The sequence below is a fragment of the Poecile atricapillus genome, chromosome 16 (genome assembly GCF_030490865.1).
Source record: "Poecile atricapillus isolate bPoeAtr1 chromosome 16, bPoeAtr1.hap1, whole genome shotgun sequence".
Lineage (NCBI taxonomy): Eukaryota > Metazoa > Chordata > Aves > Passeriformes > Paridae > Poecile > Poecile atricapillus.
The window spans coordinates 8,054,078-8,187,544 of record NC_081264.1 but is presented as its reverse complement, the minus strand read 5'-3'; the positions used below and the strand labels follow the sequence as shown (position 1 = coordinate 8,187,544).

Genomic DNA, 133,467 nt, shown 5'->3' with positions numbered 1-133,467 from the left:
GTGTGAGTGCATGTGTGTATGTACACGTATATGTGTCTGAGTGCATGTCTACATATGTGTGTGTGTCCGCACATGTGTCTGTGTGTCCGTGTGTCCACACGTCTGTGTGTGTGTGTCCATGTATCTGCACGTCTGTGTGTGTCCGTGTGTCCGCACATGTGTGTGTGTGTGTGTGTCCGTGTGTCCGCACATGTGTGTGTGTGTGTCCGTGTGTGTGTGTATGTCTGTGTGTGTCTGTGTGTCCGTGTGTCCGCACATGTGTCTGTGTGTGTCCGTGTGTCTGCACATGTGTCTGTGTGTCTGTGTGTGTCCGTGTGTACACACGTCTGTGTGTGTGTGTCCGTGTGTGTGTGTCCGTGTGTCCGTGTGTGTGTGTGTATGTCTGTGTGTGTCCGTGTGTCCGTGTGTGTGTGTATATGTCTGTGTGTGTCTGTGTGTCCGTGTGTATGTCTGTATGTCTGTGTGTCCGTGTGTCCGTGTATGTCTGTATGTCTGTGTGTCCGTGTGTCCGTGTGTGTGTGTGTATGTCTGTATGTCTGTGTGTGTGTGTATGTCTGTATGTCTGTGTGTCCGTGTGTCCGTGCGTGTGTGTATGTCTGTGTATGTCTGTGTGTCCGTGTGTGTGTGTGTATGTCTGTGTGTGTCCGTGTGTCCGTGTGTGTGTGTGTATGTCTGTGTGTGTCCGTGTGTCCGTGTGTGTGTGTATGTCTGTGTGTCTGTGTGTCTGTGTGTGTCCGTGTGTCCGTGTGTCCGTGTATGTCTGTGTGTGTCTGTGTGTGTCCGTGTGTCCGTGTGTGTGTGTATGTCTGTGTGTCCGTGTGTCTGTGTGTGTCTGTGTGTCTGTGTGTGTCCGTGTGTCCGTGTGTCTGTGTGTGTCCGTGTGTCCGTGTGTCCGTGTATGTCTGTGTGTGTCTGTGTGTGTCCGTGTGTCCGTGTGTGTGTGTATGTCTGTGTGTCCGTGTGTCTGTGTGTGTCTGTGTGTCTGTGTGTGTCCGTGTGTCCGTGTGTCTGTGTGTGTCCGTGTGTCCGTGTGTCCGTGTATGTCTGTGTGTGTCTGTGTGTGTCCGTGTGTCCGTGTGTCTGTGTGTATGTCTGTGTGTGTGTGTCTGTATGTCTGTGTGTGTCTGTGTGTGTCCGTGTGTCCGTGTGTGTGTGTATGTCTGTGTGTCCCGCGCCCGCCCGCGCCGCCGCAGCCCTGTGGAGCCGCCCGCGCCTTCCGGCGCCGTGACCCGGCAGTGACGCGGCCATGGCCGCCCGCTGAGGCGCGGAGCGCGGCCGAGCCCGGCGGGGCGGAGCGGAGCGGAGCGGAGTGGAGCGGGCGGCGGCTCCTCGGCGGCCGCGCTGTGTGGTTGGCGCTCGGGTGGAAGCGGGCCCGGCCGTGCGCTGGGGCCGCGGGTGCCGCCGTGCCCCGGATCGGGCGGGCTGAGCCGCGCTCTGTCCCCTCAGGCGCGGGAGCCGCCGCGCCCCAGCTCCGCCGGCCGATCCCCGCGGCTCCGCGCCGCAGCGGCCGAAGATGAAGACCGTGCTGATGGTGGCAGAGAAGCCGTCCCTGGCGCAGTCCATCGCCAAGATCCTCTCGAGAGGTAGGGGAGGCGGGGCGGCGGCGCTCGGAGCGCTCTGCGGGCACGGCCGGGGCACGGGGATGTGTGCGAGCCCCCGGGGCTGCTGTCAGTGCAGCGAGGGTGAGAAACACCCTGGGCAGCGCTTGGTTATCTTGGGGCCGGAGCCTCCTGGGAACGGTGGCTTCGGACAGGTTCATAAAAGAACGGGATGTCCCATCACGTTCTGATTCTTTTTATGGGCTGACGCCTGTTTAATCTAAAAATAAAGGAATTTGGTTTCGATATTTTGTGTAGCTCTTGTGAGCTTTGAGCATACTGTGTGTGGAAAGTGCCAATCAAGTAGCAAGTTGCTGTTCTGAGATTTTTGAAGTAAAAGTTTAATAAATCTGGAAAATAAAATAAATTAATTATAAGTGTGTGTTCTAGAAAACTAGCTGTATTTTTGTAAGGTTTTGTAATGGGAGGGAAAGGCTGGTGGAGATAATGAATAGTTTAATTTGAAGATGAAATGTGCTTTAGGAAAGCCCTGAATTGATACTTAATGAAATAAAAGTTTGGTCAGTCTTTAAAATTTTGTGATCAGGAAGATCATAGCTGTAAGATCTAAGAAAAGGGGGATGTAATTTCACAGAAAATAATTATTTTTCAATTGCTGGGGTTTTTTTACCTCAGTAATATTTATGATCCTATTTTCACAGGGAACATGTCCTCTCGCAAGGGACTCAACGGTGCGTGCTCTGTGCACGAGTACACCGGGTCCTTCATAGGACAGAGTGCTCACTTCAAGATGACATCGGTGTGTGGTCACGTCATGACTTTGGATTTCATAGGTATTTGCCTGCTCATCAGATGTTTTAACTAATACAGCCTGTAGAGCTGCCAGGTCCTTCAGAAAAAGCTAAGAGGTCCCTTGGTATACAGTAAAGCAAGATGTGTTAGGGTAGAAAATTTTCCATGCAAATTTTGAAAGCCAAGTGTTTTGCGAAGTAAAGCTGTTTGTTTTATAAATATTTCTTCAGAGCTTTACTTAATATACTTTTGCTTTTCAGGAAAATATAACAGCTGGGACAAAGTAGATCCAGCAGAACTTTTTAGCAAAGCTCCCACAGAAAAGAAAGAAGCTAATCCCAAGCTGACCATGGTGAAGTTTTTACAGGTATTCTTTCTTATGAGTAGTATTTAGAATTGTCATTTTCTATGTTCCTAAATAAGAATTCCTCCAGGGAGTAGCTTTTTGTCACAGTTAGATCTATTTCATTAACATAGTATAAATGATACTTTATTTTTGCTGGTACTTACACTGTCTGAAATCTTCATTAAACTCACTTCTGCCATCACCTTCTGATTTTTTTGGACTGAGTTCTTGATATCCGGTTTCTCAGAACTGGAGCATTGGCTGCAGGTTTAGCTTTTATCAGCAAGTGCAGAGCACAGCTTATAAATGCCTTCTTTGAAATAAGTTGTGTTGGTTACTGTTCACAATTCTGCTGAAACCAGAAAAAGAAATATACAGGTAGGGAGGCGGGAGGTGTTTTTTTGAGTTGCTGAAGAACTGTGCTAATTTTTCTCACAGGTGGAGGGAAGAGGCTGTGATTGTATTGTCTTGTGGTTGGATTGTGATAAGGAAGGAGAAAACATCTGTTTTGAAGTAAGGTTTCCATTTTTAAGACTCACAATACCATAATATATGTCTGACAAGACTATCAATGCATTGTTTTATGAGTATACAGTAACATTCAAACTAAAGGTGTATTAAGCTTTAAAGGCATAGAGGGCCTTGGTGGAAAAACTCACATGCTTTGAACTTTGTAAGATGTCAGTTGAAGAGTATAAATAAATTTCAGGGGTGTTGCTCATCTCAGATGAACGATCAGGCCTCTTAAATGTTAGAACTTTCCAGTGCTTCAAGAATTGGTCTGTATTCCACAGCTGGAGTAGCTTTTTTTTATGTCCTTACAAAATTAGTCTCTGTTGTCTTTTGTTTATTAAGCAGTTAGATGCTTTAGAGCACAGAAGCTGCTTGTAAGTGTAGGCTTGCTGCAGAAATTTGGCCTCTGCACATAAAAAGCGTAGAACTAAATCTTTGCTAAGATTTTTTTTAGCATCCTATTCCCAAAAGTCTACATGAAGAGTGGGGATTTTTAGTTTAAAGAAAGATGATTCATGAAGTGATTGTTTTAAGTTCTTCACATACTCCTGTATCATTACTGGTGCCTTAGCAATGTATAGAATAAACCCAGATAGACACTGGTACATGCTCACCAGAAGGTGCTGCAGCTGCACTGGTGAATGCCTTTGCTCTTAGCCAAAAATACTGATTTGCTCCCAGCAGTTGCTGTATAGTAAATAAACCCTTCAGTTTTGTTAATGCTTCCTATGCTTTTGACTGGATGGACAAATACTGCTCTGGCTTATCAGTTAATATATTGGCATGACATCTTGCTGAATTAAGCAATGACACAGAAACAAATATTTCATAGAGAGTGGTTTTTTATTTTTAGAGAGAAAGCCTTTATCTTTCAAATCCTCTTTAATTATGCTTCTGATTTTCCTTAGGTTCTTGATGCTGTTCTTCCTGTCATGAACAAACCTCGTGGCACGGAGAGGACGATTTACAGAGCTAAATTCAGTTCCATCACCGACACAGACATCTGCAATGCCATGAATCACTTGGGAGAGCCCAATCGCAACGAAGCTCTGTCCGTGGATGCCCGCCAGGAGCTGGATCTGAGGATTGGCTGTGCCTTCACAAGGTGACAGCACAGACTGCAGAGGGTTTTGTGAAAGGTTCAGGAATGGCTCTGTGCCCTCGTGGTTTAACCCCAGCCAAGCCCCACACAGCCACTCACTGCCTCCCCACCCCTGGGGTCACCAAGAGTACTGGATGAGTAGAAATGGGAAAACTCATGGCTTGAGATAAAGACAGATTAATAGGTAAACAAAAGCTGCACACATAAGCAAAGCAGAATAAGGCATTAATTCTGGTGAATTAATTCCCAGGGGCAGGCAGGTGTTCAGCCATCCCCAGGAAAGCTAGGCTCCATCACCCATTACATTTATTTGGGAAAAGAAATACCATCACCCCAAGTGTTCCCCCCTTCCTCCTTATTCCCCCAGCTTTATATGCTGAGCATGATGTCACATGATCTGGAATATCCCTTTGGTCAGCTGGGATCAGCTGTCCTGGCTGTGTCCCCTCCCAGCTCCTTGTGAGGCAAAATGATTATGTCTTAATTAGCTGTAAGAGATGGTGTTTTCCAGAATGCTCTTTTCCTAATGCCTGAATGATTTTATAGATTACTCATATTTTGTGCATGTATGATAACAAAAACTTCTGCTTTTCATGGGAATGAGGATATTAGTGTATACATTCCTCATTTGTTTTTTTCTCCCCTGCCCTTTTCTTAGGTTCCAGACTAAATATTTTCAGGGGAAATATGGGAATTTAGACAGCTCCCTCATCTCCTTTGGGCCATGTCAGACCCCAACACTTGGATTCTGTGTTGAGAGGCATGACAAAATCCAGTCATTTAAGCCTGAGACTTACTGGGTGTTGCAAGCCAAAGTAAGTTTTAAAGTACTTGATTTTACAAAAGAAATGCATTTTATTTTGTTCATTCATAAATTCGTCGCTGCTGACAAGAATTCACAATGCCTATAGTTTAATCATGTGTTCTCATTCTGTTCACATGTGTGTCACCACTCTCAAGAGCAGATTCCAGGATGTCAGTTTTGTATTAAAGTATTTATTGTCTGCTGCTTATAAGAATTCTTCAGTGCTAATCATCTAAGCCTAAATTCTGCCAAAAAGACTACTTAAAATGGTTCTCTTTTGTTCCCTGGGGTCCTTGGACTGACTGTTGTTAATTTGAATCCAGGAATTAATTAGCCTGCCAACAAACATTGGCATTGCTGAGTATTGGAATTTTAAAGCAAATAAAATGCTCATTGTGTTAATTGGCAATTGAATCCTCAGAGTACTTTGGCAGCTTAGAGCAGTTTTACAGCCTCGCTGCTGTCCAAGCTCTGAGAGCAAACCAACAGGGTTTTATGGCTTGTGATCACAAGGATTTTTTAAGCAAATAAGGGATTCATGGTAAAAGGTTGCCATTTTTGTATTTTAAAAGTAAAAAAAAGTGAAATCTGACATCTGCCAGATGTCATCTATTGTGATGTGTCTTGTGTGTCTTGCTAGGAAATACTTGGTGCTGTTTACAGAGGGGTTTGTGCTCTCTTGTGTTGGTTGCTTCTAATACTAATTTTTGTACATGGGGCTGAAAATATGACCTAGTTACAGTTTAATACAAATGATTGATTCTGCTAAATCAAAATGGTAAACTTTGAATTTCTCCCTATTTCGGTCTTTACTGTTCCCAGCACTAAATAAGGACAGTATTTCAGTTCAGTCTGGAATACTTCTGATCATTCCCCAGTCCCAGCACTCCAAGTGCTCCACCCTTCTCAAAAGCCCCCCAGAAAAAGAGCACAACTGCATGTTTGAGCACTGGTGTCCTGGTGTGGGTTTGTCCTAAATTTGTCCTAACAAATCCTGTATGTCCTAGGATTTGTTTGCTGGACTCTTGTTGGGAATATGCATTCTCACACTTCTAGGAGTAGAGTTGGTAGGAATTAATTTTATTTTTGTCCAATAGGTGAACCCTGAAAAAGAAAGTTCTCTCATTTTGGATTGGGATAGAGTGAGGGTGTTTGATCGTGAGGTTGCTCAAATGTTCCTGAATATAACAAAGATGGCAAAAGAAGCAAAGGTAAGAATATTTACCAAGTGCCAGTAGATCCATAATTCATATAAAGGAAATACAATTTAATATTTTTCTATTAATATTCATTAATAATATTTTACTATTAATATTTAAATATTAATTACATATTTTAATTTAAAAGTAAATGGAGGCTTTTGGTTGTTTTTGTTAAAGAGTGTAGAATATCTGTATTTTGGTTTTTACTTCATTCAGCTTTGTGTAAATGAGAATAAAAGGCAAGAGATTTTTTTATGGTAGATTGTACTGTGCTGGTGTGGTCATCTCAGCAGAAGCCTCTTGTTAGTATTGACTTTGGAAATGCTCATCACTCATGATAGGAGCTCTTCATTACTAAACCTGCTAGGAAATACTGTTCAGATGTCTCCAAGCAGACCTCTTATTTCCCATGAGACATTGAATAAATTGGAATTTAATTATGTGTAGGGCAGTATTCCTCCAGTTAAATATTTAATCATGTGTACGGTACAGTCTTTATAGCCAATTAACTTATAACTCTGCTCTGTTTAACACTTGTTTGACAGTGTGTTTGGATTTAAGTGCTTATAGACATCAAGGTTCAAAGACTACTTTACGCTTTTAAAAATTTGCCTTCTTATAGTTAGGACTGTTGCTTGGAATGAGCACTAAATCCTTGTAGCACTTAAGTAGGTGCTGCTGAGGTAAGTGGGAAGTAAAGACAGCAATAAGCTGCCTTGCTGTGTTCCCAGTTATAGAACTGATCTAGTTCTGGCACAAAAGAACTTTCAGACTTTAATTTTAGAACTTGATAAAATTATCTCCAGTCAGAGTTTCTAAAGTAAAAATATACTGGTGGTTACCATTTTAAGAGAACAAAGCAGATATGATAAGAATAGACAATGTAATGTATGATGCATATTTATAGACATGATTAAAAATAGGCATTTACCAAATGTCAGAACTTTTACTGTAAAAATGCTGTTTTCTAGGTAGAATCTGTGAGTAAAAAAGAGAAGGTGAAGCAGAGACCACTGGCTCTGAACACAGTTGAAATGCTCCGAGTAGCCAGTGCTGCTTTAGGTAGGTATAAAAGGTCAGATTTTCACACTGTTTTAAAGCAAAATATTTTGGCCTCTCAAACAAAACAAATAATACTTCATTTTGGGCAAAGGATGAAGTTTAGAAAGCTGCTTGTCAAAAGTGAAATGTTTGGCAAGATCAAGGTGACAAGAGTCTTATGGAATGGCTAAGCCATAATTTATTTAAATACTTGGGTAAGGTGTACATCCAGATGCAGCAAACCATAATCACAGGGATGTGCGTATGATTTTTGTTTTCTCTTGTCCCCTCTCAGGAATGGGTCCCCAACATGCCATGCAGATAGCAGAGCGTCTTTACACTCAGGGTTATATCAGCTACCCTCGAACAGAAACTACCCATTATCCAGAAAACTTTGACCTGAAAGGATGTTTGAGACAGCAAGCCAATAATCCTTACTGGGCAGAAACTGTGAGTACATGAAGCAAAAGCTGTATAATTCTCTAGTCTGTTTTAGACTAGATCTTGCTTGGTGTATTATGAACTATAGGCCTTCAGAAACTTTAAATACCCCCAGTTTCTTTTTTTTTTTAATGTTGTATTGTTATGGATTTGATCTGAGTAAGCCATTTCTCTCTTCACCCAGGTAAAGTCATTGCTATCAGAAGGCATCAATCGTCCAAGGAAAGGCCATGATGCAGGAGACCATCCTCCCATCACCCCAATGAGGGCTGCAACAGAAGCAGAATTAGGTACAGGCAAATTCAGGAGTGTTGGGGTACTGTGTGAGGAAGTCAGTCCCTTAAGGTGTAAGGTGCCAGTTCCAAAATCACTGAGTTTCAACAGAAAACAAAATTATTTGAATGGCAAGAAGTGAAGAGAAAGCAAACTTGATCCTCACTGAAACTTTTGGTGACAGTGAAGTTCAGAGTTGCTTCAGCAATTGATCCTTGGGACTGTAGTACTGCCAAGAAAAAGAAGACAACTTAATGCCTATGTTTCTAGGAGAAATTTGTCCCAGAATAGTAGCTTCCAAGTGCTGTAATTTAATTATATTTTGTGGCTGAGGTGTTGTTTCTCCCCAGGTGGGGACGGGTGGCGACTGTACGAGTACATAACTCGGCACTTCATTGCCACCGTCAGTGCTGACTGCAAGTACCTACAGACCACCATTTCCTTCAGTATTGGTCCTGAGAGATTCACCTGTGTTGGAAAGGTGGTAACCTCACCAGGTAAGACAGATCAGGAGTAAGTATTTGCTGCATATTAAATTTTTTCCCCATTAATACACTGAATGGATATAAAAGTGAAGCTCTGGGGACGAGTGCAATTGTGAAAATTTTTTTGAGCTCTCAAAACCAGAGACCAGATCTTGTCCTAATTTTTGTACTTCATTTATGATAGAAAAAGTGTTTTCATTTAGTAGTCTCAAAGATTTAATGCCACATTTGCCAGTGTGAAAACCAGTCTTTTTATAAACAGTAAATGCTTTTTCAGGGATAAATTACACAAAGGCAGAAGTTTTTCTTGGGCCCCTGTAAAAAGAATGTAGCAGCACTACTGAGACTTTTATGGTAAGTTGGCAAGTTGTTTGTTTCTTTACCTACAGGGTTCACAGAAATTATGCCGTGGCACAGCATCCCATTAGAAGAGAGCCTTCCCCACTGTGAGAAAGGAGATCTTTTTCCAATTGGTGAAATAAAGTTGCTGGAAAAGCAAACCAGCCCTCCTGATTACCTGACAGAAGCAGAATTGATCACTCTCATGGAAAAGCATGGCATTGGTAGGAACTTGATTAACTTACATTGCTCTGCAGTACATCCACCAAGAGTGCAAAGAGTCTGACTCACTCCTCTGCACTCTCTGTCAGTAATGAACTCTCAGTATTCATTTGGATATATAGGATATATACAGTGATCATCTCTTCCCCTTTAAACCACCATGCTCATAGCTCCCCTCAGCAGATGGTAGATTGTTTCTTCCCCCACGTTCCATTCCCTTTCTTATCCTGATTTTTAGCAGTTTCTGGTTTCTGGCCAAATGTTTCTGGCCAAAGCAGTATCCTTTCATAACACATCCCTGTCACTTCTCTGTCAGAAAGAACTGATGTGTGGAAGGAAGCACTTCCCCATTCTTAGGAATGATTTCTTGTCTTTAGATCTTGCTTTAGCTTTGCTCTCTTCAGTAATCCTTCTGTATCTTACTATACAATTTACCACAATTCTACTTTCCTTTATCAGTCTGACTTGTTTCTTTTAACGTATTTTCATGAATTTACCCCATCAGACCAAACACAGCCTGTTACCCTACTGTGTTTTTCCAGAGTAAGTAATTGAGAATAGGTGTCTTCCCAATAGTAATTCCTTGGAAGAGATGAAAGGATTAAGGTTAAACCATATGTTTCAGACTTATCAGAACTGCAAAGGAACATCAGAGTTACTGGAGAGAGAGAAGTTATGCACTGGAAGTTGGGTGACAATAAGAAGGTATCTGAATTTAAGCAGTCTTAGGAGACCTGTAATTTGACATTAAACCAGGGAAGCCAGAAGCAAGTCATTTGATGAAAACTGTTTTATTCAGGGTGGATGTATTGTTTTCCTTTGTGTGTCAGGAACTGATGCCAGTATTCCAGTCCACATTAACAACATTTGCCAGCGAAACTATGTCACAGTGGAGAGTGGTCGAAGACTAAAGCCTACAAACCTTGGCATTGTTCTGGTTCATGGTTATTATAAAATAGGTCAGTTAAACCTTTCCATCCTCTTACCTTCTTTTCCCTTTACTATATTGAAGGCTGATGTCAATGTGTAAGTAACATTTCTGTCTCAAATAATGCTTATTTTGATGTCAGTTTATATATGAACAGTTTCCTACCTCCATTTTTGACCTTTCGTTGCTGCTGTCTCTGGTTTCCTGTTAGATGCAGAATTGGTTCTCCCTACAATCCGCAGTGCTGTAGAGAAGCAACTCAACTTAATAGCTCTGGGTAAAGCAAATTATCATCAGGTCCTGGAGCACACCCTTGACATTTTCAAAAGGAAATTTCACTATTTTGTGGATTCTATTGCAGGTAAAACTTTCTACATGTGAAGTTCCCTAGAATTACTTGGTTGTTGCATGGAAAATACATATCTATTAGGCTCCTTTCAGAGGTTTAGGCTTTCTGAAAAGTTGTGCTAGGGCTGGAAGTTTCCAGTCAAATTAATTTGCTCTCCAAAGGCAGTTGGACTGAATTGTATCTCTAAAACTCTACTTCAGGTTTATTTCATGACTATGCAGTGGTGAGTTTTTGAAAAATTGAGATTAGTTGAACCATTGTGTTTCTGCATGCTCAGTGCAAAATGCTGTGTATTTATCTTTGTAGACAAGGATTTGTGAGTAAAATATTTTAATTCTCACTTCTTCACGGGTCTATAGATGATTTTGTGCAAAGTTTCCTCTTAACAACTATAATTCTAATGTTAGTGTGATTATTCCTTTTGCAGGTATGGATGAACTGATGGAAGTGTCCTTTTCACCCTTGGCTGCCACAGGCAAACCCCTTTCCCGCTGTGGTAAATGCCATCGTTTCATGAAGTATATTCAGGTCAGTTTGCCTCATACTTGGAATTTGAATTTCACTTGCTGGGGGGCAGTGAGTATAAACTTCTTTACTATTATTGAACTTGGATTTTAATGTGGTCATCACAAGTGCTGTTCTAAAACACAAAGGCTGATAGGGTTTTGCCTTGGGGAACGAAACAGAGAGCAGGTTTACCACAAGTTTTAAACTCTGTTGACCCTGCAGTTGCTCAGGAGATTTGTGCTCTGTTTCCAGGCCAAGCCAAGTCGCCTGCATTGCTCTCACTGTGATGACACCTACAGTCTCCCCCAGAACGGTACCATTAAACTCTACAAGGAGTTGCGTTGTCCCCTGGATGACTTTGAGCTGGTGCTGTGGTCATCTGGATCCAGAGGAAAGAGCTATCCACTGTGTCCATACTGTTACAACCATCCTCCATTCAGGGACATGAAGAAAGGTAGGAGTTCTGCAAACATGCAGGTATTATCCTGACTTTAAATAAATTAGGTACAGTCTATTTAATGGGCTTTTTAGGAGTTTTAAAATCAGTGTTGCTTAGTATAAAGTGCTGTTCAAATTAGACTCTAGATACCTAAAATTCACATTAAACTTAACCAAAATTTATTGGTTAACAAATTTTTGAATTTTTTTTTCATAGAAGAAAAAACCTGCATGCATGACCTTCACAACACTCAGCATGCAGTGAAAGACACCAAGTTACTAATGCCTTGCACATTTGAGTAGGCTTGGATAGGAGTATAAACAAAGACCAGGTTTTGGGAATGTTTTGATAGAGATAAGTGCTGTGTCAAAAGCTGTTGAAGGATATAAGAAGAGGTAGAAGTTGCAGTTAGTTTAGTAACTGTGGGACTGAAACTTACTTAAAGTAGTGCACTGAAGCTTTTCACCATCTTTTTATTACCATCTTTTAATTAAAAATATCTTGGACTAACAGTGAGTAGTTCAAGTATAAAATAACAGTTAGGCAGGAGCCATACATTTAATTGAAAACGTAATGAGTTTTCATCACTAATCTGTCTAAACTGCCTGTACTGTACAGTGGCAGTATATGGCAATTCTGAAAACCATTATAGAAAAAAATTTCAGCGGGGGATTATTCTGAAACTGTGAAGAGGCAAGTTGCCATTTTGGGAGCAGTTCCTTTCTTTAGTGATTTAGAAATTCTGCAGTATGCTCAAATGTCTTCTGGCTTCTGTGTCTCACTTCCTTCAAACTGGGTAGTGTGAGTAGTGAGATAAAGGGTGGTATGGTTTCACTCTTCTCCCCCAGGAATGGGCTGTAATGAGTGCACCCACCCCACGTGCCAGCATTCCCTTAGCATGCTTGGAATTGGGCAGTGTGTGGAGTGTGAGAACGGGGTTCTGGTGCTGGACTCGACGTCGGGTCCCAAGTGGAAGATGGCCTGCAACAAATGCAACGTGATCGTGCACTTCTTCGAGAACGCCCACAAGGTCCGGGTGTCACCCGAGACCTGCGACTTGTGTGAGGCGGCGCTCGTGGATGTGGATTTTAACAAAGCCAAATCTCCCTTACCTGGCGATGAGACCCAGCATTCAGGCTGTGTGTTCTGTGACCCCGTGTTTCAGGATCTGGTGGAGCTGAAACACGCGGCCATGAGGCACCCCATGCACCGTGGGGGACAAGGGAAGAGGCAAGGCCGGGGAAGGGGCAAAGGCCGGAGACCTGGTGGAAGACTCAACCCAAAGAAACCCAAGGACAAAATGGCAGCTCTGGCTGCTTACTTTGTATAATGGCCACACAACAGGAAAATAAACTTCTTATAAAAATGTGTTTTCTTTTGAGTTAATTTTTAAGTATCTTTCACTGCTTTCCTGTTTTTAGAGCAGTTAAACACCTTAAGTTGCTCCTAAAACAAACTATTCTGGATGATCCCTCAGTAACTGAGTAGGCCTTTAAGCTTTTAATTTGGATTCATAGATACAATTAGAGCTCACAAACAGTGGTGAGACTCAAGAAGTCTACTTGGACTGTTAACTAATAGAAAGGAAATGGAATTTGTCTCTTCTGACATTTCTGGGGCCTTTGTCAGCAATGCAAGTTGCAGGAATATAAGAACTGATTAAAATCAGTGTTATGCTGCCGTAGTCTTTGTGGCATGAGACTTGCTTCATCTGACTTTGAATCTTCAAAAATAAGAAATGATTAGTAGCTGTCAGATTTTTAAATTACATCTGCAGTAGCAAGAGCACTGCTTCAAGTCTGTCATTCTGCTGCCTAAGTGAATAATGCCAACAGACATACAAAATGAAAATTATAAATGTGAAGGGGTATATCTGCCTTGAGCAGTGATTCCCAAATTATGGCCTGTGCAGGCAAGTTAGTATCTCATGGTCAATGGGGCCCAGTTAAATATGACCTTCTCCTGCTTCTAGAAGACAGATTGAGTATTCATGCTGGTTTATTCCTCTGTGGTCACACAGCAGATTATATCTGACAAAATACAGTTTGCCCTGTCCATTCCTTGAATTGTCATTTCAATGTTGGTTAATTTTGCTGTCAAGAGGAGGGTGTCCTCATGCCTTCATGTGGAGCTGTATCTACCACTGCAGTGCTGAGTGCCACATTGCAAAATCTTGTTGTACAAATACATAATATTCTGTCCTTTCCTTCCGTGTGCTCATGGCTGAGCATGTCTAGTCATCTGGTCAAGTACAGTTTGTGTCATCTGTAGCCCCAAAACAGTTTCAGCACTAGTGGTGGTCAGATGGGAGGTGCAAAGGCTGCTGCATTTCAACACAGAATGTGAAGAGATTGACCTGACATGGGATGCACTGGCAACAGAGAGGAAACACAAGTCCCTACAAAGGTAATTTACAACTCTGCTGTTTTAGTTGGCACAGTCTGTGCATTTACTGAACCAGAGAACACAGCCCAAATACCACAGCACCAAGCTTGTTCCTCTGATCAAATGTTTGTTTATACAGTTACAGCTCAAACATGAACTATGTTTTAATCGTACTGCTTAGAAGATCCAGCCATAGGTAGAAGGTTTTATTTTCTGTAGTTCTTTTTGGTTCTTTCAGGTAAAAGCCGGCTGGAGCAAATAGCTTCTTTTCATGAAAAACCATGACATTCTTTTAAAAATCCAGTTGATGTGGTGCCTCAGAGTCATAGATCTTGGCATAAACTACAACAGCTTCCAGGGTGTTTGTACTGATTAAATTGTTCAAGTCCTCCCTTACCTGTAGCCTGGTTTGTACACCAGGAACTGCTCTGAACATACCTGTGTGCCCAGCTGGCTGTTGCTTCTGGCTGGGATTTCCATGATGTTTGGAGATGGTCCTGGAAATGTGGGAAACCTGTCATTGGTCATTCTCCATGGCTTCTGAACTGAGTGGGAATGCTTTCCTCTTCCTCCAAGCATGGCTTTTACTTTGCCATTGTTATTTGCAGACAAACTTTTGCTTGTAAAATCTCTTTGCATCCTTCCTATTTGTGTGTATCTCCACATGCAATTTGTCAGGGTGTGTAATTCTTCATAATCTAATGTAGAGTAAGTATTTTAGGATGGAAAAGCCATTAATCTGGGTCAGTACTCACCATGAGTACTGTGTGCAGTTTTGGGCACCACAATGTAAAATATACATTATGCTATTAGAAAGCATCCAAAGGAGAGCCAAGAGGATGGGTAAGGGTCTGGAGAGGAAGCCATAGGAGGGGTGGACGATGCTGTCAGGCACATGGTGAGGTTTTTGGGGTGATCCTGATGGTCCCTTTCAACTGAGATTATTCTAGGATTCCACGAGTGCTGAGCGCGGGGAGGGCTCAGTCAAGAGTCATCCCTGGGAAACGCCTTCCTGCTGCTTTCAGCCCTTCTCTGATGGCAGAGGGCGTGTGGAAGGAGCTCCAGCAGCTGCGCGGGGCCCCGGGAGCCGCCTCCCCGCATTCCAGGAATTGTTCGCGGCCCCGCCCGCCCGGCCCCGCCCCGCCCCGGGCCCGGCCCAGCCCCGCCTCCGCGCGCCCCTTAAAGGGGCCGGCGCCGCTCCCTCAGCCCCAGCCCCGCCCCTGCCGCCCCTCCCGGCCGGGCAGCGCCGCCATGGCGCTGGAATTGGAGCCGTCCGCGGCTCCCCTGAGCTCCTTCCTGAGGGACTTCCCGGCGCCGCTGGGCCCGGGGGAGCCGCTGCCGTGGAGCTCCGCGGGGAGCGGCGCCCTGAGCAGGGCCGAGGTGCCGGGCGCGCTGGCCGAGCGAGCGAGGAGCCTCCTGGGCAGCAGGTGAGGGGGCGGCGGGGCGGGCGGGGGTCCGGCCGGGCTGCCCCGGGGGCGCCGCTGGCGGCCGCTGTGAGGGAGCGGGGCCGGCCCGGCAGCGGGGCCGCAGCAGGTGCAGGTGCGGGAGGCGCTTCCTCCTGACGCGGGGCCCGCTGGGGGCGGGGGAGAGCCCTCAGCGTCTCCAGGGAATTTTAGGTTTGGAGACCTATTTGTTATTATTCCCCTTTCTAAATTACTTTTGGTGACCGTTAATAGCATGCTTCTATTCAGGCCATAGGCCTTCGGCCCCGTGCCTTCGTAGTATTGTTTGTGTGTGCTTTTCAAAAATACTCTTCTCCCACTCTCGGTACGGATTCAGTTACAAGCCCGCAATTAGAGCGATTCCTGTGGTGGAGTGCCAACAGCGTGAATTCAGGTCCCTCAGGGCACCTGTGTGGGTCAGCTTGGAAGTCTGGGCGGGAGGGAGTCCGTGAGGTGCCTCGCTGGGCTGCCAGAGGTGTTCAGCTCCCCAGCACTCCTAAGTGGGACGTGCTTGTGTGGGTTTCTCAAGCTGATGTTTTCTTAAAACTTCAGGAGCATAGTCACACCACTGCTGGAACACACAGCTACACCTCAGTGATGCTTCTGCTGTCCCGTGACTGCATCCTCATAACCTTCATCCTGACCAGTTTAGACTTCCTCTTTAATACTGATAAGAATTTGAATGTTACTTACTTCTTTTGGCCAGTTAGTGCTTCATCAAGAACAAGTTATCTCCCACCAATTTCTTGTCTCCTGATACTTCACTCTCTTACTGTACTTCAGCAGTAGGGCCTGTGCACTCCAGCTGTTATGAAGTTTCCACCACAATCTGCTTTGCTAACCTGCTTTTAAGAGTCAGGAACAGGGGATTGTGGATGGTCTAAAAGAACGTGAGTAGTGATCAGACTGTGCTGTGGTACTGAGGCATGGAGAAGACTGGTTCTGGTATGGTATATGCTGAATGTTACTTGGTTATTAGAGGAATTTGATAGATAGTAAATATGATTTGAATTACTTGTCTTTTTAACTATCATCTGATGAGTTTATGAACACCAAATAGATTTTTTGTTGTCGTCATTGAAAGTGTATAGGTGATTTTTAGATATTTAAATTGTCTGAGAAGTTTGCCTTAAAAATCAAGTTACTCCTACACATTACAGAGATGATTATGAACGTAAATCGCTCACTTAAACGGTGTGCCTAAATCTGAAGATGAGAAATCCATACCAAAGAAATAAAATTTCTTAGTCTGTAGTTTAAAAAGGCCCAGATAATCATTGCATTATTTAGTTGTGCTTTGAATAAATTGCTCTTGAACAAAACACAGCTGTTGCATTCCACAGTGAGACTGCAAATTCATCACATGCATTGAATCTTTGAACTCTGTGGAGTAAGAGTGGTTCTGGGTGAGTGCTTTAAAGAACAGGGTAATGCCAGTCTTGAACAAATATTTATCACATGGCACCCACTGTGCCACACAGGCCAGGCTGATGCTCTCTACCATTGATTTAGAGAGGAAGGTATAAGGCTGTAGAATTATGGGATGTGTTACTCCAACTGCAGTGCCTTAAAAATCAGTATTTCTGAGCTGTGCATCTGCTGACATTCTGTTGTTGTCTGTTGGGCACTGTAACAAGCGGAAACAGAAGAGGAATGATGGTTTTGCAATGCTTTCACCTCACCTGTCACGCCTGGTGTTTACACAGAATGTAGCCTGCCAGTGTCAGAAGCTTCATTTTTCACATACCTGCCCTGCAGCCAGTTTTGGCTCCACAGCCTCTCTTGTGGAGCTGCCCAAGTCCTGAGCTGGCAATAAAAAAAAAAAAAAAAAGGAAGGGAAGGAGAGCTAAGGTAAAGCAGAATTGAAGTACAGCAATCTAATTATTAATTCTTCTTTTCACAAAATGTTTTTGAAAAACAAAATAGATAAGAAAAAGTGTTTTTATGAATTCTCATGGCTGGCTGCAGCAGCTCTGTGTTTGGGTGAAGCCATGAGTTTGAGTGTAATGTAGTGTACCTGAGGTGTCAAATTTAGGGATCCCTGCGGAATTTTAGCTCAGTTTTCGACTCCTATGACAAAGAGAAACCTCATCTTGCAGTTGCAAAAAGGCTGCATTTTCCTGCTGGGTAGGCGAAGTTCTTGCATGTGGAGAAAAAGACTGATACAGCCCAAGGCCAAGACAGGAATCTTGTGTTTTGAAATTGCAGGCCTTCCTCGTATAATCCCTGTAATTAGGAACTAAAACTGAAGTCTCTGATTGTGTGAGAAATTACCAACATTACTTTTTTCCCCCCTCATGTTTGCTACTGTGGATCAATTCAAAGTGCAGCTTTGAAGGCTAAATAAACTTTTCTGTTGATGTGAATCCTCAATAAAATAGATGAGGGAATAGTAAGGAAATAGGAGAAAGAAGGATGTTAAAGATTTTAAAGAATGGAAGAGTAAGGGCAAGGACTGACATCAGAAGACATTTAAATGTTTGTATAAAAGTTGAAGATGCAGAAGTGATGCCAGATTAATGTGCAGGAGGTCACTGTAGTTGAGATCCAGCCATCTGCATGCTGTCATGGCAGCATCCCAAACACATGGATGGCGACTCGGTGAAAAACACACACCCTCAAATATCACTGTGTTATTCTACGTAGGTTTAACACTATGAAGGTGTTATTGGATGTACCTTGCTGGCTTCTGGCGTTGTTGCTTGATCTCTATTTCCTGAGTGAGAGATTTCTCTAACACTCCAGCATCACAGAATGTATTTTACATGGTGATTAGTACTGATGAAGGATTTCTTTGTAGATCAAAGTATTATTGGGAGTCAAGTTTGACACTCAGTTCTGCTGTTCTGCTTTTCATTTCTGTTTTGTCAGGTACTTAATTCTCACATGCACAGATGTTTGGGTCATGCCCAGAAGGGCCGAAGCCAATCAAGGTCCATAGGCAATAAAGGCCCAGCAATATCCTTGGCTCATGAGACAACATATGGTGATGTTTAGCTTGTTCTTCCAGTTGCTTGGAGGCACAAACCTTTGTGCCTTTGCAATGAGGAATGTTGTTCCTCCACTACTGATCAGGATTTCTGCTGAGAAGAGAATGGGTCAAGAAGTAACTTTGGTTAGGTCCAACAAGGAGTTTCTGAATGCTGTTGCTTGCTCCTCCAAGGCTGCACACATCTTTTTATATGAAAGCAGCTGGATGCATCAGGCTAATCCCTCAATGTCCTAATCTAAAATGAATTATTTTAATTTCTACAAATGCAGCTACCATAGTGAAACAACAGCAAACCATTTTGCTCTCTGGCAGGCCTTGCCTCTAAATCACTAATCTGGTGAAGCTTTGCAGGTATTTCTACCTTGAATAGTTCATTTAAATTGATGAAACTGCCTGCTGCTAACTGCAGCTAAATACATAAATAACATTTTGAAGAATCAAAGCAGCATAAGTAATCTTGTTTTGCAGAATTTTAATTAACACTTTTGGGTAATAACTGTGTTCTGGTAATCTATGAAAATAGGTGAATGTGAATGAAGTGGCCATTAGTTACTTCCCAAGCTTTAGAAATTACCCTGAAATATTCCAGACTTTCACTGCAGCAGAATATGAGATGAAAACAGACCCCCAAATATAGAAATTTCATCTTCCCCTTGATAGGAGCTGAAACTTGTATGGCCATCCTGTGACATATCCAAAGAACAATGTGAAATTCCTGCAGCCTTCCTGTTGGAGGAGATTTCCTACAATAACAGTTGAGAGACTTGGGTTTCCTGTTCTGCCCCCTCCCAAGCGATGTGCTTTTGCCTCAGCATCCTGTTTTGTGTCTTTGTGCTTTACACTGTAGTGCTTACACCAAGGTGTGGCCCTGATGTCTTTATTTCCAGTATTCCTTCTTTTAGAGTAGTTAATTCAGCAATTCTGATATTTTGATGTTTTAATGTGATTTAACTATGAGGAGGGGGGACAGAATCTTATTTTGCTTCTGATTTCCCAATCTTTTTAAAACGCTCTTCAGTCTCTTCCTCTGTGAAAACTACTTTCTACTTTGACCTCTACTTTTAATAAATTCCCTAAAACTTACTTCCTTATTCCTAATTTGAACAATTTGATGTAATACACTGGTACTTCTTGGTTTGGAACATGTTTGCATATTTTACTCTCATAGCCTGTGTGAATCACCCTTTCTGTTGTTGTTTCAGGATAAATACTCAATTTTAAAACAGTGTGTTTAGGGCGTAATTGAAAAGTGGCTTTTGTGGAATTAAGCCTCTCCTGTTCTGCTGTGGGGTTTTTCTTCCTGCTGAGAATGAAATGGAAGTAGCAGGTGACTCTTCATTGCACATTTTGTGTAAAAACTGTTCAGTAATGACTGAAGGGCCTGAACAGATGGATTCTGGATTCTAAAGCTGCTGCTTCTGGTAGCTTCATAAGAAAAGCTGGGGAAAAAACTGCTTCATGTAACCATAAGAGATGGAATTCTCTGTGTGGCACTGTTTATGTATTTGTTTTGATTCCCTCTTGCTCATCTCCTTTAATGACCTGATGTCATTAGCACATGAAACAACTTCCTGTGCATTGTAGAATGTCAGATGTTCTCTCCTTAGTGGATATATACTGCTACTTTTCTGGCCACCATCACCCTGGGAACTTTAGGTACTGCTCTAATAAATGCTAATGCTTAAAGCTGCTTGAGTGGAAACATTCTGTAGTTGATTATAAGAATTAAAAGAGAAAGGGAAATAAAAGTAGCCGTTTGGGGGGAAAATACTGAATACAAGCAGCTTTTGTTTATGAGGAAACTTGTGACCTGCTATTATTTTGGCAGTGTGAGAGGATCTTTCATTTGCTGGAGAACTGCTGGCATTTGCAGATCTGCACTAAACCCACTGCTGATAGAGCTGTAACATGCTAGAAACACACCCTGAGCTGGCAGTGGCAGAGCTGTGCTCTGTGTGATCTTTAGCTGTTACAGAGCCCATGGAGCAAATAGGGGCACATCTTCCCTTGGACATAAGGCAGCTGCAGCTGCCTTGTGCTAGAGCTTGTGCTTTCAGATATAGCACTTCTTTCTCCCCAACATATGTGTGTATGCACACTCTGAAAAGAAAAGAGGATTATACACTGGTGCTCTGGCCTGCAGTACCACCGCTGCCTTCTTGCCATGACTTTGGTAATAATGTCTAGAAACAAAATTATGTCACTTTTTTTAAAATCTGAAAGATAAGTGATCAATATTTGGCCAGGACCATTGTAATCTCTTGTGCTTTATTTTATATAAACAGATTTTCTGACAGTACTGTGGGAGAATGTGTGCATTTGGGGTGGGGGGAATATGAATTATTTTGCTTGCAAAATAGGTAAATAAAAATGCAAAAGTCTTTTGTAAACATGGGGTATTTGCTGTGTCCTAGAGAGGCTGTGTGCCACCCTCCAAGGTGCCACAGAACTCATTCCTCTGCTCCCAGTGCGAAGGAGCAGCTTTTTGGGGTCTGCCATCTGCTGTATTACTCTGTGTCCTCAAAGCCACTGTAAGCTGGGCAGGGAGCACTGCAGGAATCTGTCACCTGTTTTCAAGCTTTTGTAAAAGTTTAGTTGTAGCTGAGGCTCTGGCCAAGGTGTGGTGGCCTGACCTTTGATGCTCTGGCTGCTTCTCCCATACCAAAAAACCTGTTTGCTTAAGACTTCTGAATATACCCTTCTAATAAAATAAGGGAGGAGGAAAAGAGGTGGGAACATCTTTGAGCTGGTGACTTGTTTGCAACACTTGCCACAAGTGTACTGGGCATTCAATGACCCAAATAAAAATGAGTAAGAGGTTATCTTATTGTGTTTCTGCTTACAAAAGAGCATGTATATATTTGGGGTTTTTACTTTCTGAAGACTGGTACTAAAAGGATCAGTAACAGTCTTATGATTGTCCTTAGGCACATGATTACACTGTGGCTGGACACCACTGTGGTAGTGTGAGTTGGTCTTTTGAAATGAAATAAAATAGATAACTAAATTGTATTACAAAAGAGAAACAAGGTGAACAAGAGAAGTAAGTTCTGTTCTGTAACTTCAGCCAAATCTAAAGTATGCAAAATATCATAATTGCATTTTACTTCTGTGTGTAACTTCATTTTGGCCTAGAGGTATGTGTATCAGCAGGAGCTTTGCATAGCTCCTTTCACCAGTACTGTGTGTGCCCAGTAGTCCAGAATCTTTCAAGGAGGAGGGTGGCAAATATATGTGTCATCTTTATTAGTATAGGTATTGCTTTATCTTGCCTCTTCTATCTGTACTCAGGTTCTTGAAACAAGTCTTGTATTTTACTGTGAGTTGCTGGAGGATATGAGCTCCACGTTCCAGCCACTGTTGATCTGACTTCAGCTGCTGGTGAAGCTATGATGCCTCGTCTGCACTGTTATGACATGCTTTAATTCTCTTGAAATATTTTTAATTGTGGTCAAAACATACCCTTTATGTTAGCAAAGAAATAGCCTGCAGCAAAGAAATTCATGGTCTGTTTACTACTAGCCTGTATGTGCTGAGGCTGAGTGTTTAGTGTTGTATGTCAGAGAAATGGGGCTAACATGTTTCTTCTAAGATTCCCCTAAAGTAGCATCCTGTGCATGGGACACACCCCACCAGCTTTCCTCTTCTTCCCAATACAGTTGGTTTTCCACTTAGGAAACAACTACAGTGTTTCTTCTGATTCATGGAGATTAAATTATGCTTGGTTCAGCTCATCACCAGGGTGTCTTGGGCTTCTTTGAAAGGAAGATTTTAACAATAAGTGACATTCTTCTTTGCTTACAGGAAATGTTTGAAGTCTGCAATGATAATTGGAGTAGGTTACTTTTACACTGGTTGCCATAGGTACTGTGGCTGTTTCCAGATACTCTCCAGCCAAGTGAGACCTTGTAGTTCACAACTGAAGCAGCAGTCCTTGCTGTTTTTTAATGACACATTCTGTTAACTCTTAAAATCTCTGATTTACAAAGTGAACTTAGAACTGGTGAACTCCGAACCTGAATGAAAGATGCCATTCCTTGGAGCTCCATTTACTTGAGCTCAAGTGAAAATCAGTCTTGCCAATGTGGTAATGTGATAATAAAGCGTTAATAAAGTAATCACAAATGCGTTCTGTTCAGAACTGAAATTGAACTAAATAGGTTTGGTAATTTTTTAGTCTTTATCTTTTTTAGTGTGTCAGAATCAATTGTTTGATCCTGCTGTCTGCATAACAAAATCCCAATAAGTAACCACTTTCTTATAGGTTTGAAGAACTATGGAAGGGGAGGAAATAATTAGGAAGCAAAGATGAAGCATATCAGTACTGAGGAATCACTGAATTTCCTTCTTAGGAATTGGGTGGCAGCTGGAAAAAGTTGAAGGATGTGACATAATTAATAATTTTTTTTCTTTTTTACAGGCATCCTGGAAGCAGAGGTTTATACAGGACTTGTGCATTATAGCATTTAGTAGATTTCCTTTTGTTTAAGCTGCTTTTTATGGACCCAATTCAGCAATCCTGAACTCTGGAAAGCAGAAATGTACAAGGTTTTAAATCAAAGTATTAAGCTATCTTCTGATGCTGAGCTGTGAACCCAGGCAAGATTTGATTTTTTCCTCCAGCATAGCAGAGAAATTCTGAAGATATCTGAAGCTGTGGCTCTCGCTGTGCAGTTAAATGCATTGCTATTTTCTTTTTGTTTCTTGTCTCTATTCTTGGAGCTTAAATGTGCTTTGACTAAAGCTTCTGACTTTCAGCGGCATCAACAGCACATCTGACATTGTTTGTGGGGCTTATATTTTTGTAGTCCTTTCTTTTTCTCTTATGCAAACAATAACAGGAAGAAAGATTTTTGGAGGGCAGGGGGTACCATATCTGTTTTGGGTGTATTTCTTGCCTGACCTTTTAAAGGGCTGTCTGTCAGTGTCAGAGTTGTTATAAGCAGCCATTGTTACTTTAACTGAGCTAGGAAAGGAGCTGACTACCCTAAACATATTAGCCTTAAAAAAGAAATAAAAAGTCACATTCTGTTTTCCCTTGATGTGACATGACTGCAGCTAGCACTGAAAGGACTGCTAACACATTGCCATCTATTTGAAGTACCGAAATAACTCATTAAATTGGGCTGTCACTGCCACAGAATGCGTGGCATAAAGCAGGCCTGTGTTGGAGCCTGCTGACTGACACAATGCTTTCTGTTTGCTGCCACGGGAGGTACTCATACACGGCTGCGAGGATGTGACAAGGCCCCTCTTTCAGGAGCACAATGGCAAAATGCATTTCAGCTTGTTGTCACTGGGATCTAAAACCCTGCGGTCTTCCCCTCCCTGCCCTTCTGCACGCACAAGCCACTCATTGCTGAGCAACATCACAGACCAGTTGCTTCCACCATTTCATACTCCCCAGCAAACCAGTTTTATGCAGAACTTTCTATATGTTTCCTGGCAAAACAAAGTCTTGTCCTTGACTTGCTGTAGGTGCCTTAATGTGATATTTGCTTTGGTTGTGTAATTCGATACCGTGTGGGAGTCAAACACTCCATGAACAATGGATAAAGTGGCTTTTTATGGATGTTGTTGCTTATTCTTCATTGTGCTCATAGAAAATGGCTGAAACGTGTTTTATACTGTAGTTATTTGTGCTTGCCATGAGACTATAGTGAATATAGGAATTATTTTATAGTAGCCGCCTTTTGGATTTGGATGGGACTTATTTGTTTACAGATTCAAAACCATTATAGCAAGTGTGTTCTTATGAAGCGTGTGGCTTGAATAAAGCATTGAATGAACAGGAGATGTTGAGAAGATCATGTAGCATTATTGTCTTCTAGATGCCCACCTAAAAGCTTTGTCTAAATCACAAGTCTTGGAGTCTCTTCTCATCCTAGTCACAACTCTTTGCATCTTTTACCTGGGTGGTTTCTTTGGAAAACTTCCAGTCAGAATAAACTGAATGATAAGGGCTGGAGGTTAGCACTAAGCATGACTTTTCTTGTGAAGGGAAGGAGAGTTCCAAGTAACTTTATTAGAGATTTGCATCTACCACAATGCTGAGATCTTGCTACTGTCTGTGGTGAGATTGTTGACTGCAACAAGAAATGCTGTGTAGTGAGTAGAAACAAAATGTGTGTGTTTAGAGGCTGGAATTGAAGGTAGCAGTTTCCATCTGAGAGCTCAAGAGAGAGGTACCATCTGTGACTGGAGTGTGAGGCAACAGTTTGAAAATATGATTCATGCACTTCTTCCTCTTTACATTCTTGAGAAAGCAGTTGTCTAACTGAGGATCTTACTAAAGATTTGTGTGAATAAATATTGAACATATGGTTTGCTCTACTAGTTTACTAATGAAGTTTGTATTATCGTGTAATGATTTCTAAGTCTGAGGTTACCAGCCATACACTGCGAGGTTGTAGCTCAGTTTAAACTAATGCAGTCTATTTTGCTTTCTCTTCCTTTTCTTACCAGCAGAGATGTTTCACCACTTCTTGCAGCATCATTGATCCATGCTGCAGTTGATGAAGTTCTCCAAACAGACTTGACTGAATTTAAGCTGCAAAATGTGGAAACAGAGGGAGAAGGAGATGAGGAAAGATTCACCTGTAAGTATACTTCTTCCAACTGTGGTTTTCCCAGAGGCTGTCTTTCAGAAGACTTCAGTGTTTTGAAATGTTTCCCAGATTTATTTGGTTAGGCTGCCTGGCAAGCAGCAGTGAATGGAACTTGATTTGCTTTTGCTGTGTATCTGTGGGATGAAAGGAAGCTGTGCTAGTTTTGTGGGCAAAATGCAAACACAGTGTTTGGAGCCCTGATTGATCCTGTGGATTTGCTTTCTGGAAGGGAAGAGTGTGCCCTTTTCCCTTTGGTAGAGTGACCTTAGCTAATTACTCCTGTGTTTTGACATTGACATCACAGTTGTTGTACAGTCAGACCAACACCTTAAACTCACCCATATAAACCATCTTGCTTTTGTCTTGGCAACCAGATTCTGACTTTTCCACTTCTTGAACATCCTGAAACTCTAGATCTTTCTCTCAGCAAGTTGCTCAGTAGTCTCTATTGAAGATTTCTTTTCTTCCCACTCTCACCTATAAAGGTGGGATGCTGAGGGAACTGAGGGAAAAGGAGCCTTGCATATATCTTCCATCTGATGCCTGCATTTTCCCCTGAGTGAACTGGAGAGAGAACAGACCTTGGTGTCTGAGTACTGGGTTTGTGCCTTGTGTAACAGATGGTCCTACTGCATTTACGTGCTGAAGTGTTTAACATTAGACTTCACCAAACCTTCAGTCCCAGTGCCAGGAATTTAAATGGAGCAGGATGCAGGCAGAGTAGAAGATAAAAATGGAAAAGAGATGTCTTAGGCAAACCAGTCTGTTCTGTAAGAGAAAACACTCACCCTCCCATTTCCCTAGGATGACTTGAAAGACACTTCAGTGTGCCCCAAACAGAGTAGTGCAATGACCAGGATATGACATTTCCCAGAAACTTCTTTCAGTATTCATGTCCAAGTCTGAAACGGCAGGAGGGGGAACTCAGTTAATTAAGTCATGCCGCACCCTGATTATGTTATCCCTCACCTTAATGCCTGTGGCCTTCACTCACTGCAGCTAACCTGACCTGAGACAGGACTGCCTTGAGGGGGAGCTGGCAAATATATGAATTCAGTGTGACCAGGTCACCGTAGCCTCTACAGGAAAGTCAAAGGCAGCATATTGTTACTCACCTAGGATAATTATGTAAGTTTGCACAAAGCAGTTGGAAACTGTTATCAGAGCATCCTGCAGTCTGTGCTGTGGACTCTTTGTTGAATCCCATGTAATTATCTTTGAGGTGAACTATAGCAGTAATGTAAGACATGAATCCTATACACTTGTGAGCCTAGGATTGTAATCTGTAGTTCTGTGTTTTATGTAAATCTTGGGCCACAAACCAAAATTAATCCTATCTGAATAATAAAGAAATAATGTCTAGAAACAAGGAGTAATGAAGAACTTGATAGGACACAGACATTTTCTTGGTCACAAGCATCTGATGTCTCTGGTTACTATATATTGGGGACATTTGTAGAATATTCAGGCTGCTGTTTTACTCTAAAGGCCATAAAGATAGGACTGGAGTCTGCTTTTAAGATAGTACAGACACAGCTGGAAAATCCTTGGATGAGTTTCATGTTGAACTAGTTCACATTCTTTCTCACTATTCTTTGTTGACATATGCCTTGGAGCCCTTCCTGTTCTGATGGTTGGTTGAAACCATCTTTAATTTCCATTTTATATATTCCTGTCTATTTTGGTTGCTCATTCTTGTCACCATTACCATTTAGATCAAATCTCTACTGACCATTCATTCCCCTATTGAACAGGATGGAAATCTGCTCTTTGTTCAGGTACTTGCATTGCCTGATCTCAGCAAGGAACAGCTACTCTAAAGATGTTCATTTTTCTGCACCCTTGGACTGTGCTTGTTTTCCCTTATCTTGTAATTGCTATTACATCATTTTAACTGTACAACTAGAAGGAAAGCTGTTCCTCATGCTACAGCACAGTATGGACTCTCTTCCTGCACTGCAGTAATGAATCTGCCAAAAAAAGCATTCTTGGAATGAAAGAGAAGTGATTATGTAAAAGCAACAGTGGGGGTGTGTGTGCACGTGTGAGTACGACACACTGCTTGTGGTACACTGCAGAAGCATTTTTGCTGTTAAGGTACTGAACTCTGTCAGAATTTACAAGCTTAATATTTAAACAGCAGTATGTATCTTTGGGTCAGTTTTAGTGTAGACACTTACAGATATGTAAAGTGACAGCTGTAGGCAAGGCTGTCTGAGATGCTGTCCTATGTTGTTATTTTTTGTATGGGATGATTTAATATTTAAAGGTTTTTACAGCTTGTCCATTAACACCTACATATTAAGCAAATTAAAAGTAATTTTGGTTAGTATGTAGTGGCTCCTAATCAAAAGTGTGTGTTTAAATTTAAGCTTTCAATTCTCCAGGCCCAAAGATGCATTTGAAATTGGCCAGCCACTGTTGCTGGGGAAAAAAAAAACAACTTTAGAACCAGGAGTTGTAGAAAGGAATTCTGAGGAAGCTTTAACGCTAGCAATGTGAGCAGGAGTCAGGATAAAATAGATATAGGAAAGATAGTACATGCACTGCAATTCTTTAGAATATACACTAGTGACCAGCAAATTATTTTTGCTCTATAAATTTTCTTTTTCAGTGTGTTTTGAAGTTAGTTGATTTAGCATTGAGGCAGGTTTCCTACTCAAATAACAAAATTTTATATTGTTACCTGTTTGGAGGGATACTGTGTTGCAAATCTAGACACAATGCCAAGCACCAAGCCATTCAGTCTGATGAACAAGTTTGGGTTAATTGATCTTTGGGATCTATCCAGAAAAGGATTTGAGTGTCTAGCTGGAGCTTTTCACGCTATGCCCAATAGTTGTTTACAGTTCTGCTCTGTAATGACAAAGCTGGAGAGTAGTGGAAGTGTTCTGTCCCTGCAGCTCCTACAACCCACGAGTATTAAAAAAGATAAAGATAACAGCTTAAAATTCCAATCTGCTCAGCTCAACTATGAGTCGAGCTATTGACCTCAGCAAACATTTTCAGACTTCCTTGCTGTTTCAGTGGAAGTGGTTCAGTAGGACATAACCTGACCCAAAGCCAGGCCAGTGCTTTTTCATCCCTTGTGTCCAAGGCAACAGCAATCTCATCTTGAAGGTTTTTCTGCCCATTTGATGATTCCCTTTTATTTTTCAGTACGTATGAACTCCTACCACCATATCTTACTAATTTTACTTACATAATAATATTTGTGTCTTATTTTTGGGGGTCTTTGTTAGGATTCTTGTAATGTAATCACCTGCTTGATAAACCTCTATTTTGAAGAAGAACTAGCAAGTAAAGAAGTTCCTATTATCCTTAAAGTTACAGTGTTTTCCATTGTAACTTTCTCTCCACATTATTCTCAGGACCTCATTTTAATTCTTGCAGAGCCTGTAAAGGCAGGGTGCTGGCAGCATGTACGTAGCTGTAGGGAAAGAAACTTGAAGGAAAGACAGGCCAAAAGATGGGGTCATAGTGGGACACAGCACTTACTGTTTTGTCTCTGTGCTGTCAGTGCTGGATGGGGAGTCGCTGCAGCGCTGTTTTTTTAACAAGCTGCGGGACGTGTGCTCCGAGTGGGAGAAGCAGTTGCCACCGCTGAGGCCCCTGACGCGCTTCCTGCTGGTGTCCATCCACGCCATCCGCAACACGCGGCGCAAGATGGAGGATCGCCACGTCCTGCTCCCAGAGTTCAACCAGCTCTTCGGTCTCTCGGTAAGGCTGGACACAACAGGGGAAGCTGGCTGGGCAGCTTTGCAATATTGCTGTAAGCGCAGGGCCCTGGTGATGGATGGTCTGATCGTTTATTGTATGTGCACTGGAGCAAGGACTAAGTGACCTGGATTGCTGGGGGCCAACTACTGCCCTGATAAAGAAGTGATGCAGGGAGGATCTTGTGACTTTGGGATTTATGTCATAAGTTAGGAGATGGGAAGTTGGAAAGCTCACCTGGTGATATATTGCTGGAGTTAAAATGTTCTTGTGACTGACACAACTTATATATGGATTGAGAGCAGCCCTGAGGAGCAGGACTTGGGGGTGCTTATTGATGAGAAACTCAATATGACCCAGTGCTATGTGTCTGCAACCCAGAAAGCCAAACGTGTCCTGGGCTGAATCAAAAGCAGTGAGGGCAGCAGGCTGAGGAAGGGAAACCTGCTGCTCTACTCTGTTCTGATGAGATTTCACCCACAGAGCTGTGTCCAGCGCTGCTCTACTCTGTTCTGATGAGATTTCACCCACAGAGCTGTGTCCAGCTCTGGAACCCACAACATAAAAATGTGATGGACCTGCTGGAGTGAGTCCAGAGGCCACAAAGATAGTGAGAGGGCTGCAGCACCTCTGCTGTGAAGACAGACTGAGAGCTGGGGTTGTTCAGCCTGGAGAAGGGAAGGCTCTGGGGACACCTTTTAGCAACTTCCAGTGCTTAAAGGGGCTACAAGAGAGAGGCTTGGAGTAACCTGGTCAGTGGAAGGTGTCCATCCCTTGGCAGAGGGGCTGGAATTAGATGGGCTTGTAAGGTCCCTTCCAACCCAAACCATTCTATGATATGGAGAACAGCATTTGTACAAGTGCCAGTTCATGAAACTGCTGGAGGGCTATATAACCAGCAGTCTGCTGCTTCAATGCCAGGTTATTTTGAAGGACATTAAGTGACTAACAGCAAACAAAGAAAAGTAATTGGCCTGCCAAGTATCCACTTTATCCATTTTGTACATGTGTAAATGGACTTTAATTGCCATTTGTATGGAAGAAAGCCCAGAATAAAAAAAATCTTTGCTTGTTGGTACCAGTCTGTGAGCTATTTCGGTTTTGAACATGAATGTCTTCCTCTCCCTCACTACCTGAAAAAGGATGACGTTGATCGTGCTTACTTTGCGGTGTTTGATGGCCATGGTGGAGTGGATGCTGCCAATTACTCAGCAACCCACCTACATGTAAACGTTGGGTTACATGAAGAGATTGTTAAGAATCCAGCTGAGGCCTTGAAATGCTCTTTCCAGAAGACAGATGAAATGTTTCTTTTCAAAGCCAAAAGAGAGGTGAGTGGGTAGAGATTAATTCCATTGTATTTAAATAACACTGAGAACTGTTGGACAATGTGGTATTATTCATAAAACTTCAACAGTACAGTTTATTTGAATCACTGGCTTCTTTATGAAATTATGCTACATATGAAGGTTTTGTTTGATCAAATTATTTTGAGGAAAACCAGTGGTTGGGAGTTCAAGATGAGTAATTGAAAAGAAATGCTAAAGTGATTTAAATTATTCTGATATATCATCAGTTATTTGAGAGAATACTGGTGCCTCCTTGTCTAAACCAGGCAGCCTCTAGATGATCTGTTGTCCTACCTCTGACCTGGAAGAGAGATTTCTTTCTTCCTGATAATATGGTTGTTATCTTTCCTCTTTCTTGTCCCACCATTAGTGTCACTGGTGATTATAAGTGAAAAATGTGTTCTATGATTTAAATCAGACTCCTCAGTTCATTAAACCTATTGATTAAACCTTGTATGAAGTTGCTATGATGTACATTCTTTCTTCAAATCCACATTACACTGTTTGAAAACTCTTATTATACCAGTACTGTGGGAGTACTAGTTGTCAATGTCTTCATTTCTGTCAATGAGGTATGAAAGAGGGACAAGCATTTCATAAGATCTGACTCTCACTAATCATTACAGGGAATCTAGGACAGTTAGATGTTTTTCCTTTGTTGACATTCTCATTTAAATACCCAAGGGTAAGGAGATCTGTGTGAAGCAAGATACCTGTAGATGCTAGTGGTAGAGAATGTGAAAGGGATTGGAGGGATGTGTTTGGTTGTGAAATGTTCATTCTACTGAAATTCAGATCCTCCTGCTTTTCTGCATGTCTTTGTTTTAAACAACAGAGCTTTTAGTCTTCTAGATCAGTTTTGGAATTAATAGCAAGAGAAGGAAGAATATAAGAGACAGTATTAATCATTTGCATATTAGAAAATATGTTTATAAATAGTTTATTTCAAGTCTTTCTTCTATCTTGTACCTTTTTCCAAGTACATGATTTAGGATTAGCAGGTCTAATCTGCTGCATTTAGTGTGATTAAACCTAAGTTTTCAATATTGCCATATATCCTAGTAGGGCTCATTGAATATTCACCTCACACCTGTTTTCCTTCTGTAGAAGCTGCGGAGTGGCACAACAGGTGTGTCTGCATTGATTGTAGGGAACAAACTACACATAGCATGGCTGGGGGACTCTCAGGTGATGCTGGTGCAGCAAGGGAAAGCTGTGACATTAATGGAACCTCACAAACCAGAAAGAGAAGTAAGTCTGACTTGTTTTTTTCCTCTTAAGAGTGTGATGTCAGATTCTCTCTTGAAACCTTTTGGAGTCAAGCCTTTTAAAGTGTTTGGTGCTTTACATAACTACATATGTATGTTAAGATGCATAGAATTAATAATTTCTTGTTTTACATCCACTCCTGTGTCTTGGCAAGGTGATCCCTACACCTTACCTGCTTGGAAGTACTAATGAATGGTACTGATAGTCCTGACTTCATTTCCTGCTCAGACTATTCAAAATTTGCAGTAATTTAAGACTTTCACAGGATTTTTGTGTGTGAATTTAAATCTGCCTTTTACAAAATATCTTAGTAATTTGAGATTAATAGCAATTTAAAATGTTACCATAATGCAAATCTTCCATTATATGCAGTACTGTCATTGAAAAGCTGATGCTAATCTACTGGCCTAACTGGCTTAAAGTACATTGCATTTCCTATCTATTTTAAATAGCCAGATATTTTATTCCATGAAATTGGATGGGGACTTTGCAAGTTTAGCTGGCATTGCATGACCCTTTGCCTTCATTGCATAAATATTTGTAATAACTGAGTCATTAAAGGAGTATCAATGCAAAGACCATTGTTACTTATCTTAGTTATCATGTATTTCATTCTGAACATTCACCCAATTGCTGTATGGAATGGGAAGAAGTGGCAGGAAAATTTACTCATCCATATGGGAAAGCATATGATGATACAAAAACTTGAGAATTCTGCCTTTTTGTGGACAAGCCATAGCAGGGATGGAAAGTAGTGGCTTGTTTCCAGTAATCCTGTGTGTGTGTTTCCATGCTAGATTCTGATATGTGTGTTTGCTATATTCATTGTAGAAATACAGAAGCCGGAACAGCAAACAAAATGTATTCCACTTTTTTTCAGGATGAGAGAGCAAGGATTGAGACTCTGGGTGGCTGTGTAACCTACATGGACTGCTGGAGGGTTAATGGTACCTTGGCTGTTTCCAGAGCAATTGGTGAGATAAACCATCAGAATCAGTAAACTTTGGATTAAAATTGATTGAAACACACCACCTGAGACTGTTTACTGTAAATGGTGTCTTGTTCAGCATCAAACAAATAGTAAATTACTTGCTGCCTTTCCCATAAGGCAGGGACTTACATGGCTTGCAGCTACATAGGTTTTTGTTTTACCATGAGCATCAAATATTGTTTTAATTTACATTCTAGCCATGATAGTCCTGGTTTTTTTTCTACAACTAAGATTTTGCTTTTTGTAAATGCCTAAACTACTATAATGTTTTACAGTAGTTCAACAAATATGCAGCATTTAATTTGTAAAAGTGGAGGAAGAAAATGTTTGTCTAGCTTTTTTATGTACTCAAATATCTGAATTGTGAGGGAATTTTGTCCACTTTAGTATGAATGTATCTTTCTCCTGGCTGTGAATCTTTCTGCTTAAGTCAAATCACTGCATTCTCCTTCAATATCCAGCAATTTTTAGGGCATTTTAATTGTGGTATTTTCACAATCTTATTAAACAAGCTTACTTTGCTAATTGCCAATTTGGGCAAAAAGAGGAAAAAACCCTGGGCAATACAATAGATAAATGTATGAGTGGAAGCAGATTAGTATGGAATTTTTATAATGCTGTTTGGATCAGTAGCAACCCATGTTTGGTAGGTATGTCCATACAAAACTGATACACTAAATACAATGACCAGATTCTTAGGGCATTGTGATGTATATCTGGATAGCTGAGAAAAATCACATTTTCATGGTATTCTGAAGGCTGTGCAGGAGGCACATCTGTGAAATTAAGGCCTGACTATCTCCTTGCACAAATGTATTTCTGAGAGAAAACACTTGGGAATAAATTCCTTATTTTCCCTGCAAAATTAGGGAAGCATAAATTAAAGTAACTCCTTAGAAACCCACTGGATTTAGGTAGGTTCCAAGCATCCTGAAAGAAACAAAAGGCTTCCATGCTTATTCCATGGTTTTTGTCTACTCTTGTCCTGCATCAGGTACTTCTGGAACACGATCTGGCCACCCTTGAGGATGGTAAAAGCAATTGGTGGGTGAAGAAGTACCTGTTTACATCTGAAGTAAAAAAGCCTTTGCTTTGCTTGTTTGTCTCAGGTGACATCTGCCAGAAGCCCTATGTCTCTGGTGATGCAGATGGAGATTCCTTCGAGCTGACTGGTTCAGAAGATTACCTGCTCCTTGCCTGCGATGGATTCTTTGATGCCATCAAGCCCCACGAAGTTGTAGACTTGGTCCTGGATCATTTGATGCAGACTAAAGGAGTGGGGCTCAAAGCAGCAGAGAGACTGGTGGCTGCTGCCAAGGAAAATGGATCCAGTGACAACATCACTGTTCTGGTGGTGTTCTTGAGGGATCCTCAGGACATCCTGGCAGATTGTCTCAGAGACTCTAAGAGCCCTAGGGCTGATGGTGATGCTCAGAGCTCACCCTTTAACTTCCTCAGCTGCGAGGCAGTGACAGAATCTGTTTAGTCCAGAATGTTCAAGCAAGTTCATGTAAGGAACTGCTTTCCACTGAAGAAGTCTCTAATACAGAGGGCAAAATGTATCAGGAAAAAAGACAAATGGACAAACGTGGAACAGAAAGGCAAGATCCTTTTTACTGAGTCCCCATTTGTATTTTCCTTCTCCCTTTTTTCCCCCCTCCCCTCAAAAAACGCTGAGCAGATGTGAAGATTTGTACAGCTATTTCATCTCTGGGAACAGACACTAAAGTGTGTCCCAGGGCTGTTGGTCATATCCCTCTGTCCTGGAAGTGGTAAGAAACTATAATATAGGTATAAGCTAATGGGTGAAAATACGCATTTCATGAATTCTGAGTGAAAATTTAAATTAGTGCTTAAAAAGAGCACTGTATGTTGTACTTAACTGTGATGTTACTTTGGAAGGTGGAGGGGAGAAGCTGTCCCCACCAAGAAAAGCTTCTTTCTGTGTGTGTTCTGTAGGAACAGGCTTGGGGTGCAGGGACTGGTGACACCAGTGTGCTGTGTAAGGTGCTTTTGGTTTGTACCAAAGATACTACAAGAATGATGTGGCCTCTTTATTCAAATAGAAACAGTTAACATTTGTGTATATGGAGAGGAGAAAATAAAACTGGATCTCCAGAAAAGCAGAAAAACTAGCTAGAAATATCCCAGGGAAAATTATAGAAATCAGCTGCTTTCTGGGATGCTCTGGCTTATAAACTGGAATCTGATATTTAACTGCACTGGATTATGTCTCCCTAACAAACATGCTCATTGGCTATTTGGCAACCTGAAAAGACCCCCTCTTGTGATATTTGAGAGAGATGTTTACAGTTTGTGTGCTCAAGCAGGTAAATGTGCTCTTCCTGCCACTATTTTGTGTACTACAGCAGATGAGAAATTTATTTTTATTGTGTTTATTTGTTAATTTTCTGAACTTCACATTTGGAGGAATGTTTTGCAGTGTTACTTTATTTTGTTGTGGTTTTTATTTAAACTGGAATTTTAAAGTGGCTCTGTCTTTATTATCTGGTGTAAAAAAACTGACTACCCTCAAGTGCCTTAAATATTTCACCCAAGGATTGCTGGCTGCTTATCATAGTCTGGTGAGCCAGTTCCTAATTTTTAAAATGTGACTTTTTGTTTTCATTGATGTACTTAAATGTTTCAGTTTGTGAATTATTTTAGTGGTAACTAGGTTTCAAGAAAACATCTTTCATTGTTGCCAAATCTTGTGGTTTATAGTAAAAGCTTTGCTGTGACTTTCTCCCTGCCCTGTGCAGAAAACTCTAGAGATTTAATCATAAAGTAACAATCTGAGTAATTATTTCATTTAAAAAGTAACTTTTGGCCTTCACAAGAAAATTTAGTAACACAAACTAGAAACAGTTTAGTCACAATTCTTTATTAATTGAAGGTTAATTTGGCACACTTCATGAACCTCTTGGGTCTGAATAACTTTCTAAGGAACTGCGAAGCTCAGAGGATGAAAGAATTGTAATGAATATGTAAGGGTGTTACACAACTGCTCTATTCATGACGTGCTAGAGCCTGTGGTTGTGTTTTGTCTTGCCTGGCTAGCAGGACTCAACAAGATCTGAAGGCTCAATGGTAAATTTGTTATTAATTTCAGTGTCTAAACAAAAAGTGCTTTGCATCTGGCAGCAAGATTGTATGCCACATTTAGAAGCACATGTCATTGCAATATGTCAGTCCTGTTGATTAAAATATGGTGAGCATTAATGTTGCTTGGGGAGGAAGTTTAGGTAGAAGAGCTGGAATGGCTCAGAGGAAGAACAGAGCCGCACTATGTCCACAGTCTCTGGATCCTTTGTGGGATGATGCAGTGACCCAAGGCTTTTGCTGGAATTCCTGTGAGTGATCCTGCAGTTTTTAACGTAGGAACTCCTCAGTGACCTCTCTCACCGCAGCTCAGACAGCAACTGCCTTGTTTTGCCACAGCAGCTTTTCTGTCTTAAAATATATGGGGAAGGATTTCCCTTATGGCAGCCTGGTGGGGTGGGCATCGGTGTTTGTAGTGAACCTTCTTCAGTTAAGGAAGCCCTTAGACTTGTTCAGTAATCCCCTTGGATTTATTAACTCCTCTCTCTTTGACTTCTAGCCAGATACTCAATTCCATGCTAAATCCTGATGACCACTGGTGTCTCTTGGTGTCTTGAAAATAGTTCTATTATTAATATAGTAAGAATCATGCAGAATTGTTTGATTTCATTGTTATCTGAGGGTTATCAGGAGAAGGGAAAATTATTGTGTTTATGAAGGAAGATATGAAATGTTGGTAAATTCATGATATGGTTTAGTTTCTGAAATTTTCTAAATTTCCTTAAAGGTGAAGGGGACTGAACAAGCCAAACTCTTTGTAATGGTTCTTTTTTTTTCAACCCTTTCTGGGCAGATTTGCATTACAGAGGAAAGAAAGTCTTAATTCTTTTGATGATTGCTTGCATCTATGTGAGAATATCCTTTTTTGTTTCAGATTTGATAATTTCTGTTTTATGAGAGCTAAGTGGAATGGGCCTTTAGAAAGCTGTCTGTGGCAATCATAAAATCTAATTCTCAAGCAATGCTCTAGGGAAGAAATTCTGCATTCTTAAAAGCAGTTCCCTTACATTTGCATTCATTCTGACTGACATAGTGCTTCATTTCTTTGAGATGTAAATGGATAGGAACAGTCTTTGAGAACTCAGATTACAATGTGGATTAAAAATATTTCTCTCATTTTCAGACTTCTCACTACCTTTGAAAAGTCTGGTCAGGTCAACAGTAATTGTAATGGGTCAAAAAAGGCAGTTTGTATCCCATCGCTAGAATAAGTAATTCCTAATGTGTCATCTGCAGGAAAATCCCAAATATGGTTTGGGGGGAGCTGTAGAAATTAACTGAAGGATTCAAGACAAATGTTCAATAATTTTCATGCCTTACTAGACTCCAAATGAATGTCTGCTGCTGCATTTTAGCACTCAGCAGAAGAAAAATCCTTTTTAAAGGAGCCTGAATTTTTAAAAGAGAGCACACTTAAATTCTTTTGTTCTTTGACTGGAAACTAGCTTCAGTTGTTCTGCTTAGTGGGTATCCAACACCTTTTTTGCTTATTCATGCTTCTACCTTTCCTTCCTTTCCCCATCCTCTCGTTCCAAGCCACACACCTATGACAGTGAATATTCTGGGTATGACAGAGACAAGATTAAAATTTTACAAATAACATTTGTTGGGGGGGTTCATTTTGGCTTTTTTTCCTAAGAATACAGATGATAGAAACATGGAAAAAAAATTTAGAACAGAGGGAGATTAAGTAAAATCCACCCTCTGAGTGATGGAGGAGTGAAAGAGAGAGACAGGAATGCATTTAAGTATTATTAATGCCTATTTTAAAAAGGAAGTGGGCTGGAAAATAGAGCTACAAATGTCAGTTCTTTAGAGTGAAATACCAGTGCTTGAAAGAGTTAGAAACACACCCATTAAAAAGGCAGAGCTCAGCTGTGGTAACTCTGTCTTCAAACAGCCAAAGAAGAAATAGCCCTGAAAGTGTCCAAGGTGATTTACTGTGACCCCTCAATGCTACCTTGGGAGCTAATGCTCCTAAATGGGTTTTTCCAAACATCCTCCCATGTAAAGTAGTGCTGAGAGGGAGCATCCAGCCTCTGCAGTTCCTGGTCACTGTGCAAGTGCTGCCGTGAGTAACTGTGGAGCGCGTTAATGAGTGGAGGGGATGGTTGAGCCCTGCAGGATAATTGGGCACCAAGTGGTTACAGCAGTGCTGGCAGCAGAGTAGTGTTAATCACAGTGATGACTTTAATAGCATTTAATAGACACTTAATTCAAAGTCAGATGCAATACTGCTCTTTTACAAAGCATTTCCAGTGTCATTAACCTTCTGTCATGAGGAGCCACTAAAATTTCCACTTTTTTGTTAGATGTTGGGAAAAGTGCTTCTCTTGCTTTCTTCATCCTGGAGATAATTTGGCTGATTGCACTGAAAAACCTGTGTTCAATTGATAGCTTAAATCACTTCTTTGGGGTTGAAGCTTCCCTCCCAGACAAAAAAAAAAAAAACAACCAAAAAACCCCACCTAAAATTAACTTAAATACTTGAAAAACTAACCTAAAAAAGGTATTTCCAAAACAAGTGGCTAAGAACTTTTGTAAATGTTATTTGTGAATGGCATTGCAGAAGAGATGAACAGCAAATACCCTCAATCTATAAAGGGCATAGACAAAAAAGTCAAAGTTAATATTCCAGCTCTACTCTCAGCACAAGTTTGCCTCTGTTGGTTAAATTATTTGTATTCCTGTGGATGCAGGTACTGAATGTGCAGTACCAGCCATTGTCTCTTTTTAGTCTTATAGTATTGAAGTATCAAGGAAATGCTTTAGGGAGAAGGTGGGGGGATGTTAGCCACAACAGAGCAGATTGCAGATGATTCATGTATAATTTAACTCTGGTTAAGCCTGAATTAAATTTTCCTGCTTAGTTCTATTACTGTCCCTTTTGCAATTGGGTCTGTGCCTTCAGACAGATTCCTACTAGAAAAAATGGTCCATTCCCCCTTTTTGAGGAGTAAACCCTTCTGATGAACAAAACTCCACCCAGGAAGGATTGGAGAAGGAGAAAAATGAACTTTCAAATGAATGCAGAACTTCCCAATCTGCATGAAGTTATGTACTCTCCCTAAACACAAATTTATAGCAGGTCTGGTTGCATTTGAGTAGTGCTGAAGACCAGGGAGATTTCTGCCAAGCTCATCATAACCTTTCAAACAGCACCAAAACCAAGAGGCTGGTCCTCTCTGCGTTACTAAATGGAGCCAATCAACCAGCCAGCCCTATGGAATATTTGTTTTGCAGCATTGACAGCCCTTAAGAGCTAAGCCAGACATGCTTTCTGCATATATTTTGGTTGGGCTTAATATATTTATTGGATTTTATTTAATTTAAAGCTATTTTTACTTTCGTAAGTCATGTCAGCTGAGAAGTAAACAAATGGAGAATTGAAGGAGAGACTGTTCCTCTGAACATGTATCATAGACACTTGTTAAAATAATGCCTTAAAATGAGCTGGTAGGTTCTTCTGACAGATAACCTTATCTCTGCATGGAACAGAAACCAAAATCTTCCAGAGAATCACTTAAACCTTTATTTTGGTGTGACCCATCAGACCTGAACACTCACAAGCGTATCAGTGTCCCTGGTTTAATGTGTGTTCCAAGCTGTGCATGCTGCTGCTGGTGCACACAAAAATAAACAAGGGACAGCTGTGCTGGCCACATTGAAAATTGAGCAAGATGTGGCTTTTGTTAAGCAGAGGAGGACAAAATCAATAGGAAAAGAAATGTTTTGAAGCTTCTTGGAATGCAAACAATGGAATAAAAACAGCCTAGAAGAGTTGGCAGTGTGCTGTCGGCTGAAAACCACTGTTTCAAGCAAATTAATTTGGCTGTTTTGTAATGTCTGTTTTATTTTGATAACAAACTCCTCTCAGTTAGAGTTTTATGTCTTATTATGTGCTCTTTAGTGGAAGAGACAAGATACATTCAGCTCCTTAGAAAGTTAAATATATCTGGGCTTTATGACTAGCTAGATCCTGATTATTGAATTTTCTTTCAACTATTAAACCTGATTACTGATTTCCAGGAGATATTAATATATCAAATACTGAAGCTATTACTGATTAAATGGTTCTGGATTTCCATGCACAGGAATGTCATTGGTCCTTCCTGATCCAGTGGATCACTCCTTGAAGTTATTTATCCCTTTTGAGGCCATACATTAGGCAGGTAAGAGGTTTGTTGCTTTGGCAAATAGAGCTGAAATGTGTGACCATCATTCCTGCCAGGAACTATTTATCCTTTTACCTAAGCAATTATGGTTCTTTTTGGTTGTCAAAGGATAAAGATATAATAGGTAGGAAACCAGGGTGATCCTATGGGGACCTTCTCAGGGCAATAAAAATACTTCCTTTTTTTTGTGGTGCCCTTTATAACTCTGTGAAAAGGCATTCAGCTGAATATTGCATGATTAATGCTGCTTTCTTTGTCTGTTTTTCGCACTTTTTTTTTTCTTCAGTGTATTTAATAATAGCAAGATATTTGTTTTATTTGGGGTCAAAACTTTATACTGACAAAAAAAAGGCCAGTATGAAGTTTTTAACTCAAAGTTCCTTTAACTTAATGACTTTAATTACTTTTAACTTCTTCTTCTGAAAGTCAGTTTTGCTCTGTGTCCTCTCTATTTTCTTCTCAATTTTCTTTATCTTTTATGTCCTTTTACATTGTCACCCTCTCCCTCCCCAGAATGCTGCTTTTCAGGCTATGAAATCTGTTGGCTGTTAAGTTAGTTTAGTTACAACTTTGTAATTTTCACTTCATCTGTGTCCCTAGTGAATTTGGTCCAATCTTTGGAAGCCTGCAACACCAAGAGTGTAAAAAGAACCATGTCAGCTAGGAAGATAAGAGACCACAATAACTGTTGCTTTGGCATGGACCAATATTGGATATGTAAGAAGAAAATCCTGTTATTTGTATTGTACTCCATAGGAACACTTAAGCTTATTTCAGGTAACAATAGCTCTCACCCTGATTACCGGACTCCAGAAACGTTCTTGTCTCTGTCCCTCCTTATTCCTGCAGATTGTTTGTGTTTTCAAACATTTGCACTGTTGAGAGTGGGGGGAAAACTTTCTGCCTTCCTTCCCCTCCCCAGCTCTCTCTCCTGCCCCAACTGGCTGAGCAGTCAGGATAGGAGCAGCAGCACAGCCTGAGGCTCAGCAACCTCTCAGTCAGTGCCATTCTTCAGGGTCTGCCCTGTACTGTAACGCCAGCCTGTGCTTGAGGAGTGGTGAGACCTACTCCTGCTGACTTAAAAATATATCTTCTTATCAGTATTAAAATAGTACAAGAGCAGAGCTGTTTTTTTAGGCACATTTCTTGCCACTGTGTTGGCTGATGAACCTTGAATGAAAGTAAGAGGGCCAGTGACTTTGAAATAGGAGCTCTTAGCCAAGTTTTGTAGAATCATAGTCCTTATTTATTTTGTATGCTGTCTGCACTTGTGACCCTGAGCAGAAAAGCTGCAGTACAGCAGGTTTTATAAGCTGTGGCTTAACCAGTTATCTAGTCTCTTAAAACTCTTATTTAAGCTGACTGGTTTTATGCACAGGTCAAAAACCTGTTGTCATTGATCATTAAATGCTATGCATATTGTACATTCATTTACATGGATTGTTCTAATAGTGCTTGTGTGTATTATGCTACGTTACCATATTTTTTCTATATGTATGTATTGCATGAGGTTTAATTGCTGGGAATTTTTTGTACTGTCACTTTTGTATTCACACAGTGCCTCATGTATCTATTTGCATATTGCAAGAAGATGTTTCAAAACAGTGATTGGAAACAGGTGGGGATAAGAACTTGCCACTGTAGGATCCAATGGTTCTGAAGTATTAATAAAGTATAGTGATTCAAAACACTGTTTATTTATTTTCTTAAAGATCTATTTCATTCTAATATTTCAAATACCTCATGTTGCAACTTTTTTCATATAGGTCCTGTTGCACATCTTTGAGTGGTTACCCTGTCTCACCACCTTACCTTCTTCCATAGGGCTTTTCTGGGAAAAGAGATCAGTGGAAGCACTAGAAGGAAGCAATCCTTGGGATTACACAGTGTGATTAATTGAAAAGATGAATGTTACTGAAACCATTTCAGGACTGTGTACTTCTAATTCATTGATTTGATCTGTTCCTTCTTTTTCCCAGCTGACCACAGTGACAATGCAGGTTAAGTGGGGTGTACTGCCTGTGTCTTGCAGTAACAGGATAATGATCTGAAAGACCCTGTTGCAGCCAGACATGGTGACAATTTATTTACTTGCATACTTGTTAAAGAAGTGGTCTTTGACCTTTGAAGTGGAAGGCTGGGGAATGAATTCTTGGAGTATGTTAGGGCTAATTTATTACAAAACACAGAGAAAATTCTAAGAGGGATAGTAACCTGAAATACAAGTAAAGCTTGGAAGCTAATCTAACCTATGATTGTTTCTGAAGTGCAGGTGTTCATATCCTCAGAAGAGGAAGACATAAGGATTGCAGGACAGAGATGGGACACTTGACAAAAGGCAAGGTTTAACAAGGAGATCTGAGAGATGCAATCTTTCAGGAAGTTTGTCTAAATGCTTTTGTATTTATCCTAGAGAAGAGAATAAAAGTCTACAAGAACCCAGAATGCTGTATCACAGAGAAACAGATAAAGGATTTCTTGAAATACAAAAATAAGTATAACCATAATGAGTCATCAGGTGTATTTTGGTCAAGATGTTGTGGGCATGCTTGAACCTACTTCAGATCAAGCCTCAAGTCTCTTAAAAATATCATCCATTTCATGGTTCTAAATGTCTTTTTTGGTTTTTTTTATTTTTTTAACAGTAAGAATTGCAGGGGTGAATCTTCACTTTTAATAATCTCTAAAAAAGCAGCAAATTCCCAGAAAAGTGTAGGCTGGGGATTTGCTTGACTAGGTTTAGCAACAGTTTTCCAGCCTGTGATTCACTGGGCTCACCAGGGAGCACAAGCAGCAGCTGACTGCCACTGTTCTTCTGTGGTTTTGTAAAGCAGCTGTGGGAATCCATCAGCCAGGTAACTCCACAGGTCAAAGGCTGATCTTTGCCAATAACACAGAGCTGAACAAAGTCACTCCAGTGTCTCATGGGAGTCCCTGGTGCTTCCCAACAGAGGGCGCTGCATTCCTCTAGGTCTGAGCCCATTCCAGCTGCAGTTGAGAACAGGACTGGACATCACTGTTGTTTCTTCTTGCTGCTGCCCAGTATTGGCTTTGCTGTCTCCTTTTGAATAATAGGAGATGAAATGCAGGCATTGCTGATTCTTGGCTGTGCTGTCATACTCGTGACTGTTTTCCTTCTCATCCAACAGATCCCCACCTCCCATGTGTTCAACATGGGGCTCAGAGCCAACCTTCTGCTCCAGAATTCCAGTCATTGCAGGCTCTGTTGCTGAAAGGTTTGAATAAGAAACAATAAGCCTATGGAAGGGAATGTAAAGGAATAGCCCTTTGGCCAGTTTGGTCAGCTGTTCTGGCTATGCTGCCTCCCAGCTTCTTGTGCACCTCCTCACTGGCAGAGCCTGGGAGACTCAGATGTCCTTGATTTAGAGTAAGCACTGCTTAGCAACAACTACAGCATCAGTGTGTTATCAACATTACTCTCACACTGAATCTAAACTACAGCACTGTCCCAGCTACTAGGAAAAAAAATTAACTCTATCCCAGCCAAAACCAGGGCTCTGCCAACAGCCTGGAAATGCCTGTCCTTTCCACCTGGGAAACGGAGTGAGCAGAAGTGCCTCTTCAGAGACTGGGAGGACTTTAAGAAATAGGGGTTCTCCTAGTAATGCAGACTTCACATCTCTGCCATTTGGTGAGGGATAGATAAAACATTTTCTTCATCTAGATGACGTTTGCTATCAAAGTAGCACTAATGTAGATTGCAGGTTTTCATCTTACTGTCTGTAATTTTTTTTTTTAAATCTATAATAACCTTGAATATGCCACGCAGAAAGCTGTAAATTACATGTAGAAACAGTAATGGGTATTTACCTGTTTCACCAAATTGATGCTGCAGTTTTTCTCATGTAACTGTGCAGGTCTTTTATGGTCAATATCTCTTACAGTAAAAAAAACCAAACAAAACAAATAACCTTGGTGGGTTTTTTTCAAAGTGTTAAGCTGTTCTTGCATGCTTCTGGTTTGGATCTCTAACAAAATCTGTTATTGGTTGCACTACAGCAAATTTTTAATATCTTCTTAGATGCTTTTTGATGCTTGTGTTTTGTTTTGGGTGTTGTTTGGTTTGTTTTATTTTTTTTACTGGAGTCAAAATGTTTTGAAGTTTGGGTTTGCCACATTCTCATGTTGTTATGTTGAGCTGTTTGGAAAGGATCTTAAGTTCTCATTAGAATGAGAAAATATTTAAATGTTTAAATGCTGCAGCTGTTACCTAGCCTTCAAATAGAAGTAGCTCTTGGAAAGAACTATTTTGAACAAGCCTTGACAAAGATAAACCTGCTCATTTTATACAAGAGTTCACAGTATGCTTGAGGCACATAGTAAGACAAAACCAAGACCTTTTTACATAGCCTAGAAGAAGAAAATTCCAGCTATGCTGTGATGAGCCAGGCTAGCTCCAGAACTGCAGTCTGCCCTTTGATGTTCTGTTTTCCCTGAAAGGCTTGAACCAACCACAGAAAAGACTTCCCACATCATGTTTTGGGCTGTAGAGTAAGCGCTTCCAGGAAAAAGTCTGGGACTTCCTTGTCCCCAGCCTGATTTTCTGTGTAGCCCTTCAGCTGCTGAGCCCTTGCACGTGCCAGGACAGCGCTCCGGTGCCGAGGACAGGCGGGAGGGGCTCGGCGTGGAGGAGGCGAATGGCTCAGCAGGTGCCCCGTGTCCCCTCGGGGCTCTGTGCCACCCCTAGAGGGCTCCCGCCTTCCTTCAGCCGGAGCGAGCCAGAGGGCCTGGAGAGTGCGGGAATTGGGCAGTGGCCACAACCTGCACTAAAGAGCCCTGTGGTGTCCTTCCATTAATGTTTGCATCTTGCGGGTGGGCACTGGAAAGCCGAGTGGGAAACGTTTCTTTGCATGATAACGCCTTACTTCCTCTCCTGTGTCTTAAGAAGTTGCTGGTTTTTCTGGCATTAATTGTAGGGTCTGCTTTTTACTGGTTAAGATTCAAGCAGTTGGTTCAGGCTGGGGGCCAGCTGCCCAATACTAGATCTCTGATAACAGCAATAATTTGGGGAGAGTGCAAAAAGCTTTTTAAATGGGAGACAAGAAAGAAATTGTTCTTATAAGGAGTGGGCTAAACACGTGCAGGGTAGAATGATACTCCTTTTGCATCTCTTAGTCAGATTTAAAAATTTTTGAAGCCTTCTTCCTCTTTATATAGGATATAAAAAGTGTTTCCCTGTGTGTTTTTCTACAAGAGATGTCTGTTTTTTAATTTTTCAGTTGACAGCCCAGCTCCTTTATGAAACTACTTTCTCGTGTCAATGCAGAGAGAGGAAAAAATATGATGAGAAGACACTTCAGGCTTTCTGCATAATTAATTATAATCATTTGAAATATTGAGCAGAGTCTATGCTTGGAGAAGTTCTAAGTTATAATTAAGCCAAGCTGCTACTGATGGATCTAATTGTTGGGTTACAGAGAAACACAGGTAACATGAGTTGGGCCACTGACAACAGATATTTTACCCAATTGTTTTCCGTTGATGCAGCTAATTCCACACAAGTGTTCCAGCAGCTGGAATGGCCAGAAATGGGGTGAGTGTGGATGAACATCAAGAATTTTCCCTGATAGGCCTAACTGTCCCAAGGTCATTGGTCTTTATGGGTACCGTGTCCTCCTCAGTGCTGGCTGTCAGAAGGCTCCCTGGGGCACAGCTGCTTTAGCCCTGCTCCTGTTGAACCCCTACCATGAGGTCCTACATTGGAGATGGGAGAATGGATCAGCTGCTGAGATGACTCTGCCAATTCTCTCTTTCTACCCCATATTTTCTGAAGAATGGAAATGTTGCCGTTGAGATGCCATTGATTCAAATTCAGCAGTGCAGGCAGGCCTTGGTGAGTCTGCTTTTAAAACCAAACAGTAATCCTCTCCCTCTCTCTGTCCCCCCTCCAGAGGACTTCCATCTCTTCAGAGTGATAGAAATATCAAATCATACATGGACAGACCTTCCTCTTCCTGCAGATCTAGTGCTGGTAGCCTGTACAATTTTTAGTGTCCTGAGGGATCAGGACACTAAAGTGAGTATCAAATTGCAGACATTCAGTATTAAGGTTAAAGTCTAAATACAAGGTGTTTGAAAGTTACCAGCTAAACCACTGAGACACAGTTCCTGCTGCACAGTGCAGTGATACCAGAAAATTGTAAGCAAAGTGTTTCAAGTGCTGGATTTTGTACTGACACTAAAACCTTTGGAAAATAGTTTAATCTTCCTCCCCTTCACCAATTATGATCTTCCTCATGGAAAAGTTTGTAAGGCTGGATTTTGCCTGAATTGTAGCATTTCAATTTGTCTTGGTTTTGTTTGCTTTCTAAGGTAAAGAGATTATAGATCTGTGTTCCCAGTATTAAGCCTTTGTAATTGGCGTTATGTACTTTATTTCCTTGGCAATGCTAGCAAGAGACTGGGAAGGGCTGTTTTCTACAGGGCAATTTAGACATGAAGGGGATCTGAGCAATTTAGTGGTTTTTACTTCTAGATATTTTAAGGAAGAGCTAATGAATAAGCCCTAATACAAATACTAATGAGAACTGTTTGTTTCTTTCCCCTACTAATAATCACTGTTTGTAATGGAAGACATGTTGCAGAGGCTGCCCTGCCATTAGAAAATTGTCTTCTAATATTTTCTTGTTAATGACCTTTTAAGTCAGTGAGCTATTCCCACTAGCAGTTGGCCAGGCCAGGATGTGCATTAGCAGGCTAATGGCAGGCGTCCTGCCTTGTTGAGGACCGTGTCTCATGGCAATCCTCTGGAGCTGGCTGCATCACTTGGAGCACTTAATACTGGCTTTAGCTCTGCTAAAGCACTTATGCTCCCATCACCTCCTTTGGGAGACTGCTCCATTGACTAATACATCTCATTGTCAGGAAGTCTTTCCTGTTCTTCAGTCTTACTGATCCCAGCTCTAAAATATATAACTGTGACTTCTTTTACTATTCTTCAATGAAAAGTTAAAAAGGAAAGAAGTCATCACACTTTTATAGAAAAAAAACAAAAAAACTGAAACCAACCTGGGTTTCAATCTTCACTCTAAAATGTGTAAAACTTGGGGTTTTAGTTAAATGCTGCCTGCATACATTTTTGGCTGATGGCAGCAGGATCTCAAAGCTGGCTAGCATTAAATCCACTCATAAATAAAACTACTGTGCCTTTGGGTCTGTCAGGGACTGATGTGTGTGCCTGTGTCATGTTCAAAAGCTGGCAGCTAATGAAAGCCACACAGAACTGCTCAGGGAAGTTTGTGAGGTTACACAATGCACTAGTTGAGATGTCACAGGAAAGCCAAGGGCTGGGGGTGTGGAGGGAGGACCACCGGGGCTGCATTTTGCAGAAAAATGGTGTCAGCACAAGAGCAGCCTGCAAAGCTCCTGGGCTGGGCAGTGGGAGCTGCCTGCAGCCCTCACCAGCCCGGGAGAGAGGCTGGTGTGCAGGAAGTAGCTGAAGAGAGGTTTTCACAAGGACCTGTTGTTTGGTTGCTCAGATTATATCAGTGTTCTGGCTATTGAGAGGGATTTGGCCTTTGGATTTTGCTTTCAGCTTTATTTATTTTTGCCTGTTCTCAATTCTGTTTGTGAATACCAATATTCTGAGTCACTCAGAACGATTTCTGCCTTCATTAAAGATTCCTTCCAGCTCCCCTTCGACTGCCTGTAGGCTGATGCCTGCCCCTGCCTCCCCTTTTCCACTTTGCTGCACGTTTAGCTCTCAGTATTCTATCACATCTCAACTCCTGCAGCTCTGGCACCTGAGTACCTTCAACTAAACTGTACCTGAGATTCTTTGCACAATTTCTACTCTTCGTCTCTTTTGCACTGTCCCTGCACTGTCCTGCATGTTCCCCAGCATTGGAGATATGGTATGAGGCCACAGTTTACCCCAGTGCTACAGCAGCTCTGCTTGGAGCTGATCGAGTGAAATGCTTCAACCTGGAAACTGGGCATCCAGATCCTTTGGACTTCTGTTACACAGCTCCTCCTTCTGTGTCACCCTGAATTAATCAATTTATCTAATTTGCCTTTGTTTTTTTGATATATAACGGTGTTGAAACAGTCCATGGTATCTACACCAAACAGGACCATGTTTCTCTAAAACCAAAATTAAAAGATGCACTATACAAAAGATGTAATTGTATAGTGCTTTAAGGGGTGTTCTTACATGAATTGCTGAGCTCTGTCCCATTCTAAAGCTCATGTGTAAGAAATTCTACAAATCAATAAAGAAAATAACCTGGGAAGGAGGATGGGTCACTGTGTCAATACTGTAGATGCTTTAGTGCTCGTTAATGACTGTTCCTAATGGTATTCAAACAATCTACATTTGCTTTAGCTTTTTTCAAGGTCCAGATGAGCTGCTCAGAGCTCTCTTAATGATGCAAATTATTTAATGCTCATTTGTATGCAGTATGTTCCTGCTTTGAAAGTACTTCACAGAACTGGAGCCAAATTCAGCCTTGCAGCTCCACTGAAGTCAGAGCTTGTCTGTGCATCTGTTGGTTGCTTATCTTTCTGGTTTTGCTTGAAGAGTTAATTTCTTGTTATGCTGATAATATTTTTTTTAAAGGTAATATCTGCAGAGGATTTTTCATCACCCTTCTCTCCTCCCAAAAAAGCAGACATAAGTACAGAAGCAGTTCTGCTGATTCTCACATCTCCTTCCTAACCCCTGAAAAAAGGAGGACAGGCTAAGTAGAATACAATTTTGGTGTTCTTTTCTTTCCTTTACTTTGCACCTCCTAAGCACAGTTTCAGTGATATCTGGCACTTCTCCTGAAAAGCATCCTGCAAAGAATCTCTGCCATCTGATGTATGCAAGATATTCTCTGTGGCCCATTTCTGGTTTATGACATGAAGTGGAGGCCAAACCTTGTACAATTCTGCAGGTTAGTTGTGCTCAGTATAACAATGCCAGGATGTATTTTCTTGTGGTTGAGAGCAATAGGCACAGGAGTCTACCTGAAATTTTTAATTAAAGTAGCTGTTGAAAGGTGGAATACACACTCTTAGTTCAAGCACATACTCATTTTTAGTTAGACTTGATAACTGCAGTATTGTTGTAATGTAGTTTTTCAGCCATCCCAACTATGTTTTTAACATACACATTGAAGAAAATAATCATCTGCAAAAATATTGTTCACTCCCTCTGGGTAATGAGTAGGGCATGATTTTCAGCTTGCAGCACAGACCCACAGCCATCTACTGTCTGCATGGAGAAAGTGGGAGTAATGGAAAAGCATCCTTTCTAGATGTGCATGTTACTAGAATGGGCAGAGATGTTTCTTGTCAGGTGTTAGAGATTTGCTGGCAGCATAGGGATAAGTGCTGAGACTTGGGAATAATGGATTCATTTCCAAGCTCCACAGCAGATCAATCTAAATGTCCCATTTCCCTGTTTTACATAATGGAGTGTATGACTGCTTCCCTCTCCCTTTCCTGCAGTACTTCCCTCCAGCTCCTGCCTGGGTTAATTTGGATGTTCTCTATTGCTCAGTGGTTCCCTGCTCCCTTCAGCTCCTCCCTCCCCATTGCTTGCCCATCCCTTTTGGCCTGCATCTCTTCCCTCTCTCCTGCTGGGATGGATGTAATCCCCAAAGGAATGTGGCCCACAGGCTTCTGCAGGACTTGGGCGTGTGACTCTGGAGAGCCACTGATGCTGACTGCAAAGCAGGAAAAAGCAATCTCCCATCACCTGGCAGCACAGGGAGGGAAGAGCTGGATATTTGTGGGCTGTTCAGTGTGCCTGGATGTCCAGACATCTTATCAGATGAAAAACAGAGGCCAGACTTTTCGGCTTCATGTGCCATTTCCCTATTCATTGTGTCTGGGTGATGTATTCTCTGCCTGTGGTTTGAATAAATATCTTTCATAGCTACTTTCTGCTTCATTCCCCCTTGGGATAGCTCTTTCCAACTCAGCTGCATCAGTGTGCTGAAGATGTGAAGTCCAAGTGTGTGGAGCACAAGAGGAAAGAGGAGAGAGAACTTCATGCAGAGCACCTAAGAAGCTTTAGCTTCAATCGTATCTCTGTGAAAGCTGCTGCACATAACAGAAGCCTCACCTGCAGTGCAAGTTGCACACAACTCTCTTAGTCATGATTCTTCTTCCCTTTCTTCTTTGTTTTTATATGCCCACAGAGCATTCAGAAGTACTTGCAAGAAGAATCCCAAGATAGTGGTAGGACCCAAACTTGCGACAGTTTTTTTATACGGCTTTGCATTTGGGATGATGCTGTGTTTTAGAGAGTATCCTGGAAAAGTAACAGGGATGTAATGGGGGGAAAAAAACCCCACACAATTTTGTATGGGGAAGCTGAGTTTTGCTTTATGTAGTAAGCACCCACCTCAACCCTGCTAGAGCAGAATAACCCCCTTCTCTAGCAGAAACTCGAGTTGTTGTTAATTAACGTCTTGCTGAAAACTAAGTCTTTGCCATCTGTTCCACCACCTCACTACGAATGCTGCTCTCATGTTGATTATGTAAGTAAAAATGAAAATATATTTTGGTAGAGTGCTGCATGGCACTGTGCTGATTCTTCTCCAGTTTCTATTTACCGTTCCCTGCCCCCATCCCACAAGGAAAGGAAAAGGCGACAATTGTTTGACTCCTCTCCTCGGCAGCTTTGTCCTGGAGCTGTCCTGGCTGCCAAGCCCTGCATGTTGTGGGAGCAGCCACCTCACCCCTGCTGCGTTTGAGCTGTGAGCCCTTTGCAAACCCTGTTTATTATTAGGTTCATGAAAAAGCCATGGCAGAAAGATGCCCCTTAAGCTGAAGCTGCTCTAAATTCTTGTGAGGGGTTAACTTGAAATGCAGAAGAAGAAAAGTGAAAAGGAAGGCCCGGTTACTTCATAAGTGATAGCCTGACCTCTGGGAGCAGCCCGCTGCTCCTGTTACAAGTGTGGCCTCTGTCTGTCCAAGGGTGGAGGAGAGAAAGAGGAGGGGTAGCTTTCCTGTAAGTGGGTTAGAGCAATTACTGAGGTCTCTTACAGCAAATGAAGTTGTCAGTGTGAGTCACATTCCCTTTTTTCTCTTACTGCCAAGTTTTAGGCACTAACCAGACAGAGGGAGGAAAAAAAAAAAAAGGAAAAGCAACAATGGGGAAAAGTTGAACTGGAACAACCCTTCATTCGGGGTATTGTTTGATGTTTTAGCTCTGATTGTACATAGAGATAAAGGATCTATAAATATCCTGTCTGCTGAAATTCCTTATCGCAACATCGCCTGTCAGCTGAACAAATAGGTTAGGTTCTCAAATAATACATAATTACATATGTAAATACAAAATTACTGATTAAATCCCTGCAATAATGCCACATGCAATGGAGCCTCATCACTGGAGAGGACATTAACCTCTTGTGGTGCGCTAGGGCTGCCTCGGCCTCAGGACAGCAAGTGGCACATGCAGCTGTTACTGCTGAAACAGCAGGAGCTCGGAGACTGGGCTGGAATAAGCAAGGAGATATTTATCTGCATGACTAGACTAGATGAAAGCATCTTCTGACACTTTTTGAAAGTATCTGAGCATTTAGTTCTGTTTAGCAAATGTCTGGAAGCTTTTCTACTCTGCTTTAGAGCTTTTAATGAAGCATTGTGATTCCCATTGTGGTCAATTGTTTGACACTTTTATTATTACTGGTATGCAGAGCGTTTTTTAATGTTTGACAGCTGGAGAAAGAAGTATTTTGTGCATTGAAACTTTTAGCACAAAGCTGCTGTTTTCCATTCTGCCTTTGTCTTTTATTCTTGCTGATGCAAATCAACGAAAGACAGAACTGATTAAATTACATTTGTTTACTTCTTCCTTGATGATAATAAGACACAGCCTGCCTTTTATAAAAAGCAGAAATAGAGGATGTGACTGTTTCTACAGTATTTCTAGAAAGGCCTTTTTTCCCTCTTACAATATAAAGGCATTTATTTGTTTCTAATGTCTTGATTTACCAGATAATGTGCAGCTTCCTAATGTGTGTGGAACAAGAATAGAGCGATGAAGGACAGATAGCAATGGATTCCATTTGGAAAGCTTCTATCTTGTTATTTTTATTAATCCAACAGTATAAATTAGCAGAACACATCACAAAACAAACACAGCAAGACACTTCTGTCCTTCACAGTAGGGCTGCTGATCACTGCACAAAGCAGTGCCCTCCATTGCAGGCTTTGGGTTTATACAGCCACAGTCCTGCTACTGGGTGCTGCCTTCAGGGCAATGGTACCACTGGAGAGAAAAGAGGCATAAATAGGATCCCCAGGATTGTTTTGGTGAGTAATGTGCATGTCTTGGGGATTGTGTAATACTTTATTTTTTTATCACTTGTCCTGAGAAAGGAGGACTGGGTTTGTCTGTTTTGCTTGTGCAGTTTGCAAGGGAAAATATCCTGGATCAGGCAGGAGGGTATTTCTAGTGGAAAGGACCTCCTGATCCAGGCTGCTTGTGAGAGGGTAGGACAACGTCACTTAGGAGCACAGAGAATTACAGCAGGGAGACTTTGGGAAGTGTAAATGGCAGAAACAGGAGAGGCAGAGGATGAGCAGAAAGGAGGTGGTTAAGGAAGTCATTACAAAACTGCCCTCATGGTTGCTTTTTCCTGCATTTTTCAAGAACAGAGAAAAGTGCAGCAAAGGATGAAAAAGGCAAGAGAAGTGTCTGAAGGCTTCTCAGCAGTGCAGCCAAACCTCCTGATTTTACAGCTGAAACTAGTCTTAGGGAGTGATATCACCTGGCAGCTGAGCCAAATCTAAAGGACTGCTGGTATCAAAATGATGCTTCTGCTTCCAGTCCTGCTGCTTTCTTTGTACAGGTCTGGTGCTTGTCTGACGCATTAATGAGCTCATGCAGCTCAGTAAACTGCAAGAAAATGAATTCAGTAAAAAATATACCAGCCCAGGAAAGGAGAAGAATTGGACACTGTGAGAATGGAGACTGCAACGAGTGGGAGAAGTATGAACATCAGAATTTTGCTGCACATTTGGAGGGTGCCTTGCTCCTAGTTGATGCTTAACCTCCCACTTCACCTCCTAGGTGGGGCTTCCCTCAAAAAGGGCACAGGATGAAGATGCCTGAGCAGGGAGGCTGACAGAAGTGAAGGAAGGTCACCCAGCAGCACCAGCCCTTGGGCAGAGAGAGGACTGAATGGGACTGCAGCAGCCCAGCAGGAAGTTGGCGTGGGGAAGAGTGTAGAGCAAGAGGAACCAAGAAGGAAAGGGGACACACGCAGAGTAACAGAAGGTTACTGCCACAAGCACTGGGAAAATGCTTGAGTATAGGGCACTGGTCCCATCTTCCTAATCTAGCTCTTAAAGGGTTTATTCTCATGTATCCATGTAGCTGCCCCTGAAGGTGCTTATGTCCCTTATTTAGCCATACATTTCTCTAAATTGGGTTTTGATAAGAGGACAGCTGCTGCATTTTTATTATCTGTGATAAGCAGCAGTAAAATCTGTTTAGAGTTCATGATGGAAATGTATCCATATATTGGCATTTTTCCAGCTGCACTTCACAAAGGTAAATGGGACATGAGAGTGGTGCACTGCCCTCTTTTAATCCTCATTTTCTCTAGACGGGGGCACTTTGCTGCTGTGGGAAAGGCCAGCACAGCTACTGTGCTAATAAACATTCATTCCTCAATGCAGCATCTGCACTTCCCAGACTCATAAATCCAAGCAACTTGTAGTTGAATAGCAATTAAATATCCATGTGCATTTCCATACCACGGTCTGGTGCACAAGGCATAGGCTAAGTGGCTGCACATCTGCTGTCTGCTCCCCCACACGTGCTGCCTGGCACAGTGTGATCACTTAACCTTATCCTGCCGCCATTAATGGGACATGGAAAACTGGATGCAGAGCATCATCCTACAGATATTTTGTCATATCTTTCTAAAAGAATTATGTTCTTTCTTGTGGTTGTTTTGTTTGTTTTTTTTGTTTTTTTTTTTGAGCAGCCTTTATTGTCTTTCTCTCAGGATTTCCAGGCCAGGGAGTCAGGTGGGCTGTTAATGTCAGTTGGAAATGAGACATCATATTGAAAACTTAGTTGAGATTCAGGATACTGATATATCCTCACAACAGTTTTGTGTCACTTGTACAAAACCCAGAGACTTGGTAATGCAGTAAGATAAATGTAGTGCCTGATTACAGTGGATGTATTGCACTTATAAAAGGCATCTCTTATCATGAGGCTCTGTATATCTGCAATAATAACCACCATATGACAGGTAAGACAAAGATAATGTGAGCCAGCTCATTTTCCCATTGTTAAAACTTAAAAAATCCAAAGAGCTACAAATGTCTTAATTATTAATTCAATTTTGCTACATCTAGTGCTGGTAGCTGGAGGGGACATCTTCCTGAGGTTCAGTCTTTCCTTGTGTCTGTGTCTAACTGGTAACAGTCTGTGTGGCAGAGTTTTAAATGCTATAGCCGTTTAAAGAAGTAAGAATTGTACACAGTCACTGCCCATCTTGCATTTCCATGCAGCAGGATTTTACCACATGAAACTGAAGTTCAGATGTTCCCATCTTGAACAAACAGATAAGCCTTGTAATTTGCTTTGAACTTGACAGTGAACTTAACAGTGGCAAAGCTGTATGAGGCACCATCCTGTCTTGTGTCTGACTGTACAGTGTTGTTGTACAGTTACCTATCAAAATGCTTATTCCCCATGGAACTGGCAGAAACCTTGAATTCCCTCCCCAATCCCCACCCCGTGTGTCTGCCAGCTGCAGACCAAGTCCCAGCCAGATCACAAGAACATCCTGAATCAGTCACAATAATTTGCATTTCCTTGCCAAAGATTTTATCTGCTGGGGGTGTCAATTGTGCCATTGAGGTTCCTGGTGTTGTAAAATCTACACCCCTCTGCTCCCCAGCTCTTTCTTTCCCAGCTAGGTTAATTTTTCCAGAAGAATTAATTGAGGCAACAAAGCTGTCAAGTGAGAAAGGCCACACAGCGAGACAGCACCACTCTGAACATCTGCACAATTTGTGTATTTGATTAGGTACCTCAGCACTGGCAGATTATTGTTGTTAAAAGCAAATCTTACTTTTGCCATTTTCATGCAAGACTCTCTGCTGCAATTCTGCAGATGTTTGTTCTCTGTGTCCCCACATTGTTTAAAAAAATGACGAATGATGATAGTAAAAATTACACATGCTCATTCAAACATCTTGCTGTTTACATATAAGAAGAATCATGTGCTGGGGTGCAATGACCTAATGAGAGATGCAACATGGCCTTCAGCAGGAGCTGGATGGGGCCCTCAAAATCTGCTGCTTTCACACAAATTGTCCTCCAACATATGTAATGAAAACCTTCGTTTGTTTATAATGACAGATGCCACAGGGGTTGTATATTTGGATATTATTTTTTCTCCAGGAGTGTTTATTAACAAATGCTTGCAAGTTTTATGATGTGGTGAAAACTATATCTTTCATGATAAACAGGAAGTGCTCAGAGGTATTGCATTACCCCCTAATGCAACACAGATTCCAACAGCTTGGCTCTTTTTCTCAAAATATGGTGACACTGCTTCCTTTAGGAAATCTCTATTCTCTTCACAGCTTTTATCTGCTACAGATATGCAAAATTGCAAAAGAAATACTTGTTTTTAAAAATGATGATTCATCAGTTTTGGACTGTAGAAACTGATGACTGTAATTAATACAAAATCTTTTAAAAATAAGCAGAAAAGGCCCTTTGGGCTGCCAGATCAGTGGATTGAACAAAGTGCGAGGAAAGGAGACTGATACCTGCCCGCTCTCCAGCAGAATTGGTGTAGACAGCAAAGATGCAGATTTCCCTGCAGCCATAAACCTGGGACTGCCTCTTCTGCAGTTCCATGTCAGCAAGGTCAGGACCTGCCCAGCAGAGAAGAGAGAATCCTGTTTACTTGTCATGTGCCCAGGAAAGCTCAGTGTGACAGTTTGTATGTGGAACCTTCATCCAGAATTGCTGTGCTACAGCCTCCAGCTTGCTCCTAAAGGCTGCCATGCACTTGTCATGGGATGTCCAGCCATTAATGCTGGCTGAATGTCCAACTCTGGTGAAAATCTCAGAATGCCATTAATGTACTGTCCCCTATCTCTTGTTTCTGTTCAGCCACTGCCCATGGTTTAGATTACATCTAATAACAGCAGACAAGTAGGACGTGTACTTGTGCCATCAGAGTCATCAGCCACACGCATTTGTGATGAACGTCACCCCAGCAGACGCCAACGTCAGGGAAAGCAAGTCCTGGTAAGCTCTTTTTAGAAGGCCTGGCATCATTCCCCAAACTGGTTCTCCATGAATACACTTGTGTGTCTGCCAGGGGCTTTACTTGCACACAGCCAGATGCAGTGGGGTCTGGATATCACCCCTCCAACTAGGGCCCTTCTATTCTCACAGCCCCACTACCAGTTCATTTTACTTTTAATTTATGTTCCTCCCCCTCCATATTCTCTTTTATTCATCATTGCATCATCCTTTTTCCTCTGTCCCCACATCAGCATTACATTACAAAAGTTCCCTACATTTTTAGCTATGAGCGAAAAGCATTAAAAATGCAATATTTGGACAACATAAAATCCTAATAATCCTGTTTCTATATGCTTTGACTTCTGCCTCTGCTGGAGGCATCACTTGTCCTGCCTACAGCTGAACCAAGAATAAGTGTGGGGGAAACACACTGCATGTTCTAGTATTTGTAAATTATTAGACTTCTGAGGTTATGTAATGATTTTATCTTCTTTTTTTTTATACTTTCTTAGTAATCAATGACACCAGAAATGCAGAGATCAAGAGACTGATATTAGGTGCTACCTAATTTGTATTGTAAGAACTTTATAGCCTTCCAGTGTATAAAAGCCTCAGCACAAGAAAACAGGGGTCTTGTAGGAGGACCTCAGTGAAGATTCACAAGTCACTGTAATATGCTGTGTAAATACTGAATATACATATGTTTTGTTTTGTCAGTCCTGTAAAATAACTTATCTGGTGATTCAATTCTCTTATCATCCCCAGCTTGTTTACTGAATTTTAGGTCTTGGGCAAGATGAAGCAAGCTCATGAGGAGTAGCTGGTTTTCAAAAGATACAAGCTCCAGATAACCGAGGACAAGTAAGGCACACAACAATATTGAAATCACTCAGAGTTTTATTGCAGCTGACTGAGACAGAGTGTGCTTTGAGGCTGGGAAATTTCCATTACTGAGCTGCAGGACAGTGCCTGGATACTGCTACTACTGCAGTTGAAAAATAAAAGCAACTTAATTTTATATAGACAGCAACAAAATGTCAGTATATTAATTAAAATATCTAGATTTATATTATAAGCTTTTAAGGTTGCTGTAAATTTGATCCCTTTAAAAATATTTGGAGTATGAGTGTAAACTTCTTGTTCAAAACTAAGGAACATAAAAATGACTGGAAATTACAACTGTGTCTTCAAACTATATTTGTGAGCAGCAAATCTAACCAGAACATGATAGATAATACAAGACATCTCCTACAACACTGACAGGTTCTGACAGTGACAGAACGATACCCAGTGCAGAATCAAGGCTGTTACTGACAGAATCATTCTGCAATTAATAATCTTTTGTGCTCCCCTTGGCATGCACAGAACAACCGCAACAATCTGTTTACTCATCTTAACTCCGTGGTGTCTAAGCCACAGTAAGCTCCATGCAAAGTCCATCAGAATGTTGAATGCAGAAAAAAAGAAATACTGAGGGGAAAAGTAAATTTGTTCTAGCACCAAGTTCTCAGCACTTTGGATGAGAGACTGTTTTTAACCTCTCAGCAGTACAAGATTACTGCGAGAGCCTCCTTTTCGTTGAGGTCGCTTTACGCTGCCACAGCAGTGGTCGACATTCACATGAAGATCAGTCTCAAGGGATTTCTGCTGTGTATCACCTGTTCAGTCAAGCCCAGGGAGGTACTGACTAGAGGTTATTACCAGCTGATGCTCTATCTGAATCTTAGGATAGTTCCCTGTGGATCAGAGCTCATATCTAAGCAATTTCAGGAACCATCACCATGGTTCCTGAGTGCCTTAGAAGTTAAAATATATCTTTATAAAACATTTCAACATGTCTTATTTCTTTCTCTCATCACCCCCGCACAAAGACTTGAGGTCTTTTTAAATAATTCTGGTAAAATGGTATATACTTAATGCCCGTGTTTTGTTGGGATGATGGGGAGGTTCAGGTTCATGCTGACATACTCGTACAGCTGCTACCAAGAAAGCCATGGCTGCAATGGCCCACGCAAATCACACAACGGTATAACTATGATGATTTTGGGAGATGTGGCTTCAGTTTTAAATTAGCACAAAGATCTGAGATGCTTCCCACCCCCACTACAGAGGGGCACTGTAGGCCAGCTCCATGGTCTTTGTCCTCAGCCTGACCCAGCACTGCTGATCCCAGGGCTCTGGGGTCTTGTGGTACAATGTTCCCTTTTCAAGAGACCTATTTACAGAACAAGAGTTAACAGTTAAAGCAGAAACGAGTAACAGTGCAGGGAATTTTGAGATCCTGGTTGTGGGATGAACTAATTCATATGACTCCTGAACCTGACTGAAGATGGAGACAGTCCAAACCATGGCATATTTACACTGATTAAGCTTATGGCTTAGCTTTTTCTTAATATTCCTGTTTCTGCTTACACAAACTCTTCTTAGCAGTGTTTTGATTTTTGTTTGAAATAAAAAGGTTTTTTTCTTCCTGCTTATCGTTATCTGCTATCATTTTTTAGTAAGTACCACCTCTTCTCCCCCAACACAGCCCTTTATTTGATCATGGAACTCATTATTTTCTTAAAACACATTTATGTGCTTTCCAGAATTGAGGCTTTAATGTCACCTTGTTAAGGCACAAGACCCAACATTAAGTGCAGGTAATGGCAGCGTATTTAAATAGGCTGAAAACCGATTGATACCACTCCCATCTGCTCTGCTCTGCTATCTCAGCAACTGCAGAGCTTCTCTGAAATACTGCACCAAGTTCTGCCACGGGAGGAGTTGTTGGGAGAGCATGCCATAGCCTCTGACCACTTATTTGGGCTTAATTGGATTAGACATTTATTTGAACACAGCACTCAAAGGAGCTGACAGTCCTTCCACAATTTCCTGGCCTGCCTGGTCGGTTTCCTTTTTGATTAGACACATCCCAGTGAAGGTAGAAAATAATCTAGATACACACCAGTTTTTAATTAAATTTGGTATGACAGGCTGTATTTAGGCTACATTCTCCATAATAATTTGTTTTGCATTTGCTGATGACAGATTTTTTTTATGTATGTAATCAGAACTGCAAGCAAATTTTAATTTTTAGAGTTAAAAGAACCTTTAAAATAATATTTTACTTGGTTTCAGAAAACTTAAACACTCACATTTAGTGCTGTCTAAAATTTCTGAGAAAAATATCACTGTGAAGCACAGAACACATCATGAAACAAAAAGCACTACACACACATAAAAATTAATACATCAGAAGCATTATCCCAGTCAAATACACAAAAACACAAGCTGTAGAGTTGAATGCCTGTTAAATACAGAGAGGAGTTTATTAGATTTTGGTGCTCATCCCTGCCAGCTTTCCCTCCATCAGCCTGGGCTGGGTGGCACCCGGAGCCAGCCCCGCAGGGCCGAGCGTGCCCCAAGGGAGAGGCCCTGGGGCCGCCTGGGTGTGCGGCCAGACAGCGCCGGCCCTCCCCAGCCCCGGGCAAAGCTGGCCCGGAGCCCCGCGGGGCTGCACAGTTGGATCCAGCTCCGGGAAACTGCCATGGCTCTCGGCTGATGGCAAAGGAAGCTGGGTCGGAGCAGGAAGGGCCAGAAGAAGGTGGGACGCCAGAAATGACCTCGGGGAGTTGAGAGAAGCGAGACAGGGACATGGGTGGGGACAGCTTCAAGGCAGCGACAGATGGGAAGCAGCAGAGATGTTGGTAGTGAAAATGTCAGTAATAACCAGGGGTTAGTATTTGTTGTCAGGGTCACTAGAGAGCTGCAGAAAAAAGGCAGAAGGGGAGTTAAGAACCTTGAGCGTAAACTCCTGCAAACCAGGAAAAACTACTTTAGCAAAACTCTGCCTTACAGAAAGACAGAAAAGGTACGACACTGTTGCAAGCAGTGACCAAACCATAAGAAACCTTCAACTGAGATCTCACAGCCCCTACAAAGTTTATTTACATTTATACGGGAAGCAGCGAACAGGAAAACGTAATTACACGTAAACACAACATGCTAAAAAGGGGTTGCAAAACTGTGCGCTAAAGACGGGGAGTGTCACAAATGAGCTGGTCCTTATGGCAGCCGCCGAGCTCTGGCGCCCGCAGCGCGGTGGGAGCCGGCGGGGCGCTGAGGCCGGACCGGGCGCGGCTCCATTTCCCGCCCGTCACCTGACGCCTCTAATGGCGCCGCGCGCCCACGTGACCCGCCGTGCTCCCCACGTGACCCGCGGCCGCCGCGCCCCCTCCCCAGCGGCTGCGGTTACCGCAGTCCCCGGCCCCGCCCCTGGCCCCGCCCCCTGGCGCGCGCGGCCCCGCCCCGCGCCGCTCCCTGCGCGCGCGCCCCCGCCCCCCCCACTCCGCTCCCCCCTCCACCTCCCGGGCCGGGCGGTGCGCGCGCGCGCGGCCGGCGGCGCCTCCTCAGAGCGGCCGCGGAGGGTTCGGCGCTGACGAGGTCGACGGGCCGGGATCGGCGGAGCGGGCGGTGTCTCTTCCTCCCTCCTCCTTCTCCTCCTCCTCTCTCCTCCCTCCCGCATCCTCCTCCTTGCCCCCCTCCTCGCCCGCCTCCGCCCCCCCGCACGCAGGCACCGCGGTTCCCGGCACGGACAACATGGCGGCGGTGTCGGGGGCAGGGGCTGCGGGCGGCTCCGCCAGCGCCGGCGGCCCGGAGATGGTGCGAGGACAAGTGTTCGACGTGGGGCCGCGCTACACTAACCTCTCCTACATCGGCGAGGGGGCCTACGGCATGGTGTGGTGAGTGCGGCCGCCGGGGCAGCGCCCTTGCCCCGGACAACTCCCTCCTCCCTTCCCTCCCTCCCTCCCGCCGCCCTGCCCGGCCGCGGGCCCGGCCCGCCCTTGCCCTCGGGGAGGGGGAGCAGCTCTGCCTCGCTCTCCTCGGCTCTGCCTCTCCGTCCGTGTTCCCGAGGTTGTCCCTCTGGCATCACCCTTCTTTCCTCTTCCTCCCTGCACCCCCCCATCCCACCGTCGGTGGGTGCAGCTGAGCGTCTCGTTTCGTTTCGCTCCTGCGTTTATTTTCTTTAATATCTTCTGCCTCTGGAGTTGGTCGCTCTCGTTATTTCCTCCGTCTCCGTAGTGCGATTGCAGACATTCAGGAAGGAGGGGAAGGTGGTAAATCCTGCTGGCAGCCCCGCGTCCCTCCCGGTGCCCTGCGAGGGCTCACCTGGCTGCAGCAGCCCGAGGTCGAGGGGGATAAAAAAGGTGAATCTGAGCACAGGAGTTGCTGCCGCTGCCTGACTTTGCTCAGGATGTGCTGTCTGTGCTGCAGAGCCGGCCGGATTAGTGCCTGCGTTAACGTGTGCAGGTGAAAGTTCTCTTCAGCTGTCCTGGCTCTAAATTATATTGCATTATAAAGACTTAGACTGAGTCTCACTAAAAAGCGATCGTGTATGTTTGCTGTGGGTAGCATCGGTCTTAAAGACTGAGGTGAACGAACTACAAAACTAACAGGATTAAGAGTGTGAGATGGATTTTTTTAGCAGTCTCAATGAGCTGGGGGGATGCCGTGTGATCTGTGTATCTAATGACTGGGTTATTAACCTGGCATGCTCAGTGATCTTACTTAGGATTTCATATTTTGTTTTTCACTAGTAAAACCCCTTCCATTAGTTAAAAAAAAACAACCTGTAGTCCTGAAATAACTTAAGGAATGCAGATGAAAAACTCTTTTTTGTTGCTGTTTTATCAACTTTCTTGCAACACTGCCTCTGTTTCTTTAGTATGGTTTTTGATCAGAGGTACTAAAAGCGACTTGCAGGCTGTGACTGCATGAAAGCTTTATCAGCAATAATTTCTCTCTCTGATGAGGAATCTTCTGTAAAGCAGTGCATTTCTCAGCGAAGACACCTCACAGCCTTCAGCAGCGTGTTACAGATTTTTATAGCTGTAGGTTTTTGCACATAGTCACTGAACTGTGCTGGCCTGTCAGGATGAAGTAATTGTTTGTTTCAGGGAGGGAGCTTTCATAGAGGCCTGAGTCTAGCTGGGAGATGAACCTCACTCTTAAGAGTTTTGTGTTGTAGCCTTCACTTTTTTTTTTTTGGTGTGGGAAGAACTTTTAAAATGTAAATCAGAAATTCTGATTACAGTGTAAAAATATCCTCGTTATTGTTTCAGTGTTAGAAATCGCATCAATATATGCAGTCCAAAACTTGTTGATGTAGCTTCTGGTACAGGCTGTATTTTATTATGGTTATTTTATCATCTGAGCCAGGGCAAGGAAATGGGTGCGGATAATCTCAGTAGTGGCCGCACTGGTTTGCACGCACAGTGAGGTTTTCGAAGGTCCTGGGGAATAGCACTGCCAGTGTGTATGCTGGGAACAGTTCACCCCAATGGGGTTTTAAAAACTGTGTTTCACAAACAAAGTGAAAAGCTATAATGTTTCACCACAGATCAGGGACTGCAAAGAAGCAGCACGCTGGCAGTTGATGCCCTTTTTTGGCATCCCTGTGCCAGTGAGCAGATGTAGGGGAAACGGGGCCACTTCTGCCCCTCCAAATTGTGTGTGGCAAACTTATACACTGAAGCTGTTTCTCCTCCAAATCCAAAAGGTTATTTGAAAACTTCATCTGATACTTTATGTGTGCTGTGAATGCTGTATAAAATGACTATCAAAATTTCCAAATCTCCGGTTCAGTTGAAATATGCACTTGGCTCCTGTGTTTTCTATTGTAAAATTATTAACATAAAATACCATGTTACATATTTTGTGCTCTTGATTATTGCTCTTGTGCCTTGCGTATGAAATGACAGGGAGCAAAGTCTCAGTTTATAGCATGTACTTGGTCAGGAAAGTGTTGGATGCACTTGTAGCTAATGCCATAGCAGCTGTGCCGTACTGTAGTGACTGCGATGAAATGCGGTTACCTATCAATCCCAGCCATGCGGGCTGTGCAGTTCAGTGCTCTGTGTTTCGTGTTTTGCTCTGGTTGCTAATGCAGTGAGGATCCGCAGAAGCTTCTCCCTCGGGGGGCGGGGTAGAGGGCAAGCCGTGAGTGTGCAGATGGAGATGTTTCCTGCAACTGCAAAATCCATTTAAATTTGTACACTTTTTATTAAAGGAAAGCAAAGCAGGCCCTGTTGGTTTTGTTTTAGACCCACAGCTAATGTGGACCTCTTTGGAGATGATGGTTATTTACAAGTGCACTCTGCCATAAGGCTTATTACATGGCAAACGAGTGTCTTTTGATTCTTAAAATCCTTCAGTCACTTTCTCATTTTTATCCTAATTCTCATGTTTCTAGATCACTGGATTAGGGATTTGAAAACAATAAAAAGCTTTCAATTATATGAGTAAAAGGGCAAATGAAATATTCTTAGGATAGTGCTGTTACGGTCAGTCTTCCATTTTGATTTTGCAGCAGAGAGAATAATGTTTGAGGAATATTGATCACAACATAAAATACCAGTACAGGAAATAGAGGAAGATGTTGGCTGCAGAGACTGTACGTGAATGTTCTCTCATCTGGGTTTGAAAACCCTTAAAGGCATTTAACTATTTTTCCTAGTGCAGTCATTTTTTTACATAATCAGGTTTTGAGTAAAAATAAACTCAGCAGAGCAGTATATTTACTGCTGTGTTGTGGTTGCACTTTCTCAGCTTTGTAAGCAGAAAAGGCACGGTATCAGGCCAAACCCCATCCTAATGTCCTCCAGTTCAACTCTGCCAGAACCGTTCAGCCTGTGATACAGGCTTGTGCCTTACTCTTGTTGCAGAGGGTGAAGTGGTAGGAGGTGGATCCCTGTCAGAGCCCCTTTCTAACCCATTTTTGTTTTGGTCATTCTGCATATTAAACTAGGGGCTGAGCACAGAGGAAAGTTTGAGCCAAAATCCTCAGCACTTCCTAGGACTGCAGGACATTGTTTGAGCAATTACTTAGTCATACAGTCATGTTTGTTACTCTGGCTTAATTTATCCAAATATATGTAAATGTTGTGTTGTCTTCTTCTCCTCTACTTTCACTTAAGAATTGTTAGTTGTTTTGAGGGTTGGTGTAAAGTTCTTTAAGTGACTTTCCCTTTCATTCAGTGATAAGGAGTTCTCAACATCAGAGTCAGATGGAACCCACTTTGAGACCAGGCCTGATAGTTTCAGAATTACCTTTTGGACACAACAAATTTGGAAAGGTTGTTGGAGTTGTTTCTTTATCCTCTTATATGTGGCTTTTATTATTAGTAGTAGTATTTTTTTAAAGCAGCCTATTAACAGGCCATACTTCAAACACACTGGAACAGCAATAAAAACAGGATAGAATTGAACTTTAAATTTCCAGGGTGACTTGTTCTTCATCCAGTTCGTCAGTGGTAATTTGGCAAGGATGATAGTTTGACAGCAAAAAACAAATAATCATTTTGGAAATAAACGATGAATTGAATGTGATAGGGATGTTCTCATTTTTATCCTAGTTTTTGGAAGCTTTTTTTGTCATCAAGCTTATATGAATGTGAAGAAATATCAGTGCTGCAAATAACTTCTTATAAATAAGCAGTTGAATGCAGATGAGTGCAGTTGGAAGAAAATAATCTGCAAGCTCAAATCTTGGATTTCTTGCTCTGAATTTGCCATGTTACAAAGAGAGCTTTGTGTTACTGTTGTGTTGTGGAAGAGTGATACTGGAAGTTTAGGTAGTCAATAGATAAATGTTAAAGTAATACTGAAAAGAATACTTAAAACATTTGGCAGAAGATTCTTTAAAGTTACACTTCTCTCTATTGTCTCATGGAACAGCCCTACTTTGAGAGCATCAATAATTTAAAATGAAGAGAAGCATATTAATAAAGAAACTAAAACCAGCATGAAATCAGGAATAGAATGATCTGCAAGGCATAGATATTTTATATAAATATGAAAACTTGAATGGGATTGATGGTTGCATAATAGTTTCTTTAGAGTTACATAAAAAGGTGGCTTTTGCATCCTCTGTGAGGGTCAGCCTGGTGGCTTGGGGTGGGCTGCTCAGTGGCAGTGACCAGAAGGAGCCTGTCAGGTTTGTTCTGTTACCTCTTGCCTTGATCCAGAGAGACAGAGAGCCCTTTAATGATGGAGCCAGTGCAGGGACCGTGCCCCTGTTTGTGTGTGCGTTTAGGGAGCTCAGGTTGGGTATGGTGTCCATACCTGGTAATTAACATGTTCTGTCTGATAAGGAGAACAGCGACCTGATACAATTTAGCCAACCCACCCCAGCGCAAGGATCAGAGGAGGGAATTCCGGAGTGTAATTGGCGGCTAGTTATCAGCTTCTTCCCTCTGGGGAGAAGGCAGATGTAAGCACTTCCCTTCAGTCACTCAAGCTTCTAGCACTTGCCTAACCTGGCGTGGGAACCCAAAGGAGAAATTAGAGCTGCTTTTCCTGCTCTCCCCGGTGATGGACAGGTGCCCCCTCACAGGCTGTGCAGCAGAGATGGGCAGCAGCCACTCGCTCTGTGCCAGAGCTGTCTTCGGTTTATGGACAATCTGAGGTAGCAACTTCTGCTGTCAGCCCAGAGCAGTGGGGTACTGGCTTAGCTGAAGAGTGCACCTCATGGACACTTGCATTTTATAAATAAATACACATTTTTGTAGCACAGCATGCTCCATCTCGTGGAAACAGACAGAGAAACTTACGGGTTTTCTTTGAAGCATGCTTTATTAAGGAAGTAAGGCTTATATGTTCACAGCATGCATATTTTGCTGCATCAGTCCATCTCCCATACCACTACAAACAATCCTAGTACCTGTTGCCTGCCTTCCATCAAATCTGACAGATGGTAAAAGTCTTAAAGATGGAAAGTTATTCTGCAGGTTTTGCAGAAATAGGTATTTTGCTTGAGTGAAGAGATCCTGTATGCTGCTCCACTGGGGAAGAGACTGTATCAGGTCACATGTGAGAAATCAGACTCTCCGAGGAGACATGACATGCCCCAGTTTCACAGATGGATTTATTGGTACTCTTGAGACTAGAAATGTGTATTTGTAGGACACCAGGCTCTGTTAGTTCAGTGGCTTCTTGTTCAGGGGTGGGGATCTACAGCCCACAGAAGAGTTGGTGCTTTACCAGCTGAGTAGGTGGAGAGCTCAGCTTGTGTTGAAAACTAGTACTTCGCCAACATAGTAGTGTTTTTAATGCTTTTTCTGTTGATGCTTTGTCAGTTTTCAGCTGTGATCTAGAAATGAAAATAACTGATTGATTTGGTATTTAATGAAAATATTTTATGACATCTTGCTATGGAATATATCGCAGCATAATGCAGTTGAAAGACACTTTCTGAGGTCTTGTAGTTCAACCTCCTACTCAAAGTAGGGCTGATGTCAAAATTAGATCAAGTTGCTCAACCTGTCCACTCAATATTTCAAAAATCTCCAGGGATTGAGATTCTACGACATATTTGGACAACTTCTGGCTTTAGTGTTAAACCAATTGTCCAGTGATACTTTTCCTGTAAAAACATGAGAGTTTGCCTTGCTGCAACTTAGGACCATCCCCTCTTGTCCTTTGTACTCTTTGTCTCTGAGAAGAATCTGGATCATTTTTCTCAGTGATTCCCCTTCATGCAACTTAAAAGAGAAGTTGGATGTTTTCTACCACCACCATCTCATTTTACTCTCCTAGCCTATACAAACCCAGTTTCTTCAATTTTTTCTCTTTCATGTCACATCCTTGAGCTCCCTATGCATCCTAATGGCTTTCTGCTGGATTTGGTCCAGTACTAGGAGGGAGGAAAACTGGATGCAGAATTCCAGATGTGCCCTCACAGCAGGAGTCAATTCCCTTGACCTGCTGGCTGTGTGCATAACACAGCCCAGTCCTTGGTCAGCCATCATTGCTGGGAGCTGGCACTGCTCATGGATGAAGTTGGATGTTGTTCTGATAATTTGGAGAAGTCTTTCACTTAAAGTGAAGTATTTTAGGAACTTCTAAAATAGTATCTGGAAAAAAATCCCAAACCCAGAAACATTTTATTAAGTGATTTCAATTGTATTCAGTTTTGATCTCCAGATCGCTCAAATGAAGTGTATGGAGCTATAAATGTATTCAAAAATATAACTTCTATGTTACTGTGTTGTAAGGTAAATAAAAATAATAATGTCAATATGGGAAATTCAGTGGTATAGTTAATTTCAGGTGATTTATCTGTGTGAAATCTATGTTCTGTTAATTGGCAGGAAAGTTACTAAAGACGCTGGCTTGCTTGTGAATGAATCTCCTTTTCAGAAGAGAGCTTGTTTTCCTTTGCTTTAGTACAACCTTTGGGTGTATGAAGAAGCTAATCTCAAACTCATCTTTTTGCAAGGTACACAAAAAAACACATACAGTTCACTGTCAGCTTTGAGCAGGTAGATTAGTAAGATCCAGCTCATACTAAATGTCACTGATTCAGATGGGGTTATTTGATGAGCTATTGGTAGGTCCTTTGGCAGGGTTTCCTGTGCTCCATCAGGGTGCAGGAGTTGGTTTCTGTTTCACAAGCATTCCTGTCTCCACCCGTTTCCGCTGAGAGCCAGCGCAGGGACAGCCTCAGCTCCCCCTGAGCCCCTTCTGCACCCTCCTGCTGTCCCGGCTGCCTCCACACTGCCCGTGCTCGTGCTGTGCCACTCCAGCCCAGTGACCTCTTAGTGGTGGATTAAATACTGATTGTGTATGTATGTCTTGTAAAAAGGCTTTAGCAGAAATATTTTTCTGTTAGATTTGGGAAGAATCTTCACGACTGTCCAGTTTTAGCAGAGTTGTGCACATGCTTTTACTGCCCATCTGTTTGCAGTACCCAAAATCACAACTGCCTAAGTTCCTCTAAGAGAAAGTATCTTCTCTTAGAAGTTCTTCTTTTGTATTTTAAGAGAATTTTCATAAAATACTGAAATACTCAGTGGTGATTAAGATGCAAATGAGACTTTTTGTTATATGATGGAAAGTAATTTGTCTGTGTTGTGGGTATGTTGTAGGTATGAGCAACTTGCAATTAGGCTTAGAGTTTATAATGTGCAATTACTTCATTTTGCAGTTTCTCTTAAAATTAGCAGCTGCCACTGCAGTACCTTACTTCTTGCTTGTTCGGAAGGAAGGCAGATTGCTTCAAATATTGCTGATGTGCCCTGAGTAAGATTTCAGGTCATTTGAGCCCTCCAAATCAATACTCCCCAAAATGCTTCAGTACGGAATTTGACCAACTTTATTGGGATTTGGATGTTGCAAAATATCCCAAATGACATTCAGGTTGACTTTTATATTGGAAGGGGTTTTTTGAGTGTTCCATAATTGTGAAGTAGCTTCCTTTTAGCTACTGTAGCCAACGTGTTTTAATGCTGATACCTCCTCTGAACAAAACACCAAGCTGTGAATATGCTGAGGGTTTACTGTTGGCATGTCTTGTTAGAAATATGGAAAAAACACAGAAAATGCCTTGTAATCTGATATGAAGGGAAGTAACTTATGATAGTGGTGAGATGCACACTCAGTGCTGGTGGCTGGGTTGTTTTATTGTGTTTTGGTTTGCAAGTGAAATACTGAACTAACCATGGCAGAGTGGACAGTAGCAACGACCTTGTTTTCGTCAGTGCTTTGGGATAGTTTTCATTTTGCACTGATGTTTCTACATCAGATTTAGGAAAATCTCTGCTTTTGAATGTACATGGATGATTTTGTTCTAATTTCTGTTGGAATGAAATACTGTGAACTATCTCTTCTGAAGATTTATATGGTGTGGAATCAATTAAACAAGCTATTTATATGGTGTGGAATCAATTAAATAAGCTGATTTTAGTAGGAGTATCTGGGATATAAGTCAAATTAGAACCTTAGCAGACAAAAGACTAAACCACACTGGAGGATTTGTTAATCCCATCACCACTCACAGCTCTCCTGTAGTGCTCTCCCTTCTCTCTAGGAAAGGGGAAATGTTTCCTGCACACATTTATGATCCCTATTTTGCTGCTTGGGATGTGGGGGTTGTATTCCAGGCTCTGGAGTAACAGTGATGATGTTACTGACCTGTCCTTTGCTGTCCTGGTGTCTTTTAGTTGCCCCTTGGGGAGCCTTAAGATCAGGGGAAAAGGTGGGCACCTCATCAGCTGTGTGGAGGCCGGGATCTCCTGGGAGGCCCAGACACCTGAGCTGAGCTTTGCAGGGCTGAGCCTTGCAGGCTGGGCTGTGCTGACGCTGCAGGGGCAGCTTTTCCCTCCACACCTCTGCTCTGTCATTCCTTCCTCCTCTCTTATGCTGGGGCCTGCACAGCTGGAGCATTTGCTGTGTTTGAAAGCTGGTTTAGCTGAAGAGTGACTTCATAAAAAATGACATTGAAAGGTGAGAAGTTGAAATGATGGACACAAAGCCCTGTGAGTGCTGGTGCTGACACAGGAAGGGAATAGGACTATGCAGGTGAAGGCTTCTTTACTGCTCCTGCTTCAGCTTGGAGTTGCTTTAATTCTTTGAACTGACACGAAAAAGGGCACTGCTCCAGCCAAAAAAGTGAGAAAGGACAGGGATGGGAGGCATAAAAGGGAGAGTGAACCACAACTACTCCTTTGAATTCACCTTAGGTTGTCTCATGTGGTCGAGCTCTTACAATTTTAGCCCAAAATTAATTCCCACAGGAATTTATATACAGAGGAGAAAGAAAGTGATATTGTTATATTTTATCCAAAGCAATGGGTGCCTTTGGAGTGAATTTATTTCACAGATGCCAAAGGGCCTTTAAATGTAGTGAAGTTTGTTAAATTGTGCATCAATGCTATCAAAGGAAATACTGGCAGTGGAGAACCAATGAACCTCTAAAACAGGGAATGGAAATGGGAAGGGAAGAAACAGATAAAATGATATCTAAGAGTTTTCTGTTTTCTAAAGACTAACTTGAAGTGGCATAAAACAGAGTAGGCATACATGGTGGTTTGAAGTCAGTGTTCTGCAGCTAAAGGTATGGAAAGTAAAATACATATTAGAAGAGATGGAGAGAATTGATTTTTTTTTCAAACAACTAAGATTAATCAAAGCACCATAAAATTAAATAACATCTTTAGCCAAAAAGTGCAGAAACTTGGATGAAATAGCCAGTATTTTTCTGATGCCAGTAATAAGGTGTAGTTCTAGAACTGCTGCTCTTCTTTAGTAGGTGTTAACAAAACACAAATCATCTGGTCTGCCACACCCAGGATTATGAATTGTCTGAGCTTCTGGCAAAAGTAATTAATTTAAAAGACTCCATTTTGCATGACTAGCTATTCGTTTTCAAAATACTAGGAGTGATCTAAGGAATTATACTATTCAGTAATAATTATGTGCATAGTAAGTGGCTTAAAATTGAATTTTTTGCAAGGATCCATCAAATACAGCTTTTCAAATTCTGAAAAATAAAATTGTGCCTTTGTAACCTGTTAGAGCCTAGAATGGCTTGAGATGGAAGGGAGCTTAAGGATCCAGAACCAGCCCGTTTCAGGGACACCTTCCACACAACCAGGTTGCTCCAAGCCTTCTCCAGCCTGGTCTGGAACATCTCCAGGGATGGGGCAGCCACAGCTGCTCTGGGAAGCCTGTGCCAATGTCTCACCAGTATTAATTAGAATTATTTGAGCAGATGCAATGAAATGAAATGAACACAAATCTCCTTTGGAGGTTATGAAAGTACCTTAAGAATTTGTGGTGTGAAGGGCAATAACCTGTAGTAGATCAGATCTGAGTAAAATCACTTCAGAGTAATTATTCACCTTTGTCATGGGAGGAAGGAGTTGGCGTAATTGTAGCAGGAAGCTTTACTATCAGGATTGATTTGGATTGTTAAGAGGAAGATGACTGAAGCAGTAGGTGGTGGAGGTGAAGGCAGTGCTGTTCCAGTTTGACCCAGTAAGCCTCAGAGGTTAACTAAAAGCACAGTGGAGTCTGCAGGGGTCACATGGGCACCTTGCTATGGACTTCTGGTAAAATAAAGGGCACTGATTTAGAAATTATATTTATTTTCTCCCTTGTTGGTTTTTTATTTGTTAAAGAATCTAATAGTGAGGTAGCTTCTCCATTTTCATGGATCGCTGACTTTCATACATGGTAGGAGTTAGTCTATAAAACTAAATCATTAATGAGGAAAAGTAGAAGTGTATTAAGATGCCCCTGTTTCTATAATCTGTTTCCTGAATTCTCAGCTGACAAACCTGTGAAGTGCTTTGTTATTGAGAACCTCTTCTAGAGAAAGCAGAAAAATCAAAATGAAACTGAGTGTAACAGGGGTTGTCTTTTCATAAACTGAGGCTTCTTGCAACATGGCAAATGTATCCCAATATGAGTAGGCACTTGTTCCTTCTAAAACCAGGTGCAGATTTTGTAAAATAGTGCTAATAAAAAAGTCTAATGAATAATATACTTGTCTTCAAAATATTATGAATAAATGGAGGAAAGTAAAAATATTTCTAGTAAACGTAGGTGTTTACAGTTGGCTACAAAAAATACATTCAGCAGTGTAAAAATGATGCATTACTCAGTGTCCTCGAATAGTCTTTGACTATTTTCATCCTTTTTCCAGTCTTTTCTCTTTATTAAAAAAGTCATACACTATAGCTGCTCTCTGTAGTTTAATCACATAGAAGAAGAAACTAATTACTCTGAAGAATCTGGAAGGGTTAACATCTGATTATTAAAAAGAAAGCCCCAAACAAAAATTCCCAAAGCCCTCTGCAGATCTGCATTTCTGCAACCATCTTCCCCCACCCCCAAAAGTTGTAGTGAACAGTCTGTTAGGGTGGTTGTTACTGTGTCATAATATTGCATTATTTTATTTACAGGAGTCTTAAAAATAAGTTTAAGCTATTTGCATTGTAACTTGATAAATGTCAGCGTGTTGTGGAAATATCCATGATTGAGCTAAATGTAGACTGAATGAAAAGATTAAAGATCTCCATAGATCAGCTTGCTTGCTGGGAATTATTTTTGCCTTTCCTATTCTGAGTGTAAGCAGAATTATCCAATATCTCAGAAAGATTCTTATCTCTGGATATACCCTTGGAATCCTGTTTCCACAGCAACACAAAGCTACTGATAAAAAAAAAAAATCCCTTTTAAACTTCAAATCAGTCTTTTATTTAGAGTTGTAATTAAGATGTTTGCCGGTAGCGTTGTGTATTTTGTGTGTGTGTGCTGAGAGCAGTCTGTAAAACAGCCACGAGGCGAATAATCCTGCAAGTGTTGGAAGAACATCCCATGGAGGGGGAAGCCTGCAGGCAGCGTGGCAGAGGAGCAGGCAGTTGTTTTTCAGTGTGAAGGACCAGCCCTCTGTGGGATGCAGGGACTGCCAGGAGCTGGCTCCTTTCCTGCCGGCAGCTGCAGCGTGCTCTCACTTGTTCCAGTTCTGCCCCAAATGAAGCATGCGAGGAGTGGGAATGGCTGGAGGAACATGCAGCAGGCATTGTGGGCAGAAGGGGCTGAGCTCTGGCGCTCGGCCACGCGTGCCCGGTGAAAGGTTCCCTCGCCTTGCGGAGTTCATGGCACAGGGGCTCAGAGCTGCCTTCCTGGGCACTGCTCTTGGAAGCAGCCCCGCCCTGGGCTTCTGTTTAAAAAGAAAGTTGGTACCAGAGTAGAAGGATAAAAACTGGCTTTAAAAGTTATAAAACTTTGTAACTTGGTGCAGTTTCTTGGATTTAAAATGCTCATTGTTTATTTTGTACAGCTGTGCCGGATGTTTTACTTGGTCAAATCTTTGTTATGTATTTACAAGTCTATAAGGTAGCTATTACAAGATACTTAAAATGGGAAACGATAAACTTTACTGCTCGGGCTTGTATTGATTTTCACACGATGTTGCAGAAGTATCTAAATAACAGTGCTGTTGCAGGTTGTCACAGGTTAATAACCACAGCTTGAAATAGGAATAATGTTGTAGCTACAACAGTTGGGCAGTTGCAAAATCTATATTTAAATTTATCACATTACAGATAAATAGCACTCACTGCTGAATGGTTGCTTCAGCTTGCAAGGCTGCACATGATTGGGGTGGAAATAAATCCTTCCTTCTGAATATTTGAAGTGCTGGTGACTAGATTCATCATAATGGGACAGTTCTGTGGGTGACGATCAGTACATGTACGTAATGATTAGAAACTAAAAGCTATAAACTGGCACTCTAAGAGTTGTTAATATGGGAACTATTATTCTCACTTCACAGATTTTTATCTTCTGTGGAAAAAAGTCAAGATAATAGAAAGTTCCTGGCTTCAGAAGATGTCCCAGATAACTGCTTTATTGCAAATGTAGCCAGTTGTTGTGAGGTTTACTAGAAGCTGACAGCCCAGACAAATAGGTTACACTGTGCACACTGTGACAGCACTGCCAGAATGCAAATAATCTAAATTTAGGATGCGCTGCGAGGCAGATGGGATGTGCTGTGGAGCTGATCCCGGTCGGACTGCAGGGGGAGCACGGGTGATCAGGAGCCATAAAATGAGATCAGTAATTGCGGCTGCGGCTGGAACCCGCAGGAATGAGCCGGTGCATGGGCTGCAGCGGGAATGCACCAGGGCCTGCATTTGCACCTTCAGAGTGGTTTTGTTTGCAAATACTGCAGTGCAACTATGAGCAGCATATTTCTTCAGCAGAGCTCTGGGGAGGAATGTGTAAATCTGCTGCTGGTGGCAGGCAATGAATGGCTGGATGGAGGGAAAGCTTGGGAAATGGTTGGGTCTGCCTTACAAAGGACCCGCTTTTGGGAGTTTATGGTGTTTCCTGCATAGTCAATCAGTTATTCCAATGGGGCTTCATTGGCCAAATAGGGGTCTGGTTCAGTTCCACTAAAGCTCAGTCTAGTGTGCAGCTTTTACACTTTTCTATAGAACGTGTCAAATCGAGAAGGCATTTTTAAAGGGTCACAGAGTTTGCTTAAAGCAATATGTGCTTTAAGGGCTGTGGCTGAGAATGTGAAATGATGTTAACTAGATAATACAGATTCTCAATGTACCTGTATTATGCATGACATTTAAAATATTATGCACCAGCAAGTGTACCTGACTGCTTGCATGATTAGCTTCTTGCTCATAGAAGTTGAGATAATCCCTCGGATGTTTAATCAAGTTACAGAAAGGCTCATCTTTCAAAAAGTGTGACATCAGAAATAAATTTGGTGTCCCTTTTAATGTTTCAACTAGACAATACTTCAGTTTTGCTCCCCTCAGCTGAGGCAGTAGAAGCTTAGCTGTGTTAGTGTGGGGAAATCTGATACAAACAAAGATGACTGTATGGGGAAGGTACCCTGGAGAGGAAGCTGATTGCATCATTATTCCAAATAGGCTGCTTTTTTCCTCAGTGAATCATGTGTGTTATAGCTGAACCATCAGAAAGCAAAATTAGCCATCCTTTTCTAAATAACAGCATAAAGCTTTTGCTAAGAAAGTGTTTGAAGGACTGTAGGTGAAACAGCTACAAGAGAGGAAATCTTGGTATATTTAATTGATGAATTCCTGTTCATTTCTGTACAAGGAAAGATAACGTATTTTCTATCAATAACCAACCTTTGCTTGAGAAGCAATAACTGATTTATCAAATATCGTAAGACACTGGGAGCTTTTTATTTAAGCACCATTAGTGGTAAATATTGCATTTTGCTTTTTTGTACTCTACATAGCTGCTGCTGTCCATTCCTTTGAAAGGACGTAAGATTCTGCATTGTGGCAGAAAAAATGCTCAGGTCAGTACAAAGGAGGAGGCAGGAGGTTTGTTTATAATGATGAAGTAGCCATAGGATTCTTTCATTTCTTTCCCAAATCCAGGTTATTCGTGCTTCAGAGTTATTTCTGGCTTTGTTTTCTGCTTGTGACCAACCTCAGTGGTCTATTGTAAACACCACAGGTGATGAGCTAAGAAACTGGAGCCCAAGTGCTCTTGGAGGCAATGCCAGGTTCCGCTTACTGCACTCGGTTATTATCTATTTTAGGACTGAGGAACTGCTAATGTGTTATCTATACATATGCAGTAGCAACAGTTGTAATGAATACTTGCTCAGCATGTGGCATTTCAAAGCTCCCCGTGGAGCATTTGAGTTCTGTGTTTCTAGAGGCAAATAAATGGTGCTGTCTGTGGGTACAGGCAAGGGTTGGGGATACAGGCAGGTCAAAGGGATTGTCTGAGAAAACCGTGCAAAAATGATGTTGTTATGTCTCCATGTGCTGTATGGAGATCTTCCTGATGACCCTAATTGACTGAATTATATGTCCATTTTAATAATGAAAGAGAAATTTTAAAAAGTTGTGCATTCAGTGGTGACAGTACCATCTAAAAAGCACCTTGTTGCACTATATCTCTGCTTAGTTATAGAAGAGCCTTGATATGGTCAGACATTTGAATTCCTCTGAGGTCTCATTTTCTAATTGGATTTTTGTATTTATACTGCTTTATCTGGTCACCAAGTACCTGGACATGTCAGCAGAGTAAGGCAAATTAAAAGAGTATCAAAGAAAGTTCTGGGACTCAATTATAGAAAATTGGTGGGATGTATAGCCTCCTTGGCTAGTTGGTTATATTTTTTATATGAAATAGTTGAGGCTAATAGAAATGTATGGAATGTAGGCTTGATTATTTTTTAATTTCCTAATAATGCAGTAGTGAGCTTGAATAGGGATAAGAATTATATAAACACATATAAATTCTAATCAATTAAATTACCATTTACTTCTAATACAGTAGAAGTTATGATAATGAGATGCTTTGTCATTCCTATGAACAAGACCATAGAAGACATACTAAAACTTGTTAGGATTCATAGTCCAGATTTTGGAAAATTAGGTATGTTTTACTGAGACTTTTAATTAGATTCAGGCTGTGATATTCTTGATGAATGTGTAGTAGGCATGTTGATCAGAAATACTATTTATTGAACCTGTTTATTGGTGTGGCTGGGAATGGAGTTCTGAGCTCCTGGAAAGAGTCGTGTAAATGCAGGAGGCAGTGAGCTCCTTACCGTGGGTCACAGTCACTGTGATCCTCACTGTGCTGCTGCCTGCTTCCACTCCATGTGTGTACCTGGATACAGCTTTCTTTCCTCAAACTCTTGTTATCACTGGAATTGATCTTGGAAAGATGTCACAAATTCTTCCATCCCTTTTGTTCCTCCGTGTCTGCTCTGGAGGTGCTGACTGTGTAGATTGATGGAAGTGTGAAAGATTGTGATGACTGATATTACTTGTGGAAGCTGGACACAGGATGTGGAATTCTGCTGCTTAAAACATGATTTCTGAAGGTTTTTCTGCACCCCAAAGTGAATGGGTTAACTCAAGATGAACTTTCTTAAACTTCTGATGATTGCAGCGTATAGAAAAAACCTCAGACTTGGTTGTTGCACAGGCTCATAAAGAGGAGAAATACTTTTTCCTTGTGCAGTACCACTGACTCCAAGTCAGTGAAATCTCATGGTTGTAGAGACCCAAATAGGCCAGTGAAAGAACAACAGTGTTCTGTCAGTTCACCAAACTAAAAGACTTGTCACTGTCACCTCTCCCCATTTGATAAAAGTAAATGTAAACAAAATGCACCACCCCTATATTCAACTGAATTAACATTCTTTCTTTCTTAATTGAATGAATTTAATGCTCCTTGTAATCAATGTTATTGATTCTCTTCTAGTTCTGCTTATGATAACGTCAACAAAGTCCGAGTTGCTATAAAGAAAATCAGTCCTTTTGAGCATCAGACGTACTGCCAGAGAACTCTGAGAGAGATCAAGATCCTACTGCGCTTCAGGCATGAGAATATTATTGGAATAAATGACATTATCAGAGCTCCAACTATTGAACAGATGAAAGATGTGTATCCTTTCAAAGTGTTATTTGGCATCATTAGTAGCGGTTGCCTCTTCTCTTTTGATTGTTTCTTCCCCTTCATCCTCTTCCTTCCTAAATATTAATAAAAGTTGGCTTCTATTATTGTAAATCAAAAGGGAAGTTAATAGTATTTGATCCGTTTATAGATTTGGTATAGATGAGCACTAGTTTTATTCTTTCTTTTCCAGGGGAAGAGAAAGGTGTTAATTTCTATCTTCCAAAGCAAAGATAACAACATTGGAGAGAAGATTTAGTTTAGTCACATAATTCTAAAACTATATTTGTTCTTAGTAGAGCTTCTGTTAGAACTGGTTGCTTTGAGGAGAAAGTAAAATGGCCAGACTCTATGATAACTGTCTCAAATTTTCTTGAATTAAGGGGAAGAAAATTTTACTTAACTCATTCCTGTCAAAGCAAAAAAAAAAAAATCCCTCCTTTTAATTTCCATTGCAATCTTACTAAAAGAAAATCATCTGAGTATATTGGGATTTAATTTTGGTAAGAGAAAGACTGTTGTATTCAATATAGCATAATAAATATATATAGTAGAGAAGAACAGCTGAATTTTTTAAGTTGGGAGATGGTAGAGGAAATAGATCAGAAATTATGAGATCTTCTACATTTCTGCTTTTATGCAACTGCAAACAAGTATCTTGGGAGCTTATTACTCATTAACCAAAAAACTACCCTTTGTTTCTTGGCAAGCAGGATAAGAATCAGATGAAATTAGGATTCCAATAAAAGTCAAGCTCTATTGTAAAGAAATAGAAGTTTATGATGATTAATTTGAGAGGTGGTGTTATTCTATAAAGGGCTGCATCATGTAACAGGATTGATTGGATTCCAGCTTCTAAAGCGAGAATCAACTACATGGTTTCATAATTGTCATCAAACAGAAAAATAAGAGAGAAAAAATGTTCTAGAAGTTTCCTTGGGTACTGTATATTGATATCTGACGTAAGTTTTTTTGCTGCCTTACATCTAATGCCTCACAGATATATTGTGCAAGATCTTATGGAGACAGATCTTTACAAGCTCTTAAAGACTCAACACCTCAGCAACGACCACATTTGTTATTTCCTTTACCAGATTCTGAGAGGGTTAAAATATATCCATTCAGCCAATGTGCTTCACCGTGACCTCAAACCTTCAAATTTGCTGCTTAACACCACATGTGATCTCAAGGTGAGTTGAAATTTCTTTCAGATTTGCCTGCCATGGTCTTCATAAATGAACTGCTATAACCGTGAGTGTGGGGGTTTTACTGGGTATTAATGTGCTTTTTGTCCTGGAAAGATTGCCAAAACATTATTTGGTTTGATAAAATAATTATCAAGATTTGAGTGACTAAGAATCTGTTAGGCTGCTGTAATGAGTGCATCACTGTTTCCATCTGGAGGCTGACTTGGAAACAGCCTCTTTGAAAGCTGGGTGAAAATACTGATCTGAAGCAGCATCATGTTTACCTTAAAAGTAAACTCGGAACTGTGTATGTTTCAAGATTTGGTTTCTTTGTTTACACTGTTAATGTTTTGTTGTTGGAAAAGGATTTTGTATTAGTGGGCAGCTAAAGTGGCACGTGAGATTCAGTGCTGATTAAATGCACGGCAATTACTTAGGGAGAGAATGTTCCTAATTTGCATTTCCAGTGATGGGCTCTGTACTCGTTAATACTACAGAAGGATGAGCTTAGAGCTGTTATGATTCTTGGAAAATGTCAGCTCAATGCCTAGTGGCATTTAGTAAAGCAAACCGAGTGTGAAGGATTAGAACAGAAATAGAGAATAAAACAGAAAACATGCCATTCTGTACCTTTCAGTTGGTGTTGAGTCTTCAGTGTGATCATAGTTATCACACTTCTCCTTGTGATATGAGGAGAGCAGGATTTCAAAGTACCGCTCTCCATATCACAAAGAGCTGTTCAGCCTGAGTCTCCTCTGCTGGAAGATACTGCAGGAGGAACAGAGGAATTCAATAGAATTTGATAACATTGATAACACTGTCAGTGGCACAGGGACAGTGAATAGGGAGCAGTTGTGTTAACTGTCCTTACTTATGGAAAAGGCTGGGGGGGAGGAAAGGAGCAGGTGAAGTTTACTTGAAGCATTGTTAAGCTGTGGAATTTGGTATTACAGAGAACTGAAGATACTGCAGTTTTTAAAAAACCACCAAGCAAGTTAGCAGAAATAAACTCTTATTGAGTGCTCCCTGTGGTTTAGAATCCCACAGTGGCAGATCCACAGAAGATAAGAGGCATTGGAATATGTTCCCTTTTACACTGTACATCATGTATTTGCTGCTGGCCACTGATGGAGTGGAGTTGCAGAGGTTACAATGCTTGATCTGAAGTGGTACAACTGTGTTTGTTGAATACTATGTTGCTCCTAATTACCCTTTGTTTTTTGTGTAGCTCTAACTTTCTCAATAAACAAACCACAAAACAAAAATACCCTCTTCAAAGTGTGAACCGATTGTGGGCTGTACAGGTTTGTCACAATTCAAAGAGTGTCACACAATTCCTTCTGTTTGTATGCTGGTCCATTCTAAAGACTGACTACATGATCAACTCTGTCTACATTATGAAAACTCACAATTATTAAAATGACCAAGAATTGTTACCTACTGCAACAGGTGTGAAAAGAGGGTGATGAGGGAGGGATTTTTTTTAAGGACAGCTGCAAGTTAGTTTGTTTCAGGATTTTACCAATTACTCTGGAGATGCAACTGTTTGAACCACCATCTTATCACTAACAATTAAACTTAATATCTCTGTTATATTTTATACAAATACACAGAGGCACAGGCTACTCAACAATACAACTGCAGATATTTCAGTATATTAGTAGTACTGTTGGTGTCATTTCATTTGCTTAGTAAATGGTCGCATGTACATGATCCTCCTAAATCTTCCCATCTGCTTGATAGCTTCATCCAATTTTAAGCCATCTCTGTTTAAAAAAACCCTGATACTGATTGTAAGAACATTGTTCTCACGAAGTGGAAGCTGAATACATAAACAGCATGCTGGAATTATTTATTTATTTGTTTGTTTATTTAATATTTAAAAATTTATTTAGCTGGGAAGTAATTTTATCTGTCTCAGAGGCATCAGTTCTGTTTCTCCAAGGCATGAAGCACTGACTGACATACCTGGGTCTTTCATTATGCAGATTTTTATTCTTTGCTATGACTTAGTCAAAATGACAAGAAAATGTGTCCATTATTATATTGCTCTCCAATTATTTCTTTTATTTTTGTTATTGTCTTTATTCACATGGAGAAGCCTAAAACCAGCTCCTGGTGCTTTGCCTGCTCCCCATCATTTGTATGGGTGCAGTGGCCCCGCAGCCCCTGCAGCAGGGCAGCTGCTCTCACTCAGTGTGGGCTGAGAAGTGTCTGCCCTCCCCAGCTACAGCCAGGGCTGTGCCCATCCTCACCCGGGGCTGCAGGCAGAGCCCTGGATCTCCAGCGTCCCTTTCACTCTGTGCTATCACTCCTGTCAGCTCTGCAGCCAAAACCTTTTCCTTGCAGCTTCAAAAGTCCTTCTCACTAATGGTGTTTCTGCTTTTCTGCTTAACCTGTTTCTGCTCCAGTCAGCAGGGGCTTTTTGTCATTTTAATGAGCTCTCTTTGTCATTATTCTTCCTTTCTGTCCCATGAGCATTTTTCTACTTGAGTTGAGAGATTCAGAGACATCTTCTGTAATTCATTTCTTGCTTTTCACTGTGGACCAGAGTGTCTTTCTTCTTTTGTTTTAATAGTAACAAACCATAGTGCTTTGTTTTGTGAAATACTGAAATTCTGCACAAGTCTCCTTGCCTGTAATCTTATCTAGCTTTTTCCGAGGTTAGGAGGAAGAGATTTCCAATTTCGCCTGCTGCATAATTATTTTCTGAAGTCTCTAAGCTGTTCTCTACAGTTTGTTGCTTTCTGTCTTTAGAGGAGGCTCTTCTGATTTGTACTCAGTCTTCATGTAAGCTGCTAATTGCGCACAAGGCAGCTGCTCTGTTCTTGTAGCCTGGGAGAACCTTGCCATGCTTAAAAAAGGTGCTTTTGGGGTTGTTTTCTAAGGATTCAGGGAGCTGGGTTTATTTTTTTAATATGTAGCTTTAAGTGATGGCAGGCAGCTTGGCTTATGACATTCATCATTGCATTTTCTTCAGACCCTCTGTAATAGTCAGCTGCTGAATCTTGTCTTTCAGATGTAGCTTTTAGTCAGCTGAAGTATTTCTTCCTTAACTGATCTATCAGTTATTTCTCTGACAGCCTATCCCTACAGGAAAATGAAGAAATATCTGCCAGGGCAAAGTGAGGTTTCTGTGGTTTTGGTAGGATTTTCCATTACTGACTTTATTGACTACAGCCTATTTTCACTTCATGTTTTCAATATAATCACTGTACACAATTAACTAAGAATAAATATTATAAAACAAATGTAGCAGAGGAACCTCCCACTGTGCCACTTCTACATTTGATGCTTGGTTTTCCTGAGAGTATGTATTCTTTCATGGAAATACACTTTGTGAGGCAATCATAACCTGGTATATTTGGGGGGGGCAGCAGAAGCTTGTGAATGTGTCTAATGTGCCAGCATTAAGCAACCTTGCCATTGACCTTTGGGATGGTAAGAAAGGAACAGCTGCTCTCTCTACAACAGTCTTTCTTCACGTTTTCAATTTTTTAAATTTCTCTCTAGACACTAAATAGCTCTGAAAACAATGGAGCCTCCTTACCAGAGCATAACTAAAACAACCTCTTTTTCTTTTTGCTGAACTCTCTAGTCTAAATCCGTGTTTGGTTTTGTTTTCATAGTTAGATAAAACCGTTTTCCTGATAAGGGGTTGAGAAATACTTTCTTGCTTGTGTTTTCATTTGGTTTTTTTGTTTGTTTTTTTTTTTTAGGCTTATGCTTCTTTCAACAGCCCGTAATCTCTCCAATCCACCATTATCTCATGATTGGATAGGTTGTTTCTCATGCAAAGATGCAGTTATGATGATAGCTTTTATAAAATAGGGTTTTGAACTTGGTTACAAATGTGTTGGTTGCTAATTATGTTTTCTAGAAATGTTCACTGCTTTTCTTTTTGTTTTCTGGTGAGTTTCTGAGAGGTTGGAGAAATGTATCTCTGCCTGTTTGGCAAAGGTGCTATAAGGAAGCCCATAGTGGAACATAAATTTTGAACTGGCCCCTGAATGGCAGTTGACTATTCTTTGTAATTGATCCAAAACATTTTTCTTCACTTTTGTGCAATAATTTGTTTCTAAAGACATAGGTTGCCATCACTGCTTTTGTGGGTGTTACGTCATTGATTGGGGAATGGTGAATTAGTAATGCTATCATATTGGGAATGTGTGTCTAATGTGCCACTTTTTTCTATTTACTTCTCTAAAACCAGATTTGTGACTTTGGATTGGCTCGCGTTGCAGATCCCGATCATGATCACACAGGATTCCTGACAGAGTACGTGGCCACACGTTGGTACAGGGCTCCTGAAATCATGCTGAATTCTAAGGTAGGGGCCACAGTGAGCTTCTGGGGTGCTGCTGTTGCTGCTTATTCCCTTCTAACTAATCTTCCCCCTTCTGTGTTTTTAGGATCAGAGTGCACGTGCACAGCCTTGGGGAGGAGTGGGCATGGGTTTCCAGTAGAGCTATTGGCTTGCAATAATTGTGATTCCAGAATCAGTTACTGGGTACTAGAACTGAGTAATCACGTGCTTGATTTCCCACACCTCCAGTTCCTTGCCAGTCATGAGACTGCTTCCATCACCTGCTGTGCCACTGAGCAGGACAGGAGTGGTAGGAAGGAGCATTCCACTGCTGCCTCCATCAAGGCTACAAATGTTGCCATGACATTATCTTGACATGTTAATTTAGGTTTAGAATGTATAATGAGGGTGAATCTGATTCTGAATGAAGGCATGTGATCCTTCTTATGTGTCAGTCTTAATTGCATTTCCATAGTCTTCATGAAATCATTCCTTTAGTTTTTATATATTTGGAATTACTGTTGTGTTCTGTGGCTGTTTTAAGGTGCATCCAATCCCTGTGTGGATGGTGAGTGTTCTTCAGAACCCCTGTGTTCACTCCCACAGCCAGACACTTGTTAGCAAAAACCTGGGTGACACCTGGAGCTGTATTTTATATTCTGGGATGGTTGTTGTTCCTGTAGGATTTACAGCTTTTCCAGTTGGTGGGTTTGTTTTGTTGTGGCATTAGCATGTCCAAGGCACTTTAAGAAAATAGACATCTGACCAATTGAGGTTTTTTTCCCCAGCTGCTTGTATTTTAAACTTGCATCTTGTAATTTAAACTCTCAGTGAGGCCACAGCATTGGGCTATCCACATTTACTTATCAAAGGCTTTCACAAAGAAAATGTGTTTGTAAGAGGTGGTCACCTTAAAAGTTCCTGGCTTAATGTGTGATTCCTTTTATAATTCTGGTGCCTTGAACACAAGTGGTGAAGGGATGACGTCCTGAGGAGCTGGTGGCTGTGGGAACAGAGCCTTCCGAAGGGAGGGGCAGTGGCAGCAGGGGACACTGTGGGGCTCTGTCACTGCTGGGTGTCACTGCTGTGCCTTTTCCTGTGGGTGGCACAGGTTATCCATACCCATGGATATCCCACTGTTCCATTCCCACTGTATCTCAGTGACTGGTGTGGCCTCCTCCCAACACCTTCACCTCTTCCTGCCTGTCGTGTTGTACAGAGCAGCCAACCAACAGCCACTGATTCAGCCAATTTCCCCCTTTGCCAACGGGCCTGTCCTGGAATGCTGCTTAGATCCCCTCAGGAAGGACGGCTGCTTTCACACGTGCTCAGCACTCTGTTCAGGGGCTGTGCAATTCAGAATACCTGGTTTCCAAAATGTTTTAGTTTAAATTTGTTATAAAATTAGGGAATCTCAACAATTTGCAATTGGTAACAGATTTAGCTAAACCTAAAGAATCCTTTTGGAAAACTGTATCTTGGAGACTTCAGTTTTTGCTACCCCTTCAAGGTAGTGTTTTGATATATGGCTCTTAATTATTTCATTTGTACAGAAAAAACAAACAGCATGAGCAAGCATGACTCATCTAAAAAAGAAAAAGATGATTTGTGTGCACTTTCAGTTTGCTCAAGTAACATGTTGCTGCTATTATGCAAAAATTTGACAAAAATATATTTCTGCTTCACTTGCAGGGTTACACCAAGTCTATTGACATCTGGTCAGTGGGCTGCATTCTGGCAGAGATGCTCTCCAACAGACCCATCTTCCCGGGAAAACACTACCTTGACCAACTTAACCATATCCTTGGTAAGCTTTATGGAGCATTTCCACATCCATCTGTCCCTCTCCATCATTTCTGCCAGCTGGGATGGTCTTTCTCCAGTGAGTCACTGTGGAAGGTGTGGATCTGCAGGTGTGGCCACTGTGCCCTTCTGTAGCCTTAAAACATTTGATCTGAAATCTCCTTCCCAGAAGTTTTAATCCTGAGTTCTAGCAGATATGATACAGCTGTATTAATGTGCTTTTCATAGAATGCACTGTTGTTTGTATTCATATTTTTTAGGTATACTTGGATCCCCTTCCCAAGAAGATTTGAATTGTATAATAAATTTAAAGGCCAGAAACTACTTGCTTTCTCTACCACACAAAAATAAGGTACCATGGAACAGGCTGTTTCCAAACGCTGACCCCAAAGGTATTTTATACTCTGTTAAATTGTATCAAAGTAATGGCAGGATAGGAGCTTTTATAACCTAAGAATTTATCTTTATATTGGAAATAGAACATGCAGATGCCTTAAAATAGCACTGTAAATCTAATATAAAATCATAAACCAGCTTAAAGCCCTCACACTAATTTATCTTTTTAATGCAATTTTTAGTAACTTTAAGATTACTTGTTGTGGAGTTTGGTCTTTAACTTACATGTGAAATCCAAACTCTTGTCACTGTCCACAGTACATTTTTCAAGTGCTGAACATCAGTCCTGGATTTTGGCACTGATATCAGCAGTGTCTAAGATCAGATAGGAGGCAGCTGCTTGCTGCTGCCCTGGGTAGAGTTTGTGCAGACTGCATCAGTTGTAGGTCAAACAGGGTCTCTCTCATCAGTGAGTGGGATCCTTAGGTACCATGAGAGCTTAAAACTTAATGGGTTAAAAAATTCAACTAGGACATGTGGAGCAAAAGTTATAAAAGCAAGGAATACAATAATTGTTAACTTTTCTTAATAAAGCTTTTGTAAAGGGTAAATATGATTTTGTTTTGCTAGATAGCTATTAATTTACCTTTTCTACTCCATACAGTTTAAGGGTGGTTGTGTTCACAGTACAGCGCTCTTTTACCTGCTCTAGCACAATTCATAAGTTAATTCCTTTTTAACTGACATGATAATTTACTCTTAGTGGATATGATCAGGTACTGAATTACCATGTTAAAGCTGATTTCTGCAGATGGAACTGTATGGAGCTGATTATCGCTGTCATTGAGGAAAACAGCAGTGATTTATTCTGCTTTTATAACAGTGCTCATCAGTGTGAGAATCCTCCCCGTGGGCTTTGACAGCTCACTGGCAGCAGTGCTGGTACCTCAGCAGAGGGGAATGTGCCGTTTGGTGCGGCACCTTGGCAGTGACACCCCGAGAGCAGCTGTGCCAGGGCAGCTTTGGGGAGCTGGCTGTCACTCAGGGCAGGAACAGCGCTGTGCCCGCCGCGCTGTGGCTGGGGGTGAGCTCGGGAGCTGCCGGCGCTGAGGGAGCAAAACACTGAGTGATGGTTTCAGTGCAGCTCTGAGGCTTTTGGAGCTGCCTTCAAATGCACTTGGGTCTCTTGTGCAGTGCTGGGTGCTGCACAGACCCAGAGGAGCTCACTGCAGTGGTGGGGTGATGGTGATGGTGCATCCTCCCTCCCCAGGCTGCGATGTGACCTGAGGTCACAGGTGTGCTCCTCATCCTGCTGCAAAGCTGCAACTGCTGCACTACATCAAGAAGCCTCTGTTAAACATCTGGTTCATAAATGATGGGGTGAGGAGAAGAAATGTGATGAGATTTAGGATACTGCAGATATCTTAGGGCTTCTTGCTCCTATAATCAGTTTTTTTCTCTTCTTGGAAAAGGGAAATGTGTTACAGGCAAAGTAGCTGACCAGCTGCAGTAGCACTGATTTGTAATGTCTGTCCAGAATTTCACCAGACCTCAGTCTCTGTCTTACTGGATCTTCAGGTTCTTTATGGATTCTTTACGAGTTCTCTTCAACAGATTTTCCCTGAATCTCATGAATATAAATGTATTTGCATCTTTACTGGAGGGTATCTTCTGTGCTGCTGGTTGTGCCAGAATATTTCACTGTGGTGATCGAGAACTCCTAATGACTTCTGGATGATACTTTCATCTGTAAACAGCCAAGTTTTCTTTTCAGAATAAGAACGTATTCATAATTAGTTATTTCAGAAAAGCTCCATCTTAGTTTGGATTTTGGCAGAAAAATCCAAAGCATTTTTCTGAGAGAAGAAAAAGTCTCCTCTGTTTAATTTCTGTTGTAGTCCGAACCAGATTGTACCGTAGGATTCTGTGTGTTTCTTGCCTTGCCATCCGTTCTGGGGCTGAAGGGCAGGCACAGCCTCTGTGCCAGGTCCCAGCTGCAGCAGGGGAGCTCCAGGGCTGCACTGCCGTTAGCACAGACCTTGGGTAGTTGGTATTGTCTGGGTAAGGTCAGGCTTTGTAACACTTTCATGGAGTGTGTATTAAATTTTTGCTCACTTTTTTTCCTCTTAGCACTTGATTTGTTGGATAAAATGTTGACCTTTAATCCTCATAAGCGGATTGAAGTGGAGCAAGCTTTAGCCCATCCATATCTGGAGCAGTATTATGATCCAAGTGATGAGGTAAAGATGTTGTTAAAATGTAAACATTGATAAAATGATACAGCTGATTATTTTCTACTTTAGTTTAAGGGTAGTGTTTCTAGTGCACTAATGGAGTTGAAGAACAAATTGCATCAATTTACCAAAATGTGTATTTCTCGCTTTAGTGCAACACTTAGGAGATGCCACACAATAAATAGATACTAAAGTGCCCTCCCTCTCCAGAAAATGGAGATTCTCAGCTCATGTGAGGCCTGGTCTCATAATGTCTGAGGTAAAGGAAGAGAATGACTGTGTTTGCCATCAGATTAAAAACCCGGAATCAGAACTGGCTGTAGTTCAGGTAAAATTCTGAGGAGATTCCTGTCTCCTTTTTGTAAAGAAATAGGGGAGGAGGAAATAAGCTAGTTTTCCTTAAGGGCCAGATATGTTTATTCCAAGAAATAAAAATGTTTAAGATAATTTTTTTTCCTTCACATAGATTTGAGCCTCAAATAAATATTTCAACTTGTGGTTTGGATTTGACTAGCCACTTACTGTGGTTGATGTAAAATTTGGTTAACTAATACATAAAGCTGACATAGGACTAATAGGGGGAGTTCTGCCTTGAAGACTGTTCAGTGTTGGATATTTTTGTGAAAGACATTTTCAGATTTTTTTCCCCATCCATGAAAGGACTGCATGAAATTCAACAGCACAGTGACATTAAGTAATCATATTTCTTTGTGTCATTAAGCCTGTAGCTGAAGCACCCTTCAAGTTTGATATGGAGTTGGATGACTTGCCGAAGGAAAAGCTGAAAGAATTGATTTTTGAGGAAACTGCAAGATTCCAGCCAGGATACCGATCTTAAATCGTGCATAGGTAAAGTCACAGCAGTAGGGGACACTCGGGCAGGGGGCACATTTGGGACTCAGGTGCTGCTGGTGAAATGTAGGGCTTGCCTTTCCCAGTGCCTTTCCTGTCCAAGGACTTGACCTCGGTCCTGTCCTGTTTCTGAGGAGTTTTTGTTTGCCCACAGCATTGAAGTGTCCACATGGAACCCAGGCAACTGTCCAAGGTGCTTACCTTGTTTGTAGTTTGCATTTAGGGAATAAGAATTGCATTTTAATAGTGCTGCTTAGAATAAATGGTAATACTTTGAAATGCAAATTTTATTGAAAAAAACATTTTAAGGGGCAATGTTCTTCATATATTATAGATAGATAATTTTATCATATGGCTTCAAACACATTTAAAAAAACCTCCTCCTAAATGTAATGTTAAAAGGAGAAATCTCTTAATCTATTTCAAAGGAAAAAACCCTTTTTTTTACCTGAAACTTTAGTATGAACTATATTTAGTTTTAAGTAGCTCCCAAATAGTATAAGTAAATAAGAATAGGTATTTAACTAGTCATAAATTAATTATAACTAATCTTCCTAGCATTTTGATGGTCTGAAAGTTTAATTTAAAATGAAATATACTGATATTCACTGACTCTGACTTCTTTTTTTTAAATCTATTAACTTAATTGGTCTTCTTGTACCACAAGGCTTACAAGTCTCAGGAGTTTCATACCAAATTGGTCAAACACTGATTTGATTGGAGTACCTGTGAAACTTCTGTGATACTAATAGGGGAAAGTATCAAAGGTTTATAAGTGGAAAGGAAAAACAAGCCAAAGGCAACAGGCTGCCCTGGGCTGCCTGGTTTGTGCTTTCTGCTCTCGTCCCTCAGAGCAGCATTCTGCAGTCACTGCTTTGTGTGGGCAGTTCCAGCAGGAAGGTGAAGTTTTGATCCAGGGCACTTCTTTGCTGCCAGAAATCAATGGCTCTGCTGGCAGTATGCAAGAGTTTTGTGGCTTTGCTATAAACAATAATTTTTCTGCACTAAAAAATGTGATTTCAGTTTCTGCATTGCATATACCCCCAGGTTTTCATTTAATGATGAATTAATAGGAAAGAAAAAGGAAAAAAAGTGGGGGAAACTTAAAAATACAGTTTTTACTTTAATAGGATAACTGCTGTTGCCACTGGCTTGAGTATTTAGGTGTATAGAACCTCACAAATTAACAAATTTCAATTCTTTTCAAATACTGCATTTTGTTTATTTAAACTTGCTAGGTGATATTGGAACTGTTGTAGTAATTAAAAGGTAGGGAAATCTGAGGTTCACACACTGGTTCTGTAAGTTTGCACTGTTATTAGATCAGACCTGGGACACAGTAACTGGCTGGTGTTAATGTCCTACCCATGTTTTCTGTGTGAGAGCACAGCTGTGCCTGTACACATGGTGGAAGAAAGTTATATAAATTTTTAGGAGCAAGATGAAGCCTGATCCTAATAGGCTGTAATCTCAAGGAAGGGCAGCAAGTGGTTACTGCTGTGGTAAACCATAGTTCGTGATCTCTTGCTTGCCTCTTTGCCCAGGCCATACTTACCTAGGTTGTGTTAGGGATTAAGGGATAAAAAAGATTAGGGATAAAGATATCAGTGATCCATTGCTAGCAGAAATTTCTGGTTTGATAAAAATGCTACTATGCAGAGTTGATTTGGCCAGCACAATATTGAAATTGAAATATTGTACTTAGCTTGACAAGGATGTGCTGGCAATTTGGCCAAGTCATTTGTGGTTATGATTGCCAGCAATGCCACAGCACAGCAGTTGAAACATAGCAGCTTGACATCCTAGTGAGGGCCAGTCCCCAGGAGCTGCCTTCAAATGCACAGTAACACATCCTGTTGTGCATTCCTGTTCCCCTGCACACTCCCCCCTGTGCTTTACCAGCCAGCTTTTCTCACTGGGCTGTTTCTCAAGATTCAAAGTGTCCCCTGCACTGTGGGTTTTGGAATTGAGAAGCAATATGAAAATAACAGATTTTTGGGTTCAGACAAACAATGTACTTAATTGACTAGTTATGTTTAATCTTCCTAATACTTTATATTTTAATTTCTATTAAAATTTAATTTTAATTTAAGAATTACTAGTTTAAAATGTCTCCAGATTGTTTTTTAACCTCTGTAGATCCTGCTGGCTGTGGCTCATGATAAACACGGTGTGCACAGAAATAGGAAAGGGCTTGTTTTAAAAGGTGGTGTTAAACTTCCTTCACTGAAATATATCTCTGCTCTCTTTTGTAGGACAAGGACTTAAAGGACTGGGCGTGCTCAAACGTTGCTGTTCCTCTTCCCAGTTCTTTATTGTTGGTCATGTCTTGTGGCCTCTCTCAGCTTATCCACTAACTCCTTTGAGCCATTCAGGAGGGCGGTTCCTGGTAGTTTTGGCTTTTCATGCTTTCGATGAATCTTTTAAGCCTGAAGAATTGTAATTGACACTCCTATGCGTAATGCCCATTGTTGACCTGTTGCAGTACTGTACTGTACGTGCACCTACTGCTGCCCGTGTTTTAACTGCTTGCTTTCTGGTTTGAAAGATGCAGTGGTTCCTTTCACTCCTGGATCAATATCCAAGAAGAGATTCATTAACCTGTAAGACGTTTACACCATGAACTATGTTTTTTCTGACTTTACTGAAGTCGCTGGCATTTTTTTTTTTAGAAAAGCTACTATTCAGGGCACTTTAAGTCAGTGACATCCCAGATTTTTTTTGCACGTCCTTTTTAAATAGAAATGGTTGGTTAGCATCCAGCAGAGTGTACCATTATGCTATGGATTGCAGCATAAGTTGTGTTCATGTTAATCTTGCTTATGCACTTGTTTGGGTGTCCTGTGCTGTACATACAGGTATTCTATCCAGTGTAAGAGCCACATAGGAGCCCAACTTAACTGAACTCATCTAAGAAACATTTTTCCATGTATTGACAAAATTTGTACTTTTTTTCTCCCTGCTTTTTCTAAGAGAGATCATTTAAAGTTTACCCACGTTGGAGGCATAGTACTCCCAAAGTTCCTATCATGCAGTAGTGTCTGTACGGCCTGTGCAAAGGCAAGGTGGCAGCTGCAGCTGCTGTTTGCTCCCTGAGTGCTGGAAGGGTTAACACAGACCACGATGGCACCATGACCCCATGGCCAGTGCTTTTCCTGGGCAAGGCAGCCGTACCTGGTGGCAAGCAAGAAACCAAAATATGATGTTAATTAACTCAGTCTGCATCCTGCATACAAATGAAATGCTTCAAATGAGGATTGATAGTTTTGACATTTGAATCTAATCACTGACATTCAGATTCTTGCAGAGAGGAACACTGCATCTTCAAATGAGAAAGTTTGATTTCACTTTTGCTCCTACAGCATGTCAGCATCTCAAGTTCATTTCTTGCAACCTACACTATGGTGATTTGTAATCAAGCCTCCATGAGCTCGTGACATGAAGTACTGTTCTGTTGTCAAGTACTATCAAACTTTTCTGATAATGCTGAGTTAGGACAACCAAACAAAGCTAGCACTAAATAACGTTTAAAATTGTATACCTTTTAATGATCTTTTCAAGTATTTGTTACTGAAATTGTATAATGTGGAGTTTACTAGGTGTTATGTTCCAGTGCAGTGCCTCCTTTTCTTTCCCCACTGCTCTCTGTGGTGAGAAATTTGCCTTGTTTAAAATAATTACTGTGCCCTCGCATGACTGTTAAAGCTTTCTGTGCAAAGATGATTGTCTAAGTGCCACATGCCTATGATTGAGAAAAAAAATAATCTATTGTTACCTCTGAGTTGTGTTCAACTGAAATGCTATTCAACAAATAACTTAGGAAAAATAGTTCTATTTTTAGCTTTTCATATCTCTGCTGTCTTTTTCTCATTTTATTTTGGCAGCAGTGAAGAATGGATTGTATAAAGACTGCTTGCTAATATGAACAAAATGCACTTGTAATTCCTGGAAATAAATTTAAATCTTATATCTTCACATTAACATTAAGAATTAGTTTTTGGTTTCCTCTTGGGTAATGTCTATGAATGGAAATCAGGTTCAATTGCTACTGTAGTACATAAGGATGCTGGCTGGTTAATAACTCCAGGCTTCCTCATACCACTTAGTCTGCTCTTCAGAGAAATCTAGAAAGCCATTAACTTAGACTCCAGTAGATAAGGGTGCTTACAAGATTCCATTTCAAAATTTTCTTTTTCCTATAGTTTAAGTGTTAGTCTGCCAAAACTAATTTTTAATAAGCAAGGGTTCATCTTTAAAGGGCATTTTCTATTAGGAAGTTCCTGTGGTACATAAATCTCTGTTGTGGGGAACAAATTTGGAGCATTGTCAGGACACTGCACAAGTGATCATGGAATTGTGGTATGGAACCTATGCTAAAAACATTTCTATAGAAGAAATATGCACTTGACTGTTGATACCAGTGTAGAAATTTCTCTTGACCTTTCTACACATCTTTACCAAAATGCTTTTCTCACTCAGTTTTGAAAAGTTGAAATATTTCTAGAATCTCTGCTACTTGCATGATCATCATTACATCAGGAATCATTTTTGGCACGATTGGAAAGATGACTGTTACTGAAATTAGTTTGTAACACCTCAGTTTTAATTTATTAAGGAAGAACTTTGGCAGCTTACTTCACCCTTCTCTTTCCCAATTATTTTCTTTTAATCATTTTGTTAATTTGGGATGTTTGGGGAGGTGTAGACATACCCTTGCATCCTGTCTCTGTGAGTGAGAAGCCGAGGGTTTGCTTTACCTAATGTCTGGTGCTTTTGGGCTTTCTTCCTTAGCTACTTTTGCTGAATCCAATTGGCATCCATTGGGATCCATAACCACATTAATCAATCTTTTACTGAATTCAGTAAACATTGTTGGGTTGAATTTGTTGATGCGTCAAATGCTGAAGCATGATTTATTTTTTTTTTTTATGTTTTTTTGGATCAGGTTTTGAAAATAGTTTAAAGAAGGTGCCTCTAACAACACTGTGTTAGGTCAGTTATTTCATCATTTTACATTGGGTTCTTTATGCAGTTTTTATATTTTAGAGCAGAGAACAGCAACTCTTAAAGTAGCATGCATATTTCATGGTAAAGATGCTTTGGGAATAAGGAATGTAAACAGTTCACTGTCAAAAACATTCCAACCTTACTGAAGAAAAATATGCAAACACAAAATTCTCATGGATGCTTTGGCAAACAAGCGTTTGACTCTGCTGTCCTGCCTGTGGCCAGACTCTTCCTCACCCCTGTGACACCAGAGCTGGGCCACCTGCACCGGGAGCTTCCGGGAGTGGCAGTGGGGACAGAACTCGGCAGTGGCCAAACAAAACCTGAGGAGCTGAGCAGGGCTTTCCTTGCAGAATGAGAGAAAGAAAAACCTGTTGTTGCTGCCCACTGTAATATGCTACTATATATTTATACCATGTCGAAGTTGTTTGCTGAGCAACTGTACTATAGATTTAAACTTTATTAATATATATTTGCTTATGTTAGTGTAGTTTATATAGTCCTTGGTTATTGATAAATTTATTGTGTTGTTACAGCACAGTGATATGGTATAAATATAGGTCTATACATACACACCATATACTTATGAATTTGGTCCCTTGCATAGTACTTTTATATTTGTACAGCAATGTCTTCAAGCAATCCCAGATTTTAGGGGAAATATTTTTGTAAATGCAGTGGTTTAAACAAAAAAGTCCAAACAATCCTTTTACTAAGTTTTAAATACATTTGTGGTTCAAAATGGTTAGTTAACAATTGAAATCAAGACACTAAATTAGTGAAAAGTGCACATTAGTAAAGTGAAGCTTACAGTGGTTTTTGTAGCATGTGCTGTGATCAAACCAAGTAACACATCGGCGGAAATGTAAAAGTTGGACTACATGTGTAAATCTAGAACAAATTTCTAAAGGTTGCAGCTGGTTTACTTACTATTGTTGCCTTTTCTTGTGTTGTATCAGTGTAGAGCACTCTTAAAATACTCAAACTGCTTTGTCTTTGCTTTGTACTGTTGGTGCCTTCTTAGTCATGTACCCCACAAGTCCTGCATAGCTAATTTAGTTAATGGTAAGTTTAAAATAAAAAAGCAAAGGAAGATTTTATAAAAAATAAATAAATCATTTTCTGTATGTTCTTATTCATTGTAACAATTAAACATTTATATTGTGACAGATTTGTGATTTGGTTAATCTGTATAGATCAATTGTAAGTAGCAAAGGTTTATATTTCGTCTTATTCTTTTGATGTTGTAAACGTTTGTGATTTTCTTTTTTAAATCAGGTAACTTAATGTTCTGTTTTGTTTTTGACATCTGAATCTTGTAAAAACAAATGCAAAGAAAATCATTAAATTGTGTCCCTGAATTACCAAACCAGCATAGTTCCGTGCATGTCTAGAACAACTGGGACTTTGCTTTGCCCTGAGCTGGTCCATTGGCTGATCCAAAACTGCCCCTCCTTGGAAGTGCACAGGGAGCAGCCTGCAGGCAAGAGCTGTAACTGCTCCAGGTGTGTGTGCCCCTGTGTAACTGTACCAGCTTGGAATTAAATTAGGGAAGCCATAAAAAAAACCCAAAACCACAGATGAGCTTTCTTTATAGACAGGCAGAAATGCTTTATCTTCGGTGTGAGAAAATGATGAAATCTTAACCTGCTGAGTGATGCAAATCAATTTCAGTGTATCTGATGGTTCATGGGCTTTTTTGACACTCTTTAATGGATATTCATATTGCGCGGTTCCCATGAAATCTTGAATATTACTTGCATGATCCTTAGAAACCAAATGTTTTCATTTCAATATAAAAAGGTTCTTCTCCAACCAGGGGTTGGAACTGTGGGATTTCTGGGAGCAGTGCAAGTTCATATCACTGTCATGGGCTTTTAATTCTTCTTCAAAGAACTGAACTCTTAAAAGGTGTAGCTGGATAATGGCAGCTAAAAACTTCTCTATTTAATATGAAAAGGCAAAAAATGTGACCTGAAACTAAAGAAAGCTTAACCATAATGGAGAGGTCTGTAAAGCTCTGTGAACTGGCTTGTAAAAATTCATCTCGCATTCCCCTCCTTGGCTTTCACTGCAGGGTACAGATTTATTCCCCCCCCAAGAATAATACAGAATTTCATTTTCACCATGTTTCTGTGTGTTCTTACATTTTGTTGGCTGTGGCTGTTCCTCTGGCAGAAGGTGTGTTCATCGTAGCATGCGCTTCAGGGAGGGACCTCAAGGTACAACTGTACAGCTGCTTGGCTCCAGGAAGGTTTTGACAAGCAACTGATTGACTCAAGGTTGCTGTTATCCTTGTTTCAGTGGGATTAGTTTGAAATATTCCCCAGATTTCCTGCTTCACCAGAACTGGCTTAAGTTCTCCATCTGTAAGCTTCAGGTGTAGTGGGCACTCCTGAGCTGTTATGCACTCGGGTCAGGGTGGAGGTTCCAGTGAGCGCCCCCAGGTGCTGAGCAGATGCTGCACTCACATGCTCAGGAAGGCTGGCACAGAGCTGCTTTTGAGTACAAACCATGTTTTTTGGAAGAGATTAATGTAGGTCTGATGGTATCAAGCTGTGTAGAACTCTGACCCAGGACTTTGCAGACCAAAGATAATTTTGTGTTGCGCATGTTTCATCTTCAGTTATCCTTTCTACTAAATACCATATATGTAACATTGAAAAGCTTAAAAAAACCCAGAAAACACATTGCAGGTATGTAGGAAACTCACAAATGTTGTCACATTGACATACGCTGTGTCTGTTGGTGGTTACCTTGCTCTGATGTGTCCTCTCATCACACGAGTCCAGGTGGCTTCAGAAGGAGTTCTAGAGCCTCAAGTCTGCTTCCAGAGGCAACCTCGGTGTGTCTGCTGAACACCACCCTGGTGTCAGAGGTGTTCACATCCCCATCAGAAAGGCTCAGGAGCTGTTTCTGTGAAGCCTCATCTTGGGACTTGGATGTGAGAACTGTTCTGTAACCCCTCTGTCTTTTCCCTGTAATTTGTAAATTACACTGGCGACTTTCCTTCACGTGTTTTCAAAAACTCTGCCTTTTTTTTCAGTATGTCTTGCTATTGGCAATTTACTTCTCTCTGTTTAAACTGAAGTCTAAACAAGTTCCAGTTGTTACAAAAAAAATCTTTATGGGATTTGTCAGCTTTCTGATGGTAAACAGCAGATTATTGATCCTGTTAAACTGATGTACCTTGTGAATACTGAAACCTTCCTGCAACTTCTCTAAAGCTGCCTCTCGTTTTCATGCACATACACAGAGCCCATTTTTCCTGAAGTTGCTTCTCTTTCCAGCTGGTTAATTAGCATGGTAGAGAAATGTGAGATCCTTCTAGCTTAGTACAGAGGCAGCTTATGTTTGTACCTGAAGGCTGAAGAGAGGAGACTTGAAGTCTTCCTTTGCCAATTTCCCCAAACAAGCAAGAAATACCTTACCAGGGTCTTGTGTTTGCAGTGTTTTCTCTGACAGAAAGACAGTAATAAAAATACTTGATTTCTCTTGCCAGTCTTTGAGTTTGTGTGCACTCAGCTGTTGGCTGCTGCCTGCAGCACTGCTCTGTCTCCTTGCCTTGCTGCTTGCACTGGCCTGACCTTTGATCTGAGTTCCTCTTCCAGTGACTGCTCTTCCTCAGGGGTTTACACTTTCCATGTTGGGATCTTTCTCTAAAGTCCCTTGTCTGCTCTGGCTTGATGACTTCATTCCTTTGCTTCTTACTTTTCCTTACCTTGCATGTTTGTAGATTCCTGCAGTCTCACAGCTCTGCTTTTATTTGCTTCTTTCATTTTTTGCCTGTAGAGCTGAGCCAAGGACACAGCTGTGCTTCACAGAGCTGGGCCTGGGTACAGGCAGCTGACCCCGGAGCTCTGGGATAAAACCGACATAGCGCAGAGCAGCTCCAGCCCTGGCATGGCACCAGCAGTACAGGGATCCCTTATTCCACCTTGTGAGTTTAATTCTGACCTTGAACACACAGCTTAGAAATAATGGAAGGTGTTAATCTCCCTATCTGTGATGTGTGATCTATGTCTGAAAATTCAGGCTTTTTAGCAAAAAAACTCCAACAAACCCAAAGCTGTAAGAGATTCTGTAGAATTTTTTAAAATTTGCTATTACTAAGAGACTTGAGATGCACCTTTTAGGGGGGTTGTTTGTTTATTTGTTTTTGTTAGTTTGTTGTTTGTGATATTTTGTAACATCCAAGACTAAATGGCTTGCTGTGAACATCTTTTTCTGCCTTAAAACTGCAAATGCAAAAATGCTGAATATTTAGAATTTTGGCTTGTGACTCACTGAACCGATGATACCACAAGAGAACTGGAACGTTTTTTAGTCAAGCCTTTCTCCTAAGTCACCTTTAATTTTGATACTAGTACTAAAAAGGAAATTTGGACTAAAAAAATCCTTTTTTTTGTTCCTGGAACTGTTAAAACTCACAGAAATTCTAATTTATAGTTGAGGCACCACAGACTGAAGAGTTCAAACTTTAGACTTTTTTAATGCATTCTGTGTTTTTAAAAAACTTTTTGTTAGTTTTTGTACACATACATACTTTTGCAGGCTTTCTGAGTAGGTTTGCACAGGTGTGGAGGGGACACAAGCTTGCAGGCCAGTTTTCCCACTCAGAAATATTTCAGTGGGTGTTGTGCTGTCACTGTAGCTCTGTGTTTTGATTCTGTTTGCCTTTGTGCAGTATAAGCGCAGCACTCCAGACAAAAGTGGGGATTGAAAACAAAACCATTTCTTAATCATTCTGTTGTAGCTAAACTTAATATAAACTTGGATTTGAGGATATGCTTGGTATTTTGGAAGAACTGTGTTAAGCTGTTTTTACAGCTGACTTGGTGACATTTCTGTAAGTAAAATATGCTGTTGTTCCAGCATGGCAAAGGTCTGCATAATTCATGTGCTCAACTTAATCACTGGTTTTCTTCTTGTGACAATAAATGGCATTGTACCAAAAGCAATATATCCTGTGTGTAGTTAGTAGTGGAAATAATTATTACTGTGCAGCTTGTATTTTCATTGTCTTTGCAGCCACTAGCATGGATTGTGTGCACTGACAGTCGCTCCAGGCTATTAAAGACGTCTGGGGGGAAAACCAAGTCCTGAATAACACTTGTTTGCTTTCTGGAAGCTGCTGCTGTACTTTGAAGCAGAAAAGGGTTGCAGCTGGTGCTGTATTAAGCTTATTTTCTTCTGAGTCTTGTCATCAGAATACATCTAAGTCTAGAGTGTTTCTCCACATTTGCTCCTCCACATTGTTCCTCTTGAGAAAGGCCCAGGCTCAACACCAGCATCATTAGAGCCAAGGATGATAAGAGGGCGGAAGGGCTTTTTTCTCTGCTTGGTTTTGGGATTCTGCTAAACTGTACTCAGCTTTAGAGCACGGCACTGTAAAAGGACTTGTGGAATGCTGCAACTGGCTTTGCTCACCAACTACTTAAGACCATGTAAGACCTCACAGGCAATATGCAATGCCTGGGAACTCTCTAGTCATAAGTTATGTTCCCTCCTGCCCCCCAGTAGCAATTCTGCACTACTGGCTCTGCAAGTAAACCAGCCCTGGTAAGTCCCTTCAAAGGGAAGCTTTGGGTTTCATTTCTGGGTGTTCAAAAGGGCAAGTTATTAAGACAGTTTTCTCCCTATCACTTGCATTTGACTGCTAGTGTAGTACTCATTATACTAAATTGTCACTGTACAAAAAATTTCATGCTGTAGAAATAAGAGGGCTGAAGAGCTTGTTCTTCTCAACATATATTTCTCCTCGCTTTCTAAGTCTGTAGAGAAATAACCTACTTTCAGTTATAGCTAAATAGCCTTTCTGCATTCTCTGTGCACATTTTTCTCTGCTGCCTCCTACTCTTCTTAGATGTGACTTATTTTACTGCTAATGGTGTTATAAAAACTGTAGTACTACAGGTGTCACATGGTAACTTGTAAATAAAATTACTGTAAACGCACAATCAAGTTATTTGTGGTGCTGCTCTGTACTCGTGGGACACGGCCTTAGCTGTCAATCCTCACTGCACTTTCCTGGAGGATCACTTGGAAATTTTAAAGGCTACGCCTGTACCTTGTATGAGGAACCTTTTGCTGACCAGCCTCCACAGCATCCTGGTCCTTTTAACAAGTTCCAGGCAACTCTAGCATTGACAGCAATTAATTATTCCTAGGCAGGAACGTGGCTGCATTATTTGCCAGCTGACAGCAAATCAACCCTTCTGTCAGACTGATCGTCAGTGGAGCAATAATAGTTTCATGTAAATACCTCTGACAATTTGTATAGCAAGTACAGAACACAGGATTATTTACAGTGGGAAGCTGATGAGGAAGCTGTTGCTGGGGCGTTGTGTCCTTGGAGCCTGTTGCTGTGTTTCCTGTCCAAGTGAGAGAGGGGCGGAAAAGAGTGGAAGAGGTCTGAGCTGTGTTTTACACACAAAGAACACAAAGTGCTGTGTTTTAGTTCAGAATCCAGATGTGCTGCTCTGCTGCGCTCTCTGCGGGTCTCGAGGCCAGCAGTGGAGCAGCAGAGCCTGCGTGGCTGCGCTGGAGTAGATAAAATTTAAGGGCTTTCATGTATTTTCTTTGGAGGGGGGGGGGTAAATATTAAATACTTGTAGGCAATAATTCAAATGGCTGAATTTTCTGCAGTGCTGAAGAGAGAAGCAGCTTGTAATTCCCAACTACCTGAGGCTTCAGTCAGCTGTCTTTCATGTATGCAGGGAAAAACTCATTTTTGAGATTACAGTATTTCTGCTTCCCAACTGCTTTTGAAATTCTTCACTGTTTGCTTCCCTTTAAATGTCCTTCCCGGCAACTGTTCCATACGGTCTTCTGAGCCTGACTCTTTCAAAGGTATTTAAGTGAATTGAGAGACAAATACCACATGGAAATATTTATCTGGAAACAATTTCACTTAACATGGATCAAACAGCTTCTCAAAGCAGGAACTTGTAGCCTTTTACCAGAAGGGGTAATAGAATTTATTTACAACAAGCATATTAAACCAAACACTTAGCTCAAAGAATAAATACAAATATAATCCTTTTCAGAATAAAATGCCATGTCTGTAATAGCTATTGAATTAAACCTCTGGGGGAAAAAGGAGACTAGGAAACAAAAATATCTCCTTATCAATGTGCTTGAATGAATGAAATTTGTATGTGTAACAGGGATTGTCTGAAGGTGGTGATTATAATCCAGGTGGGTTTGGTGTGTAGGGAGGTGGGCACCAACAATGAAGCCCGTGGCATTTCTTGTATAAATATTTCTATCTGCAAATTTCCAGACTCCTCATCAAACAAAGGTAGCAATTAATTAAGCAGGAGAGTCTATTTCAGCTCTTAAGGTGCTCATTTCAGGATATTCGGGAATTATCTTGGCATTCACTTGCACTGAGAATGGATTCATGATGACATGTTTGTGTTCTATTAGTGAAATTTTTCATGTGTATATTTTGGTATTACTTGAGTGTATGAATCATTTGACTATCTGGTAATTTTCACTGTGAAAAGAAGTGTGATTGCCTTTCCATGATCTGTCTTGTTTGTGCTTGCTAACTCTGCTAGATTTTGGAGCAGGGGGTGTGAAGCCTTCCGTGCCCTGGAATAAAATAATCTTCAGGTAAATTAGTAAAAATTATGAACTCTTTGTATGGCCTGTTTAGGAATAATAAATACATCTGTACACCTTTGCACCTACTCAGGCAGTGAAGAGCTAACTAATTTCTGAAAAGCTTGAGGGAAACAGAGAATGTAAACCCAGCTCATGCTCTGTTCCTGTGAGCACAGTTCCTCCTGCTGGAGACTACACCAAGGGCTGTCAGCTTCCAGGGCTTGGTGATCAGCAACTGCTACAATACTCCTTGGTGGGTTTTCCAATGCCATGTTGGTTTTCTTAAACCACCCCAAATCTGGATTCCCCCAGTGGCCAGTCTCCCTCAGGAGGTAATGGGCTCAGCCAGAGATGTCGTGTATGGTATCTTCTTGCAATGATTTTGTTTCCATTTGTTGTCTTGTGCAGTCATTTATTTTCTTGTTGTTTTACTGTTCTCTTTAGTTCTCTTACACTTTAAATGCTGTGCTGGGGTCAGATGAATGCCTGGCCTTCCTGGATAACAGGCAGTCCATCTCAAGAACTTTTCTGTAATCCAGTGCCATTAGATGTAGCTGTTAAAAGTAGCCGAGCTCCTGAAGGCAACCATAGAAAAATTCTGTTGGAAGGAACCTCTGAAGGTGACCTGGCCCAACACCCACTGGCAGTGCAGATGTGATCACCTGGACACCTCTGGACTGCACAGGGCTGAAGAGGCCCTGCTCAAGGGAGTGGAGAAGTAGATCTTTAGGTCATACTTGCTAATACCCTTATACTGCTGAACTTTGCAGTTTGTAAGAAATACAGTGATCAAGACAGAGCTTTAGGCATGGAATTTATCCTTTAATCACTTTCACCCCTACTTCAGTCACCTTGGGTGTAGTGTATAAAGGGGCCCCTCACATCCTTTTTTCTGTTTTGACTGGAAGACATTGGCAGCGAAGGATGATCCCCGTTTGCACAGAGCCTTCAGCTGCCACAGAGATGCGAGGGCTGAGCCTCTCCTTGCTGCACAGGCTGCCCTTCCTGGCACCACCTCAGTTTGTGCTGTTCCTGCTCCCAGGCTGAGCTTTCATTCTTGTCCCACCTTGCACACTTCAGGTACTGGATTTTAAATATTTTCTACAAATCAAACCCCATTTTGTCTAATGTTTGCTATTCACTATCTGTGGGTCAAATTTTTCAGCAACGGTGATCTAGTCTCCAGAAAGCAAAAATAACAGAGATAAAACTGGCCTTAGAAATGATGTAATGACACTTTTTATTCAGCCTCGTAGTAGAAACCTTGCCTTCGTTAAAAAGCAGATAAAAGCTTTCGAAGGAAATGAGAAAGTGCAACTGTGGCTCAGGGCTGTGTGCTGCAAAGCTCTCCTGCCAAGCCCGGTGCTGCTGAACTGTCGGGATGGTCTGGGCTGTGCTCGTGCCATCTGCTGGGGCAAAGCTGCCATGAACTGCGTTATACAAACAAAAACCTTGCTGACAGCAGTCAACTGCGATCATTAAAAAGCATAATTTATAATAATATCCAACCTATCTAGAAAAATATGTAAATCATCTAGATTTAGAGCTCCAGTGTTTATCAAGGGCTAACCTAGTGACAGGGTACAACACAAACATATCTCTGAAACTGTAAATGAAGCATTTCTATTTTTATGTGGTAGGTTTGGGACTTCTTTTGTTTTGGGTTTGGTTATTTGTTTAGTTGTGTTATTTTAAAGCAGTCTCAGTTTCACAGTGGGTGTATAGTATGACTGGTCAAGGAAGTAGAAATGAGGATTTAAAGACAATTTCGTTGCGTGGGACTGATTTGATCATTCTTCCTTTTTTCCCATTTCTGGTGTAGGTCCATACAAATGCAACCACTTACCAAAAAAAGCACACCACCATGCTAGGGAATGAGGCACAGAAGCAAGGTGAGGCATTGGGAACTTAATATGAATATTAATGATTATGATTATGCTAATGCTAGTTATGATTGTCAAACTTTGTACAATCTGTTCTTCTCGTCTCTGTTCCCATCCACCCATTCCATACATCCTGGCAGAAGTATCAAAAGAGTAATTCAAGATACAGGATTGAGAGAACAGTATTATAGTTTGTAACATGAAAAATTAACTTCACCAGCCTGTGGCTGTGTTTTATACCCCCAGCTAAGAGGACACATTTCTCTCTCGTAACAATATCCAAGGGGTTGCAGAGTCTTGTTTGTAGCAGCAGCAAAGTGTTTTACAGGAAGTTTCTGGATACTGATGCTCAGGGGATTTTGCCGGTTCCAAGAGCTTTTCTCTCAGTTTCTATGCCCTGCTTTGCACCCTGCTCAGTTAATGTCTGCTCTGCTCTATAATTCTTTAGCTCACACAAGAGTAAGTATCAGTTTGCTGATCAAATGTGAGTTATGTTGACTTGGCCTTGTGTGCTCCTGCCGGAGCAGCTGGTTTGGTTGTGTCCTGTGTCCCCTGAGCCATCCAAAGGTCTCAAGTGACTTTTTTTAAGAACCTAAAAGTTTGAGATACCCCAGAAAGGCACTAGAATGTGAATATTTCTGGCAGAACAGGGGCTTCTCAAGGATACCAGGGAATACAAAAACAAAATCAGGATGCAAAATGGATTTCAGAAAAGCACAGGAGAAAGACGCCTGTGACAGTTCCTTTGCACAGTACACCAGCATTGGCACTGCTTTTCTGGAATATAATGCAGAGAAGGATGTTGCAGACTGTAACCCCCAGCTTGATCCACCTGAGCACTGGCCTCTCCAGAACATAGATACCAGCTGAGATGGCGTTGCAATATTTGCATTTCATCCCTCTGTTACCAGACAACAGTTCCGCATGTTCAGCACACTGCGAAACACAAAGCAGCAGCATTACCTCTGCCTTCATTCTAAGTAATTGTTATTACATTCTATGACACCAGCCCGGTAACTTTTATGTGTAGTGCTGGATGCTGCTGTTGCGAGCAGATGTAAGTCTTTTATAGCTTCCTCCCACCCTTGTTCCAGTCATTTCAACACTGATCATGCTCTGGTTGCAGGAGCCTGGCCATCCTGTTCTTCTCCTGTGCTGCCTCCCTGCAAGCTGCAGCAGTGCCAGTGCCAGGCTCAGCAAACATTCTGCCAGCCATGTCAGTGCCAGAGCAGAAAGAGCATTCAGCAGCTGTATGGCACAGCACAGAGCACAGTAGGTGTGTACTGTGTGCAAAGTGCCTCCTGACCAAGTGACACACATAATGCAAAGATTTTTTTCTTGGTACAAAATCTAGCAAGGAATCCTTCATATGAAACTGCAGTGCAGCTCTGAGTGGATTTGCTGCATGGAATGGGTATGATGTACAGCAGAGAGAGTGAGACTTTGACACTATTAACTCACTGTAGCAGTCTTGCAAACCTGTATTTTCAGATTTCTGAGCATGTCTGCTGGGGATACAAAATGGAGTTTTAGATATGAAATGTTTTCCAGCTTGGCAGCTACATTACAAGGTAAAGCTGCTTTGTCCCTCATGCCTGGATATCATGGATGCTTTGTATGACACAGCAAGAGAGACTGTTCTTGCCATGCATATTTTGCTGGGGCTTGTGACTCCTTGGAAACGGCACTTTCTTTGTTTCCATACTGTATAGATCACGGGATATGTCTTTCATATTAACACTGCCAAAATATAGGTGCAGCCAGTCTTATCCTGCCTTGAATCCAGTAACCAGCTCTCTACCAGTTTCTGCAATAGTAATTTGTATTCTCTTGATCTCTGCAATCTTGCAATTGTAGCAATCTTTAGAGATTAATGCCCTTTCTACTGTGCCTGTTAGAAGCTCTATCCTGTAACACACAAGCTGATGCACAACAGAACAGAACATCCAGCACGCCCTGGCAGCTCACTGCCTTCCTGCTGCCAACACTGAAGGTGCTAAAAGTGAACTGTTTACTTTTCTGCAGCCTGAAGAAAATACCTAGTTGTGCTATACACCAAAACATGAACTTACATAAGTAGGACATGAAGCAGGCAGTAGCTGAGCCATGTGCTCAGTGAGCTGGGGTGTTGGCAGCCTTCTGTAATTCCTGCTGTGTGTTTTATCCTTTCCTATTGAGTTCATGGTTTGAGTGGTTGAGCAGTAAAATTGAGGCACTTACTGAACACAATTTGGGGATGGCAGGAAAAGGTTAATTGAAAGGTATCTGCTTTTTTCTTCCATTCAAATTCTAGGATTTTGTTTAATGACAACCACTTGAAAAAATATTTGTTTTAGGAAAAAAGAATGCTGCCAAAATAAACAACACTGCTGTGTGTTTATGTTTTGGTAGAAACTCGAGGCCATTCATGAAGGTAAATGGTGAAATACTTTACTGGCCACAGCAAATTAATAATGAACAGCAACATTAGTGCAGGTTGGTGTCAAAAAGTGCTGGTATTTGCTTGTTCTCTGTCTGCCTGGCTGAGGCTTCTCTGACAGTAAGCAGGAGGATGTAACCAAATACTGTGATTGGCAGTGCTACACAGGGAAACCAGCAATGCTTGCTTGGGCTAATCTTGTCTCCCCATTTCTCTATTACCATAAACATTTGAGCCATTTGTCCTAAAAGTTATAAAGGAAGTTCACACACTTATTTATCAGTATTTATGTAAGAATGATGGCAAGAAGGGCCAGCCTGTTACAAAGAATTAGTGCAGGTTCAGCCACAAGATGGAGCCAGTACAGTACCAGGCACACCTTCCCAGTGGGACAAAGTGTTGGGCTGTTTTGTCTCTAAATCCTTCAGCAGTTTTAATAGGATTGTTCACTTCTCAGTTACTGAGATAGCCTTGGAGAAAATAAAAATCAGAAATGTCTAGTATTTAGGGTACAGAAATCAGATATAGCTTGTTCCAACCTACAAATGAAATGTACAGGTAATCTGATCACAAAACATAAAAATCAGCGATGCTTTTTCTTGAGTCTAAAAAAACCCAGTCTTTAGATTCAGTTGCATTCTCCAGGGGTTTATGAAATTAAATGACCGAAGGGGAAAAAAGAAGGAAAGATTAAGAGGAGGTAAAAATTACAGGGTGGCAAAAAAGGCCTTTGAGTTAACCTTACGGAATCAGGTGTAGTAATACAAGTCATAAATCAGCAGAGGCAGCTCTAGCAGTTGCCACAGTGAATTGAAAAACCCCAGTGTGAAGAGCAGGAAGACAGGGAGTGCTTTGTATGTTCTTCTTCCAGCAATCTTTGTAGACACTTTTTAGATAAGTTACTAAAAAGAATACGTGGCAAGTGTCAAGTTACAGTGTACAACCCTGTACTCTGATAGTCACAGAACATCTATGTTTTTCTTGTTAATACTGTTCTTCTCTTCAGTCTCCGTCTCATTCAGTTTCAAAGTTACACTAGACTCACATTAATTACAATAAAAGCTTTTATTTTTGTCCTTCTCAGAAAATTTCCATGGCCGACATTACTCTTTACTTTGTATATTTATCTCAACATTGCAAAAAAAGAACCAGCTCTTTAATATCTGTCTTCATATAATTCCAGAGAATAATTTGATGCCCTGTTGCACTTTGCCCTATAAACAATAGGCTGGCTACCACAGGAAGTCAATCCTAATCAAAATCTGTTTTAATTTTTCCTACAGTATTGCTTTGCTATGGAAATCTGTAATTCACCTCTGAAACAAAATGAAATTCACTTTCTGTGGAAAACTCCAGGTGACCTGCTGGTCATTCCTGGTAACAGATGTCTTATGTATGTGGCCAAGCTTTTAATTTGTGTATGTCTAGCCTGAGTCACAAAACAACACTAACAAGTTGAAAATGTTTTTACTATCAAATAGCTGACTTTCCGTTTGCTTGCTCCTTATAAGATATTCCTGGTTTTGAAGTGGGAACAGCAATTCTGAAATGCCTGTGAGGATCCCAATGAAGAATCAGTTAAACTGGCAATTAATTGCACAGATAGACATGATCATCTGACATCTGTCTGTACAGGAAAAGGACAGTCCCATGCTTGAATCCACTGCTGGAATCCACAGCTCAAGAAACATTTGATACCTTGGAAAAGGATCTGAGAATAGGTACAGAAACAACTTAGAAATTGAAAAATGTGCTTTATCAAACGCTGTTACTTAAAAGGATGATCTCATGTCTACATGTCTACCTACAATCCTACTGTTCCTTCTATCTTACAGAGGCAGAGGAAACAGCAGCTGAAAGGTAAAATTAAACACATTCAAGGGAGAAATAAGATATACATATCTGTCAATGAGAGTAATTAATGACTGGAACAAGGAATTTGTAGAGACAGGATGTTCTAAAGCATGTTTCCCTAAGGGATGTTCTGGTTTAAATGACAAGTAATATCACCAGTCACATGGCTTCTGTCCCACGGTGAGTTGTACCACATGATTACAATAATCCTCTGGCTCTATTTATCTGTGAAATGACAGAATATGCTTGTGCTGGGTGCCCTAATCTGGGCAGGATAGAAAATGAAGATGGAAATATAAGTCTGGGTTTTAAGATGAGAAACACATCTCTTAGAAGAAAGGAAAAAAAAGGAAACTGAACAATCCCAACATAGAAAAAGCTTTAATCCCTGCCTGTAGCCAACTGTTTTGCATATATAGGCAAGCATATGCAGAATGTGTTTCTACAAAACATGTACCAACAGAAATTTAATCTCTGCTTTTTTATGGCTCACAAAACACAGGTTTAACTTCCCAGATAAGCAACAGCTGGCCAACAGTCAGCCAAGGAGTAGATAGCTGGATGAAATAGATGACAATCCTACATTAGGGTGGAGTTTCTAACATGTATGTTACACATTGAAAAGCTTACGTAGTTCTCTTTATTCTGCTACCTTTTCCTTTTCCCTCAGAAAAACACATCTTCTCCTTTCTCTTCTGCTAATTACAGACAATCCCTGCTAGAATCTGATTTTGTGATTTAAATGCTATGGCACTCATCAAGCGCAATTAATTTCTATGTGTTGTTGTGCTGGTTTACTGTGTTGCCACTCCTCTTTGCATGCTAAATATTCCACTGTACTGTGTAATTTGCTTACCGGGAGTGAGCAGCTGGAAAACTGATGGTGCTGTTTCCAGTCTCCCAGTAAAGTGCAGTCTGCTCCTTGACTACAGTCGCAATGTTTCATGCTGGAGACAAAGCCTCCCACCCTCTCTGCACGCAAAATCACACAGCCACTATCAGGGAGGGGTTAGAACAGTTCTGTCTTTTCAGTCTCTGGAGATGATCTAGACATCACCCCTTGCAAAGGAGCTTGAGAGAGCTTAAAAGAACTACTGCTTCCTTTTCAGAGATCAGGGGGAAGTTACAGAACTAACAGAGAAGATCTGTGAATCCTGCCATTCTAGAGGTTGTAATTTATTGTGCCAGATATAAACACAAATGGAACAGTTACAAATTCTCCCATTAGAAAAACAGTGTTGCAAGTTTTAGAGATACACATAGGTATATATATATACACCACAATTTTCATTTCTGCTCTTGAGTCTCTTGACGGACTTTCACAAAGCCAACAACCAAAGCCATAAAGAAAAGGAGACACAAGCAGGTTTCTCCACTTACACAGCCTGGATACAGTCCCTGCAGTTGTCTCTGCTTTTGAGGACAGACAAAACTTCATCTCTCACAGCTTGGTTAGTAGAAAAACCAAATTTCAACAATAAATACAGCTGTCACTTATTATTATTAATAAAAATCACCATTTTCATTACTGTGCTTATAGCATGATGATTCTTTTGTGAGCCTTATGTTTTTGTTTAAAGACCAAAAGAAGTATAAAGCAAAACTCTTACTGTTCTCATGTAGAGAAAAGTCTAGATTTTCTACTGAAAGTTGATATTAAAATACTAAAAAAAGAAATTCAGGGGGAAAAGATAGTAAGATTTAACCTAGCTACTAAAGCATGCTGATGCTTGAAGGGCATGTGTGCTGGCTAATTCCCTAGTGAACCTCTCTGCTCTAGGTAGGACACTTGAATACCTGTCAGTCTGAATATTAGAAAAGTTTAATTAACATCTGGGTTTGCTATTTCAAAAGTCACACAAGAGATAAAGTAGATCTTCCACAGTGATGGTTGGCATAAGCAGAACAATTCAGATTTTGCAGATGACAAATTGCCCTCCAGTGGTGTGTATTTCAGCCCTCTGGTAGAGAGAACATATATCCTCCTAAATTAGGTATCTGGAGCTCTGGGTGATTCTGACTTTTTTCCACATCACATCCATTTATATGTATATGAGCAGATGTCTACATCACATAAAAATCATGATACAGATTTGTTTGATTCATAGCCCCCAAACAAATTCCTCTGCCTATTCTCCACTTGAGGAAAGCTTGAGACATCAGTGTTGCAGCATAGCTGATCACATCGCTTGATATTCTGTGATCCACTGAAGATGCAGCCTCACTGCATCTTTTCAGGGTTTGCAGGTTTTATGTTGGCATAAGTGGTACAATTTAATAGTTGTATTGATTTCAGAAAGCATCCCAAATGAAAGGATACTGATTGTTCACCTGAAATACCTCCCGACAGTAACTAAAATACACTGTGACAAATACCAGTATAACTTATGACCTAGCAACAAGCTGGTTTACAATTAATGCATAATGTTGCATTTTCATATTATATAATCAGAAGTTTGATATGAATTTTGTCAGTTATTTCTACATCAACACTCTTTAGACCAGTTGCTACCATGTCCCGAGAAAAAAGATGCATTTTTCTTTTCCTTGGAGAACTTTGGAGAACGCAGTGTTGCAAACCTGAGTAAACTGAGAACACAAGATCAGATTTTTTGGGTTTTTTTTACTAAGCTTGCATTTATGGCACGCATATAGGAAATTAGTTAAATTAATTTTTTTAGGAAATTTAGCACTTCTTTCAGTGCTTTTCTTGCAGCTAACACAAAGAATCTAGAGTTTGAAATTCTAAGACCAATTGATTTTTTAAACTTTGGTTAAAGTCTCGAGACTTTTGAGACCTAACATATACTGAAGAAGCAAAGGAAGTAATGATCCAGACATTGAGATGCAATGCAAACATTTTTCTTCCATGCATTTAAAGTTATTTCACTGTCTCAGCCACTGACTACATGCAGTGCCCTCAAGTACATCATGCTATATTGGAGGTTCATTTGTACAAGCAACCTTAACCTGCTACCACTGACTACATCCTTGACATGTCTTTATCTTAAAAAAAAAAAAAAAGAAAGAGAAAAGGATGAAAGGATGGTATCTAACAGTGCAGCTTGTGTATTTGTTACTAGGGACACAAACAGCCAAGAGAAAGAAACCCTCAGTGTCCTTGTCATTTGGATCTTTCAGTAGAGAAGCAGAGCTTGTGTTAAAACAATGGAAACACTGTTCAGCTTTCAGGATCCTTTGCTGTCCTTGCTGAATGACAGACACTTCTTTCTCCCCCTTGTCCATCTTGTCATCTCTGAAAAGGAGAGTAATTTCTACATTCCACACTGGATTGTTGGTTGTTTTTCTATTCGTCATGTAAGCTTTAATCCCTGGTTCTGTGTAACCTGGTCAGTTCCTAACACCTAAACCAAGAGCACAGCAGGTGTCCTGAGGTAAATAGAAGAGAGAATCCTGATGTTGTGTTCCTACCCATAGAAAAGCAGATACAGCAGCACTAACACTGTCAGGTTTGTGTTACTTTGAGTTTGTACTGAATCAGAGCATCATCTGGACTTCAGAGAGCGTGACGAGTACGGCAGCAGTTGCTGCACTCCAGCATGGGGAGCCGTGCAGCCCTGAAGGCCTGTGCAAGTGTGACATCATTGCCTTGGAGGGCTGGGGGATCTGGGTTGTGTGGGATCTTTGCCACCAATTCCAGTGAACCAGGGAGATGCCAGGCCATGTAAGTCATGACTGACACCTCTGGTATCAGTCAGTCGAGAGGTGTCAGTCACGGCTTTGCGGGACTGACACCTCCCTGTGTGGGCTGGGAGGACAGTTCAGAGATCAACATTGTTTGTACTGTGACTTTCTGCTCATTGCTAAATATGCACTGTATCAGATTACATTAAATTCCTCTATCAAACTATGCTACATCCCTGCTTCTTTTTCTGTTCCAATTATTATCTTGTTCGTCTTTAGCATTTGCCTCATCTAACTCATCTTCTGGGAACAGAATTAGGAAACTGGATTTGGTGCATTCTGAAGTGTAGCTAAGTAAATCCAAAGGATTATCATCTTTCTCCTGTTTTTACAAGATGACAGCTACCAGCACCAGAGCTGGAGAGATGATGGGAAAATTGCAATAAAAGCCCTACTGGAAATACTCTCACAGATTTTTGTTTTCTGCTGTTTCAACAAAGCATATTTCTTCTTTACTGTGCAAATGTGGCTTTTTTGTACTATTCAAGACTGGCTGTTAATTTGTCATTAAGGAAGAAGAATATGACAAAACCCCCACATAAACATATGAATTATATTAAAAAATGGATAGGCAGAATAAAATCAACTAGCACGTGGTTTATTGATCATAGCCACTAGCTGAATTGTAATGGATTCCCTCTCTCTAGTATTCCACAAAGTACCAAAGCTCCTTGGGTAAAGAAAACAAACCACATGGTGAAGATTAGGATAAAAAGAAAACTGTGTCAGGACTGGCAAGGAGAGGAAGCGACTAACATGTTATTGATGGTGTGTGTGCATAGCATGACAGCAGAGCCCTGCCCGCGGGCACAGTGTAAATGACAACTTCGTCACAGGCTCCAGCAGTTCGTGTCCCTACACTCTTTGTCCGTGGAAATAAGGGTACAGCCAAAATAAACCAGGGGGTGGCTTTTATTGACTTTTTAAAGAAAAACACGATCATTGCCAACACGCCTCAAATACTTGGGAAACTACTTGTATGTGAATTGTATTTTGGCTCCCTAGTGTTGAAACTTGTTCTTTTACACCATAATTTTTTTTCTCTATAAACCATGGGCTTTTCCCAAACTCTCTCTTTGGAATCAAGTGCTCAAACCGATTCTCCTTGTCTTTCAGCCTCTATCTGGCCTTTTTTTCCTTAATGTTTTTTCTACAGCACTTCAGTTTTACCAGACCGGTGCCACCTCCCAGGGTTTTACTAATTACTGCAGAAAAGCGGAGGACAAATACTTTCTGGTGTGAAAACGCGCTCTGAGCAATCCGACATAGACGATTGCAGCGCTTTCACATAGAAACCGCACCCGGCGAGGAAACCGTAAACCGGGCCGGCTGCTTCGCCAGGGGCTTCATTACCTCGCGTTCGTTCCGTTCCTGCTCCCGTCCCGCCGTTTCTCCCCTCAGGGCCGGGCCCGCCTCAGCCCTCAGCGAGCGCGCGCCGCCCGTTTCCCGCCGCCCGCCGGCGCGCGCCCGACCCCGCCGGGGCGGGGGTGAAGGGGAGGGGGGCGCTCGCGGCACGCGCCCAGCGGCACGCGCGTTCCCCCGCAGCCCCCCCCCCGCCCCGCCGCGCGCGCAACGGCCGGCGGGGGCGGGGCCAAACGGGGGCGGAACCGACGCCCCAACACACCCCCTCGCTCGCGCTCTGGCCCCGCCCCCCGGCCCGAGCCCGTTCCCTCCTCCACAAAGCCGGGGGCGAAGCAGGGGAGGGGCGCGCGCCACTTCTGCCCGCCCCCCCGAGGGGGGCGGGGCCGGGCGCGGGGGGCGCGCGCGCGCGCGCGCGAGGGCGCGCGGCGATTGGCTGGCGGCGGCGGGGGGAGCGCGTTTAACGGCCACTGCGCCCCCGGGCCGGGGCAAAGCAAAACAAAGGCGGCGGCGGCGGGAGCGGGAGCCCGGGCGGAGCGCACGGCACGGGCACGGCACGATGCCTCGGCCGCCCCTCGGCCCTCAGCGCTGCACACGCGCGCCCGGCCCCTGTCTATGACCCTCCGGCGGCCGCCGCCGAGACGATACCTTCGAGGCGAGGGAAGCCGTCGTGTCCGTCCCTCCCCTGATCTCCCCTCTTTGTTTTTCGGTGAAGGCCCGGCGCGGAGCTCTCGCTGCCCGCCGTGCGAGGACCGGGGCTCCCGCCTCCCCTCCTACCCGTGCCCCCTAAGGGAGAGGGGCCCGGGGACTGCTCGGAGCCCGGGCTGGGAGCGGAGTCGGCGCGGCGCAGCGGTGAGTACCGAGCGGGTGAGAAACGGCCCCTGTTCCCTGTGCTGGGATTTATTTTTTTGGAGCGGGGTGGATGGCGAACGGGCGGAAGGCGGCTGCGAGAGGAGCCCCGTGCTGCGCCCCGGCCGGGGGGGCCGCTGTCTCCCGCGTGCGCGGGGCCGCCGAAGCAACTTTGCTGGCGGGAGGAGGCTCGGGCGCTATTTATAGTGCCTGGAAATGACGGCAGCGCTGTCTGCCCGCAGCCTCCTCGGTGCGGGGCGGGTAAGGGCGGTTTACATAATTGAGGGGGGGCGAAGCTGAGCTCGGCGCGGCGGGGACCGGTGGGTTCCCCCCGCGCTCTCCCCCGCTCCGCGCGGGGCCGGCAGCCGTGGGTTTGTGCACGGAGCGGCGCCCGGAGCAGCGCGGGGCCGCGTTCGGGTGGCCGCGCGGCCGTGCCAGCGGCCAGAGCGGGGAATGAGCCGTTGTCCTGCTGGAATCGCTGCGGGGGGGACAGAAAAGGCGACGGCGTCACCCGCCACGGCAGCTTCGTGCTCCGGCGTGAGAGAGGAAACGGCTTTAAAGGCGCACGGCCAGCAGCTCCCTCCTGGCGGGGGAGCGGGGTGTCAGCCGGTTACTTTCTCCGCACTTCTTTTCTCTTGTTGTTTCCTGGTATGTAAAGGTGAAAATGAGGCTCCTGTGGCTCAGTCTAACTTGGAGGTTTTCCCCTGCTGGAGTAAGCTCACCGCAGGTTGTTGAGAGTGCGCGCACAGGATGTGTCCGGCTTTGTGCACCGCTCAAAGACTCTTTAAGCGTGTTTCGTATCGCTCCTTCGTTAGAGCCCCGCCGGAAGGGCGGAGAGGCCGATTCCTGACGCGCCTGCTCCCGTGCCACGCGCGGCGGGCAGCCGCTGTTTCCCCGGCCGGCGGCGCGGGGCCCGTGCGGGGCCGCCCCCCCGCCACGCTTCTCGGGGTGTTTGTTTACACATCCGGGACCCGCGCGGGGCGGGGGCGCCCCGCCCCATTGGCCGCCCCGCGCCCCGCCCCGGTGACGTCACGGCGGCGGGGCGGGGCCTCGCTTCGGCCGGCCCGCGGGACTCGGGGGCTCGGGGCGGCCGTGCCGGGACGGCCCCGCCGGGAGGGCGGAGATCGCCGTGCCCGGCTCCTGCGGCCGGGACAGCCCCTGGGCCCTGCACTGGTAGGTGCGAACACGAGTAGAGCTTCGAGAGACACACCTGTCCTTGCGCTGGACCAGAGCACGGACTGTGCCACGGCCAGAGAACGAGAGAGAAAAAATAGTTGGTTCGGGTTTTTGCTCTGCTCCGTGCGGAATAATGAGCAGCAGCCAGAGGAACTGCTTCTAGCTATGAGAGGGAAGTGAGACTTATTCACCATTGTTAGAGCGAGCTAGGAAATGGTTTATGTTGTGCCTTTAACGGCACAAGTCTGTCGTTCCTATGGTGTATATCAAACAGTCGTCTTTTTGAAGAGAGCAATATCAAATACAATTTGTTAAATGGGCCTTGGAATTATTTTAATTTCTGTAGTTGAAGAACCTGGTACATTGAATCTGCAAGAGTCCAGATTGCTTTTGGAAGTGTGAATTAAAAACACTTCTAGGAATGCCTTGAAGAAAAATATTTTCCTTTTACATTCCGGATCACAGAACTGCAAAGGTTAGAAAAGTTCTCCAAGATCGTTGGGTTCAACCATTAACCCAGGACTGCTAAGGCCACTACTAACCCACATCCTCAACTGCCACATGTACACCTACTGAACTTCTGCAAGGGTTGAACTCTCTCAATTACTGGTGGAAAGGGTTTAATTTAAACCAAAGTCAAAACATCTTAGCATGTGGTGCCTTTCATTCTGAAACCCTGCTTTGTTCTGGTTTTGTCTATTTCTGTTAACTTGAATAAGATTTAACTCAATCCAATCCATTAAGTTCAAACAGGGAATTTAAGGGAAACCTCATGTTCTTAGGTCACTTTTATATCTTACTTCTAATAAATGTGGCTTCATATCTAGCTGTTCTACAAGAGCAAACTGTTTTCTGCAAATAATATGGTAGTTCTTCGCTGTGCAGTTGAAATTAAATTATTTTGGGACACTAAGTATATAATACTTGTTTAAATGAGTATTAATATTTAAGTCCTGCTTTTCATGCCAAATGAGTTAATATTTCAAACATATAAATGCATCCCTTATCAAATGTTTTTCTAGTCATTCTCATGTGTAGATCCATGCTTTGGATGACAGCTTGTTCCCATTGTTGGTTTATTTTTTTAGATTCCTTGTGGTGTGCTCTGTGTCTTGTTTGTGGATTATGTCTGCCTTTGCAATTCTTTGTGTAAGAAATTGTCTTTTAGCAAGTGCTTTAGTAGTTAGAGTTTTTTCCTGCTTAGGATTAAAAAAAAAAATCCAAACTGAAACCCCTTTAAGTTCTGCTGTGGTTGTCTCATGTGCTAGGCCTGCTGTTCAGATTGCTTTCTCAAGGCTTCTTTTGAAGCCCAGTAACTGGTTCCTATAAACAGAGTTTGTGGCTTTCACTATCTGCTCTAGCTGTATTACCAATGTCCTTCTGCTAGAAGGATGGTTAGTGCTGCCTTGCACACAGTTTACAACTATGATAAATCATCTGTGTGCTCTTAGCTGGATCAGCATACTGTAAATTCCTTATATTGTCTCTCATTTCTGTTTGTGCTATTGACCTACTCAGGCAGTCACCTGCCAGCCGATGACATAAGTTGACTGTGCAGTGTTTGGAGTGCTCATTAGCACAGTGCATACATGGCCTGGGAACTGCTGGCCTTGGACAGACCAGGAGATGTTATTGGTGTTTAGCATCTTTTGTTTTCAGCAAACAAAAAAGGTTTGCTTTCCAGCACAGCAGGAGGCTCTGGCATGCTCTGACATGTAATGTTTCTGAAATGCACTCTGAGGATTAAGTTTGCAGTTGGGTGTTCTTTGTGCAGAATTTAGCTTTGGTATCAGATTGTGGGTTTGGTAGTTTCCATTAAGGCTATTCTGGTACAGTGAGGAAGTACCTAATTAGCTTTGATCAGGACACCAGTCAAGGTCTTTGCCTAAAGGCATAGTTCTGCAGAGCTTGAAAGAGTAGATATGGATCCCTGAAGTCTTACTTGGTATTTGACTTAAAGCCAGATATAATCCTGCAACATTTTTGCTGAAAGCTGAAATGCAAATATATAAAATACATTTACTGTTGGACAGAACAAGTGTTTTCCAAAATCACTCTCCTTGTTGCTTGCTATGTTGGAACTGACCACTAGAACAATTAAATAAACAATTAACTTCCTCTCATTCCCTACCTTTTTAGTGTTATTTTCTGCATGGATGTCTTAGAGTCCACCTGGTATAATGTGTAAAGTGCTCGTGTTTTGTGTAGAACTGTTTGAATCTTGTTCCTCATTAGAAGTGTGATGGAGTAGAAGCCATTAGTAGAACAGAACCGCTTTTTGCTGTGTTGAATGGAACTTGAACTGCGCAGCTCCTTAGAAAAAGGGGCCTGTAGTGCAGCCAGGCATTTGCTCCAAATAACACTTTGCTTTATAGCTGGACTTGTTGAATAACAGTTAACTCTGGTCTTGTAAGCTGCTAATTGTTCTGCTCTTTTCACCTACAGGTTGTGACTGTTTCTCTTCTGTCATTTGTGTGGAAAGTGCCACACACACTCCAGAACAACAACGGCTTTTGCTTGCATATTCCAGTGTTTCTTTTGTCAGCGAGTTCAGCAAAGTTGTAATTCTTCAAGTGCCAGCCCTGAGCTGAGTGAGGAGCCACCAGCAGAGATGGTAAAAATGACAAAATCAAAAACGTTCCAGGCTTACCTGCCAAACTGTCATCGAACCTACAGCTGTATCCACTGCAGAGCCCATCTCGCCAATCACGATGAATTGATCTCCAAGGCAAGTGGTTTCTTTAGAGACCTCATAAATTATTTCTTAACCAAAATGGTTGTCACTGTGACACCACTGCTGGTAGATAAGGGATGCAAATTGATGCATACTTCAAGGTATCTTCCCTGGGTTCACTCTTGGGTCATGCATGTGTGTACTAAGAACTGGATATATTCTGGAAACTTCTGAATGTGACATAAAGGTTGATCTAATACATTTCCCATGTTAACAACCTGTGTCTGCTGTCAGGTGGGTTCTATTTGTGAGCTGTTGTATCTGAAAAATCTGCTAAGGAAAACTGTCAGAAGAAAGCATGTATCTCTGGTTAGGGAAATTAGTCTGGTTACAGTTATTTCAGATAGAGACTTCTTTGACTGTTGGATTGAAGGTCACAAAACTGTCTGTATCCAGAGTGTCCCACTTGTGTTATGGAATCTGTAAACATGCTTTTGCTGTCTAAGGAAAATGATTAGCCAGAGATGTTCAAAATACTTGGGTTGTCTGAGCTTAGAGAGTAGGTAGAACCTTGGAACAGGCTAGGCCTGCCCTTATTTCCTGTTGCTAGAAGAAACCAAGACTTGTGATGTATGAAATATGTAGGGAAGTTTGGGATAAATACTTGACAGACTGGTTCATTCTTTGCTCCAGACAAGTTCCTGGTTAAGTTACTCTTTATGCTGTCGTGGAGAAAACACTTCAATTGCTTTTCAAACTTTTTATTACAGAATGTTCCCTATATAACTGATTTGTCAAATAAAATTAGTTATAAAGGGTTTGACACTAAAAGTTCTCTCTGTTGCTCCTGTTTGTGTTCAGCAGCACTCAGGTAATGCTGCTCTTCAGTGGTGAAGAGATGGGAAGGCTTGAAAATGCTGCTACTTCTGAATTCAGGTTTTCTTTGGGTGAGGAGAAAGTATTCCTGTTTGCTTATCCAAGGGCTATCCAGCAATAATGGGTTTTCCCCATACAGCTTTTTCTTTTTACTTGAATTTAATATTTTTTTCCGTGTTGATTTCAGAATTTAAGAGGCCTTTTTGGCATCACTGGATTCTAAATTACAAGTACCCAGAGTTTCATTATTCACTTTGTGTTCTGGGCCAGAAAATACTAGGAGGGGTTAATCTTTCCTGAACTTCAGGTTGAAGATACCTACAGGAAGAAACTTTTGCTGTTTCTCTTAGGATGTATTAATTCATTGAGAAAATACAGTCCAAGCACATAATAGGAAGCTTTTTTTTTTTTTTTGTGGACTTAGATTTTTGCATGCCAGGTAAGCTGCCACAGTTGCTACATGAGCCAGTTTTCTCCATGGGCTTGGGAGCTTTGGCCAACAGAATACTTGAAATAGGTTAAGTAAATCACGTGTTCATTTTACAGTTTCATAAATAATTTCAAACATTAAGAATCAAATTTCTAATTTGAAGAAAACATAGAGGACTCAAAAAATCTGTAGTAAATACAAATAATTGCTTCTAAATTGTTTCTAATGGTGTTGGGAAGGGTCTTAGAGGTGGATTCTGCTTGATTTTTGGGTTCCTTAATTTTTGATGTAGACACTTTACAAAAATATTTGTTCTTGCAGGTTGACCATATGCTTATTTGACAGCTGATTCATATTTTGTCAATTCAGGATTTTTAACCGTATTTTATTGTCTAAATCTGTATGGTAAAAGAGAAATGCATTTAAATGTGCGGTATATTTTTGAATGTTTTTAAAATAAAAAGAACATTTGTCATCTATTGTACTTGTATTTGGGACATAGCTTTGGAAAACCCATCTTCCTTAGGCTGAAGCTTTACATAATCCAACATCAGAGAAGTTCTTCTGATGGAAACAACTGCAAAGCAATAAACAGACTTGGATCATTAAAAATAAGTACAGCTGGCCCTGGGGAGGGTGAAGGGTGCAAATAAAATCAGATTACTTTTTTTTTCTGAACTTCAATTAAAGTGCCTTTGTTGAAGCACATTATATGCAATGAACTTAGGTTAGAGATGGTTCTTTGACATACCTAGAATCCTAGTTACTGTAACTATTCAGATGCAGGGAAAAAACCCCAAACAAACACAAACCAATGTGAAGTGTAGCAAGTTGATTTTATACCATCTAAAGTTAACAAAGAACAGTGTGGTTCCTGGGCTGGCTTGGATTTATTGACAGAGTAGAGACTTAGACTGTTCAACCTGACTTCCCCCCATTGCCTTACCTTGAAGGCCTAGTTCAAATCTAAAGCTCTGTGTTACATTCTCTAAATAGAATTTTTGGCTGCAGATTCTCACTTTCTTCCAAATGCTTCCTGTACCATCTCATGCCAGAACCCAGTGCCACAGGACCTTTGCAGCAGATAAAGGCAAACAGTATTTACTTAATGCCTGGCTGAAGTGGCTTCCTTTGGGGGCTGTCCCTCACCCCATCTTTTCTGGGGACATGGTCGTTGTTTCTTCCTCACGTGTAGTCAGGGAAAATGAACCAAAATGCGTGGTGCACTTCTAATTTAAAGCAACTCCAGCTGACTTTCTAATGTGCTTTGAGGTATAAGGATTTATTATACCTGACACTGTAGTGGTTTTTGACTTGAAGATGAAAAGATAAGCTATGCTGTGAACTGGGTGGTGTTTCTCTTAAATGTTGGTCTGTCATGGAAAAGCAAAAAGTGCTGCAGATTTCTGTCAATCAATCCATTTGATTCTCATCCTCAGAATACCTGACTTCAATACAGATTTGCAATTCTTCTGCTTTTGAGAGCTGTTGATGTCAATTGTCTGACAAGGATGGCAGCATACACGAATCACCTTTTCATTTTACTTCTGTTCTTTTTGAGCAGCAGGATCTCTTTCTTGCCCTGGAATGAATCACAAAGCTCTCTTTTTCTTGTGCCCTTGCTGGTGATAAAATGGCAACCAAGAGTCTTGGCAATGGCTTAGAAATAAGAACACAGATTAATGAGAAAGGACAAAAATGTGTTACCTGCTCAAGTGAATTCACTTGTGGTTATAGCTTTCTCTGCAGCTGTGAAAGGACTCTGTGTTGCCTGGTGTTGAAATCAACATGTTAGTGGTAGAACATACATTTCTAGAGGTTTTAACTCTAGATATAGGAGGTAATAACCTTGTGGTTTCTGCCTGGGGAAGGGGAAGGTTTGGAGAGAGGACTGGTTGAGATTAGGAGCCCCAGACTTGGGAGGTCATTGGCAGTAGAGATAATGAGAAATGTTACTCTGTACAGATGGACACATGCACACATGTAAGAACAGTTGCAATAATAATTTATAACTTCTGAGTTATCTTGGGGTAGCCATTGATTTGAAGGAAACATAGTAAGAGAACTAATGAACTGTAGGTTCAAATAAACTGTGGATTGAAGTAAGTGTGAGGTGGTGTCAGGTGCATCTGAGACATGACTGATTTGTGCTGCTAACAAGTATGTGAGTGCTGGAGACTTCAGACTCTGTCAGGATGTTAAAGGATTTCTTGAAATGCTATGAGAAGGAATAAACCAATCATCACTACACTAGAGTATCTTTACAAGATGGGGAAGAACCTATGCTTTTTAAAATTTCTTCAAAGAGGCAAATATTTTTCAAATCATATCCTACCATCCCCTACATACCAGGGAGAAAAGTAAACTATGAGCAAATAACCACAGGTCTTAATCAAGAGTAAGGCAAGGAGGTAATGCCATAGGAAGCCCTTGGTGGATTTAAAATTGATAGTATAGGAGACACTTCCTTGGATTTAAGATGTCCAAACAACACATAAAAAGTGACCAAACAGTATTTGTTAATAATATTTTTTAAAATCCAAACATAATTAAATTTTGAGAGAACTCGTGCAAGACTCCTTGAAGTACAGCGGATGTTGCCACTTGTGTGGCCTAAAAAAATGTTATATATTTGCTACTCTTGGAGCAATTCTGGAATAAGTTTTGTGGAAGGCCCAACTGAAAGAGCTTTCTTTTGTTTTGTAATATTAGGAAATGTGCAGTGATTATTAAGAGCACTTAATTTTATAGGAGACAAATGTTACTTGAAGGGCATAAGTTCCAAAGCACTTGAGAATGGCTTGTACCTACCAGTTTCCAATAATTGTTTAGAAATTCAGGTATGATCCAACAAATTACAAAAAAATAGGAATACTTAATAGAATCTTGGAACCTATTGGGTATACTGCAAAAGATAATGTTTTGTTACTCAAGGCTGACCTGCTTGAAAGACTGTTGAAGCATCTTAGAGTGTGTCTTAATTCTGGGAATGGAGAGAATTTGGATTACTTTGCATAGATGTCTGTATAAATACTGTCACTTTCTTCTGTCTCATTCATTGGCAAGCATATCTGACCAGAGGGGAAAAAAGTCATATGAAGTCACAGACAAGACTAGATGTGTCAATATTTTCAAGAATGAGTTCTGCATAAAGGTATATACATATATCTATATCTATAAAAAACTGTCATTGACTGCACTGGGAAATCCTTGCACCTTGTGGGTGAAATAATGATCTTGGTGGTTAAATTTAATTCTCCAAGGCATTCAGTATGATTTCTCTTCTATTATTGATGAGAAGGAAGAGTCTTAAGCCTAAACAGATGCTAAAACATTTTTAGGCTTGCTTAGCAATCTGTGGTTTTGTCTTCCATTGTTTAACTGATGGGATCAAGAGGAATTTTTTTAAAGGGTTTATTGTCTTTAAGTAAATATGCTGTGCTTAGCTTGGTTCAATTTGTAATCTTCCTTTGCTTATGATATAATGAGTATTTAGAAAAATAGATGGGCCTGTTTTATGTATGCTTGAAGGCTGTTTTTGTTCCCTCACTAATTTCATAAATATTCTGGTGATAATTTTTTTCTCCAAGAGTCTTCTAGTTTTTTGAGTTCATCTTTTTCTTCTGGGGGAAGAATCTAGTTTTTGAAAGAGAAGCAATCTTTGGAGAACATCCAAGAATAGATTTGAAGGCTTAAAGAAGTTGGAAAGTGCAAGGGAAGTGTTCCACTCTGTGTATTTTGACATAATTATTTCTGAAATCCATTCAAGAAGCTGCATAGGTCAAGATAACTTGTCCTGCCTGACAAAGTCTTCACTTTGGGGAAATGCCATTTGCCAGCTTTGCAGGCATGCAGCATGTAGTTTTTGGGATAGAATTTTTTAAGGTTATTCTCTACATATTGGACTTTTATAACTTGCTTTATCAAATTTAGTAAATAATTGAATGAAAATGAACTTTAAAAAGGAAATATTTATCATGGAGTCTTCTAGAACTTTCCTAGGAAGCAGCTGAGCAGCAGCATCTCTGGTGGTCTGTATTATCAAAGAGTTGGATGTAAGGAAAATACCAGCTGGAAATGTGTGATGCTTTCCCCTGATAATTTTTTTTTTGTCTGTACCTTATGTTGAATTCAGTTTTCTGAATTTATGTTGCAAGTCTTGAAGTGAGAGAATATCTCATGCATCTTGCTGAGGACATAATTTCACACATCTGAGCAATTGTGTTTCTGGTTTACTTTAAGAATGCTGCCCCTAACAAATACAATTTTCTGTATTTCCCTAATTTGTTTATTTGTTCAGAGAACTGATTCAGCTTGATCTATCTTAGCTTGTAAAGGGAACTCCAGCAAATTAAAGGAAACTCAAGAGAATTAAACCAAATTAAGACCTATGGACTTCTTTTGTTTTCCTTCTTTAATATTTTATTTCTGTGTTTCAAGTAGCTTGAAGACAAGACACTGGTAATGCCTCTGAGCCCAGAATAACACCTGTCTTGTCCCCAGTACATGCTAAGACATCAGTTTCCCTGGGTATTTGCTGTAGAATGCGATCTCTGGCCATGCAATCTAATCCCATCTCTGGGGAATAATTGATGGCATAAGCTTTTCAGTAGGATCCCTTCCCCCACCTACGCCTTCAGCTATGTCTTAGGGCAGTGAATACATGTTCTGCTTGACTGATACTTTCTTTCCTCCTGGGTAAAGCAGCTAATCCTGGTGTTAGAGGTAAGGATGGGTTTAATTTACAAGCATAGATCGTACCTAATTCTGCATGTATACGAGTGTGCAAGTGAAACACATATAAAGCTTCTTTACTACATCATGTATTGGTGACAGAGGTCTGTCAGATGCCTTGAAAAGATCCTAGTTCCAAGCTATTCTTGGAGGTGACTTTACTGTAGTTTATAAGCACAGTTAGACATTATTTCTGGTACTATTAGACATCCTGCATACTTTCAGCTGTGCTGAAACAAGAAAATATGATAGGTTTTAGACAGCCTTCTGTATAAATGGGCAGCTGGTCAAAGATAAGGATTTTCTAAGGAATAAGTTAACTCATCAATTGCCCAACTTCTAAGTAAAAATCCTGGTTGCTGTGAGTGTTGTACTGATGAGAGTTGGTCACACTTGCCACTCTCTTCTAATTCCTCTCTACTGGGTAAGGCATATTTAAGACTGTTGGAATAGAATGTTCTGCTTTAGTTTTGATTTATATATAGTGCTTGTGATCTTGGAAGTGCTGAATAAATGTTGCAGAGTTAAAGTTTATGTTTGCATAGGTGATGTTTATTCTATTGAAGAGTGGTTTGTCTGCAGACTGGTTTGAACAGTTGTGCCTGTTAGTCCTTGACTGCCATTTAAAGTACTTGCTTTCATTTTCTTTGTGGAGTTGACACACAAGGTGTTCAACCTGTCAGTCCCTTAAAATTCGTATTGGTATAACTGAATCATACAGTGCAGACTGTGAGAAACCTAGTGCTGGTAAAAAGCAAATGTTCAGTATTAATTTTTTTCTACTTATGCAAAATATTCTGTTTATAGCCAAGTTATAAGCTTAGCAAGCAACTCAGACACCAAACTGAGTTGTCCTCTTGTCATTTCTAGTAGTAGGATGCATCAGAAAGTAGAATTCTGATAATAAGTATTTCTTACACCATTAAGAGAATGCGTCTGTGACAGATGTATACAGTTTTGTGGTGCTTGACTAAAATTTTGGGGGTAAAAAAATCTCAGCTGTTCATGTGAATAGGAAACAGACTGCCAAGTGCTAACAAGAGATGGATAATAAAAGTCAAAAGACATGGGAATTTAAAAATGGATGTCTTTGCAGTGCTTTTATTCCAGTCTGAGCCAGGTAAGAGCTCTGCATGGCTGGATTGCAGACTGTTCAGTGCCCAATGAAACACAGATGATGTGGCTGGGCACTGGTTTTAAAGGGAAGTCAGAGTTGCCTGGACCCATGTTCTGTGTTCCAGAATGCAGTTACACAAGTTGCTGCAGGTTCTTGTTGAGTTATGAGTGATGTAAACATGGAGGAACTTGCTCTTTGCAGCTGGGCAAGAAACAAGTGTTCTGTGGCATGTAAATACAATCCTTAGCCTCTAAACATGAGTGTAGGTAGGAAAAGATGGTATCAAATGGATCAGTCATACTCTGGGAAGGGGAAGCAAGGCTGGAATGGAGGAGCTTTTCACACTGAGATGTTTGTGAACAGACTTTCTAAAATCACTGTCACTGGAAAAGATTCTCTGTTGCCTCTCCCTCTGCTCTACCTTGATAATCCTAAAAATGAGAAGGTAATGGCCATTTCTGAGGGAAAATAAGCTAGGAGAGTACAGTATATCTAGGGCAACCAAGCAAAGGGTGCAAGAAAAGTAATCTTTAAAAATATATTAGGAAAAGAAAAACAACTAAAGCAGTGCTTTCCAACGAGTGGTTTGTATTTCATTTGGCTTGAATTTTTTTTCAGCTTATGAAACAAGAGAGGAGAATAGCTGCTTTTTGTGCTATTCCTGGCGTTCTGTTACTGCCCTCTGCTTAATTTTGAAAAATGCAGGGTCAAAGGAGAGCTTTTATTAGGTGATACTAAGTCAAGACTAAACATAAACTTGGCAGAAATACTGCATAAGATAGTTCAGAAGATCTCCTGACTCTTTTTGTTTTCTGGAGTCTTTTTTTCTTCTCCAGCCTGCTGGGGAACTTCAGGTATGGCATATAAGTAGTTTAAAAATCATTATATAGGACCAAACAAAACAACCTCCAACCCACCACATAATTTGTATGTGATTGGCATGTGTAATTACACTAGCACATGATTAATAGAGAGTATTTCTTGGTGCTATTTCAAAAAGGATTTGTGAATTCTAATTCACAAGTTTTTAAAGCAAGGGGAATGGCTGCAACATCTTTAATTTTAAGAATTTTTAGAGTAGCGTAACCATATATGGTCATCATGACTTTGGAAGTTCTTTTTAATAATATCAGGTATGTGAAACTAAGAAGTTATAGTTTTACATTTACATTTTACTGAATAAGAGGATTTTTGAAGTGTTTCCTTTACCTTTTCTTAAATTTTGGAGTTGCACATCTGTAGTTTTCTCTAAATTAATGTGTTGTTTACCCAGGCTGGTTACTCATTTGCTAATGGACAGTTTTTAAGAGTATATATCTGAAGAGTTTTTGTTTTCACCTGCAGTAAACATTCTATTTGTTACTGGCTCTAGTGTAGAGAGTCCTGGTTATTCTGTAGGAACTGCAGAGTGTAGGTCTGCACCACTCTGCCAGTTTTGTAATGTTTAAGTACCTCAGGAGAACTGAACTAGTGGGGTTTTTGTATGTTTTAAAGGCAGCTGGAAATTACTTTCTGCCAGAACTGTTCTGACTCTGTCCTCAACCAAGTCTCCTCTTTTCAGGGTCACTACCACCTGAAGTTTCAGCTTTCACTGTCCTGTACAGCCTATCTGGTTTTCCTTGCCTGGTGAAAAATAAGACTTGTAGTTCTGGCTGGTGGGGACAGTACTTTTTCTTAGAACCTTGTTAGAATCACTGAGGAGTTGGACTGTAAGGTCATCAAGTCTAACCACAAACCCAACAGTGACAAGTCTACCTCTAAACCGTGTCCCCAGGTGCCACATTTATGTCTGATGACTCCATCACTGCCCTGGGTAACCTGTTCCAATGCTTGACAACCCGTTTGGTGAAGAAATGTTTCCTGGTATCCAACCTAAACCTCCCCTGGTGCTTCCTGAAGCCATTTCCTCTGGTCTTGTCACTTGTTAGATGGAGAAGAGACTGACCCCACCTTGCTACAACCTCCCTTCAAGTATTTGTGGAGAACAATAATATGTTCTCTCAATACTTCTTTTACATTTGCTAAAATAATAAAATATTAGTGCTATAAGCTGTTAAGTAGAATTTCTCTTCTTATATTAAAGATTTTATAGGTACATGAGGGCTGTATGTGACTGCCACTATTGCTACCTAGAACAGTCCAGAGTCAGGGATTTCTTTAAACAGTCTTTATTTCAGTATATAATCTGGTTAGTGTTGATCAAAAAGGGTTAATTTAGATGCATTTTCCTTTTACAGGGTGTGGGGATTTTTTGCACACTGTTCTCAGTAATTAAAAGACAATAATTATTGCTGTTGTTTTGCTAGTTGGTAGACTGGCAAAATACCTATTTTAGTGTCAAATGACTTCGATACTAGAAACTATGTGGTGTGATGATATAACTAAATACGTGTCAGAAGAAGAATCTGTTGCAGAAAGGACCTTCATGCCTGATGTTACTAAAACCATGCAAAAGTATTCAGGTTGATATTTTCCTTCCAGAAACCTTCCATGTTGATCTAATGCAGGCTTCTGAAAAGTTGGTCTGTGATGTTCAACACTAGAACCACAGGGATTGTTAAAAACAATGGTACTTTTTTTGCATCATGGATAAAGTTGTTAATTTTCTTTGAAAGTAGGTTAGAGAATGGAAAGGCTGAAAGAAAAAAGAAAGTAACACAGTTTACAGTTTTGGGGTTTTTTTCTTAAATTGAATTCAGTGCAGTTCCCAGGCATTGAAACTGCTCTACAAGCCAAACCAGGCCCCAGTAAGTGTGGCTGATTAGGGGGTTTAATTCAAAACTGTGCTACTGCTCTGAACTAAAACATAAATTTAGATCCAGCCAAGAAAGTCTAACAGTCATTTTGTCCATAATTTGTCAGGAATGTGAGAGATTTGAAAGCATATGCCTGTGGTCAGGCATTTGATGGTAACAGTTGTCTTACTAAAATGAAGCTGAGCTAATCTGTGAATTATAAACTGATCAGATGCATTTCCTGAGTACAGTATGCGGGGTTTATGCTTGGTCCATAATTTCACTGCTCTTATATCAAATGATGCAATGAAATTTAAATAAATCATCTTTTGGCTGTAGCAGTGGAAGACAGAGGAGATGAGAGTAATTCCCTTTGAGTTAAAAGCAGATTATTTCAATTAGCAAGAAGGATGTCTAGGAAAATGAGAATTGATATCTTGCAGAGGGGTAGGAAAAAACTGTTTTGCTTGGGTTATGGATGTTGAATTTTGAGCAGTAGCACTTGACAAAGTAAAATAAAATCATTGTTAAAAATCTAATGTAGGTGACAACTTGTCTGACCAGACTTTCCTATAAAGAACTGGTATAAAGTAATTAATCTGAAATAGTTTATAGCTGTATTATCATTGTATGTTTACTTACCCTTCTGGAACTAATTTTTTTTTGGTGGAGCTTGTGTTTTTTAACATGTGCAATTTCTTTTTTTTTTTTAATGCAGTCCTTCCAGGGGAGCCAGGGACGAGCCTACCTCTTCAATTCTGTGTGAGTATGTGGTTATGGTTCTGTACACCACCTGCAGAGTGTAACTTTATGCTTCCCAAAGGGAAAACAGTAGGAATTAATATAGCTGTACTTTGCCCTGTTCTTTTTAATGCTGGCTTTACTCACCAGCAATAGTTATTAAAGCACTACTGGGCTGATTCTGAAGCATTCCTTTGCACATATATAAGTTTATCTTACATTTTAAGTAATTCTGCTAAGAGCTGGAAGATTAGGGGAGTGTGTTAATGTGAAATTCCTTTTGTGTATGTAATGGTAGCTGTCTCGAGCAGAAGCTGCCATTCTGAGATAGTTCAGAAGTCACAAGATCTTGAGTGACTGTAAATTTTCTTCAGACAACTCTGCTGTGGTCTAAACAATTTCCCAGTCTGACAGTTGGATACATTTACAGGTTAATGTTTCAGTAAACTTGGTACATCCTAAATGACCTTGAATATTGCAATGTACTAGAGGCAAAATGTCTCAGTGATCTTATCTAGCCTAATATTTGCAATCATAGGCACGTCCTCCCCTTGATTGGAGGCTCTTTGCATTTGTTAATGGGTATATTTTAAGTTTTTAATGTGCAGGATTACATTTTTGTCTTTATTTTTCAGCAGTTTTTTGTGTTGTAGCATTTTGCAAAAGAGATACAGTTGAGTGTCCTGGTCTATTTTTGACCAGGATAATGGAACTATAACTGCAAAGGATTTGATTGCAGATCCTTGAAATTATTTTAATATGTAGTTGCTCAGTGGTGACTCGGGATTTTTGCTATAATTCTAATAAGAAAAATCTGGTACTACAACAGCAAAAGAGGCAAAATTTTTCTCTTGTTTAAAACTGTCTAAAAACTTGGTTTAGTCTTGCCTCATGTTTTCTGCATAGACTCATTTGTGGAAAAATTGGCTTGATGCAGTACTTCATGGGATATTTTCTTTTGAAATTACTGTTTGTTCATCAGAGCTTGGTCTGCTGATCTGTAGCAAAGAAATATTTGTGGCTTTTTTCTTGCTGCTATTTTGGAGCTGGTTCTAAATTCAGCTATTGGTGCTGATTCACTGGGACAGACTTCCATTAGAGAGGTCTCAAATTGTTTTTGAAGTAAAGCCTGAAACTGTAGAAGTGTCCAGTTACTGTGTAGTGTTCTGTTCTTTGGAAGTTTAACTATTTAGCTTGTCTTTGTTGCTGGGAGTAAGTGGATATCACCAACAGTGACACCACAGCCACTTAAAAACAAAAAACACACCCCTTTTTTTCTTCCTGTCCTGCTGCTCAGTGTAACAGGAAGTTACTTCTGCAGCACTGAATGAGTTAGGCATTTTTTTAAACTGTTTTTTGTCTGCAGGAGAAAAGGTGAGAAACAGTAAGAAAAGAAACACACTCATCTGTTAACATAATTTCTCCTTTTTTTTCAGGGTAAATGTGGGCTGTGGTCCAGCAGAGGAGAGAGTTCTTCTGACAGGTTTACATGCTGTAGCAGATATCTATTGTGAAAACTGTAAAACCACTCTTGGATGGAAATATGTAAGTAACAGACTTAAATCCTCAATAAATGTTTGTATGTTGAAGCAGAGATGATTGAGTAGCCACTGAGTAGCAGCTTTGTTGACAGTTTAGGGGAGTTAGCTCTGGTGCTTTTGTGTACATCAGGCTCTAATATAATCTTGTTTCCTTGCATCTGCAGAAATGCTGTAGCAGATAATAACTTTTTTCTGGACTGCAAATCAAGTATAAGCTATAGGTGCTATTACAGCTACCTGGTATTTCTGTATTTGGTAATATTTTTGTAACACTACCAAGCACACATGCACTAAACCAGGTGGGAGAAATTGTCAGAGTGACTCTGTAATGTCTCAGATCACAAAAGTTGGTTACATAGCAAAAATATTAATTACAATAAACTGTACTGAGCATATTACACTGTTTATAAATAATGTGGACTCGATTCTGTTTGAAAACTTACCTGTGCACTTGCAGCTGTGTTGCAAGTTTGAAGTTTTGAAAATATTAGATTCTGGGTAGGATTTTCACTGATTGTGTAGCTGCAAGATTGTAGAAGTTTTCCTAATGCATTCCCTGTGATGATGAATATAGAGGAGAGCTTTTGAAGAGGTTTGCATTCCCTCTTTTCATTACTTCTGGGAATAAATAAATAACACATATAACATGCCATTTTCTAACCTTCACTTTAAAAAGCATTAAAATTCCCTAAGCAGAGAGAGAACATGGACAGTTCTACAGCAAGATCTCTGCGGTAGATCTGCTGATTCCACTTAGGAGAAGTTTGCTTCTGTTTCCTCAGTGCTTTTCATCCTCTCTTTTTTTCCCTCTCTCCTCTTACTCAGTGTAACCAATGTGGGTTGTTAACTGTAAGGACTGGTTTGTATTATCAATGTAAATTTGATGTTTAAAATACTTAATTTCCTGAGCTTAATTCAGTGTTGTCTTGATCTTTTTTCTTTTTCCTCTCCAGGAACATGCTTTTGAGAGCAGTCAGAAATACAAAGAAGGAAAATTTATCATTGAACTTGCCCACATGATAAAAGACAATGGCTGGGAGTGAACCACAACCTTTTTCCTTCTGTTTGGACTATATTCTGTGGAACAGGCTTTACAAAGACTAATGCAAAGTAAAGGAAGAGCTTGGCTAGAGTGGCCCTGAGAATATCACTGAACTCTGAAACCTCACAAATGAGTAGTGTAGTGTAAGTGGCTATTTCAGGCCATGTTTGCCTTTTCTCCTTGTGTAAGTTCCCTCTTTTTGTACGTGTATTGTGTGAACAGTTGTTTTGGAACATTTTGGATGACCTTTTTCTAAACTCTCTCAGACTAGAGAAACAGTTCACTAATTGAAAACAGATTTTACTGGTTAGCATCTCTCTCTGACCTATGCCTTTAATGCTACTTCTGCTGTGCATGCTTCTTGCCTAAACACCTACACTCCAGTCCTGTAGAAGTTCTGTACCTGAGCAGTCTGAAAGAATGTATGGGATGGGGTGCTTTTTTATATGTAGCAATTTCTGATGTGTTTGGCAGTGAAGAGGATGCAGTATTGTCGTTATTAATTTCTTTTTTTAATTTGAGTGTACCACAACCTATGTACATCTTGTAGGTGAATTGGTTAAAGGTACAGTGCTCACTTCAAAAAATACTTCAATTGCACTGACTGAAGTTAGCAGATCTCAAGTTGTTAGGAAAGGTTATGCCAGAGGTTTGGTATCTTAATGATATAACATAGAAAGATTTTAAATCAATAATGCTATAGAATATGTTCCTTTAAGACCAACATATTCCCTAAGGAGTTTGCTGGATAAAAAAATTTATAAAACTATAGCTTTCAAGATTAAAAAGACAGAAAAATATATGCATCTTCTATCTATTTTGAAAAAAAAAGAAAAATTAGTTGGTATATTAGGAAAAAACAAAGTTTTGGTACTGTACCTTTGCCAGTAACAGGGACTTGTGCATCAGTAAATTTTTATGGCTGGTTCCATTTACTTGTATAGTCCTAATGCACTGGACAAAGAGGTTGTTGTCAAGGAAACTTGTTGAAGTCTTCTGCTTCTGCTACATTTGAACAAAAATATTTATTTTTGTGAGAAATGGCCAGAGCCTATGACATGAAAATTAATATAGTACCTGTAGGAAAAGGAGGAGTAATAAGAGGGAAGGAAGTTTGACTTGTTTTTTCATAAAATAAAATAGCAAGATAGTTTTTAAAATTTGGGGGTGGGGAAAGGGTTTCCTGGTTTGCTGGCTAAATCATCCCCAAGTATCTTTTTATAATAAAAATTTATATGAAACTCACCTTCTCTTTTGTTCTCATGCTGTTTCTTTAATGGAATCAGTTAATGAGAGAAACTTCTGGAAAGTATATGCACAATATGAGCTGTTGGTATCTGTGTATGCAAACTGAGCAACTGTGAAAGAAACGCTCTACATAAATTTGCTAACTTAATTTTCAAATTAAACAGTCTCTACAGACCTTTTGTATGTTAATCCTTTTAATGCTTGAGGACAAACTGTTTGAAAAAAAACCCTTTAACACTAAATAAGTCCTATAACTGAACAATACAGAAGCCTTGCAATACGAAATCCCTTTCTCTCAATAACAAGTCTAATATGGCACCTATGAAATTGCTCACAGGTGCTGCTGCTGCTGTTCTGTTTTTGGGAATCTCTCATAGGCTTTCTGAATTCTGCTGCACTTTAGAAATTGTCAGACATGAAAAATTATGCCAATGGGTAGGGGCAATACAAATCTTCAAAACCAGCTTTCCAGTGTTTTTGTGGGGAGGAGGAGTGAGAAGAGCATTCTCACGGGTGTACACATTCTCTGTGATGCACGCTGGCTAAACTGCCTGCCAGATGTTGTCGTGATTGATACCCATGAATTTAAAATGTAAGAATTAGAGAATTAGTTCAAGCTGTTGGGTTTCAGTCCTGAGGCCTAAGGAGGTACAGTTATGTTCAACCTGGATTTTGTGGCTCACATGTTGCTATTTCATGTTCACATCAGGTCTCATTTTTAACAATGTCATTGATGCAAGATGGGCTTGGGTGTTGCCTGTCTCGTGCTCTTTTTGATCTGGAATTCTTGGGATTTTGTTTTCCACCATTGCAAAGTATGTTGCCAACAAGGAAGGCACTAAACTTCTATCAGCAAAAAGTTTGTGTTGGCTTCTAAGTCCTGTTGCAATGTTGATACTTGTGAACAGCTTGTGAGGTTTGTGTATCTTTGGGCTTTTCTTATTCCCTGGCTACAGACTTGCTGAGGCAGTACACTGGACTGAAGGCAAAAGTAATGGCTGCTTTTCCAGAGAGAGCTGAAATTAAAGAAAATATGTAAAATATTAAAGATTTTTCTCTCCAAAATTGGGGGTTTGGCTAGCTCTTGTTAGTAAGCTAATGCTGTCTGTAACACAGTCTTATTCTTAGAAATTCAACCTCTTTCTTCAGTGCATTATTTATATTTCAAACTGGACATTTTCACCAAAACCTTAATTAACTTTGATGCCAAAGGTTGGGGACTTCAAGTGCTTAGCACATAGAGCTTCAGACTACTGGCATAAAGAGTTAATGACCTATATGTGATGTTTATGGCTTTTAAGAGAACCAAACAAAGCAATATTCTCTTTGGTCTGTTATTAAGAGTGGATGCTTAGAAGGAGTAAAGAGTAGAATCTAGTGCAGAATTACTATTTTATGCTGCCATGTAACAATTCTTGAGGCCCATTCTTTTGAGGGAACGTGAATTTTCCCATGTTGTTTGGCAGCATCAATGATTATTTTCTCCCCTCATAAAGCTATAGAGAATTCTTGTTATTGGTTTTGGTGAAAGTTGAATCCAGATAGCAATGACTGCTGGCTGATGTGAAGAGGTCAGTCTGGTCACTGAACCTTCCAGCAGTCATTTGAAAGAAAAATAAACTTACTTGAAAAAAAAAATTTTACTAAAGCATTTTCCCTCTAACCAATTTTTGTAATATATTAAAGATTATATTTAAAGTTTGTATGTGTTTGCTCTGGGCAAGTTTACTTCCCCTCCAACTTGAGCACTTTTGTTACTTGTACTGGTTATTTTTGGTCTTAACATTTATTTTGTATTTTGTTTTTTATAAATTGTAACAAAAAGCTTTTGTGAACCTTTGTTTCTTGCTGGCTCTTTCTTGGACCAAATGAACTGACTATGAGCTGGCTTAGAAGAAATGTTCATTGGGATGCATAGGAATTTGCTAGCAAAAATGTACATGTATTGAAAGTTTTTTTCCACTGAACCTCTAAAGCCATGCCTGTCCTAAAGTAATTAATCGTAATTCGGTGTGACTTTAGTAATCTGACCACACGTTCTCTGTCTAGGTTCAAAATAATGGTTGTAACAGTGGCTTTCCAGCACTGAGTCTGCTTCCAAACCCTAGAGTTCTTTGGCTGGTTACTTTAAGTACCTTTCTGATTACTAAAAGGCAATGCTGCCATGTATAAAAATCCTGTCACGTTGCAAACTTGCTGTGAAATCAGCTGCAGAATTTGGTGAGGGATTGCTGACCGCTCACCCTAACCACTCCTGCTGTATGCTTTTAGAAGCCTGGTAATCTTAATTTCATCTGCCAGTTAAAAGGGCCAGGATATGAATTTCCCTTGTTGATTGTAAGCTGTACAATGGCAAACTGTATGAAGGAAGATTGTTATGGCTCAATCTTAATGTCCCAGTAGCAAGGTCCAGCATAATGACCAGTGTGGGTGGTATGCCTGTGTGCTTGCAGTTCTTGGGAGAGGAGGGGGAATATGGGTTATGACATTTCTTTGAGTTAAAAACTGGCCTCAGAGGTTCTGACCGAGACCCACTGCCCCTATAACCAAAGGTCATCTGTATTTCCCGCTGATGGATCAGTGCAAGAGTTCCCTGAGGCTGGGTGCCAGGGTTGGTGGCCATGCACTTCCCTCCAAGTGCCGCTTGTAGGGCTCCTCCTGCCCGCTCATCTCAGCAGCCAGATTGCAGCAGCAGCGACCTCCAGACTCACAGACCAAACTTCAGTCATCTCCAGCCCTGGATATTGGCCATGAGAGGAAGAAGCTGTCAAATTATTATTAAACTTTTTGGACACTTTATTTGACTTCACTGAGACTCATGTTAAGCCAACCAGCAGTATAAACACTTACTGGAAAAGGAACAGATGCTTCAGAGGTTTCTTTTAAAAGGACTGTTACAAGTGGTTTAAGGTCTAAAGCATGAGTCATAAATGGCAGTTGAGTTGTGCCTCATTGTTTCTTAAACTCTTAAAAATGCTTTCTTTTACAGGTGACATGGCTGTGTTGCTGTTTTGTCCTTGCAATACTGTACATCATTTGTTGTTTCACTATATTGTATCTATTCGAGGTATCACAATAAAAGCTTTCAATTGTTTTGTTGGGTTACCTGTTGGTTTTGTGCTATCTTTTCTTGCTAATTGAGTTCTCAGGCTTTAGCCTCTGGTAGGGCCAGAGAGAGAAGACAGTGCTCCTAGTTGCTCTTAAAAACTCATAAATAGGTTGAATCTAATTTTTGTGTGATTTTAAGACTGCCACAAAATATTTGGGGTTTTTTCCTTTCACAAATCTTTGCAAAATACAGAAGTTTGTGTTGCTTCTGTTTGGGCTTTTGTCTATTTTGAGCCAATTGTGGGACCTCTGCATGGTGAGAGTCAGTCTGCACAA

General features: G+C 41.2%; 4 protein-coding genes across 7 annotated transcripts; all 4 read left to right on the top strand.

Annotated features, from left to right (window-relative positions):
- The first annotated feature begins 1,226 nt into the window (after positions 1-1,226).
- Positions 1,227-12,684, top strand: TOP3B (DNA topoisomerase III beta). 2 transcript variants are annotated; one of them, XM_058851679.1, is made up of 17 exons: positions 1,227-1,682; positions 2,261-2,392; positions 2,612-2,718; positions 3,136-3,210; positions 4,119-4,315; positions 4,971-5,127; positions 6,215-6,328; positions 7,291-7,381; positions 7,656-7,810; positions 7,986-8,091; positions 8,425-8,571; positions 8,949-9,122; positions 9,951-10,079; positions 10,260-10,409; positions 10,825-10,925; positions 11,157-11,358; positions 12,192-12,684. In XM_058851679.1, exons 1-17 carry the CDS (start codon positions 1,514-1,516, stop codon positions 12,671-12,673), a joined length of 2,688 nt encoding a protein of 895 aa, XP_058707662.1. In that variant the 5' UTR covers positions 1,227-1,513; the 3' UTR covers positions 12,674-12,684. The 2 variants fall into 2 exon arrangements, with proteins under 2 accessions (XP_058707662.1, XP_058707663.1); XM_058851680.1 differs by having other exon boundaries at positions 1,228-1,583.
- Positions 12,685-14,915: 2,231 nt separating this feature from the next.
- Positions 14,916-41,061, top strand: PPM1F (protein phosphatase, Mg2+/Mn2+ dependent 1F). Of its 3 annotated transcripts, XR_009278951.1 has the most exons (8): positions 14,916-15,155; positions 24,628-24,761; positions 28,291-28,490; positions 29,630-29,818; positions 30,944-31,087; positions 31,986-32,079; positions 33,206-33,697; positions 39,293-41,061. XR_009278951.1 is itself a non-coding variant. In XM_058851684.1 (7 exons), the coding sequence occupies exons 1-7, from the start codon at positions 14,980-14,982 to the stop codon at positions 33,580-33,582; spliced, it is 1,314 nt and encodes a 437-aa protein (XP_058707667.1). In that variant the 5' UTR covers positions 14,916-14,979; the 3' UTR covers positions 33,583-41,061. The 3 variants fall into 3 exon arrangements, 2 of the variants coding, with proteins under 2 accessions (XP_058707667.1, XP_058707669.1); XM_058851684.1 differs by having other exon boundaries at positions 33,206-41,061; XM_058851686.1 differs by having other exon boundaries at positions 14,919-15,155; positions 24,631-24,761; positions 33,206-41,061.
- Positions 41,062-59,963: 18,902 nt separating this feature from the next.
- MAPK1 (mitogen-activated protein kinase 1) lies at positions 59,964-96,607 on the top strand. The gene is made up of 9 exons (XM_058851687.1): positions 59,964-60,346; positions 76,173-76,355; positions 77,365-77,554; positions 81,765-81,881; positions 83,550-83,664; positions 83,921-84,052; positions 86,127-86,236; positions 86,952-87,079; positions 89,338-96,607. The coding sequence occupies exons 1-8, from the start codon at positions 60,204-60,206 to the stop codon at positions 87,066-87,068; spliced, it is 1,107 nt and encodes a 368-aa protein (XP_058707670.1). The 5' UTR covers positions 59,964-60,203; the 3' UTR covers positions 87,069-87,079; positions 89,338-96,607.
- Positions 96,608-111,392: 14,785 nt separating this feature from the next.
- On the top strand, positions 111,393-133,188 carry YPEL1 (yippee like 1). Its single transcript, XM_058851701.1, has 5 exons — positions 111,393-111,772; positions 115,391-115,673; positions 126,230-126,273; positions 127,689-127,797; positions 128,747-133,188. The coding sequence occupies exons 2-5, from the start codon at positions 115,557-115,559 to the stop codon at positions 128,834-128,836; spliced, it is 360 nt and encodes a 119-aa protein (XP_058707684.1). The 5' UTR covers positions 111,393-111,772; positions 115,391-115,556; the 3' UTR covers positions 128,837-133,188.
- The last annotated feature ends 279 nt before the right edge of the window (positions 133,189-133,467 follow it).

Coding starts and splice junctions, on each gene's coding strand:
- TOP3B (XM_058851679.1), top strand. CDS start 1,514: ATGAAGACCGTGCTGATGGTGGCAGAGAAGCCGTCCCTGGCGCAGTCC. Junction 6,329..7,290: donor AGATGGCAAAAGAAGCAAAG/GTAAGAATATTT, acceptor GCTGTTTTCTAG/GTAGAATCTGTGAGTAAAAA. Junction 7,382..7,655: donor AGTAGCCAGTGCTGCTTTAG/GTAGGTATAAAA, acceptor GTCCCCTCTCAG/GAATGGGTCCCCAACATGCC.
- PPM1F (XM_058851684.1), top strand. CDS start 14,980: ATGGCGCTGGAATTGGAGCCGTCCGCGGCTCCCCTGAGCTCCTTCCTG. Junction 28,491..29,629: donor ACCAGCTCTTCGGTCTCTCG/GTAAGGCTGGAC, acceptor TACCTGAAAAAG/GATGACGTTGATCGTGCTTA. Junction 31,088..31,985: donor CTCACAAACCAGAAAGAGAA/GTAAGTCTGACT, acceptor ACTTTTTTTCAG/GATGAGAGAGCAAGGATTGA.
- YPEL1 (XM_058851701.1), top strand. CDS start 115,557: ATGGTAAAAATGACAAAATCAAAAACGTTCCAGGCTTACCTGCCAAAC. Junction 115,674..126,229: donor ACGATGAATTGATCTCCAAG/GCAAGTGGTTTC, acceptor TTTTTAATGCAG/TCCTTCCAGGGGAGCCAGGG. Junction 126,274..127,688: donor GCCTACCTCTTCAATTCTGT/GTGAGTATGTGG, acceptor CTTTTTTTTCAG/GGTAAATGTGGGCTGTGGTC.
- MAPK1 (XM_058851687.1), top strand. CDS start 60,204: ATGGCGGCGGTGTCGGGGGCAGGGGCTGCGGGCGGCTCCGCCAGCGCC. Junction 83,665..83,920: donor CCAACTTAACCATATCCTTG/GTAAGCTTTATG, acceptor CATATTTTTTAG/GTATACTTGGATCCCCTTCC. Junction 86,237..86,951: donor ATTATGATCCAAGTGATGAG/GTAAAGATGTTG, acceptor TGTGTCATTAAG/CCTGTAGCTGAAGCACCCTT.